The sequence below is a fragment of the Dermacentor albipictus genome, chromosome 1 (assembly GCF_038994185.2).
Source record: "Dermacentor albipictus isolate Rhodes 1998 colony chromosome 1, USDA_Dalb.pri_finalv2, whole genome shotgun sequence".
Taxonomy (NCBI): Eukaryota; Metazoa; Arthropoda; class Arachnida; order Ixodida; family Ixodidae; genus Dermacentor; species Dermacentor albipictus.
In genome coordinates, this window is record NC_091821.1 from 502,297,900 (window position 1) to 502,440,622 (window position 142,723).

A 142,723-nucleotide genomic window follows, 5' to 3' on the forward strand; every position below is an offset into this window, starting at 1 on the left:
TCTCTGCGGAATTACGCAATGAAACGACAAGCACAACCCAAATGCCCTCGCTGCGTCATTCCTTGAATAAAACGAATAGCTTTCTAGAAGCAGTTGGCTATTCGCTTGCATCGACAATCGGCCGTCAATGGTTCCTGCTTTTTTTTTTGCCTTCTTTACTCGTGTGCATACACCTCTCGTGCCAGCTATACACCAGAACACCGCAAATTCAATGGGCGCCGCCATATTGACGAGCGCCCGTCGCGCCGTCTATCCCAAGCGCCGCGAAGTAGCAGGCGTGGGCTGCCACGCCGGGAGATTCGACCCGGCGCAAAAGCGAAACTTGCGCTGTTTAACTGGGCGGAAGGCGTGTTTCGCGTTTTTTAGGCGTGTTTCGCGTTTTTTTCCAACCTGTCAATCAACTTCAAGACCTCATGCAAGTCCGCAATGGCCACACTGAGTGCTGTGCAGACTGCAGGAGCGAATACATCGGGTAAGTACGCGATTAAGTTTTGTGTGAGCTGTAACATCTCCGCATTTTTGGCGCGTAACCTGTGAAGGAATATACGGCACTGTGTTGGTGCGATATATTATTAAAGGTTGCACGATAAGGCTTTACGAAAACAACATGCATCCCGCGGCAAAATTTTGCCTGTGCGTAAGCTTTCCGACGAGTACGCTTTCCGACATCGGACAGTTTCTCGCGCCTACGGCGCTCGTGCTGTATCAGTCATGCCGGATTATACCATTCTCGCGCTTTCCAGCGCAACCTCCAAAACAGCATCAATGATTTTCCCGAGGGAGCAGTAGGGGCCGTTATTGCTTGTGCCGGTCTTTTCGTTTTGCGCACTGCGTGACTTTCCAAAAGCCTTTTTTAATGGTCCACTTTGAGTAAAATGTTTTGAAAACATGCAGTTGCCGAGCATCACCTGCGATTTAGAGTTCCAATAGAAGTGTATCGTTCATCAATCCCTTTCAGAAGCTACCTGTGACATCCTAATCCTGTGACAGCCATTTCTTAAAATTTAAATTGCACTACTCTTAGCCAATCTGGTGCTGCTAATGTGCAGAATCCCACCATTCCTCATGATAACAGGTGTGCTATGCGAGCATAGACTAATAATTTAGCCGTTGTTAGAAATAGCGCTTCAAAATTTTATAACTGCGTCTGCGAGCTAAAGGGCTTGAGTACTGTTTCTTTATGTGTCAATCCTATGTATTCTGTACAGGTGCCTTGTATCCGCCTGAATTTCATGAAATCAAAGACTGGACCGAAGACATGAAGCTCTGGCCTCCTGTGCAGGAACACAATATCATTTACTACCTTTTGAAGACAAAAGCTTGTGACCTTGAGGAAGTGAATGCCATCAAAAGCACTGAAGCCTACAACTATGTTGAAAGTGGCAAGGTAGGCTGCTTGCTTGTGCACAAGGACATGGCCACAAACTCCATTTTTGTCAAAGGAGAAGTCGAAAGGTCTCAGTCGTTAAGTGCGCCCCCGCACAAAGCTTGGGTCTGCCTTCAGCCCAGTGGAAGTGTCATCACAGCGGACTGCTCTTGCATGGCAGGTGCAGCGCATGCTTGCAGCCACATTGGTATGCTAATTATTTTACATGCTACCAACCTATGCATTACAAAGCCATGCAGTTTTGCTGCGTGAATTATGCACTTAAATGCAACCATCTACCATTTGCCTAAATGCAAAGTGAACTAAAAGTGAGAGAGAGAGACTATTAGAAAAACAAATTTTTGCCGGTGCGTATACAACCGCTGGCATGCTACTCTGTATAGGGGAGGGGAATTGGATTAAAATATTCCAGAGAAGGGTGGGAAAAAAGAGAATAAAGATAAATATGAAATGCTCAAGTGGACCTGATACTAATATTTACAGGTGAAATGGCGGGTAATTGTAGGCTTTTCTATGTGAAATGGTGATTCCTTAAAGCTTTCCTATTAAACCAATTTCTGACGGGTATTTGAGCAACAAATCCAAAACCCGCTGCTGCTTTGAAGGGCTGGGCATTGGACCTAAGATGCTGGGTAATGTTAGCGGTTCATGGCAAATCATATTCATTTGTTGCTCAAAAAATTGTCTCTCGTCGTGTTACACAGGGCATTCAAATGATATGTGCTCCATTGTCTCTAAGTTGCCACAGTTATCACTGTAGGGGCTAGTGGAAAGCCCTATGCCGTACAGATAATTGTTCGTGTATGCCACATCCAGTCGAAGATGATGGTACAATGTCTCTAATAACTAAAGGTAACTTGTACTAAGATAAGTCTCAGTAGCGCAAAAGTTTTAAAGGAGTGTCTCTTATGAAGTATGAATTGGAACAAATTTTTTTCAGGAGCTCTACTCTGGAAGATGGAGTTTGCCGTCAGACTTGGTTTGACTGGCACAGCATGTACAGACAAGAGTGCTGAATGGAACCGTGGCACAAAGAAGAATGTAGTTCCAGGAGAAATACAAGACATAGACTTCAGGTTAGGAAGGCGAATACAGATTGGGAAACCTGCCCCGAGGCGACATGATCCTCAGTTTCAGAAGTTTAGGGACCATAATTCGCTTGTGAAAAGCTTTGATACAGTTCCTTTGAAAGGTCTTGCATCAGTACCGGGCACAATTTTAAACTTAACGCTAAATGTACCAGCTGTAGAAACTACAGATGAAATACTTGCGCCCTGTAGTGTCCCGTCTCATGGCTTTCATAGTGGTGCTGGACCTGACAACTGCCAGTGCTGTACTGATTTCTATAAAAAGTACGTAGACATATCTCTAGATGCACAGGTTAGACTGGCCAAAGGAACAGTGGAGCAACGTGGCAGTGTGTGGGAAGGCAGTAGAAAGGTCAGAATAACAGCCTCAGTCACGTCAAAGATACCTAAGCGCAAGCAAACTTTGCCAGATAAAGCACTTGCTTCCCTACTGAGGCCTAGCTTCAAAGGTAACAAGGCAACTATGCACGGTACACAGTGCGAAACTCTAGCCAGGGAGGCGTTTGAGCAAGAAACTGCCCTGAAAGTGGCAAGAGTAGGAACTGTGGTGTCGCAAACTGAACCGTACCTATCTGCAAGCCCAGATGGACTTGTTGGCACAGACTCCATTCTTGAAATTAATTGCCCTTACACAGAAGACTGCTCCTCTTTGTTGGACAGCGGAAAATATGATGTGAGGAAGGGAGATGATGGATATTTTCTTTCTAAATCAGGCAGGGGGGGCTACTACAGTCAAGTACAATTCACTATGTACTGTTGCCAAAGGAAACATTGCTTTTTTTATCTGTGGACAAGCAGGCGAACTGTCCTGGTTAATGTAAACTATGACCCAGCATACTTAAGCTCCAGCCTTGCAAGAGTGCGCAACTTTTACTTTTCTTTGTACCTTCCAGCCTTGGTAGACGACTCTCTCACTCAAAGGTCGACAGCACTTGAAGCATACAACATGTTTCTACGTACTGCTACTTAATGACAGTATGGCAAAAGTGGTTAATTTGCAGCATATTGCTTTTTTATTGTAAATATTTTATAAGCTAGAGTTCTACAGCTCAGAAAGACACCAGCAAGACATATTGTGTAATAGTTCGTTTATTTTAATTTGGAACTTTGCCCTGAGGCATAAAACAAGTGACGCATCTTACATGTGCACACAAAGTTTGTTTACAAAGTCCAGGAAGGATTGATTGTGGGGACCATATATCCTTGCTGCTGGTGTTGCAGCTGTTGCCAAAGCATTCAAAGCAGGAGGTGCAACAACATATATGTACAATTTCTGGAGACAGAAAAATAAATATGCCCGCAGATGTCACCTTTGAAACACAAATACCCATCATTTATGTTGATGAGTCAATAAAAAAATGGTTTCCAGCCTTTACTTTTAAAGAAAGTGAGATGCACTATCCAAACTAGTGCTAAAATTTTGTTTCATAGAAAACAAGAAGCTACACAGTGGTCACTCGCCTTGGTTCCTCTTTGTGAACATTTATGAGAACATCATGCAATAGCCTTCCAAATCACATGAGCGCTTGTGCGATATGACCTTAAATGTACACTAGAAAATTGTACTGATTACAACAAAGGTCTAATCATATATATTAAAAATGCTACTACACATTAAGGACAACTGGCATACATCTTGCATGCTTTCCTCCTGGCATACCTCTGACTGAATCTACCAGAGTAAATCTTTGATTTCAGGGTGAAATCACTTGCAACAAGAAAAAAAAGGTTATCAGGCTCTTCTTTGTCAACATCTATAAGAACATAATAGATTGATCTTCCATATCCCATGGGCGCATGTGTGAGATGACCTTACATATACACTGGCAAATTGCACTTAGTACCACAACATAACTATAAAAATAAGCACAAAAAAATGTCAATACACATGATAGACAACTGGCAAAAATAGCATCGTGCAGGTTTTTTTCTGGCATACTTAGAATAAATCTCAGAGCTTACGTGAAATCTCCCTCAAGTCTACCAGACTCTCCATGAACATTAATAAAAACATATTGCAAGTCTCAGATTTTGAAGTGAAATCACTCTCAAAAATAAAAAAGCTTACCATACACAATAACACAAAATTAACACAGCCTTCTTTTAGAGCAAGTGTTGCAAGACCAATCCTGCACCTACAACTAAGTCATAGCTAGCAAGTAATGCACCTGACACAGGTACTCCTCCGAGAAGTACCACAGATTCTGCGATTAAGCTGATTTTTTTCACTTATGCATATAACTCTAAAGAGAGGACTGCGGTACAAACATGACATTGCAAGCTTTCCTGGCCACTTGTCAGTTTGTATGTCGGAATTACGAATAAATTCAGTGTTTTTCAGCGAGCCTGTGGCCATTTACTTTTGCTCATGGGGTACCTTCTTGAACTATGACATCACTGCGAATCAGGGGTGACTTCAAATTGCAAAGTCCTGCACAAACTACAACAATCTCATTTACAAGTTTCTTGTGATGAATTGGGACACTGTGCTTTAGTATTCTAAATGTCTTAATACGATTAATTGCTCTTTCGACATGTATTCTTAACGAAGCAATTCGCCTTGTCCTCGTCACCTCCACTTCTTCAAGCCTGTTCCTTCCTTGTGTAAAAGCGGGCATATTTAGGCGAACACATTTTGCTTTCATCTCCTCATTCAAGGTGAAGCCTCGATCTGCCATTATTTCATCACAATTTTCGAGGTAGTCACAAAATCCTGAATCCTGCACGATAAACCGATCAGAAGCCCGCCCACCATATACTTTAGATACAAACATAATGAAGCCTGTGGGTGCTATGGCAACTAGAAATTTTGCAGTGTTTCCACCTTTGTACTGGCTGTATGTCTGGGCACGAGCATACAGCTTTTTAGGGCGCTGCATATGCACCTCTGTGCAGTCTATTATGCATCTAGTGCTCTTATACATGCTATCTTTGAATGTTTTTGGAAGTGACCTTTGTATGGTCTCCTGAGGTAGCCAGATGATCAAATGTCGTCTGGAAATTTCAGCTAGTGCTCGAAGAACTGTGCGAAAAATGTTACCAACAAGAGATACCGATATAGCAAACCGAAACGCCAAATCAGCATAGAGCACACCCAGCCTAAGCCGCATCAAAGTTAGCAGAACAGCATCACTAATGCTTAATTTGAATTGAGTGCTGACCTTACTCTCCACAAGTTTGACCAATTCACAGAAGGTGCAATAGCTCAATCCAGTGTAAAACTGGTACTGACTAGGCAGTAATGAAACTGTACTGTAAAAAGATGTTTGGGTTCCTGCATCAACATTTTTCTCACTGCAAGAAAAGTAGCGGTGTTCATGCAAAATTCTTTGCGCACACTCAGATGAAACGTCCATTGGTACTGTTGCTTGTTCAGGCTCTGAAAGTGGTGACACTGTGGACAGCTCAACAGTATGGAGATTCTCTACGTCATAATATGTCTCAAAATAAAACTCTGGGGCTGCCTGTACCTCTTCAGTGCTTTCAACCACTACCTCGTATGTAGCAGGGACAATACCAAGCCGTTCGGATGTCGACTGCTGCAGTTTGCTGTTATGCAGTTCTACTGTGCTTGTAGCTTCTACATTTGCTTTGGTGTGACCTGGTGTCTCCATTTGTGCTGTTTCACTCAGGGCATCCACTGCAGCTGTGTGAACAGACGCTACCTGCTGTGGTGTGTGCCCTTGCTGCTGAACGATCTGTTGCTCTTGTTCTGGACAGGCAGCAGCTAGTGCTTGGGTATCAGCATGCAACAACGTTCCTAGGTTTCCACCAGCACGCAGAACATTGTCCTCTGCACTTTCAGTTTCGTCAGGGTTGTCATGGTCGCTACCGGGTTGGCCGGGTTTGGCAACCAACTGGCGAGGACGACTGACTGGGCTTACAGCCTGCCTAATTAGCAGACGCCTGCCCTTCACCACCTGGACATTGAAAACAAAATACATGTTATAGTAAGAAGGGCTGTAGTTCTTTCCCATGCCATCATTTTTGCAAAGATATAAAGTCTTCTCAAAATGAAATAGAAAATACACCAGGCCAAATGTACCAAGCAACCACTTAAGAGTACAACATTCAGAACACAAGCCTACAGCACTCGAAGAAGCAGCATATGCTAAACCTGCACTCATTGGAAAATGAGGAACTACAGTAGTTATAATGTTCAACTACATGTGCAGTCAAAGCACGTATAACACGGTGAGCATGACAGATGCAGGTGTTGTACAGCTGTTGCACAAACCATGACAGGGCACATAAAATTACCATCCCTACTTAAAGCTGCATCATCAGGGACCCCTTTGATACAAGACAACAACCGCACCTGCATTCCAAGAAATTAGCCCCACCAAATGCAGCTACCTGGTATCAGATACTGTTTCGCTTCTGCGAGGCCATATCGGATTGTTGGCGCTCCCTTAGAAAAGAAAACAGTAAAAAAAAAAACGGTGAGAACGAGCAAAATTTTGTTACAAAATACAACAATAATGAACCACTTTATTTCTCTCCCTATATGAACGGAAAAAATTTGCGCTTTGCCCCGCATAACAGCCCGCACGCAATTTAGAGCTCAGGAGGCTCAAATGAATTCATTACGAATGACACCTGCAACACCAGCTCGTAAAGACAGGCGCGCTGCAAGAACACCTTCGACGACGTGCAGTCGTCGTTTACGTTTTTGTGGACGCATGCTACGTGACGAGCAGACATCGATTTACTTTCATTAGCAACAACGCTCACCAGCAAGGCAACATTCTATTGCCGACAACTTGTTCACGCTTAATGGTCATGAAGTGCACCAACTGCAAGTATCGCTAACCGCAAACTCAACTGTTCCGCTTGACCATTGGGAGCTCTGCAGGAATGAAAACACGAATGAAAAAGGCTTGCCTTTTTGTTATAGCCAAGGCGAAGCATCGGCACGGGATTCTGCTTGGTAGGCTGGTTGTCAAGAAAGTGCTCGGAGCAAACCTGCGTGTTACACATATTACGTTCGTAGGGCGCAAAGTTGAACGTGGCACCAAATTATACACAGATCGAATACTCACTCGTGCATGTTCACTGGGTTTGTAGTTCTTTCTGTTTACTGCAGCTATCCACCGGTGGCGCAGCTTGGCATTCTTTGTTGCGGACGGAAATCGGTGCAGGCTGAAAACACCACACCGGCACGATTTCCTACTTGTGTTGTGATCTTCGCAAACAGTGCTAAGCAACCTGCTCCTTTTGCGCTGGTTGTTTTGGCACCCAAACACGACACAATGATGCCCAGATGACTTCCTGTACCTTGTATCCGCGTGAAGGGGCACATTTTCGCACTTTGGAGTCCTGGAACTGGTGCTTGCCATGTCTATCGGTGGCCGGCGAACACGCTTTGGCAGCCCAGTACGAGATGGCGCTGGTCGACCGGGTGCGAGAGTATGCGTTCGGTTAGTCTGGGTGCGAGACTGGCGTGTTCTGGTCTATAGCGCGTGCGTCACGTTTTCGCGGAGCAGAGAGAAACGAGGTGGCGCTTTCGGCGGCGCGCCTCAGCACACGAATACGAAGCCATTTCCGCCTGTGCCCCGATTCCGTGCGCTCAGCTGCCGGAAATTCAACTGGGGTTTCGCTACCACACTGTGCTCCATTCATGCTGCAAAACTTGGAACGGTAGAGGGAAGACGTGTACTTGAGTGCAAAAATAGTCACTAGCATATTAAGGAATGGGATAGCATATTTATATATATATATGTGTGACCAAGTTGCTCCTACATAAAGACAGCCTGTTTTGCCGAGCATTCACGATGCACGTCTTTCCTCGAGGAAAGTAACTTCACTATCCGCCAGCGTTGTATGACTAACCTACAAAGAAAGGACTTCAACCCCAAAACATCGAGAAGAGTGAGCACCACTAGTTAAACAAATTACGAAAGAAGTAGTGCCTTTTCTTGGCATGTAAGTTTCGCACACGCTATTTACACACATCTGCCTCAACCCGCCTGAAAACTCACGCCTACTCTATCGCTAACGTATCAAGAAAAAGTGAATGGGCGCACACTTGAATCAATGCGCCGAAGTATGGGTGGCGGGAACTACACTGATAGCACACGAATGGTCGAAAGCTGGATGTCTTGCAACGGCCCACAGGAGTAAGCGAGTTACTATAGCGGTAATACTTCCTTACTACAAGCTATTACAAAGTAAAGAATATATATGTTCGAAGCCTTGTGCGCGGCAAGAACAAATCTATCGCAACTAAGCACAACCGATAAGCGATAAGGCAGGTTATAATTAGGTAGTGACCGCACCGAGGAACTTTACTGAGTCAGAAACGTGGCAAGCCGCTGCTTCAAAATATTTGCCAAATAAATAACGACGAGCAAAACGCACGCATCTTGATTCAATTCACAAGCAGAAGGTTTCGATAGAATGGAATCTATATTTTTGCCTCGCTTTTAGGACAAGCACCATATACGCTGCTCGCGCCATTTGAACGAAGCTTAACGAGCTCCGGAAGCGATTTTACATATTCTCTGTAGCTGTCGTCAAAGCTTTGTGTCGTCCGCTCAGTCACCGTCTACGACATCTCCTGAAACTGATGTTTAATTTAATGAGGAAACGGAGTCAGCTGAGGCAAGGAATGGACGCGTCACCACGTGATCAAGCATGGCAGCGCCCACAGGATCGCAGAGAGAAGGGTGCGCAAGAGAGTGTGGGCGCGCATGCTTCGTCATGGTCAAACGCATGAATGGATTGCTAGAATAAAAAAAAAGTCATTGACGATTGCGAGACTGCCTAATGCGAAATTTGAGTGCAGCTCTATACGTGTTTTCATTTCGTTCGCTAATATTTTATATGAATATATAAGTACACGGTTCCTATGAGGAAAAGAACGCTGTGATAGTGTGGCTGGCGCGGACAATCTGCAACGGACAATCGGCACATTGCAAACAGAGCGAAGTGTGGCGCGACTGCCTCGCTAATCGGAAGTTCGCGAGAGGAAGCGCGTGGGTTACACGTGGGCGCGATTCACAGCAGCCGCCGCAGACCAACCTCCGCTCATGCGACGCTTTGTTTCCATATGTGGTATCGGTGGACGCACTAGCCGCTTGCCTTCTCGATGGCGTCATCGGTGAAAAGACGACGGCGCGCTACTCTGGCACCATGTTATAGCGGTCGTCGCCGCAGAGCCCGTCTTGTGCAGCACTGCGCTTTTATTCTCACGCTTTCGCCATACCCTCCTCCTCGCGCTCTTTTCGCTATCGCCGTCTTTCTCCGCACTCCGCTTTTCTTCTTTCATCCTTTGGTGGGCTCGTTCGCTCGGTTACGCTGAGGGACGCCGTCGCTCAACGCTGAAACGGAGGCTACGTTCTGACACCAACCGTACCGCTGTCTTATGAGTGTGACATGTCGCATAGCAACAATTATTTCGTGGCAGCTAGCGCTTTCAAACTCTGTGTTAGACTGCAAGACCTTTTGTATCGGCCAGCATTCAATCCTAGTATTTTCTTCGTAGTATACATAGCGCTACGTCAGCGCTGTGCTACAATCTACCCTCTCGGGATCGCTCCTAGTGACGGAACAGGCTGTAATGCTTCAATCAATCAATCAATCAATCAATCAATCAATCAATCAATCAATCAATCAATCAATCAATCAATCAATCAATCAATCAATCAAATGAACTTTATTCAAGAACACGAAAATGGGATCCCATTAACGCTGTGGAGGTGGTTGGCCAGCGAAGCTGTGGTACCACCTGATTCGATAGAGCAATGCGACGTAGCCTTGAACTGGATTCTGCCAAGCCTGAGGATGATGTTGTTTTCCATATTGACGTTGCTGTTCCTTTCGTCGCTCATCGTATTCACGCTGCTCTTCAGGCATCCAAACTATGGGTGGCTTGCTTTCGGCAGGAACCGCTGCGTCCTGCCTAGGCTGAGCACTACGCCATTGTGAATATTGACCTTGCTGTTCCCGTCATCGCTCATCTTAGTCACGCTGCTTTTCGGGAGTCCTAACTAAGCGTGGCCTTTCCATAGCTCTATCACAACACAAATGAAATCAGTTGCTACGGGGGCTCTTCTTTTACATATGAAAGTGTAGTGACGTCGCTCCCTTCTTCGTATGCTACAATTGCCTCTTCCCGGCAACTGGAGCTTAAGCAGCCGTAACCTTTACCAGGAAACACTTGCGGCAAATGCTATGTGCGAAGGCGAGCTTTCTAGTTCTATTTATTTCGTTCCCCCGCACGGCCAGCTGGAGCGGGTGGATGGATGTTATGAGCGTCCCCTTTGGAACGGGGCGGTCGGTTGCGCCACTAAGCTCTTGCTATTATACTGCCTATTGTCCTACCTAGGTCACAAAAAAAAGGAATATGAACTCCCACAACCAAATTTTCTGACACCCTATTGAAAGCTTTGCTTTTATACGTCTCCATTTTTTGTCGTTTCCTTACTTTCTTCCACCAATCTTCCAATTGTCTCTTACTAATCTCTATTGCGGACATGTTTATATTTCCCCTGCTCTCGCTGAACCCAAGGGCCTCAAAGGGGTCAGTGGTGCCTAAATCGACTGCTAGGCAGATGTCTTCACATTCTAATAAAACATGCTCCTTCGTTACTCTATCTTTACCGCAGCAAGCACATGCTTTTTTTTCCTTCTTATATCACGCTTTATAGGCGCGTGTCCTTAGGCATCTCGATCTCGCTTCGAAAAGTAATGAGCTTCCCTTTGAGTTATCACCAATTGTTTCTTTCCTGATTTCGTTTTGCCCTCTTAAGTAGTTACTCATGGCCGGTTTATTTTCCATTGCCGCCACCCATGAGATTAATTCAGCCTCTCTGACTTTCCGCTTGACCTTCTTTGTTGCTGTGTTGTCCACCCTACAGGCCGCATACTTGCTGGTAAGTTTCCTAGTTCTTTTCCTCCACTGTGAATCAATGTTTTTCTTGTACAGATACCTCAACACTCTCCCAGCCTATTTACTTTCTTCCATATTCCTCAGCCACTCTTCATACTCAATTTTACTGCGAGCTTCCCTCACTTCAAAACTAGTCCAGCCCATATCACCCTGCACAGCTTCATTTGTAGTCTTCCCGTGAGCGTCCAATGCGAGGCATCCGACTGACTTTTCGTTCCCATCGAGTCCTGATTGTATGTACCCCTGATTTAAAGCAAACAACCGCATTTCCAAAAGTAAGTCCTGGAACCATTACACCTTTCCACATACTCCGGAGCACCTCATAGCTATTGAATCCCCATAGCGCTCTGTGCTTCATTATGGTTGCATTTCTCTTCTCCTTTACTGTTGTTTTTTTCTGTGTTTCCATATATCTATTGCCTTCGTTGATCCATATACCAAGGTATTTATATTCAGTTACCCGAGGTATTTCCTGGCCCTGTATCTCCTCTGTCTGTTCGCAGTTTTCATTGAATACCATAACACCCGATTTTCTAACGCTAAATTTAAAACCTAATTTGTTGCCTTCCTGTCCATAGATATTAGCCAGACGTTGCAAATCACTTTGCTTGTTAGCTAGCAACACAATGTCATCCGCATAAAATAAACCTGGAAGCTGCTGCTCTACTACTGTACACGCCTGTTTGTATGAGAGATTAAACCCGATCTTGCTTCCTTCTAGTTCCCTCTCCCTCTTCACCATCATTATCATCAGCCTAGTTACGCCCACTGCAGGGAAAAGGCCTCTCCCATACTTCTCCAACTGCCCCGGTCATGTACTAATTGTGGCCATGTTGTCCCTGCAAACTTCTTAATCTCATCCGCACACCTAACTTTCTGTCGCCCTTTGCTACGCTTCCCTTCCCTTCGAATCCAGTCCATAACCCTTAATGACCATCGGTAACCTTCCCTCCTCATTACATGTCCTGCCCATGCCCATTTCTTTTTCTTGATTTCAACTAAGATATCATTAACTCGCGTTTGTTCCCTCACCCAATCTGCTCTTTTCTTATCCCTTAACGTTACACCCATCATTCTTCTTTGCATAGCTCGTTGCGTCGTCCTCAATTTCAGTAGAACCCTTTTCGTAAGCCTCCAGGTTTCTGCCCCGTACGTGAGTACTTGTAAGACACAGCTGTTATATACTTTTCTCTTGGGGGATAATGGCAACCTGCTGTTGATGATCTCAGAATGCCTGCCAAACGCACCCCAGCCCACTCTTATTCTTCTTATTATTTCAGTCTCATGATCCGGATCCGCAGTCACTACCTGTTCGAAGTAGATGTATTCCCTTACCACGCCAGTGCCTCGCCACCTATCGTAAACAGCTGTTCTCTTCCTAGACTGTTAAACATTACTTTAGTTTTCTGCACATTAATTTTTAGACCCACCCTTCTGCTTTGCCTCTGCTTTGCCTCTCCATATCAGTGAGCATGCATTGCAATTGGTCCCCTGAGTTACTAAGCAAGGCAATATCATCAGCGAATCGCAAGTTACTAAGGTATTCGCCATTAACTCTTATCCCCAGTTCTTCCCAATCCAGGTCTCTGAATACTTGCTGTAAACACGCGGTGAATAGCATTGGAGAGATCGTATCTCCCTGCCTGACTCCTTTCTTTCCTGACTCCTTTCTTTAGTGGGGTTTTGTTGCTTTCTTTATGGAAGACTACGGTGGCTGTGGAGCCGCAATAGATAGCTTGCATTATTTTTACATATGGCTCATCTACACCCTCATTCTGTAATGCATCCGTGACTGCTGAGGTTTCGACTGAATCAAGCACTTTTTCGTAATCAATGAAAGCTATATATAAGGGTTGGTTATATTCCGCACATTTTTCTATCCCCTGATTGATAGTGTGAATATGGTCTATTGTTGAGTAGCCTTTACGGAATCCTGCCTGGTCCTTTGGTTGACAGACGTCTAAGGTGTTCCTGATTCTGTTTGCGATTACCTTCGTAAATACTTTGTAGGCAACTGACAGCAAGCTGATCGGTCTATAATTTTTCAAGTCTTTGGCGTCCCCTTCCTTATGGATTAGGATTATGTTAGCGTTTTTCCAAGACTCCGGCACGCTCGAAGTCATGGAGCATTGCGTATACAGAGTGGCCAGTTTTTCTAGAACAATCTGCCCACCATCCTTCAACAAATCAGCTGTTACCTGATCCTCCCCAGCTGCCTTTCCCCTTTGCATAGCTCCCAAGGCTTTCTTTACTTCTTCCGGCGTTACTTTTGGGATTTCAAATTCCTCTAGATTATTCTCTCTTCGATTATCGTTGTTGGTGCCACTGGTACTGTATAAATCTCTATAGAACTCCTCAGCCTCTTGAACGATCTCATCCATATTAGTAATGATATTGCCGGCTTTGTCTGTTAACGCATACATCTGATTCTTGCCTATTCCTAGTTTCTTTTTCACTGCTTTTAGGCTTCTTCCGTTCCTGATATCATGTTCAATTCTATCCATATTAAACTTCCTTATGTCAGCTGTTTTACGCTTGTTGATTAACTTCGAAAGTTCTGCCAGTTCTATTGCAGCTGCAGGGTTAGGGGCTTTCATACATTGGCATTTCTTGATCAGATCTTCCGTCTCCTGCGATAGCTGACTGGTATCCTGTGTAATGAAGTTACCACAGACTTCTATTGCACACTCCTTAATGATGCCCACAAGATTGTTGTTCATTGCTTCAACACTAAGGTCCTCTTCCTGAGTTAAAGCCGAATACCTGTCCTGTAACTTGATCTGTAATTCCTCTATTTTCCCTCTTACCGCTAACTCATTGATCGGCTTCTTATGTACCAGTTTCTTCCATTCCCTCCTCAAGTCTAGGTTAATTCGAGTTCTTACCATCCTATGGTCACTGCAGCGAACCTTGCCGAGCACTTCCACATCTTGTATGACGCCAGGGTTAGCGCAGAGTATAAAGTCTATTTCATTTCTAGTCTGGTCATTCGGAATCCTCCACGTCCACTTTCGCCTACCCCGCTTGCGGAAGAAGGTATTCATTATCCGCATATTAATCTGTTCCGCAAGGTCTACTAATAACTCTCCCCTGCTATTCCTAGTGCCTATGCCACATTCCCCCACTGCCTTGTCTCCAGCCTGCTTCTTGCCTTCCTTGGCATTGAAGTCGCCCATTAGTACTGTGTATTTTGTTTTGACCTTACCCATCGCCGATTCCACGTCTTCATAGAAGCTTTCTACTTCTTGATCATCAGGACTGGATGTACGGGCGTACACCTGTACGACCTTCAATTTGTACCTCTTGTTAAGGTTCACAACAAGACCTGCCACCCTCTCGGTAATACTAAAGAATTCCTGTACGTTACCAGCTATATTATTATTATTCAGGAATACGACTCCTAGTTCTCGCCTCTCCGCTAAGCCCCGGTAGCACAGGACGTGCCCAATTTTTAGCACTGTATATGTTTCATTTGTCCTCCTAACTTCACTGAGCCCTATTATATCCCATTTACTGCCTTCTAATTCCTCCATTAGCACTGCTAGACGCACCTCACTAGATAACGTTCTAGCGTTAAACGTTGCCAGGTTCATATTCCAATGGCGGTCTGTCCGGCCTGTTCATCTTCACCATGCATGTCATAAACCGCAGTGGGGATAAAGGGCACCCCTGCCTCAGTCTCTTGTTGATATGAACTTTCTCCTCGCTCCTCATCCCTTCCCATTCAACAAGAACGGTATTTTCTATGTAAATCTTTCTCATAAGCTGTAGACAATCGTCACCTAAACCTTCCCCTTCCAGAATATCCCACAAAATATTGCGGCCTACGTTTTCATACGCTCCTGTAATGTCTAAAAAGTCCACATATAACGGTCTGCTTTCTACTCTTGATATTTATGTACACTGAGTAAGAACAAATAAGTTATCATCAAAACGCCTACCTATTCTGAAGCCATTCTGAAGTTCTCCCAGAATGCCAATGTTCTTTGCCCATGCTTGCAGCTTTATTTTATTGCCTGCATAGCTAGCCTGTATATTACCGACGTAATGGTCAACGGTCTATACGAGTGAATTCTATCTTTCTCTCCCTTACCTTTATAAATCAATTTCGTTCTACTTTGTCGCCAACTGTCTGGTATTCGTCTATCTTTTAAAGTTTTTTCCACTGCTTTCACCAGAGTTTCCTTACTTTTTGGTCCTTGTTCATTAATCAGCCTAACGGGAACATCGTCTAGCCCTGTGGCTGTGCGCTTAGGAATGTTCTCTTCGGCTTTCTTCCAGATGAAATTTGTCAGCACCAGCTCCTTCTCCATCTCGGTCTCTTTCATGCTCTTCTTTTCTTCAAATACAACCTAGTCATTGCCGTGAAAAGATTCGGCTGTTATTTGTCGGATGTAATTTAATGCCGCTTCCCCTTCCAGTTTGTTTCCATCTTCGTCTAGGATTTGTTGTATTGTTCCAGACTTCCGGCCTAATAATTTTGTGTGGTTCCAAAATATTCTAGGTGCGGCCTTCTTGTTCTCATGTATTTCTGACAACCAACGTTCACTTTCACCTTTTAATTTTGGTTGCACCAGTATTTGAACCATAGACTTTTTCTACCGGCATATTTCCCATTTGCTGCTTACTTCATCCTGCGCCAACTGCGCCTTCTTTGCCTGCCTGTGCTCTCGGCATGCTTTCAGTCGTTCGGCGATCGCTTCTCGTATCTCGCTGTTCCTCCAGCTTTTTCGGTTTCTTTTATTCCTTTACAACGATCATGTCGTTTCTCTTTCCGTATTTCTGTCATTATTACACTTAGAAGCTCACTGTGTTTTACGCGGTTTCGCTTGCCTGGCCGGATGCGCGGAGGCAAGAGCCATCGGGTGGCGCTGCAAGGAGCCTAGTGACGCGCGCCTTCCGCTGTGATTGGTTGAATAGTCTGTCGACGGAGATGACGGAATCTCGAGATCTTAGTCATATAGCGCGTTGTAAAACATATACAAATATATTGGAACGATAGCCTAATGTAGCTTGTGGCTGGTCTAATACGATATAAAAGAAAGTATAGGGATCAGTTAGGAATATATGTATATACACGCACATGCACACAGTACATATAAAACAAAATGAACATCAAATTAAGCCATATTGTCACGTGGTAGTGACGTTAAAAACACAGTAGCAGTACTGTGAAAGACAAAAGTAGCTTTTTTTTATTGGGCGAACCTGTGCCCACAAAACAGGCTACACTTAAAGCACAACGATAGCAGCGAAGGGGGGCGTTTCCAGCGCTCGTTCCGCAAGGACGTGTTTTTCCGTAGCTCCGGATTTTCGCCCCGTTTGCTGGTTTCTTTTCCCCGCTACTGGAACTCTGTTGTTTATGGACCGCTTTGGCGGTTCGTAATTACTACTGGCGCCTATCTACAAGGTACGTCGTCATCTACACCCTCCTGCTGCGCCGTCGAGCTCGAGTTCTTGTGCGGCTTCGCGAGTGCGAGTGCCCCCGCGGCACTCGCCGCGCCGGCGCGGAGCATCCAAGCTGCTGTCCGCTGCGTCGAGGGAGCGGAACATTGCCGATGCAACTGCCCTCCAAGCCAGGAACGTCTCCTCCGTGGGGACAAGTGCAACGTGCGAAGACGGTACTCTGAGCATGGATACCACCAACATGGAGCAGAACAGCCCTGCTGTCGTGGCGCACACCTCAGCCAAGAGGGCGAAGGAAGCTACTGGCCTTCCATCGGATGAAAATGTAGCTCCAGCAGCCCCGAAAAGACCTCGCTCATCACAAGGCCTGCCTGCACGACCGACACGCACGTCTCCGGAGTCGCCAACGACATCGTGGTACAAAGTGGTTATCAAGCCTCGTGCTAGATATGACATGTCCACTCTGCACAACCGTATCATTCAAGCGGCCCTGGACGCCTGCCTCGAGACTTCCCGATTTCAAGGGTTTGCTCTACACAAACCCACTAATACGGTCTCAGTATGGGTGTCCGCTATGGCACTAGTTTATAAACTCGAAGAACTGCAACAAATACAAGTCTCAGAAGAGTGTGTCCTTCCAGTCCAGGCGTACCTCGCCAGTGGTACAGATTTAAGACGCTACGTGGTTAATGGCGTTGACCTTGACGAAGAACCCGAGAGGCTCCTGCAGGAACTATCGTGTCCCACACACAAGGTCGTGGCTGCTCGCTACCTAGGCAGCGGTCGTACGTGCCTAATCACGCTTCAAGGTCCTAATTCCCCACCTGAACGTATCCTGTATTACGGCTGCGTACTGCGCGCGCGTCCGTTCAAGCCTTCCGTTGTGTACTGCTACTCTTGCTTTAGACAGGGACACATGAAATCATCCTGCCCCTACCCACCTAAGGACGACACCATGGAGCCTGAACCGTCGGCATCGTTTAGATGCGGCCTATGCCAAACAAACGATCATGACATCACTTCCACGACGTGTCCTACGAAGTTGAAGGCCACTAAGAAGGCTCGACAACGCCATTCTCGACAGCCAGCAAGGACCCCTCGAGATTCATCAATGAAACAAGTCCCTGTGTACAACCGTTACGCCGTTCTGGCCTCGCTGGAAGAGGACGCTAGCCAGGTGATAAAAGCAAGTACAGAGACACGTGATGCTGCCACTCGTACCTATAGCGCAGCTGTTAGGTCGTCCACTTCACGACCGCAACGAGCATCTCAATCGATAGAAGACACGCCGCTTCCTTTGGCAGACGAAGAGTTCGAGATCGACGCTTGCCTCGCCAACCTGGAAAGGGAGATCCAACGTCTCAAGGAACGCCGTACAGTGCTCCGGCGTCGTCATGACGGAGCGCGGCCATCGCATTCGCCGTCGTCGTCTAGTCCTGCTCATATGGCTAACCCGGCATCTGTGTCGAAGCCTGTTTCACCCCAAGAACTCCTGCGCTTCGTTGCGCAACAGCTCCAGCATCTCACCTCGGTTCTACTGGCCAATCTTAATCTATGATGGCTGCTACGTCTTCAAGAGTGCCAGAAGGCATCTTACAGTGGAACTGTCGCGGCATCGCGGGGAAGGTCGGAGAGCTGCGTCAGCGTCTCAGATATGGGAAGCTGCGTGCTTGGGCTCTACTGCTTCAAGAATCCAACGGCCTGCCACCCATTCCAGGATTTGTGGCATACTCATCGCCTTCAATGTTGGATGCCCGATGTCCCTCCAGGAAAGGTTGCAGCGTATGTAAGATCCACTCTTCATCAGACTCGTGTTGATCTTTCACGGTGGTGTACTCTATGGCAAGAAGTCGTGGCCGTATTGGTTCGTCTCCAACGCATGGACGTTATCATCGTTTCATACTATGCCCGCCCTTACAGCGGTCGTGCGGCTCGGTTGTGTCTCGGCTGGCTGGCGCACCTACGACAGAAACATCCTGGTTGCCCCATTATGGTCACAGGAGATTTTAACGCGCCCCACACAACATGGGGATACGCTATTTCCAGTGCGCGTGGTACATGTGTGCTGGACACATTTATGGACGCCCAATTCACTCTCCTTAATAATGTGTCAGTGCCTACTCGTCGACGAGACCACTCTTGCGCGCCGCCACGCTCACCGGACTTATCAAATTCATCAATTTCTGATAAACTTCTTGATTTTCTTCCTGTTTTTTTTTTTGAATGCTTTGCGGAGGAACATGAAGTAGAATTTTTATGGAGCACATTTAAACAAAAGCTGTTTGACCTTACAGAGAAGTTCGTACCAAGTATTGAATCGGCTAGACTCCAAAAGCGTAAGAAACCGTGGATCACCTTTCGTGTATTGAGGTTAATTAAAAAACGAAGGCATGTGTTTCAAAGATATAAAAGAACAAAAACACACGCGTGTTTTAAAAGGCTGCAAGAATTAACACGCGAATACAAAGACCTGTCGAAAAAAGCAAAAGAACAGTATCTTAAACGATTAAATGACAAAATGAAAATAAATCCTAAACCGTTCTGGCAATATTTGAAGGGATGTGGGTCTGATCCTGTTGGAATAAATGAAATTATTTACAATGAACGCATTCTTACTGACGATGCAGAAAAAGCGACATGCCTAAACAGATATTTCCAATCAGTCTTTCTTTCTCAATCTGCATGCAGCCCAAAATCATCCAAAAGCAACGTTCCTCTTATGAAACCAATCGAACTCAGCGTTAGCGGCATTGAATCTCTGCTAAAAAACCTTGATGAAAGTAAGGCTATTGGCCCTGACGGTATCTCTCCGAGAATTTTAAAACAGTGTTCTCACGCCATCTCGCTTTACCTTTACTTAATATTTCACAAGTCATTAACTACTGGTCAGATGCCACAGGACTGGAAAATTGCAAATGTAGTCCCTATTCACAAAGCGGGCTCTAAAAAAGAAGTTATTAATTATAGGCCTATCTCACTTACCTCGATTTCGTGCAAGATCATGGAACACATAATATATAAGGCTATCATGGAACATCTAACGGACAACACATTGCTTACAAACAGACAACACGGATTTCGCAAGGGGTTTCCATGTTCGACACAACTGATTGAATTTTATGATGACCTGGCGTCAGTGGTTGATATGGGTGGACAAATAGACTGCATATTTCTGGACTTCCGCAAAGCATTTGATACTGTCTGCCATTCTTTACTACTTCATAAACTTCGAATGCTAAGTATAGATTCTAGTGTTTTTAGCTGGATAAAGAACTATTTGTCAAGTCGCCGTCAACGTGTGGTCCTAAATGGTACTACTTCAGATTATCTTGAGGTCACATCAGGCGTCCCGCAAGGATCAGTTCTGGGGCCTCTTCTTTTTCTTATATATATTAATGATATTAACTTAGGTATTGACTCTAACATGCGGCTCTTCGCAGATGACTGTATTGTGTATAGAAAAATCGATAATGAAGACGATGTTCTCAAACTGCAGGCCGACCTAGATCGTATTTGCGAATGGTGCTCAAAGTGGAAAATGAATTTGAATACCGGAAAGTGCGTCCATGTGCGGTTTACTAAGAAGAAAAAAGTAATCGATGCCAGCTACAGTCTAATGAATAATATATTAAGTACTAAATCCAAGACTAAATATTTGGGCGTAATGCTGTCGGGCGACTGCTCTTGGCGGGCACACGTGGACTATGTAGTTGGCAAAGCGGCATTTGCTCTGAATTACATTCAAAGAAATTTAAAATGTGCAAATTCCAACCTTAGAAGCACGGCGTACCTAACTTGTATACGACCTATTTTGGAATATGCTAGTACCTTATGGGACCCGTCACAGATATGTCTGATAAATAAACTAGAAAAACTACAAAACAGAGCAGCCAGGTTCGTCTTGAATAGGTACGGGAGGAGGCACAGTTGCACAGCAATGAAAACAGAGCTCAACTGGGAGTCCCTGTCGTCTCGCCGAAAGAGGCTGCGGCTAAAGCTTCTATATGAAATCTATCATAACAAAACGGGAATTGATAGGGAAATGTACTTAAAACCGCCACACTATATATCGGCTCGCACTGACCACCAGTGCAAAATCAGAGAATACCGGGCTAGGACGGGCCTGTATGCCAACTCTTTTTTTGTAAAAACTATCGCTCAGTGGAATAGACTGTCATGTGAACAGGTGTGCAGTGAGAATCAAGATGTATTCTTTTCATGCTTGTAACCCCCCTGCTGTAACGCTTTCGGGCAAAGCGGGGATATGTCTGAATAAAGAATAAAGAATCTTGGTGGCTAGGAAGGACGACCGTCCCGTGGTCATGTGAACCCGACTGCTGGGGTAGCGACCATCATCCGATTCACCTTGGCTTATCTTCGGGCGCAACAAGCCGCCTCCGCCGACTATGTCGAGTGGTGGACTGGGATCGATACAGGGTGGTATCAGAAAGCAATGTATCCAACTTCATGGTGGACCCGTCCCATTGTCTTAAGGCGGCATTGGTTGAGGCGACACGTACGTCGTGGGTTGATGAATCGCGAACCCCTCCTGATTTGCAACTTCTGCGTCTCTGGGCGTCGCGTCGCCAAGCAGAACTTGCATCAGAACGTGACCCTGCGTCAAATACCCTTCGCTTAGAGGCCCAACGCCTTACTGCAGTAGCTCGGCGCCATGAACACCGCTTAGAACGTGGCCGCTGGATGGACTGGTGCTCTTCTCTCGGACCTTCGTCGTCCAATGCCTCCATTTGGCGCACCTTCCGAGTAATGGCGAAGGTCCAATGCCTCCATTTGGCGCACCTTCCGAGTAATGGCTGTCTTTCCTTTTGCCTTTCTCTCTCTCTCTCTCTCTCTTTCCGAGTAATGGAACGTGGTCGGCGCCCTCCAGAGCCCGCAGCCTGCGCCCTGTTAGCATCGGGCCAGACACCAGCAGTATTCGCAGAAACTGTCGCCCACACCTTTTTTCCGGCTTTGGACACAGCACCGCCTCCCTTCGTTGTTCAAAACTGCCTTCCCGCGGACGCAGGCACGCCACCTACGCTCTCTGACATCCAGGGTATACAAGCTCCTTTCACTATGGCGGAATTTTTAGCGGCAATCGACCTGTCGAAGCCATGCAAGGCACCAGGACCGGATGGCATACCGTATGAACTTTATAAAAACACGGAAGGCAAGGTTCTCGAAGTGCTGTTGGGGGCCATAAACGAAGCTTGGGCAACAGGAGTCATTCCCAATTCTTGGCGGCATGCAGAAATGGTCCCTATTCCCAAACCCGGAAAACCCCAAGATAATATCGCTCATATGCGCCCAATAGCACTAACCTCAACGTTAGGCAAGCTGATGGAGCGTATGCTCGCGACACGTATTACATGGTGGCTCGAGCGGTACTCATGGTATCATCCTGGCCAAATCGGGTTCCGTGCTCATCTAGGCGCAGAGGATGGCTTTGCGTACATATCTTCTATGGTTCTCATCGGAGGCCGCTCCCGAAGAATTCGCACGATTCTGGCAATGGATATTCGTAAAGCATACGACCATGTGAGTCACGAAGCAATTTTCGGAATTCTCCATTGGCTTCAATTCCCTAGCCGTGTCTGCACATTCGTCGAAGCCTTCCTGTGCACTCGCACCTTCTCCATTCGCCTGGCTGGCCAAGCAGTAGGCCAGTTCGTCGCACATCGGGGTGTCCCACAAAGATCTGTGCTCGCACCAGTCCTTTTCAATATTGCTGTCCTTCCACTAGCCTGGAAGCTAGCCACGATACATAACGCACAGTACATAATGTACGCAGATGACATCACTGTCTGGTCAGTTGATCCTGAAATCTGCCACCAAGAACAAGCGCTCCAAGAGGCCCTAAACATGACGCACAACTGGTGTGCTCAGATAGGCCTTGACATTTCCAAGGACAAGACGACGTACATGTCAGTAGCGAACAAGTATGGGCGCCGTCTACTGGCACTCCGGCCTCTTCAGTTAACTCTGGATCAGCAACCATTACACGAGGCTTCAACTCTCCGTGTACTCGGCCTTGAAATGGATTCATCCGGATCTGCGGGACCATGGGTCAAGAATGCAAAGCAACAGGCCGCAGAAACGATACAGCTGATACGTCGGATTGCGAAGAAATCTGGCGGAGCGAGCACCAACATGGCTCGCCTTCTGGTCCGTTCTGTATTGCAACCACGACTCGTCTACAGAGCCCAATTTCATCATCTCACGAAGGCACAGTGGGCTCGCCTTGAGGACATTAATAATGAAGCTATGCGGGCCATAACGGGACTACCACGTCTCACTCCGTTGCCAACTCTACAGGCTGAGTCCCAACTCAACACTATTGACGAACTCGTACACCAACGTCTATGCGCGCGCGCCCTAAAGCCATCATATTTCGGCTCGGCTGCTTCACTGGCCCGGTACATGGGACACGAAATAGACAATCCAGCATCTACGAGACCCGATGTAGCTCCGTGGGAAAGGGTACAATTAAGTGACAGTAAGCCTCTTGGTCGTCTGTATAGCCCGGTTCCTCGTCAGGCGAATGCCCATGTTTCCCGCCTTCATCGCGCCGATGACAACCAAGACGATACGACTCTTGTAGCATACACTGATGCCAGTGTTAATGGCACCATGATTCACACAGCTCTCGTGTGTCCACTGATACCAGAGGCAGGCCAAACGTGCTCGTATGTTGCCGATCCTGCACCACCGGCCTACCTTGCCGAGCTTGCTGCCATACGAGACGGCTTGGCCGCGTTGCTACCTACTGTTCAAGATGCTCGATACTCTCAACTCATCATTCGCACAGACTCGACTCAAGCCGTCCACGACATACGTAGGGTATCTCGGTCCACCCTATTGTCAGATAGCATTCAACGTCTTGCTGCCACTACGAATATCCTCATACGCGTCCAGTGGGTGCCTCGAGCAGCCCTGCCGGGTCTCCTTGAAGCATATATGGTAACCCACCCACAGATTACAACATACCCACTTCCACATTTTCCTGAAGACGCCTGTGGACGACTGATCCGGGAAAAGGAAAACCTCCGACGTACCACACGAGCTCTCATACCTCCGTGTGGGTCAGACCTCCCTGGCGGGTTAACCAGCCGAGAGGAGGTTACGTTAAGGAGGCTACGTGTCGGGGTCGCGCTCACCCCGTCTGTGACCGCTCTCTGGCCACAACAATACCATGGTCCTTACGGCTCATCGTGCCCATTTTGCAACACAGGAATCCAAAATGTGACAGTGACACACCTATTATGGACGTGCCCAGGGCTTCATCTAAGCCGTCTCCGCCATCTCCGGGCACCAGGCCTTCGGCCTGGCCGCCCACCCGACCTTGAACGTTGGATTCATGGACCCCATCATCGTTCACTCCTAGATTTTTTGCACGAGTCGAATCTGTTCGTGTATTTGTAACATCTTTTGTATTATGCCTAAGGGCATGCTTTCGAATTTAAAAAAAAAAGTTGCGGCGAACACAGTCGGCGATCGTCGGAAATCTGATCAGCGCGTCAAGCGCGTCGGCTTTTATAGGTCAGTCGTGGAATGTTCCAGATTATCCGATGGGACCCGCGTGCATTCCACAAAGTTCTACACTATTCGCGTAGCGCAACATGCAATCAGATTACACAAGTTGCAGTGAAAGACAGTGGAGGGAACCATCGATAACATGCCAGAAACTTCTTTCACATAGAGGCCTGTCCTGCGCTGCACGATAACATTTGTTAGGCGGCTAAACGTGGTCGCCCCATAAAGATAAGTGCACGTGGCATTACCCCCCTCTTAAAAAGCATCGACCCGACGCTGCAAACAAACGAAGGTAATAAACAAAAGCATTCGTAGCAAAGAAAAGAACAAAAATGGCGAAGTTTGTCAGCGTCCGTAAAAGGGTTTAAGGTGCACCACGTGGACCACTTCAGGTCGTGCGCGGCGCCGCTGTGAATGCGAAATGCCGTCTGGCACGACCTCATATTCCTGTGCGCCAATACGTCGGATGACCTTGTAGGGTCCGAAATAGCGTCGCAGTAGTTTCTCACTCAGTCCTCGTCGGCGTATCGGGGTCCAAACCCAAACACGGTCGCCGGGCTGGTACTCAACAAAACGTCGTCGGAGGTTGTAGTGTCGGCTGTCTGTCCTCTGTTGGTTCTTGATCCGTAGGCGGGCGAGCTGTCGGGCTTCTTCGGCGCGCTGGAGATAGCTAGCGACGTCAACATTCTCTTCGTCAGTGACGTGGGGCAGCATGGCGTCGAGCGTCGTCGTCGGGTTCCTGCCGTAAACCAGCTTAAACGGCGTGATCTGTGTTGTTTCTTGCACCGCCGTGTTGTAAGCGAATGTTACGTACGGCAGGGCGGCATCCCAGGTCTTGTGTTCGACGTCGACGTACATTGCTAGCATGTCGGCGAGGGTCTTATTCAGCCGCTCCGTAAGACCATTCGTCTGCGGGTGGTAGGCCGTTGTCTTCCTGCGCCTTGTCTGACTATATTTCAGAATGGCTTGGGTGAGCTCCGCTGTAAAGGCCGTTCCTCTGTCGGTGATGACTTCTGGGGCGCCATGTCGAAGCAGGATGTTTTCGACAAAGAATTTCGCCACTTCGGCTGCGCTACCTTTCGGCAGTGCTTTAGTTTCAGCGAAGCGGGTGAGGTAGTCTGTCGCCACGACGATCCACTTATTTCCGGTTGTTGACGTCGGAAAGGGTCCCAGCAAGTCCATCCCGATCTGCTGGAATGGTCGGCAAGGAGGCTCCATTGGCTGTAGTAATCCGGCGGGCCTTGTCGGCGGTGTCTTGCGTCGCTGACAGTCTCGGCATGTTCTGACATAACGGGCGACGTCGGCGGTCAGGCGCGGCCAATAATACTTTTCTTGTATCCTCGATAGCGTCTGGGAAAAACCGAGGTGTCCAGCGGTCGGATCGTCATGTAGGGCGTGCAATACTTCTGGACGAAGTCCTGACGGGACAACAAGAAGGTAGTTGGCGCGGACTGGTGAGAGGGTCTTCTTCACGAGTAGATTGTTTTGAAGCGTGAAGGAAGATAATCCGCGCTTAAATGCCCTGGGGACAACGTCGGTGTGCCCTTCCAAATATTCGACGAGGCCTTTTAGCTCCGCGTCTGCCCGTTGCTGTACGGCGAAGTCTTCCGCGCTTATCATTCCAAGGAAGGCGTCGTCATTCTCGTCGTCTTGCGGCGGTGGGTCAGTGGGGGCGCGTGATAGGCAATCGGCATCGGAGTGTTTTCGTCCGGACTTGTAGGTGACAGTGATGTCGTATTCTTGTAGTCTGAGGCTCCACCGCGCGAGTCGTCCTGAAGGATCCTTTATATTCGCTAGCCAACACAACGCGTGATGGTCACTGACGACTTTGAATGGCCTGCCATACAGATAAGGGCGAAATTTAGCTGTAGCCCAAACGATGGCGAGGCATTCCTTTTCGGTCGTAGAGTAGTTGCCTTCCGCTTTTGACAGCGACCGGCTAGCGTAAGCTATCACCTGTTCGACTCCGTTTCTCCTCTGGACTAGAACGGCACCGAGGCCTAGGCTGCTGGCGTCAGTATGGATTTCTGTATCGGCGTACTCATCGAAGTGCGCAAGTACCGGCGGCGACTGCATGCGTCGTTTGAGTTCTTCAAATGCGTCGGCCTGTGGCGTTTCCCACTTGAACTCAACATCACATTTAGTTAGACGTGTCAACGGCTCGGCGATGCGTGAAAAGTCCTTGACAAAGCGCCTGTAGTAGGCACACATGCCAAGGAATCTACGAACTGCCTTCTTGTTGATGGGTTGCGGGAACTGTGCGATTGCCGCTGTCTTTTGCGGGTCTGGACGGACACCAGATTTGCTGATTATGTGGCCTAGGAACAGAAGCTCATCGTAAGCGAAGCGGCATTTTTCAGGCTTTAGAGTAAGCCCTGACGACTTCATGGCTTCTAGTACTGTCGCAAGCCGCTTGAGGTGATCGTCGAAATTTCCGGCGAAAACGACGACGTCATCCAAGTAAACGAGACACGTCTGCCACTTCAATCCTGCTAATACTGTGTCCATGACGCGCTGAAACGTTGCAGGCGCCGAGCACAGTCCGAATGGCATAACCTTGAACTCGTAGAGGCCGTCTGGCGTGGTGAAGGCGGTCTTTTCGCGATCCCTTTCGTCGACTTCTATTTGCCAGTAGCCAGACTTGAGGTCCATCGATGAGAAGTATTTCGCATTGCAGAGCCGATCCAATGCGTCGTCTATCCGTGGGAGGGGATATACGTCTTTCTTCGTGATTTTGTTCAATCGACGATAATCGACGCAGAAACGTAGGGTTCCGTCCCTTTTCTTCACTAAAAGAACTGGAGACGCCCACGGGTTTTCGACGGCTGGATGATGTCGTCGCGCAGCATTTCGTCGACTTGCTGTCTTATAGCTTCGCGTTCTCGCGTCGAAACTCGGTAAGGGTTCTGGCGGAGTGGTCGAGCGCACTCTTCGGTTATTATGCTATGCTTTGCGACTGGGGTTTGTCGAATCCTCGATGACGTTGAAAAGCAGTCTTTGTATCGTCGAAGCAGACTTCTGAGCTGTTGCTTCTTAATCACGGGGAGACTTGGATTTATGTGGAAGTCTGGCTCGGGAACTACGGTCGTCGGGGTAGATGCGACAGAATCCGAGAGGACAAACGCATCGCCGGTTTCCTGAAATTCCTCGATGTATGCGATCGTCGCGCCCTTGTTTATGTGCTTGAACTCCTGGCTGAAGTTTGTCAGCAACACTTCAGTTTTCCCTCCATGCAGTCGAGCGATCCCTCTTGCGACGCAAATTTCACGGTCTAGCAGGAGACGTTGGTCGCCTTCGATGACACCTTCTACGTCAGCGGGTATTCCGGTGCCGACCGAAATAACAATGTTGGAGCGGGGCGGGATGCTCACTTGGTATTCGAGCACACTCAAGGCGTGGTGACTACGAGGGCTCTCCGGCGGTATCGCTTTATCTTCCGACAGCGTTATTGACTTCGACTTCAGGTCGATGACTGCGCCGTGTTGGTTCAGGAAGTCCATGCCGAGAATGACGCCTCGTGAACACTGTTGGAGGATAACAAAGGTGGCAGGGTAAGTCCGGTCATGAATGGTTATCCTTGCCGTGCAGATTCCAGTCGGCGTAATCAGGTGTCCTCCAGCGGTTCGAATTTGAAGGCCTTCCCATGCAGTTTTAACTTTCTTCAAATCGGCGGCGATGTGTCCACTCATTACGGAGTAATCAGCCCCCGTGTCCACTAAGGCGGTAACTGCGTAGCCGTCGAGAAGCACGTCGAGGTCGGTGGTCCTTTGTCTGGCGTTGCAGTTAGGTCTTGGCGTCGGATCACGGCTTCGTCGTGTTAAACTGAAGCTGGAACGTCGCGTCGTCAGGTTGTCTTTCGTCGTCGTATTCTTTACTTCCAGACTTCGTCGAGACGGCGGCGTGTCGTTATGTCGTCGAGGTAGTTTCCTCGGCGTCTGCGTCGGCGGCGGAGGACCTTCGTCAGTTCGACGAACAGCAATCGCACCTCCATCGGTTGCTGCTTTTAGTTTTCCGGATATGGGCTCGCAGAGCGGCGCCGGGCTGGGCCAGTGTATGGTCGGCGCTGCGGTGACAGGTAGCGGCCTGGTGACGGCGAACGGGACGGTCGTCGAGCGCTCCACTGAGTGGCGGCGAGGTAGTCGGCGATATCGCGAGGTCGTTCACCAAGCTGTGGTCGCGGCGCATTAACGGCGAACCCTCGCAGTCCCATTTCCCGGTATGGGCATCGGCGGTAGACGTGACCAGCTTCTCCGCAGTGGTAGCAGAGTGGGCGGTGGTCAGGAGCGCGCCAAATGTCCGTCTTCCACGCGTAGCTGCGCTGGGCGACGGGCGGGCGTGCTGGCGGCGGCGGCGGTGGACGACGGAATTGTGGCGTTAAAGGTCCCTGGCGCGGTCGTGCAGGGGGGCCTTGGCGGCGGGCGACGGCGGCGTAGGTCATCGCTTCCGGCTGGGGCTGCGGTGATTCTGGTTGCATCTGAGGATCTCCAAGGGATCGCTCAAGCTCATCTTTGACGATTTCGGCTATTGAGGCTACTTGAGGCTGAGACCTAGGGCACATCTTCTGCAGCTCTTCCCGTACGATCGCTCTGATAGTCTCGCGCAGATCGTCGGTGGCCAGCGATTGAATTTTCGTGCATAGTTTGTAGAGTTCGTGCAGCGGTTGAATTGCCGGTTCCGCATTTCGAGTGTCTTCTCAATGCCGGTGGCCTCGCGAAGAAACTCTGCTACGGTCGTCGGTGGGCTTCGTACCATTGCGCCGAAAAGTTCTTCCTTCACACCACGCATGAGTAGGCGAACTTTCTTTTCCTCGGCCATATCCGGGTCGGCGTGGCGGAACAGACGGCTCATTTCTTCCGTAAAGATGGCAACGTTCTCGTTTAGTAGCTGCACTAGGGCGTCCAGCATGGCTTCGGCCCTTTCCTTGCGCACTACGCTCGCTCGTAAAGGTGCGCAGGAAGCCGGTACGGAAGAGGTCCCATGTCGTCAAGGTCGACTCCCGGTTCTCAAACCATGTTCTGGCGGCGTCTTCTAAGGCGAAGCAGACATGCCGCAGCTTGTCGTCGGAGTCCCAGTTGTTGAATGTCGCGATTCGCTCTTAGGTCTCCAGCCAGGATTCCGGGTCTTCAGTCGCTGCTCCATGGAAGGTCGGTGGGTCCCGAGGTTGTTGTAGGATAACGGGGGACGCTGGGGCAGCCATTGGGGTTGTCTTGACCACGATCTTCTTTGTCGCCTCAGGTAGAAGTCCGTGCTCTGGGGGCAGTCCTTGCAGTCTGCGGTTAGCATGCTGGTCTTGGGCGATGTCGGTTTTGTCCTCGGGCTTCGGGCTTGGATCGCGGCTTTGCGGGGGCGTTCGGTACATGAACGCACTAGCACCTCCACCAGATGTCACGTGGTAGTGACGTTAAAAAACACAGTAGCAGTACTGTGAAAGACAAAACTAGCTTTTATTGGGCGAACCTGTGCCCACAAAACAGGCTGCACTTAAAGCACAACGATAGCGGCGAACACAGTCGGCGATCGTCGAAAATCTGATCAGCGGGTCAAGCGCGTCGGCTTTTATAGGTCAGTCGTGGAATGTTCCAGATTAACCGATGGGACCCGCGTGCGTTCCACAAAGTTCTACACTATTCGCGTAGCGCATACATGCAATCAGATTACACAAGTTGCAGTGAAAGACAGTGGAGGGAACCATCGATAACATGCCAGAAACTTCTTTTACATGCAGGCGCGTCCTGCGCTGCACGGTCCTAGCGCGACCTCGTCGGCGATCTCGTTCCCTGTGAGTGTACCATGAGCGGGCACCCACATTATTCTAATTAGGTCGTTGGGTACGTTCTCGTTGCCTGCCTGCAGAATTTCGCCGGCCTCTTTGGACACCTTGCCCGTGTCATAGGCTTTGATTGCAGTTTTAGAATCGGTGATAATTATTCTGGTTGATGGGTTTATGATTGCCAGGGCAATCGCCTCCATCTCTGCCTCATCTGGTGAAGAGTGACTCACGCTACAATTTGAAATTAGCTCGCCTTTGTCGCTCACTACTACTGCAGGATTGTGCCTTTCTGGGTACTCTGCCGCATCGGTGTACACTACCCCTTGTTTTTGGAGGAGGGAGCTTTGGAGTCCTTGGACTCTTTCTCCTGCGTTCCTCGTTGTGCATGGGCTGCATGTTGCTTGGGATGGGGGGTATTCTTAACCTGTTAGTAATTTCTTTGGGGATGGCGGTTATCCCCTCTCACGATTCTGGGCTCTGGTAGCCCAGTTTGCTGAGGATGGATCAGCCCGTTTTGCTGCGAGTTAGTCTGACATATTCTAGCGTTAGTTTCGCCTCGCACATTTCCTCTAGGGTGTTTGACATTCCTAGGTTGAGGACCGTCTTGGTTGATGTGCACGGTGGTAAACCTAGGGCTGTTTTGACACCTTTCCTAATGAGGATGTCTACCTTGTGTCTCTCTGCTTTAGTAGTCTTTAAGTACGGGATAGCCTAGGTGATCCGGCTAATGATGAAAGAGTGGACAAGCCTAAGTAGGCTCGCCTCCTTCATCCCGGCATTTTTGTTTGCTATCCTCTTGAGAAGCCTGCAAGTTTGGTTGGTCGTGGCTTCTAGTCTGTTTATCATTTGGTGTTTCTCCCATTTTCTTGTATCGATATACCCAGTAACCTAATCTTGTCCACCCTTGGTACCAGGGTGTTGTTGACCAGAAGCTGGATATTGACCTGCTGTTTGCTCATGATTAGCATTCCAGTTTTTCCGGCGAGCATTTTAGCCCTATCGGTCTCAGATAGCTTTCCGTTTCCCAGATTGCCCTTTGTAGGGTGCCTTCTATTTGGCCATCGCTCCCTCCTCTGTCGACCCAAAGGGTGAGGTCGTCAGCCTAGAGAGTGTGGCAGAGGCCCTATAGCTCTCTGAGTCTTTCTGGCAGCCCGATCATTGCAATGTTAAAATGGGTGGGGGATAGCACGGATCCCTGCGGTGTTCCCTTGTTGCCTAGCTTAATGTTTTCTCTTACTGTGGCCCCAATTTCTATGTTCACCGTTCGGTCCGTGAGGAAGCTTTTGATATAGTTGTATAGCTTGCTTCCTACATTTAGGTGACTGAGGTGTGACAGGATGGCTTGGCGTTTGACGTTGTCAAACGCTTTGCTGACGTCCAGTCCCACTATGACTCTCGAGTCACTAGTCTTCCTTTCCAATACTTGTTCTTTGAGTTGTAGAATGGCGTCGTTTGTGGGTAGTAGTTGTCTGAATCCAACCATGTTGTATGGGTAGAGCTCCTTACTTTCCAAGTATCCGCTGAGCCTGATCTGTATGACGTGCTCCATGAGCTTGCCTACAGAGGAGTTTAACGATATTGGCCTAAGGTTCTCTAGTTTGAGTTATTTCCCTTGTTTGGGGATGAGGACTAGATTCTTCCACTCCCCGGTATCTCCCCCCACTCCCAATACTTTTGCGTGAATGCCGTTAATTGCTGCAGGGAGTTGTCATCGAGGTTTCTAGGCATCTTGTTGTTGACCCTATCTGCGCCAGCCGTGGTGTTTCGTCTGAGCTTGTTTAAGGCAGGATGGACCTCTCTTATGGTGATTGCTTGGTCTAGCTTCTCGTTGTTTTCGCCGCTATATAGGGTAATGTTTATGTGTTTTTTCCCTCTCTTTTATCTGGTTGATCACGTCCTCCTCCGGTCCCTGGAAATTGTGTGTTAGCCTTTGAATTTTTTTACTGGTCTCAGCTTTGGTGTTGTCTGGGTCCAGGAGGTGGCTCAATAGTTTCGAGGTGGTGACGGAGCTTAATTGCTCGTCTAGTCTATCGCAGATGTGCCAGTGTTTTCTGTTCAGTGTTTGGGCATGGCACTCAATTTCCTTGTTGAGAGCTGCTATTCTCCTTCTCAGGTTACGGTTGCCCCTTTTTTGGGCGAGCTCGGTTTCTGCCCCTTTTTTTCTTGCCACGGTTGTCTCATGTGGCTATCAACCCAGTCTTGTTCCTCATCTAACTCTATTTCCTCCTCAGCTTCATTGCACGCCTGTTTGATGGTAGTGGTCCATTCAGCTATGTCAGTGATCTCCCCGCAACCCCCTCTCTTGTCGCGGAAGGATTGCCAAATGATGGATTTGAGTGTTTTCCTCTCACGTTTGATTTTGACCCCGTTTTAGACAACGATCTCTATAATTTTGTGATCACTGCCTAAGTTCTCTCTCGTGTTGTGCCATGTAGCCTCAACGTCCGCTCAGATCATGGCCAGGTCGGGGGTGGAGTCGTATGACACGCTGTTCCCCTGCCTGGTCGGTGCGAGTGGATCGTTGAGGAGTGTTAAATTGTACTGTATCATGGCGTGCCATAATTCCCTCCCCTTTGTCTGGGAGTCGTTGTACCCCTATGCTTGGTGTGGCGCATTAAAATCCCCTACCATTATGAGACGCTGCTGCCCTTGTGCCAGTGCTTGCGCTTTGGCAAAGAGCTCCCTGAAGCCACAGCCTTTCCTTAGTTTAGGAGAGCTGTAGACGTTCAGGACTAGTGGCATGCGTTCTTTCCTCCTCTGCGGTGTAATCTCCGTTAACACGTAGTCTTGCATGCATCCTACCTCATGCTGCACGACGGTGATATTTCTCTTCACCAGGGTAGCAGTCTGAGTGTTTGGCGACCGGCCTGGGTACGTTTTGCAACCGCCCAGTTCAGCGTTTTTTCCACACTCTTGCAGAGCGATGATGTCTGGACCATCGCGTCTCGCAAGGTAGGCTTGGAGAACGTTTCTTTTTCTTTTTGTGAAGGCCCTACAGTTTCAATGCCATGTTGTGTTTGCCCTAGTGTTGAGTCTGGTCATGATTCAACCGCAGAAGGATTTGCTTTTGCTGTTCTGCCAGTTGGCGCATTCTAGTTCCCATTGGGGTGACTAGTTGGCTGAGCTGGGCTGAGATCGAGTTGGTCTACCCTCTCCGCGTTACGCTGGGTAGCTATGGCCACCTGTTGTACTACCTCTTCGAGTTGCTGCATGTCTACCTCAAGTTTGTCTACCCTGTCCTCGGCCTTCTCAAGGCCCGAATCGGTCTTTTGAACTCGCTTTTTCTTTAGCGGTGCAGCCCCCTCTGGCTATTTTCGGAAGACTTATCGTACATGGCCTCCTGATGCGCTTCCGGTTGTCTGAGTTGAGCTTTGAGCTCATTGTTCTCCCTTTGCAGCTCGATAACGCGATTACGGAGCTCCTGCATCTGAGATTGTGTTTGCTCCTGTTGCTGTTTCATCATATCGTGTTGTTGTTTCATTTGCTCTTTGAGGTCCCTCACTATGTCTGAGTCATGGGAATTCCACGCTTCCCAGCCTACCTTTTTGGTGGGTTGTGCCCCTTGCCTCTTGGGCGGGGTGGTGGTGGCCTGCTGCAGTATCCTCGGAAAGGATGTGGACCGGAGTCGCTTCTTGCTCGTGGTGCGCTCCTTGCTTTCGTCCTGCCTGCTGCGACGTTCTGGTAGTTTCTCCTCCTCCTGTTGCTGGAGCTTCACCCATTGTCGTTTCTTAACGATGTATCGGGTTCTGACGGGCTCCTTGCAGGTTCTGTCGCCGGTGGGGTGTCGCTGGCCGTACAGCTTGCAGGTTGCAGTCGTGTTCCTCGGTTGGGTTGGGGATGCCGCATCCCCTGCACTTCTCCTTGCTCTCGCACACGTCGGATCGGTGTCCCAGGTCTCCGCACTTACAGCATACGTCGTACTTTTTCTTGTACAAGTAACAGTTCAGGATGGCGCCTAGGCATTTGATTTTCCTCGGTACCTCCTTGGTGGTGAATGCGAGAATGATGGCCTTGTTTTGTCCTAGTCGTATGACCTCTAGTACCTTGGGATTCTCATGTTCTGCTATCCCCTGCTTAATCCTTTGCAGTGAGGTGTTGAATCCTATTCCGTGGATGACTCCTCTCGAGAAGTCGTCGGGCACTGCCAGGTGAACGGTCATCCCGTGCACTTTCCCTTCTATGTCCAGGTGAGTGAGGCGTAGGGGCTTGTCTCTTGCCTCCGTGGTGGGAGTGAAGAAGGCAAAAATTCATTGCCATATTGCGACAAATAGACAATCTAAATCTCGGCCTGCGCACGTACAACTACGTCCGAGACTTCCTCACGGGAAGAACCGCTCGCATGCGAGTGGGGCAACTACAGTCAGAGCAAATCAACATCGGCAGCTCGGGCACCCCGCAAGGCTCGGTGATCTCGCCAATGCTCTTCAACCTCGTCCTGCTGGGGTTGCCCGACCGATTGTTTCAAATCGAAGGACTGCATCACACGCTATACGCGGATGATATTACGATCTGGACGACAACGGGCAGCGACGGAGTGATCGAGCAACGTTTACAACAGGCCATCCAATGCGTAGAAAACTACCTCGTGGGCACGGGACTCGCCTGCTCGGCCGAAAAATCCGAACTGCTGCTGTATAGACCAGTCAGAAAGGGGCGCCCACCTAAATGCTACACCCCCCTGGAAAAGCAAAAGATCCAATTAACGGCATCAAATGGCCTACCCATCCCGATAGTAGAGAAAATCCGGGTACTAGGAATGATGATAGAGCATAAGGGTGGCAATGGCGAAGCACTTCGCAAGATAACGGCAAAGGCCACCAGCACGATGCAGCTCATTCGACGCATCACCAACAAACACGCGGGAATGCGCGAAGGCAGCGTCATCCGACTCATACAAGCCTTCGTCATTTCCCAGATAAGGTACACGGCAGCGTTTCACAACTGGACGGTTGCGGAAAAAACAAGCTCAACGCGCTCATACGCAAGGCGTACAAATGTGCGTTGGGACTTGCGCCTGGAGTTAGCACCACCAAGCTCTACACAATACGCTCGAAGAACTCGTGGAGGCGCAACAAATGTCCCAACTTGAACGCCTATCCAAGACCCGCCCGGGCAGACACGTGCTTGAAAATCTCGGCATCACATACCACTCGCAACACGGCGTCAAAGTAGACATTCCAAGACCCATACGCGAGCAACTATACATACCCCCATTGCCTCGCAACATGCACCCCCAACACCACACGGGGAGGCGTAAAGCCAGGGCACAACAAATGAACAAAAGTTACTCTAACGACAAGGAGGCGGTCTTCACCGACGCAACCCGCTATCGAGACAGGAAGAGTTTCGTGGCAGCAGTTACTAGCCACCGAGGCAACCACCTCTCGAGCGTCACCGTGAACACGGCACATGCCGAAACGGCAGAGGAAGCGGCCATAGCACTGGCCCTCACACAAACCTAAGCTACATACGTGATCTGTGACTCGCAAATGGCAATTCGCAAATTTGCAAATGGGCGCATCTCGCAAGAGGCGTATCAGATACTCCAGCGACATCCCATACACCAGGGAGAGGCCGACGTTGATAACCGAAGGCATTTGCTATGGATCCCGGCACACACTGGAATGAGCACCCCCAACGAAGCGGCTCACGGCGTTGCTCGAGGCCTGACTCACCGAGCAGCATCGGAGGAAGAGCCCCCGCGGTGTACTGCAAACGTCTGGGCATGGGAGGATCGTATGACCACTTTTCACGACATCACGGCACACTACCAATTACAAAGACGCATATACCCATTCCCTCACGCTATGTTAGACAGGACGCAAGCAGTACACTTCAGACAATTACAAACAGACTATTACAGAAACCCCAGACTCATGCACGCCATGTATCCAGACATGTACACTACAAACAGATGCACATCGTGTGGCGAGGTTGCCACACTAAATCACATGCTATGGGAGTGTCGGGACCTAACAAACAAGTCGGGCAGTGCCGACCCCTCCGTCTCTTCCACCACCAGCCTCCAGTCACGCTGGATGACCGCACTGCTCAGCTCTGACCTGACAGCACAACTCTGGGCCGTCCAGCGAGCCGAGGAAGCCGCTTCGAGACAAGGTCTCGGAACCGCGTCCGCGGCGGGTGCCCAGACCCACTAAAAGACGCCGGACTCAAATCTTGCTGATTTGAAATAAAAGTTTACGCTCTCTCTCGTTCTTGACGAGCTGGAACCCCTTGTTCTATTCAATCTTCGCAGTTACATTTATGGCTTCGGTCAGGTTCGGTCCATCGTACTGACTACCATGCCTCCCTTGGGGCGGAAAACGATTTTCCAGCCATTCTCGGGAAGCTTTGGTTCGAGGTGATCGATTTCTCCGCTTGCTGTTTGCCGTCGCGCTTCGGTGATGGTGGTAAGGTGTCTATCACTTTCACCTTTTCTGAGGCGAGCTTAGCTTTCCGTGCCCATTTCTGCTCGAGGTTGCATTTGTTGAGTACCGTGATCCAATCCGTGGGGTCGAGCTCGACCTTTTCAGCGCTGCGACCTTGCACGGTGATATTCATACCACCTGTTGGATGCCGCACGGCTGACGCGGTGGCACCGGGGGCCTCGGTGAGCCTTAGCCCTCGTTTGGCCTAGTGGCCGGCGTTAGGGTTAGCGCGTTGGCAGCACGGCTAGCAGACTTTTGTCTCTCAAATCGCGAAGAATCTACTTACGGACAAAACGCTAGTGTTCGCAGAGTCCTCTCTACTTCCGATTGACGATTTTAACCAGTTATGGTCGATCCAACAACATTTGCCGCTAGAAATCACTGCAGGAAGACAGAGCCGACGTGGGGTGCGTGCGCTCACCGTTGTCTTCTTCTTCTTCCTTCTTCGCACAGAAAGAACATCTTGCATGCTAGTCCGAAATGGTAGTTTTTATCTCAAGCGGTATGATGTTGCATATTTTAGCTACATGAAATTATATTAATCTTTCGCCATAAACGTTAAGACATTTGGACAACTTAAAGCTTCTATTCGAAGCATGTCGCGTATTACGTGTAAGCAAACAGGCCAACAGGAAGAGGTGTTGCTATTAGATCGGTTACCGAATGAAACAATCTTGTATTCGCGTAAAATCGGAACCGAAAAAATACGCATTGTGACTGAAGAATGTTACTTATAGGTTGATAGTGGCATATAACTCGCAATCTTTGCTTTTGCAGTCACGCTATAGGTTTTAGATAACTATAGTGTGCGCATACCCAGTGAATCTCTCGCGGTAATTAAGTGACATGTAGTGACACAATGAGAATGACAGTGCACGAAATATAGTTTGTGGTAAATATTGGGGAATCTTTAGAACAGCGAGAGTGAAATACGGTGTATTTAGTTATTCGCACAGTTCATAGCCAACTGAATCTTACGAAACCATGCCGAAATGTTGGACAAACGTCATCACATCAGCTGCCATCGCCGTCTTTCTATCGTCGTCACAGTCCTCGTCATATTGCTGCTGTGCTTACACACATACACAATTACGTACGCATGCATGCGTGCGTGTGTTGGTCCATCCGGTAACGCTTTGCAGAACTAGGAACGATGGTGGATTGCAAGCTACCTACAAAGTGCTTTGCATAACATCGATTCCCGCAGTGCGCGGGATCTGCGTAAGTGTTTGTATGCCACATTAGAGCAAAATGAGGCCCAATATCCCAAGGAAACGTTGAGCCAATTTGTCGAAAGGCATTTTTCTTCTGTAGAAATATGACTGAACACAAAGCTTCCATCGCATACCGCAACACTAGCTAACATTATATCTTACGTTGCAACATCCGCGAGGAGGAAGAAGAATAAGTAAAATATTATCCATAATTTAACTATCTCAAGTAGGCATCTATACGTCGCATCTTTTACAGAACGCGAGGACGTGGCATGTGCAGCGATACACTGTAAAACCTGCAGTGACCTCGTGGTTGACTGTAGTGATCTTTCTGTAGAGCCCGCGGATGTTTTATCAGAGGTAAAAAAATCGTTTGCGTTCGTAGAGAATATGTAGAAGTAGTGGAAACATTGTTTTTGCGGATTTGTTAATTCCCAGTTAATAAAAAGGTGTATATTCTCTCTTGAATTATATCAGTAAAAAACTTGAACGCACTTTGTTCTGTAAATAATCAATGCTTTTAATGTATTCCAGTCTAAAACATGCAAAAAATGATTACTTTCCTATTCGCACAATTTAGTGGTTTGGCTGCAACCGAAGATGTACTGATATATATGAAAGCCGCGACATGAAAATCACGCACGTATCGACAACAAAAATGTATCAACAATCGCAGAGCTGAGTAAACACCGTCGATGCAAAGGAAGCACTCAAACCGGTCGACCGTGGTCCCACCGGTCGACGGCGACGACGGCACAGCGAGGCACGAAACTGACGCGCACCATGTCCGCGTCGGCCGGACACCTGAAAAGCTCCGCGAACTCGACGACGTTGCGCAGTGGTACGTTGACCCGGTAGTGCGCCGGCAGCCAGTGACCGCGGTGCTCCTGGTAAACCTTGTCTGCCGCCTCGCAGTTGTCCAGGGCGTAGTACACGAAGAAGAGCTGGTCGACGCTCAGCTCAGGAAGCTGGGCGAACCGGAAGTCCATGTTCCATGTACGCCGGATCTGCAAAAGTTCCTGGAAGCAGAGTTTGTTACAAAGTTTACTTAGCCCCTTGAGACTATATAGTGAAGAGCTCTTTGACAAAGTTTTTTAGACAGTTCTCATTGCCAACTGGTCTCTTACGAGAGAAACCTACCTCTTTTATTTATCTAAACAAATTGGTAAACGCATAAGCTCACGGGGAGGTTCGCATTCGTTATCTTCTGTGTCGGATCACGCTGTTCTGTATCGGAATTTGAAATGTACCTCTGCCGTCGGTATTCTGTAAATGCATGTGACAGATGAAAAACTGGTCGAACTACATTGGAAACAGCTGGCAAAGGATGAAATAACTAACACACGGTGCGCTATGCATTTGCCGCTTCAAGCTGAAGCAAAATTCTTTTGCGAATTGCTTCTGGTTTAATTGTCAAAATTATAACGGTGTGGAGTCTATGGGAACGAATATTCGGACTGAAGAGGTAAGAGGGCAGGCGGTGCTGAAGCTGTTCGGTGACGTCGGAATCGACCGTCCTTGCCAAAAGTTCCAAAGCTAATGCGGGCGCGATTGGGCGTGTCCCTGCACGATGATAGCGATTGACCTCTTTATTTGCGTTGCTAAGCCCCAGGACATGCCATGATAGGCACAGGTTGAGAGTTTTGATCCTGAGCGTCAAAGTAAGCGTGCTACAAAAGCCCTGCCACAAGCGCGGTCGACAAATTTTGTCCATCGCGGTGGAGCTTCAAAGCTTTTGGCAAGCGTTATACAACGTGATGTACCATCACATGGACTGTCAAATACCAGCGTGGCTGTGCATGTCTCTTCCACGCTCGTCCTATTTTTTTTTTACGCACTGGTATTTGACAATCATGAATAACCACTTAACTGGCCCGTATTCCATCTCTGGTGAAGTTCATCGCCTGGAACTCGGGCAGTTCACAGCTATTGCGTTCTCCTTTTGGGTATGATGGCACGTATTCAGTTGCTGTCTGCAAAAAGCACATTCAGGCAGTAGCTAACACGAGAACTCCAACAACGTGTAGCGTTCTTATAGCAGAAAGGTGGCTATGGAATGTGAAGCCCAATTATTATCTTAATGCGCCAACTTGCTGGGTTAATCGATCTTCACTTCGCCCTCTTTATAACGTCTGCAGAGCTCCGTGTTCTGCTTTCGCAAGTTACAGAGCGTCCTTCAAAGAACGAATCAATTTTCGAAACTGCCTTTCACAATTAAGACACCCTGATGCGACTGAAACTGCGACTGTAACTGAAACAAGAGGTTTCTAGCTATGCCATCCACCGAAATCCCTGGGTATGCTTGCTTTCTTTACTAATTAGAAGCCGCATCTTTTTCCTCCCTCATGCCTACTCCCCGTTACAGCCAGTGGCTTTCGCCATGTTCTCAAATCGCCCAGGCGGGTCGTCCACGGCCGTGTTTACGTAATGGTAGCAGTTGATGAATGTCAAACCCTGAGCAAGAACAAGGAAGTGAAACGTAGTGCCGCTAAGCCCGAGAACCGATGTTTGTGCAAACGGTAGTCAAGTGCACAACCAAAAGCAAGGCCTCTTTCTTTACCGGCTCTCGGAAAAGCGTCGACCACGTACAACGGGTTCATTTGATGCGGTCCGACGCATAGCCGACGAATCAGGAGCTTCACACGGCTCTCACGTGAGGAGCCCGCGGCGTCCCGATTGCATGGGTGACCCTAGCCACTGCCTCGCAAGACGAGCAGAATCTTTCGCGACTTCGTCTAGATGCTCCACGCCCTGAGTGCTTTCACTAGCTCTTCGCGCGCAAAACTAAAACATTTAAAAATATTGTGAGCGCTACATATGCCTGACTTTCAACTTCATCTCCACATATCATCATTCATTGTAGATCTTCATCATTATATATCAGCAGCAGCAGCACAGCTTGATCCTCGCGGTAGTAACACGAGCTCGGCTGGAGTAAAGCGGCTCATTACAAGTTGTGGACGGTGCTTTTCGTTCCCCAGTACCTCTCGCACGTTCTCACTGGAGCTTCGCTCGGGTCCCCACATAACACCACCGGCCATGCTTGCTTCATCGAATACAGGCATATCCGAGGCCGCTGCTCCGCTGCCGCCTTCACCTTCCGTAGTGACCATTAACAACCGCCAGCGCGAACCCCAAGTCTTCGCTGGTCTCCGTGGTGATGACGTAGAGGACTGGCTCCAAAACTACGACTTCATAAGCGACTTCAACAAGTGGAACAATTCACAGAAATTATGAAACGTCTCATTCTACCCGTCCAATGTCGCGAAAATCTGGATTTGGAACCATGAGCCCGATCTTCCTGACTGTGACCCCGCTTTACTCCGGCCCTTCTCTTCGTGCAGCGAACAACGCTGTTATTCGTGCAATCGCGCAGCGTACTGTTCGTGTGTCCATAGATGGAATTCGTCACCACATTGTTTTTGCAGTATTTCGTGAGTGTACCCACGAACTCATCATGGGTTGGGACTTCTTCCGCGTCCGCTTCTATCTCTTGTCATCAGCCCCTCATACAACTGGTTGCCATCGGCAATTCTCTTCCTAACCACGAAGAAGGCATTCGTCTCGTCACCTCTTCCGATTACATTCTTTGGCCATCTAGAGAAGAGATCATAAGTGTCAACTCCTGCAACATTGTTGATAGTGACGTATTCGATCTAGGCTACGGCCATACCCTATCTCGAGGGATTCTGATTTGCCCTGGCTTTACACGCTTCTCTGAAGGGTCTGTCTTGCTTACCGCCTTTAACCAAACTCCCGAGCCCCAACTGTTGCCTCGTGGATCAACTGTCATTTGCGCTGTTGGCACTAATCCCGCTGCAATTGTCACACTTTCGACAATGCTACCCGAGTCAAGATGCTGCCAAGTAATGCCTCTTCCACACCATTTGTGGGAACCATGAGCCCTGACATAACGCCGGCCCAGAGACAAGATCTCCTCGTACTATTGAACAAACACCGTTCCTTGTTCTACGTCAATTGTCTTAGGTGTGACTACCACCGCGACTCGCCGCATACAGAGTGATGACGCCCGCACTGTTCAGCGGCGCCCATACCGCGTGTCTCTTACAGAGCGCAAGATCATCGAGAAAAACGCATCAGAAATGCTTAGACGAAATATCATACGTCCATCGTAGACTCCTTGGTCCTCCCCAGTTGTTCTAGTGCAAAACAAAGACGGCTCAAGTGCGTTTTTGCGTGGATTACCGTGCGCTGAACACAGTCACGCGCAAAGATGTTTACCCCATGCCGCGGATAAGCGCCGAATATCTTTCTAGCCTTGACTTTAGATCAGGCTACTGGCAAATACCGGTTTCCGAATCCGGCAAAGAAAAAACAGCGTTTGCTACCCTTGTTGAATTAATCTCAGCACAGTCTCGGATCGAAGAAGAAGAAGCGGCTCCTTCCTGGAGAGAGCCCGTGCTCACGAGCACGTGCAGCCAGGAGCTACCTGAACGGAAAAGAATAAAAAAGAATGCCTGATGCTTTGAACCTCGCCTCTTGTCAGTGAACCGTACGCCATCTTAAACTTTTGGTGCTGAAAACCCGGGATCTACTACCGGAGACCACGGAAGGCTATGACTGAACTGACCACGAGGGAGAGGCTGCGATCGAAGCGGACGTCGAGGCGATCTCTGAACACCAGGCTTATCAACGAGGCAAGACCTCTTCTCAGCGATGAAACAGCCACCTTAGATCAGCTCACCACTACTTACGGACGTCTCAAGCTGAAGAAGATCAACGAGGAGCTAGAGAGCCACATAGTTGATGAAGAGTTTGAGCAAGAATACAACACCGTTGTGGAATACGAGGACTACTCTACCAGCGTCAGCGTCATGAGTGAGCTGCTTAGCAAGCGAGACCTTGTTGTCACGTGATCAGCACCGGAGCTTCGGACTTCATCGACAGTCAGTACAGCGGGAGTCTCTGGAGCCAAGCTACCCAAGCTTACCATTGCCCCATTTGCTGGTGGTTTCTGTCAGTGGAACGACTTCTGGGAACAATTCGACGAGATGATTGACCACAATGGAGACCTTACAGCCACGGACAAGTTTAACTGCCTGAGGTTTTTCCTAAGAGGCGACGCAGCCTCAGCTATTGTGTGACTGCCTACAACAGAACTTCAGTTTGGCCTAGTTGGTGTGTACTGCATATCATATTGACCGCAAATAAAGACGTGGACAGCGGAAAAGAACCGCCCGTGTTGTTTATATATGTGTTCTCTTCTGCTGTCCCTGTCTTTATTTGCGGTCAATATGATGTGCTACAACAGAAGCTTGCTACAAGGACGCCATCGATGTACTGAAGAAACGCTTCGGCGATAGAACGAGACTCGAACAGGAGCACTTATCCATGCTTCGTACTTGGCGTTCGGTCCGTTCAAGTGACCCGCCAGCTCTCCGCAAGCTGTACGACCAGATCGTCATCAACATCCACGGACTGGAGACCCTGCAGGATTGAGCAAGGTGTCCTTTTCCAGAATGTTGTGCGACCTGTTGCTGCGGGCTTTACCACACGATATAGGGGTACAGTACCACCGGCCTTGCGCCATTCGAGCGACAAGTGATAGCAGTAATGCAGCGTCTATCACGAAGCTGGAACGCCTAGTGAATTTCCTGTGCATCGAGTTGGAGAGCTTAGAGAAAAGACAGTTTGCGAATCCAGAAACAGAGAATGCGCCAAACAGATCTCACCATTTTCGTGGGTCGAAACCCACGTCTTCAGTTCTCTACAACAACACTATGAAAGTACCTGAGAAGTGTGTGTTTTGTAAGTCGAGTCAATATTCCACAGAAGACTGCGCACTTGATCTCCCACTATCGCAAAAGAAGCAAATTTATCAGCAGACATGAGGTGCTTTCCATGCACGACTAAAGGTCACAGGGCGTGTGATTGTAGATGCAAGGTTACCTGCTCTACCCGCCAAGGACGTCATGCGACGAATGTGTGTGATCCGCAAAAATAAGCCAGAAGACACGGGAGAACGGCAGGACAACTGCCAGAATACCAACAAGAAATCCAAACACAAACACGACTGTGTGTGCATCTTTAGTGAAAGATCTGCGTACCATCGAGGATTCATCGACGAGCGTCCTTCTGCAGACGTTCCGAGCTTGGTCAGTAACAGACGTCACCTGTAAATACATCAGAGGTGCCATAGACGGAGGCAATAAGCGCACATTCGTCACAGAATAACGGCTATCACGACAGCTGAAGTTGCAGTGTGTGGGCTCTACCAACATTGCGCTCAATACGTTTGCAAGCAAGTCGAATCGAGCAGCGGAGAAGCGGCGTGTTGTGCAGCTACGTCTGCGGAGCCAGTTCTCAGATATGGAAGTTACCTTGCAAGCGTTGGAAATTCCACGCATATGACAAGATATCGAGGCAAGTACAACCAGCTCACCGTTTGTCGCGGGAATTCAGAAATCTGGAAAGGATATTGCTGATCACCTACTATACGAATCTGTTGACGGGGAAGCAGGCATAAGCGTTCTCATTGGTTCTGACCAAATGTGGACACTGATGACGAGTGAAGTCACTTGATGCGAGTGCAATGACACACTGATAGCTATGAACTCTAAGCTAGGGTGGATGTTTCAAGGCAAAACCAACTGCATGGCATCAGATATAACAGTTTTGCGGATCATGATCTGCGTACTGAAGACGAGTGTACAAGAGAGCGACAAATTCCTCCGCTCATTTTGGGAACTCGAGAGCGTGGGAATATCAGACGCCGTTGACAATGAGAGCGAGCTCTCGCACAACAAGCAAATCGCAATAACAAAACTTTGGAAACGCATCTCCCGACTTTCGAGCAAACAAGGACCTTTAGAGACGTATGACAACACCATACGGGTGTACCTGCGGGCTTGACATGCGGAGATTGTTGAAGGGGCACCCCTGGATGAAGACGAGTGTACAAGACGAGTGTACAAGAGAGCGATAAATTCCTCCGCTCATTTTGGGAACTCGAGAGCGTGAGAATATCAGACGCCGTTGACAATTAGAGCTGGCTCAGTCCAGTAATGATGAAATTCGAAGAAATCACCACTCCTAGGGACGGAAGGTACGAAGTGATGTTACCCTGGGAGGAAGAGGTCGAGCTCTCGGACAACAAGCAAATCGGAATAACAAGACTTTGGAAACTTATCTCCCGACTTTCGAGCAAGCAAGGAACTTTAGAGACGTATGACGACACCATACGGGAGTACCTGCGGGCTTGACATGCGGAGATTGTTGAAGGGACACCCCCGGATGCGACAAAGATTTATTACACGCCGCACAGGGAAGTGATCCGAGAGCACACACTAACCACAAAAGTCAGAAGAGCTTTCGACACTTCTTCGCACGCCAAAGGGTGCTTCTCATTAAATGAATGCCTCGAAAAGGGTGAAAACCTGTACTAGGATCTGGCGAAGATACTATTACGCTTCAAAACGCACCGTATAGCTCTGCTAGCCGACATTGAGAAGGCATTCCTTCAAATCTCAATCGCAGAGAAGGATAGAGATGCCTTTCGATTCCTCTGGTTCGGAGAAAAAAAAGCGCTGCGTTTCTCCGAAGAGGAGATTCAAGAGTGACGGATGACGCGAGTGCCATTCGGAGCAACACGTAGCCCCTTCCTACTGATGACAACTATATTCCGTCATCTAAAGAGTATGCCTTCAAGCAGAGCCAGTACCGCGAAACTTCTCAGCGAGTCATTCTACGTAGATGATTTAGTGGTTGGAGCAAAGTCAAATGAAGAAGAACTTCAAATCTGCCACGAAGCCAAAGATATTATGCAGGAGGCAGGAATGACGTTGAGGAAATGGACGACCAACTCATATGGTCTGATTAACGCATTGGAGCATGAGGAACAGTCGGCAGGCAAAGAACTCGCTGCCTTCCACAAGACAAACGTGAAGGTACTTGGAAGCACATGGAATCCGTGCACGAATACTTTCACTTTTTCTTTGAGGGGCCTTCTCGATTTTATGAAAAAAAAAGATGGTAACAAGCGGTTTGTTCTTAAAGCTGCTTCACGCATATTCAAGCTACCTGTGCTACCTACCTTGTGCTACCTGGAAAATCAGCAATAATTTTGATAAAACTGTTATAAAGTCTTTTACTGACAGACACATGCCCGTATGTTTTCATTATATATGTAACGGTGTACCACTAGCACGAGTTTTTCAAAAATATTTAGGCGTCATTTTTACACCCAACTTGTCTTGGTCCAAACGTATAGATTACATTTGTAGTAAAGCGTTAAAAGATCTTGATTACATCCGCCGGACTTTGTCTGCTGCTCCTAGGGACACTAAATTAGCAGCATACAAAACACTGATTTGCCCAATTTTAGAATATGCTTCCTCCGTATAGAACGGATATAAACAACGTGAAATTAATTGTATTGAATCGGTCCAGAGGAAGGCTATTAGTTTTGTTTGCCGTCACTTCGACCGGGAGTTTCACCGTCAGCTGCTCTTGCGGGATCAAACCTCCAGTTTCTTTCTAGACGGCGGCACATAGAATCGCTGAAGATTTTCTATTCTCATAAGAAATCTCTTTGTCACCTATCAGATCCCTTCCTTTTAACGCCTGCTTGCCCGACTTCAACTAGAGCTAATCATGCCTCTAATACCAGACCACTCCATCCTAGCACTAACACTTTCAAATACAGTTTTTTCTCCCGCATGATTGAACAGTGGTATTTCTTACCTACCGTAGTTCGTTTGCTACCCACCTCTCAATTTTTAAATGCTATTGCTGACGTATAGTTCCTTTACATTTCTCTATTTCTGTGCTCCTGTTTCTGCATATCATAATTAGTTTTACTCGCATGTACACCCACTCCTAGCAAAGCCCTAACGGGCTGCACTATCTATCAATAAGTTAATTAAATAAATAATTAATTCATAACAATACACTACGTCATATATACTTTTCACTGCTTCCGCATTAATATCATGAGTTCCTATAGAAACATTATTTTTTAGTTGTGATTCTTGTTTCTGTATCTCACAAGAAATTGGTGGCTCGAAACACAGTGAATTTGCCGAACAATCAAACAGGTGATGAACAGGGCCTGGACCGGTAGAGGTGACGTAGTTATTAGCACATATGAAGTAATCATTAAACTTATTTGAAGAAGAGGCACTGCTATAAACCGTTTCATCGACATTTATCTCGTTTGGTATTGGCACGTGTACTTAGCTTTATCGGGCGACCACGTTTCGCCGCCTAACAAATGATATCGCACAGCGCAGGACGCGCCTGCATGTAAAAGAAGTTTCTGGAATGTTATCGATGGTTCCATCCGCTGTCTTTCACCGCAACTTGTGTAATCTGATTGCATATATGCGCGACGCGAATAGTGTAGAATTGTGTGGAAGACACGCGGGTCCCAGTGGTTAATCTGGAACATTCGACGACTGATCTATAAAAGCCGACGCGCTTGACACGCTGATCAGATTTTCGACGATCGCCGACTGTGTTCGCCGCTTTCGTTGTGCTTTAAGTGTAGCCTATTTTGTGGGCACAGGTTCGCCCAATAAAAGCTAGTTTTGTCTTTCACAGTATTGCTACTGTGTTCTTCAACGTCACCACCACGTGACTGTATTGACGGATTGGCATTGGAACGCACTCTGTTAAAAACTTTTGATATTTACTCCGGATTAGGTTTTTCAAGAAACAGCCTGGTATAATATTCTTTCTTAGCCTTCAAGTCAGATCTTCATTTATTCCTCGCTATTTTGAAAGTGTGAAGTAAGTTTATATCTCTACTTTTTCAAAGCTTGGCGAAAAGTTTGTTTTTGTGAAGAATTCTTTTGTGTCTTAGCATATTTATCCAGGGCTTTCTCGACTTCTTTTGTTTTGTACAATGAGTCAGTGGGAAAGCAATTTCACATATCGGTAAAATCTTTTCATGAATATATCGTAAAGAATGCTGTGGTTTGTTTTCTTGCATGTTCGAGACCAGTCCAACTGAAGTGCTTATTTGTGAAAATGGCTCAATGTGCCTCATTAAATTATCTGTAACAAGAATGCTGTTTAATTATTTAACTCATGTTTATGAACGGAAAATCAGCGAAACGCAAATCAATACTAGTTCCGCTTTTTTTAGTTATTCCTGACGGTGCCGTAATTACCTTTCGAGAATTATAATTTGACAATATATCAGACAGGTCTCTGGACGCTGCACTACATGATCGCCTAATCGCATGTCGATGCTAAAATCACCCAGTACAACAAGCGAGTTATCAGTGTTAGCAATTCATTGGACTGTATCCCCAATTTACGAGGAAAAGTTGCTGATCGTTCCGGATTAAAGATTAAAACTGTAGATTAAAACTACAAGTATGCCATTTTATTTAACAACCTAAACTTCATATCCAACGTGTACCGTGGGAAACTCTCCAACATAAGGATATCCATGCCATCACGAAAGTGAGGTACCTCCTCCCTTACGATTTTGTGTGCAAATTGACACGCTGGAATGTCCATATAGTGTGCAGTGGTGTGTCAATTTGTGAACCAGCACGTCCCTGTAAACGTTATAACATTAAATTTGTGCTCTAGGGTGCTGAGGTAAGCATCATCATCAGCTTTGTTAAACTTCTTGTATTCAGACAATATCGAAAATTTCCTGCCCTATGTACAAAAAGAATATCCAATAGTGTTTCTATATTGTTCAACAATGTGGTATACATAGGTATGTCGGTTACATTCTTTGTTCATTTTTCATTTCACCAGAAGCTTAGGGACGTTTCCCACGCATTGCAAGACGACCTAGTTTCTGCCTGTGTTTTCATTTCATGAAGGAAGAAAAGTATCTGAGGAGGGGGCTCTGCGCTCAATTTTCTCCAGGTCGGGTTCCTTTCTAAAATGCAATGCTGCTTCCCTGCTTACTCTACAAACCATAACCTTTCAGTCTCTCTGTCACGTGAATTAGTAGCCCATGTTCTTAGTGGTGCTAGGTACCAGCCATAGCAGATGCTTATTGAGAGGTGTCGTGTTGTCATAGAAACGCACATCTGCTTTAGTCTCTCGTAAGTGCCTAGCCTTCTCTTGCCTTTGTTCTTCGCAAGAAAAATCGCACTGTGATCGGTGGCATTCGTCACGTTTGACAGGCAAGCGATGATTTCTTCCATATCGTCATCAGTCAGCGGGGCCAAATCAAAGTGGCCGGCGATTTTGTTCACTTTATGCTGAATATCCTATTTTTCTTCATATCTGACTGCATGGATTTCTACATTAAAAGGAAGCGTTAGTTCAGGGGCTCCTACCTAAATACACGCTAAAGGAGGACTTTTTTTTTACAACCAGTGCATAAACATTGATAAGGTTTGTTGCAATCAAAAGAAAAATACGAAATCTAGGGTCTGTTGCAAATTTTGGATTTAGGTCATCAATATTTAATAAAGATGGGAAAGAATAACAAATTTTCAGAAAACGATGCTACCAAGCTTACAACTCTAACTCAACAATGAAAAATGACATCACAGTTCTGTAAACTACACCGAATATATAGTAGTACCTAATAGTGCACCTAATCGTTCACCTAATATGTGAGAAGTTTTGTAAATAATGTAACAAGTTCCCGTACGATACAAATTGGCCCATCAAATTTGTCCGCTTTGAGCGCTTTAACGGATACAGTTTACAGACCTGCGATATCTGTTCTTGGCACAAAGCTACCGAAATGTAAACTTCCTGCTTCTATTTTTTAAGCTTACCAATGCATGAAAATTTCTTTTACAAGATTCAAGCCCTAAACCTACATTATGCTTCAACAGTCACTAGAATTTAACTTTCCTTCTCAAGTGCAAAAAATTGCATTAACCTTTTACTTGCCAATGTTCCAAAATTGCAAGATACAAAAGCTCATTTTTGTGTCCTTCCACATTACATAGCATTTCTTAATTTTTGTTTTTACATGCTCACTACTGCTTGCGGAAATCATAGCAATTCTAATTTTTATTATCACCCCATTTAGAAGCTTTCAGTAAATGTTTGCCAACAGGCATATTTTCGTTTTCATCACCGCCACACGATTGTTACGTTATTTCGCAGGAAATTTTATTGTTGCAATGAACAAAGCAGTACTTAAATACCGGCAAACAGTTAGCGCTTACTCGACAGAAAAAACACTAAGTACACTCTTACTTTCATCTTCGAGAGTTTTAAGCGAATGTTCCTCTTTTGGAACATTGGTATTTGACGGTAGCAAAAATAGTATAGACCGACGCCCGCGCTTGGCTGGATGACCTGGCTGGATTCTCTGACTTGAATCCCAGGATGACTAGGGAATACGAGCGACTGCGCGAGAACCGGCGCTTGTTTACTGCAGAGCACGAAAGACGGCGGAAAAGAGGGAAGAGCTTTCCAATAAATGTGTGACGTGGCGGTCTACCCATGCAGATGCAAGGACAATGCAGTAGGCACAGATTTCTCAAACCACCTCAGCCCATGAGCCCGTTTGGACTACAACACACTTTCCACGACGTTAAAACAAAGTAGACATTCCTCAACCATATTTTATCAAAAATTACTACGAAGGCATGAGGGGAATAGCTGTTATGGACCGCCGCAGCGGCAGCTGTCGCCCAAGGCTTAGAAGCAAAAGACTGATGACATAACCTTTTCCCCAATGGTCTGAACGTGGCTTTCGTCGGATAATGGCTTCTTCACTGCAGTCTTCAGAAGGGAACCGATGCCGCTATGACGCATATAGCTTTTTGATGGGACGTCGCCATGTCCTCGCTGCACCTCAAGCAGAAACTGACAGTGTGACCTGGGCCTCGGATTTGTCCCAGTAGTGCGGATAAGAAAACTGATGTTCGCTCTATCATCTCAGCGACGCAAGAAAGGTGCGCAGAGCGCAATAAAAGCACGACCAACCAGTGTCAGCAGGGCAGAACGCGGCTGCACAAGAAATGCTTTGTAGCTTACCATGGCTGGTGCAGCGCTCACTGCCATACAGGCAGCACGATGAAGGAACGAATTTTGTGAGGAATTGTTGCGACTCTAAACTTTTCAACGCCCCAGTAGTAGCTAAATACTAGTCTTGCGTTAACAATAATAAGCAATCCCCACTTTGCCACCAAGAAAAGTTGTTCCAGACAGCATTTGCATTTTGTATATGGGAAACGCCAAAGTTCCAATAAATTGAACATGCGAGAAAACATGCTTAGTCATCCTAAATATGGCTATATTTTCATGACAGTTAATTTAGATGTGTGCGAATTATCATCAATTACAGTTTTCTGCTTACCGCTTCAACGTGCTAGCTTTAAAACGTTAAAATTGGCCCATTGATTATCTCTGAAAAGCGTTTCTGTGTTTTCACATGTATCTGAATAGACGGCATCGCAGTTGGGCCTGAGCTAACGCTCTGTCTTAAGCCTTTCATATTGTTCTAACTCATTGAACTGATGGCTTAACTCTGCAAATTCACTTTGTGCTGCAGAATTCTCTGCATGCTCGAAGCGGTTCCTAATTTCTCTGATTTCACTGTCGTGAACTGATAGCCTTTTTAGAACTTCGTCGCATTTATAGGACTGTCTTTTGTTCACTTTTGACTGCGTTCTTTATTTCCACAAGAGACTCGACTTTTTCTAACAGATGCACCAATGCATCCGTTTTGTGTCCTGTTCTGAAGGTGCTGGTTTCAGGGCAGAAGTGAGACTTGCGTGTAGAGAAGCTTACGAGCATGTTTCGCATTCGCGTTCAGGCAGAGTGCCATCCCCTTTCTGCTTTCTATAAGTTCTCGCTGCCATGCCAGAACATCTGCCGAAACGATAGCTTAACTCGCAACCGTTACAGTGATAAACTGGCCCGTTGTCAGAAGCAGTTCGGAACATACAGGGCATAATTCACGATCATTAGCCATGTCTGGTTAAGAAACAAATTCGTCGAGTCACTGTCGTGTAATTTCTTACTGGCTCAGCCACAGTTAATATTCAATCAGGTTAGTCTGTCCAATTAGCTTATGGTGCCACCCGAAAATGCTTGTGAGCACCTGAAGAAATATCTTGATTAACTCGACTTCTTGAGAAGCAAGGTATCCAACAACGCAATGATTATTGTTCATAAATATCCTATCGTAAAATATAGCAAGAAAGGTTGCTTGGTTGCGATCACGGAACACCGATAGAAAAAAATGGGGCGACTTTGCAAACGTGAAGTCGTGGAACAAATCTATCTCATTTTAATAAGAAAGCCGATGCAGCAACTTATACGGGTCATCTTTTCAGACAAACTTTAAAAGATAAACATTGTCAAGGATAAAATAGCGCAATGCAAAGCACAGAGGGCAAGACAACACGAGCGATCTGTGTCCTTTGTATTGCACTGTTTATTCTTCATAGTGTTACACCAACCAGCCTACGCTTCTGCACTATATTGGAGCGTAAGCACTACGCACAAAAACCAACGTGGCTTCCAATACAGAACTTTCTATGTGACCAAGAAATGCGATGTGCGTACTTTTAAGTGTCTTTTTCTTGACTTTCCTCTCTTTCTTTATAAAAATGAAATTGGTCTTCCAACAGAGATTGACCTCTTATTTGGCACTGAATGAAGCACACTAACATTTGCTTGCAGAGCGATTTTTTTCAAATTAAATGACAAGCGATGCCTATATGAAATGTTGGCATGCTCAGCGGTTGCTCCCAGAAATAGTATATAGTAGTAGTAGTAATAGTAAATATAGTAAATAGTAGTAATAGTATTTACCCTGTACATAAAAAAAGCATTACGTTGCTAAAAAGTAGCTCCGCGGGTGTCATTAGGTTTAGCTCCTATATGCACATCGACACCGGCATTCACTTATAATGTAAATAAGATCTGCATGCCTGGAAAGCTCTGAAGGCCAGCTGCACTGCCACTGTCTGCTGCAGGAAAGCACCACGTGCCGTCACCGAGTGCGGGGCAACGGCCGAGTGGCTGAGGCCAGCAGGAAGCTGCCGTAGCTCCCACTCGAAGCAGCCGAGCAGGTCCTCGAAGCGCCGCAGCAGGTCATCGCTGTAGCGCAGCGACGGCTGGACGGCGTCCCTGAACAGCAGCGCCTCCACGACGGCTCGATAGAAGCGCACGGCAAAGCGCGCGAAGTGAAGCGAGAAGTGACTCGTGTTAGCAGGCACGGACACGTTGAACAGCGCCGCGGGGATATGCAGCCGCCTTCTGGGGGCGTCGTAAGTCGCTGTAGTCAGAAGCTGTGAGCGCCACACTGGCGCCATGTCACCGCTGTCGCTTTTCGTCAGCAGCCTGAGCATTCTTCGCTGGCGTTCTCGCGACACGGCCACGAAGAACTTCACCGAGCTGTCGCCCGCGTACGAGGTGAAAGACGAGGGACAGAAGGCGCTGTCGTTGCTGCTCGGCGTCGTCGCGAATTCTTTGAGGAGGTAGCGGGACAAGACGACAGCCATGTCGTCCATCCAGGCAAGATACTCGACGCTGCGCCCAAAGCTGGTCACCAACTGCGAGAGCTTGTTGGCGACGATGCCACCCGAGGCCTGGAAATATTGGCTCGATACCTTCGCGAAGCATCCAGGCAGCACACGTTCCACGGCCACCAGGCACAGCTGACCCGTGTTCGACACGTCGGGAAGAGTCCTACCGAGGACGCTCTTGCTGAAGAGCTGGCGGAGGAGTCGGTGCCTGTCGAGGAAGAATGGCGCGAGGTTGATGAAAACCAGAAAGCCCAAATAGTTCATCACAGCTCGCGGCGGCAATTCTCGAAGTGCTGCGACTAGGTGTCCCTGAAGAAAATCTGCCGACTTGAGCACTACCTTCGTTTCCTTGCCGAGCGAGGAGTCATTGCCAAACGTAGCTCTCAGAAGATCGACGACGCCAGGGTCCATGTCCGACAGCCTAACCACGTTGAAACCACGCATACCGGTCTCCGAAACGGGCGGCTCAAGGGGACTGGCGCTAAGGCGAGTGATGACTTGCATGACTTCGTCGACGAGCTGCTGGTTGGCTGAACGCGCGACAGCTGCCATGGTTTCCACGAGCGCGTCTTGAAGCATGTTAATGACACCAGGCCGGGCAGCATCGTTGCATGAAAAGAGAAAAGACGGCTTTTTTAACCCTATAGCCACCTTGGTCGGGTCTTCCGAGTCGACGGCTACGTGTACGTCTACTAGCGCATTCAGCCCGACGTCTTTGAGAAGCTCACCAGCAAAATACCACACGTCTCTGGCAGAAGCTAACGCGTCTAATGGCCAGCGGCCGATCGTCCACTGCCGAAACAGGTCATCCATGGCTGCAAACGCCCTGCCGGATTGAGTGCGGTCTGTGCACGAGTTGTATAGCTCGAGGGCTACAGTGGCCTGTTTACTCGATACCAGATCGGCTGCCAGGCTATCGATGAGCCGGTCTTGGATGATTGTGTCACTAGAAACTGCGGTGCCAGTTCCAGGGCTCTCCAAGCGCTGACTACGAACCCACTTGTCGCACACGTGCTGGTAGAAATCGTCGCAAGGCCCCGTCGTGCTGCTCAAGACAGACTTGAGCCTTTCAGCTTCTCGGTTGCAGAACTCTGTCGAGCAGTAGTAAGCATTCGCTGGAGGCAGTAGAGTGGTGCCCGGCTCCAGTGGCGCCTGAAAGTGGACGAAATACAGGTAGACGAGGGCAAGGGCGACGATCGTGGCGCACGCAGCCATTGACAGGCAGCAGCAAACGGGTGGTTCAACAACTGGCTTAGTTTGCTCTCTTTTCACCGACGTAACAGGCACGCGCGTTTCATTCTTCGCAATTTCTTTCTCTTCTGGCTCAAGAAGTTTTCCACTCAGGTTGCTATCGTTCTCTTTTTTGTGACGGTGTACATGCGTGTCGCGGCGAGAAAAAATGTACTTTTCGATTTCGGGTTGGAGGACCATCGTAGTCGCTTCGGGAAGACCGTGACGGTGTCTAGGATTTTTGCATGTCAAGCAATAATTGCCTGGGCGGAATTTCTTTCTGGGATTGTGTTTCGGATTTTTGCAGTGATGAACTCGCTTGATCATCGCTTCTTGCCCGACTATGTCTCGCTTCTTAACTACATTTTCGCTGAAGCTTCGCACCGGTGGGTTAGAAGCACAAGCTTCGTCGACCCAGTCGAAGGAACAAGAGACAAATTTGTGCGGGAACACCTGAACCACGAAAGAGTCATCGCTTCTTAATTTGCCCGAACTTTTATCATCTTTTGCAGAGTCGGTGGAAATCTTAAGGGCTTCTCCCACCTCCGGAAGCTCACTGCGACCACCTTTGACTGTCAGTTCCTGGTGGGTTTGGTGTGAGTCCGCACGACCAGTATTTGCAAGAGCAATGACGTGGACAATCGGTAGAGGTTGCATGTCGAGATTTCTCCCAGGCAGCTCGCCCTCTGTAGTTTGCGAGTTTCCTTTCGTCAATTGGCTTCTGTGGCTCAAAGAAGTTGCAATAAAGCGCTGCGACGACATGCCGAAACGTGGCGGCCGCATGGTACTGCGGACACCTACCTCGCCTGTGATAAGAAGCTGATTAGGAGCTTTCGTTTCATCTGAATCCCCCACAACAGCTCCGCGCTGACGCACTTCCTCTTCCCTTAAGGTGTCCCCGATGGAGGTAGCAGCGGGCAAGTCTTTCGGCTTTTCACTTTTCCTCCCGACGTTGCCTTCCGAAATGATCATTGTGGCAATGTCTGCTGAATTTTTTGTAGTGTCCATTCTACGCGGTTGTTTCTGTTCAGTTGCTTCTGTTGTTTCTAGTAAATCTTTCGTGACAACAAAGCTTGGAAGATGCATTTGCGGTTCCTGTAAAATGTCCTTGTTGGAGGTAGTTGTAGTGGGCTTCTCAGCGAATTCAGCCTTCCGGCCCTTGTTCGCAGTGCCGCTGACAGAGACTGTCATTGCGGGGATGATTGGCGTTGAAAGCCCCTTTTCCTTTCTAAACAATCTCCCCAAGACAGTAGAATGTAGCAGACACATCCCTGTGTTTTCATGGGCATCTAGTTGACCCCAAGGAAAGAGCACAGGTTTGCTCCCGCAAGGCGCTACACGCGGCTTCTCCCATGTGCGCTTCTTAAAAGTGGGACAACTCGACGTTTTCATTTCTGAGCCTAAGCCAATTGGATTTTCACAGTTGGGCGAGTTTTTCTTGAAACCTGAATTTAAAGTGCACCTGCGGCTTGACAGGGAAACGCTTTTCGTAAGAATATGCGGCTCTCGAGCACTAGTGCTATCGGGTAATGTCACTTCTTGAAGGACGTTCTTGCTGGTTTCTTTCGGAACAATGTCTGTCGCGGATTGTGCGGAAATGTGGCCTAGACTGCGTAGCGATAAAAGGTCCAGTGGCAAGAAATGTGCCGGCATTTGCCTAAAACTTGAGCGAGCAGGCGTGCTACGGACGACGTCGCTCAAAGAAGTCGAAGTGGCCAGGGACGGACTCGGGTTGGTATTTTGATCAAGTGGCGGCGCACAGATCTCAGTCCAACGCGTGTCGGCGTTCTGTGTCTGTGCAGTTCTAGTGCATGTGATTCGTGCTTCACTGGTTTGCGTGTTCGTGTTCGCAACTTTTTGTGTGGGTGAGTCCGTGCTAGAATCTGCCTGTGCGCTGTACGTCACGAGCGAAATGAGGTTCGATGATTTCTGCAATCCAGGAACTGCCGTATCGAAATATTTGTCAGGTGTGAGTTTGCCACCACTGGCTGCAACGTTTGGCGGGGCGCTTTGAAGCGGCTCGCCAAATTTGACTGAATGACACCACGGGGCGAACGAAACCGCAGACGTGGCACTGGTCAGTGTCAAAGCAGGAAACTCGGGCGCACCTACAGTCACTGCCTTCAAGTGTTCAGCGTATGCAAATGCCTCGGCACTGCAACGAGGTTCCCACTCTTCTGTATGGCCTGAACACTCGGGGGCATCACGGGTCACGGCTAGCTGTTTGACAGGCGGAGAAACAACTTCCAAGTCTCGTAAATTACATTGAGTGGCTTCAACTTCACTTTTGGATTCTAGTGCACAAACTTGGTCCACTGATTCGCGCTGGTCGTTAGAGCACGGCGTCGTTTTATTCTTGAAAGTTATCTCCTCGTTTTTTCCACACAGCAGCACAGTGCAAGAGTACGTCCTTGCTTGCTCTTGTTCTGTGCTTAGAGTTCGCGTGTCGTCAAAAGCACGAGCGGCGTCTGCATTCCTTGGTGTACGATCAAGTGCGTTCCACCGCCCTGGAAACAAAGCCGCGGCGAGGTTCCTTAGCACTGTCGACACCGGATGGGCAGAGCGCAACTCGTTCACGGAGCTCCTCACAGCAGCGGTCGTCTTTGTGGATGAACCCGCATTAAAGCGAGACAGGTCGGAAATTCTGGCCCCAGACCGCCTTAAGTCGTTGGGACGCTCCTTTTTTTGTGGCGTGCTTTGAAAGGTGTAGGTGACATTCGGGCCGTGGTCATCACATAGGCTTATCGGAGAGGTACCTTTTTTTGCATGCTCCATTTTTCTGACACGAGCATCTTGAGGGAGGTCCCGTCTGCTTTGCTGGCGATGTTTCTCGGTCTCTCTCAATGCGTGGCCATGGTAGCGGAAGCCTCCGGAGCACTGCAACAGGATAAAGAAAACGCGGCTGTTTATCTTTGCCAAAAAATTCAGGCACGTGTATAGCATACTTATCGGGCCAGCTTTCGTGAATACGCTCCGTATTTCACTAACGCAAATAGGGGCACAGATGACAGGGCTTGTCCTCGTACAGTTACTCTGTTGTCCGTATCCATATTTGTGCTACCTGAAGCTACAGCTTACTTGCACAGCTAAGACTTTCTCACCGCAACAACCCGGCCTACCATCGGCGCAAGAAAGTGTAGGCAGCGTTGCATCTGCGCCATGATAACTCACAACCTACACCTGCGGTGCACTTAAGTGAGGGCACTATCTCACCCACGCCCTAGGGAGGTGGGAGCTGTAATACTGGGTGATGCATTGGCATACCACTGCTTTGCAGCCGCTTGCCGGGACCATGAATGCGTCTGTGTTGTGCCAGAAACAACCAGTGCTGCATCAAACGGGTGTTGGTCGCAGAAGAAATTTTTGCCCTCCGAGGAGGCTTTGCAATTTTAGAAAAAGTTTACATGCACACACCAGCGTGAATAACACGTCATCTTGAAACTTGGTTCTGAGGTTGTGTGACCGACGCTTGCAAAGAGCTGGTGATGTGCTAGTCATAGCGATGTTTGTAGTGGGAAAGCTGCCTTTCGTTGTTTCCTAGTGGCGTTGTGTAGTTCAAACATTGGGAGCATTTGTTGCGATTAGCGTTTTATTCAGGGCCTGATTGATTGGTATAGCGCTATGATCTAATCATCATCAGCAGCAGCCTATTTATGTCCACTGCAGGACGACGGCCTCTCCCTTTGATCTCCAATTACCCCTGTATTGCGCCAACCAATTCAAACCAGCATCCGCAAATTTCCTGATTTCGTCACACCACCTAGTCTTATGCCGTCCTCTACTGCGCTTCCCTTGGCAAGTTGCTAGTATTACGCCAGCGTTTTCATGATAGCACGAAGACTCACAGAATCGGCACCTTGGCATGCACACTTTTGGTTGACGTATCAAAAGGATATAGTATTTGATATTACGGAACAAATTGATATTGTGTGCACCTCAATGAGGAAAAACAGAGAAAGAACGGGAAACACTCCCAGATAATTCTTGCGATAGGTCTCTTCTCTAATAAATTACCAAAATTGAAAAAGCCTATATTCAAGTTGACAAACTCACAATCGTGACTGCAGAATGGCCCCGAATTAGCATAATATCCCCTATTAATACTATGTTTCAGTAAAACTTCATTTGGGCCTAGTTGGTACATAATTCTGAACTCAAACTTACAACGCAAACACCTAAGACGAACCACAAAAGGAAGATACGATACACACTGGCGCTGACTAACTTCTTTTTTTAATAAGTCTTTATTTCTGCGTTTAATAGGCCAAGCCTTGCGGCAGAAAAGGGGTGCTCTATGGGGGAAGGGTACCGGTGCTCTCTTCTTCCTCGAGGTGGAGTGGTCCCGATGTCGGCTCTGCAAAGAGGCGGCCCGGCCCTTCCTTGTCCCTGAAAAAGTCCGAAAAAGCACTCCAAAGCTGGATTGAGTCCTCTATCCCGATGTGCGATGGCGGGTCGAGCCACTCCTGCAGGGTGCCAGGTCGGTTCCCGCCCAGGGAGCGTAGTGTCCTTTCTCGGACCGTGTCAAAGGAAGAGCAGCTCCACAGAAGATGTTCGGCCATACCTCTGGCTGGGCATGCCGGGCGCTTAGGGCTCGGGTATGAGTGCGGGTTGATGAGGTGTAGCCTTGCTGGTGACAGAAGCTGACCGGTCTGGGCTCGGCGAAGAAGAATCGCCTCTATCCTGCGAAATGTGCTGGGTGGGCGGCGATATAGTTTCTCACGGTTGGCCAAATGCTGGAGAATGTTGCGGCGGTAGCTCTGTGCGCGGTGCCATGTCTCGGCCCTATCCATAGGGGGCGACGTCGGGTGTGTAAAGGCGGCAGGGGCCCAGGAAACGGAAACGACAGTGGGTCCAGGCAAATGTGCGGAAAGAGCTGCAGCGCGCGCGGCCTCTTGTGCCTTTTCGTTTCCAGTGATTCCTTCATGTGCAGGAATCCATTTGACAATTGTAGTGTAGCCTTCCCCTCGCAGGCGACGGACTTCAGCACGAATGGCCTTAAGAATGGCATAGTCTGCTCCCCCGGGCGTCAGGCGGTGTAGGCTGCTTGCGAGTCCGTATAAACATAATAGGTACAAGGAGCCGGATCCTGTCTTCCTACTATGCGAGTGATGGCAAGGCGTATGGCTATGAGTTCAAGATTAGTGACAGTATGTTTCTCGGGAAGCCGTCGGACTTCAGTGGTATCCGACTCGGAATCGTGACAAGCCACGCCGGCACCATTTGGAGACTGAGTGGCGTCTCTGTAAAGTTGAATGGCCCCATCTTGGGCTAGCTTACATGACACTTTCGCGTGGCGTTTTGCGGCAGCTTTACGCCTTTGTGGATTAGCGGAACTCAAGTTTTTGGTAGTGGCATACCATCTACAAGATCAATAAGTTCCCATAGTGGGGCAGGAGATGAGAGCGGCTCTAGATTCTCGACATTGTAGCCTAATGTCCGTAGGATCTGACAGCCAGCCGCCGTTGTGGATAGACGGACACGCTGGGCGTGCAATTGTGTTCGGCCAGATCCTGCAGGGCATTGATTCTACTACATGCGTGTAGGTCGGCAATAGGGCAGCATTGTGGTAAACCGGTAACCAAGCGCATCGCCTTGCGGTTGATGCGCTCAAGCTGAAGGCATCGGGTCGCGTTAAGTCGCATGTAAGGATATGCGTATAGTACCTTTGATGCGACGAGAGCTAGGGCTATTTGACGGAGCCCAACTTGTGTAATTCCCCACCCACGCGCAGAGACTCGGCGCATGAGGTGTAAGGCCTGATGGCAACTAAGAAGTGTGCCACGAAGCCAGCTTTTGGCTCCTCCATCCTCGACAATTAGCATGCCGAGTATTCTGATTGTTTCCAGCAAATATGACAGAGTCCCCAGATAAGGTTGCGTTCGGCCTCGGCTCGCAGCCGCGGTCCATTAATGACAGCCACGTACTCGGTTTTCTACGGTGATGTTTGCTTGCCACACTCATTAATGTAGCCGTGGACGGCGTTGAGGCCTGCCTGCAGGGCTATTTCTTGCTCCCCAGGGGACCCCGAGTTGGTCCACAGGGTTATATCGTCCGCATACGCGGCATAATTAAGACCGGGTATCGATGTCAGCAATGGTGGGAGGCCTGACATGGCAATGTTAAAAAGAGCGGGAGATATGACAGCACCTTGAGGGACTCCGATTTCATTATGTTGCCATTCACCGAGCGTATCCCCAACCATCACCGCGAATGTTCTGTCCGCAAGAAATGCTTTCACGAAACGGTACAGGTTCCCACCTATCCCCACTGCCTGAAGTCGGTGAAGTATGGTAGTGTGGGGCACGGAATCAAACGCCTTTTTGACATCGACTCCAACCATTACCCGGAGCTGTGCGCTGCTTGGGTATGCGAGAACGTCCATAGAAGCCTTCGGAGAATATCTTGCGCGCAGAGCCCACGGCGAAATCCTACTTTCATAGGAGACAGAATGTTATGTTTGTCCAAGTACCATTCATGTCTACGTAAAACCATGCGTTACATCACCTTACAAACGTTAGACGTTAAGGAAATTAGCCTGTGGGCTTGTAATGACCGACTTGGCCTGCCAGATTTTAAAATCTGTATCACCACAGATTTCTTCCAGGCAGGGGAAAGATCACCGTTGATCCAATGTTCATTGATCACTTTCAGCAGGGCCAGCTTATACGATTTCGGAAGGTTCAGAAGCGTTGAATAACGTACTCCATCCGGTCCCGGGGCGCTATTGTGGTTGGAGTCATACAGTGCTGCCTCTAGTTCATCTAACGTGAAGGGGACGTCGTATTCGTGGGATCTGTCTGATGAGGGGTCCGCAGGCAGGGCACCCACATTTTCTGGTTGGGGAAAGAAGACCTTCCCTGCTTGAATAGCTAGCTCAGCCGGGGAGACGTTCAGTTTCAGAGCTATGCTTCGAGACGGTGAATTTGGTCGCTTGCGTCCGAGGATAGCGCGAAATATGCGCCAGGCTATCGATAAGTTACCTGTACTATTAAGCGAGTGGCAAAGCAGCTGCCAATCTCTGAGAGCGAGTTGCATAGTATACCTCTAAATCACCTGAGTAATGCGAGAAAGCCACGCCTACGACGAGCTGTGCGACCAGATCGACGATACGCCTTGAGAGCACGGAGCCTACCATTCTACAGGCTCAAAAGATGGGAGTCCGGCTTCGGCGCATCAAATTTAACTGAAAGCTTTGTTGTAGCTTTCTTCTTAGCATCGTTAATTTGACTGATGGTCTGATCAAAATGGGTGGGAACGTGATCTTCACCGAGAGCTTGCTGGAATTCATCCCATGAGACGAGCTCCTCTATGCGATGGCGTTGTTGAAGTTCCCGAGATTGCCGCCCTCGAGGTGTCCATGACACCACCACTGGGTAATGGTCGCTGCCCATGACATGTTCAGCCCGCGTCCATACAATTTCTTGGGGATGCAAAACTAGTGTCAGGTCTGGAGACGTATCTTGCTGGCCTCCGTGCTGGCCAAGGCGAGTGGGTAACGTTAGTTCGTTGACGATGGTTGATTTGGCTTTGGCAATGTGCTACCATAGGTGTCTTCCACGAGCATCTGACCGGTGGTAGCCCCCGCATGTGTGCATGGCGTTGAAATCACCCCCAACTATAACGCGATCCTGTGGGTATATTCTTAAGTAATGTGCCGCAAAAGATATATCCACTCGATATGTCGTAGTGCCGAACGACCTGGCATAAACCGAAAACACCAAGGCTTGTTGATCACCGTCTAGAGTGTGCCGCACTCCCACTACCTCGTGCGTCTGCGTGCACCACGCGGCAGTATCAAGCTCTGTGTGGGCCGCGTGTGAGAGGACAAGAGCGCATGCTTGCCCGTTGGCTACTGCAGGCGCTCTTCGCGATCCTGGCCCAGGACGTCGGTGTTGAATGGAAGGGGTGCAATAAGGTTGGTACCCCATTAGATTAGGGCTATTAGTACTAGTCTCCTGAAGTAAGATAGCTGTCGGAAGCGTGCGCATGATGTACAATCTCCTCTGGAGTTCTGCTCGTTTACGCCGGGTTCCCCGGCAGTTCCATTGTGAGAACCGAACAGTAGAATCCGGAGCGAAAATGTCATGAGTTTTCGCACTAGTACCCGCTATTGTTGAACTGGGAGGTCCGCGAAATTGAAGCTAATGAGTGCCCAAGTTTGATCTCCTGCCTTGGAGAAATCTGCGGCGTACCCAAGAGTGGAAGCTTGCGCTTGATAACCTCGGTGGTAACTAGTTCGACTATTTGCCTAAGCTGGTCATTGTTAAGCGTACGGTGCGTGAGTGGTCAGTATCAGGATGCATTTCTGCACCTTGTCGTGTATCGTAGAGGGCTTCAGCATAGGCTTTGTGTACGCGTGCGTACTTGGGTACCGTCACGTGTTGTTCAAAGGGTGTTGTTTGTAAAAATGAAACAGTGGCATTCGTTTGACGAAAGCTCTCAGGTTCGGTGGATCGTTTTCGAAGGTCTTGCCTCTTAGGTTTACACCTACTATCTGTTGTCTTCGGCAGTGGCTGGTTTCGTATCGGAGGGAAGTCCTTTGGAGCAAACAAATATTGCCCCGAGTATGATGGCTGCGTACTGGCAGAGCTCTATTGCGCAGCCTGCGTAGACGTTTGGTTGCCTCGACGAAGCTCGGCTCGTTGCTGACGCTCCTTTTGTCTGGTTAATCGGATACGTCGCAGAATGCCGTTCCTAAGGGTTTTCGTAGCGAGTTCCCGAGCAGGGCACTTCGGGCCTGTGGCTACATGTTGACCTCCACAGTTGCGGCATAGGTGTTCTGCCAGACAGATCTCGAGGTTGCCATGTGCAGGGCGACTGCAGACCGAGTATCGACGTTGGTCGACTACCAACGTCGTGCCCGATTTTGTGACAGGCCTCACAAATGGCAGCTTTAGGATGGTAAGGTATTACTGGTAGGAGAGTTCTGTATAGGTGGATTTTGCGGGGCAGTTTACCCTTATAAAAATGAACGTTAACATTCTTTAGAACTCCTACCAACTTTCTATTTACTTTATTGACAGTCTGTTTACATTTACATTCTAGTAACATTTGTTCATACACAGTCAAAAGACTTCCTTCTTACTTTTGTATAAAGAATATTTTCAATACACTGTTAACAGACTTCCTTCTTACTTTTGTATAAAGAATATTTTCAATACACCGTTAACAGACTTTCTTCTTACTTTTGTATAAAGAATATTTTCAATACACTGTTAACAGACTTTCTTCTTACTTTTGTATAAAGAATGTTTTAAATACACCGTCAAAAGGCTTCCTTCTTACTTTTGTATAAAGAATATTTTCAATACACTGGTAACAGACTTTCTTCTTACATTTGTATAAAGAATGTTTTAAATACACCGTTAAAAGACTTCCTTCTTACTTTTGTATAAAGAATATTTTCAATACACTGTTAACAGACTTTCTTCTTACTTTTGTATACAGAAGGTTTTAAATACACCGTTAATAGACTTCCTTCTTATTTTTGTATAAAGAATATTTTTAATACACCGTAAAAGACTTCCTTCTTACTTTTGCACATAGAATATTTTAAGGTCCCCATCAACATGTATTTTTCTAGCTTTTGTCTCTATAACCACTTTAGTAGCACGTCACAAGGCTCGTTACTTTTGTGTAAAGAATGTTTTACTATACGTCATCGAACTATATTTTTTGTTTGAAGGACATGTATCCTCAATAGGTCCACAGCTCGTACTGTTTGCCGAAAAATATTTAGAATGGGAAGTAACTTGAGAGTTCTTGATAAATTTTTCTAACACACTTTAATGCCCACATATGACATACTCAGGAGTCAAGCTCTTTGTTTTAAATCATAGTCCCAATCCAAGTCGGTAGCGAATTGTTGACGGAGTGCTCCTAAAATGTTTAAAGAAATGTGTTCGTAAATTGTTAGAACTATTCTTTTAGAGGATCTACTGCACTACGTGAGCGTGCGGTGACGTCAGCACACTCCGAGAAAATTTGCTTGCACTACACCACCTGACCGGTGTGATAGCGGACTACTGTGCAGGCCGGGCACCAATTGCAGAGCTTTATCCCGACCTTCGGGCTGGTTAATTAAAGGCCGATTTACGCTTGAGCCGTGACGCGTGCGGTCGTGCAGAAAGCTGTACATTTCACCCACTGGTTCACAAATTTTGGCATACACTGGGCTCGCACATGCAGTGTAAACCGAAATGTCTGTACCAGTCTACGAAATGTGCAAATTTTCACCCGACCACACGCGTGCGGGCAGGCGGGTGGTGTGGCGTGGGGCTGGAGCGCAAATTTGGAGTGCAATGCCACCAATTAGCTTTGCAACGAGATAATCAGGTCAGTGCATTCTGCGATATAAATAGTACGCCCTATGCTCGAACGTGTCGGCATAGTAGTGTCAAGATATTAGTTAGAAAGAATAAAAAGAGCCGAAACTCAGGGTAACACGGCGCTGGAACGTTGCCGCTCAAATGTCCAAAAGGCTGCAAAATACAGGTGCTGCTGAGTGAGAGCGAGTATTGACCTGAGAAGCGCACAGTTCGAATAGAAAGAAAAGCTGAACTCTGTGCAAGTAACACCTTTCTGTGAAAAAATAATTAAATTACCCTTACTGTATAAAAAATGTAGCTTTCTACGCGTTCCTATTCGCACGCTTTCGTCCCTGCCTCCTACTGACGGCTGCTGCACATTAAAGGAAATGGACATTGCATCAAAGTGAAGGCAAAGTAACTATGTCAACTGATGTGCTTTATGGCGATGGTAGCTTGCTGTGTGTGAAAACAGATAGAAAATAAATAATTATGCACTCTTAACATTCAGTGATCTTGATCCACAACACGGCGACAAAATTTTTAGTTCCGACAACGGGTCATCATGACATCCGTAATAATGGCATTCCGTATACCAAGAGCCAGGATATCAAAGGCCATGCTTTTGCCGTGCTTCGGGCGTCTGAAAACTGCTAACGTCATAGCCGCCACGCTTTGGACATGTATTTGACTATAAAAATAGTACTACAATGTGCTTCACCGCTGGGCGCTAGGGAGCAAAGCTTTGTTTTTGAAAGCAGCAAGTGCTAAAGGATGCTCTTGCGCAAAATAGAATAACCACATAATTTACCCAATATGATATTTTTCTATGTTTATTACATTTCGAGAAAAAAGTCGGTTTTCAGAACAATAATTGTCTAGCAAGATAAAACTATACAGCCCTAAATGCCCAACAAATTGAGCCGGCTGTCTTGTCAGTTTTTTTTTTCTTTGTCAACGCCGCGTTGGCCATGAGGTACATTCCTCCCTCTAAGTTCAGTTCCCAGAAAGGGGTGCGTACAAAAGGCCGGCCACAACTTTCACTGAGAGGCGACGAATGTCTAGGTGTGAGTCAACCATCGCAAAGTAGTGGGGAAGGGGTGGAGGGGGGGGGCATGTTTCGGCTTAAAGAGGGGCTTTCGTTCCGCGGCGGTCAAGGCGAAGCAGGTGGATGGAAAGAATGTAGCATGCCTCTCCCGCGCATGCGCAAAAATTTGACAGTTGGCCGAGTCGAGGCAAAGAGGGTGACTATCGCAATCGCCATCAGTTCTTTTGCGACGCCGGCATGGTACGGTCGAGCGATGTAGGTGTTTCATGGCGTATTGTAGCAGCAATCTAGCTGTTTTTGCTGCTTTTTATTCTTATGATGTGTTGTGGCTAATTCATCAATGCAAGCCGACCAGCAAGGTGTTTGCGAAGCCCACGGTGCTTTCTTCGTTCCGTGATGTGAGCGTTTCTGGAACTTCTCTGCCAGCTGCGATGCAGTGTCGTGTGAAGTGATTCAATATTGGCACTGTCCGTGTTTTAAACTGCACAAGTAGCGAATAGCTGTTCCTCAAGACTGCTATGCGCCGAAGTTTTCTCTATCTCCAAACTATAATAAAAGGTATGTTCTTTTCCATCATTTTTCATAAACATTTTATTTTGACGTTATTTTATTTCTTCCTACGCCGCATTCTGGCAGGTTATTATAGCGCGAACTGTAACGACGTGATATGTTTTAAGAACGATTGTCTTACATTTGTCAGCTGCCCCGCGTCATGCGGTTCGCTTGAAGTTGCTATAAACAAGAAGCGTACAAATACTTCGTTTTCACAGTGTTCCCATTGATTTAATGTGTGTTAAATATTGTCTCATCATGAAATAATTCTTTGCTCTTTCGTACTCTGGCTGCACAGGATGAGAGATAGTAAAATATTGAGCGTATAGTTTCATGGTTCACAATTACGTATGTTTCAGCGAAACGGTTCACAATGACGTAGGTTGCACTGGTTAGACAAGTGCGAATGTGAAAGAAAATCATTCGCGCTTGTTAACCATTGCTACCAATGTGATTGTGAACCGGTATATTTTGACACTGATATTTTGTTTTCGAGTAAAAATAAACGATCACGTCAAATTACAGAAGCGTTCCATATAGTAAGGCGTGCTTAAAAATGCGTCAGTCAGCCATTGGTTGCTATCACTGACAAAGCATTTGTATTCTTGAATACTGCTTGAAGCTCTGTAATCTGTTCATATAAAAATGGATGACACATTTTAACATGCTCGGTGCAGCTAGCTGGCGCTGTTACGTTCAGTCCTTCCAAAAATAACCAGCTGTGAGTAAGCGCTCGCGTGTCCACCGTCTCTGCGTCCGTGTCTATTGTGCGCGCTACAAGTTTCACCATGAATAAACCATTTAATTAACTTTTTGAGTGAGTAACTCATTTATGCAGATAATTGGTAGAGAAAACATTCTTGACACTTTCCTAATTTTAATAACATGTAGTAAATACAACGCAGCAAACGATATGCATTGCAATATGTTCCCAATCCTTGCCATCTCCTCTGCAAGTAAACAGGGATGACGGTTACAATTTTAGGATTCATCTGAACCTTGTTAAAAAGCTGTTCTGTGTATGTGATATGCTAACCTGAACATGATGTTAACACTGACAATCTTGTTTCTGTGCAGGGTTGGTTCATTCTGCAAACATTCTGGACATCCGCTCTGAATGTAAAGAATACATTATAATCGATGCTTCCTAGAGATTATGCGACAGCTGCCGTGCCGTAATCAACTAAGTCATTATTAATTTATTATTTTTATTGATTTCTCTACTACTTCTCTCACAATTCTGTGTGAATATTTTTTGTGTGAATAAACTTCTTTCAGTGCAAACTTGACTTGCATTTGTTTTCCATGTACATGTACCACCTGGGTTTCATAATGCCTTTTACCAACATGTTCACGCATACTGACACATTTTTACACTATGCTACTAGGTCGTATGTGGGACAAATGTTACTAGGGGGATAGTAAGACGTCAGTAGCAAGTACTTAAGCACATGGAAGTAAAATATTGCCAGAGTGTTACTAAAGAGCCAAAAGACTTGTGTTGGTTGGCGGTTAGTAGAATGTTTACAGACCATCTATGAACATGCTTCAATTGAAGTACGGTAGCCAATTCTTGATAGGGTCCAATTCTTGATAAGATGCTACTAGGGTGTATAAAGACTTGCAAATGTTAATAGGTGATTGGTAGGAAGTTGGCAGAACGTTGACAAACATTGTTCAATTGGAAAAATGTTAATACGGCATATAAAGAAAGCTTGCTAATAGGGGATCGGTAGGAAGTCAACAGAAAATATATGAACATTTTTCTTTTGAAAGAATGTTAATATAGTGTATAAAGAAAGCTTGTTAATAGGGGATCGGTAGGAAGTCAACAGAAAATATATGAACATTTTTCTTTTGAAAGAATGTTAATATGGTGTATAAAGAAAGTTTGTTAATAGGGGATTGGTAGGAACTTAACGGAAAATATATGAACATTTCTCTTTTGGAAGAATGTTACTAGGGTGTATAAAGACAAATGTTCATAGGAAATTGGTAGGAAGTTTAAAGACATCCTATGAACATGTTTCTAATGGGAGTTGGTGGCCAATTGTTTCTAGGATGTTACTAGAGAGTTGGTAGGATTGTATAAAGACATTTGGTAGAATTTCAATTGACTGTTGGTAGGTTCTAGTAACAAAAGTCTATAGACTGTCTAAAAAATGTTGCTAGAAATTTTTATAAGGGTAGCGCTCTCAAACGTGATAAGAGCTGCTCCGTTCTTACCCATGGGCCTGGCACTCACTATCCTACACGAGTAGCACTTGAGGTTGGCCATAAGCTCTTCGCTTGTAAGCCAATTGGCACGATAGATGACGCCGCGGATCTGGTCCGGGCGAATGGCTTCATAAGCCTGTATTGGTGTTTCCCTTCCAGAAATTATGAGAGACTGGAGTCCGAGAAGACGGTCCCTAGCATGAGTGTGCGAAACGTCTACTGCAAACTGATTGATTCGTTCAAGAGGGCGTACTTGAAAGCCTGAATGAAGATGAATTGTCTGTAGCTCGTCAGCAATGGCTCCGTGCAGCCAGTGTGCTGGCAAAGTGCCTAGTAGTCCAGGCGAGGTGAGCTTAATTATCACAGTGCGTTTAACACTGATTGGATCGGCCGATGTAGTTTTGTTCTTTCAGCGGACATATTGCCAGTCATCCTCTTCAGTTTGCCCATTATTAGCTAAGTGACCTAGCCTGCCTGACAAAGTGGCCGTGGAAGCTGACGCACAGCCCTGCACTGGGAAAAGCGCATTCGCATTGCAGGCGTTGTTAGCTGCCTTGGAGATGCTAAGTTGCCCGCCATGCTGTTTACTCGCGAGGCGTTCGTTGTGTTGCACCATCTAGGGAGCGCCGAACGGCCCCCTTGATTTCTTGGCAAATTTCGCAGATGTAAAATTGCAAGATCCTACCTGAGAACAACTCTTTCCAGAAAAGAAATTGGAGACAGGTATCGTCGCAACCACTTGGCTGGATTCGTCATCCGCATCCGTCATGCTTGCGTCGGCGTCAAGCAGTTCGTAAGATTCCGTCGCGTTATCTGTGCCGCCGCTCTGAAGCGATGCTGCCGTCGCGTCTTGCTGCAGCTGCTCCGAAGCCATGTTGGCACCGGCGGCGGGCGTGTCCGATGATTTCAACTGGTTTTCTGGACCAGTACTTGACGTGGAAACGTTCGAAACGTTATACTGGGATGTCGAGAAACATGAATGTGGCGGCCCATCCATCTTTGGGAGCCTAGCCCAAACACTTCCGGGCCCGAAGCTTCAAAAACGTCGGACCGATGCGAACTTGCGTCTGATCGGGACGGCTGCTCGCAGCGCCACCACTAACTTCCTTATTTCTTCGTCGTCGATGCATATATGAACCCTATGCCACACAACCGCGCAGACGCACAGATTACATTACTGAGATGTGCCAAATAATCACATACGCAACCATAGGAATTGAAATTCAGATGGGTGCAGGGACAATGTTGTGTCACTGCTGCAATTATGGCCTTGTCTTTTTATGAGGTAGGCCTCTAAGGCGAGCCGCGCATGCTCATTCTTGGTTTTGCCAAGAATCAACGTCCGATCAAGTCACGCCTCACATTGCTGCAAGAATTTATGCAGCGCAACAAGGTGCGCTCCTGTATCTACATTGCTGTTTACATTTTGCGCATATTCCCTGAGTCGCTCATTGACGCAACGCCCTATCTGGCCAACGTACGTCTCACCACATGTGAGTGGAATGGCATAAACCACGCCGACAGCGCACGGCACTTATGAGGCACCATGCCGAATTTGGCATCCTCCTCTGCTCTTTCCGCAGGTGCGGGAGCATAGCTTTGAAAGCTTGTAAGGCGCAGAAAGTGCCAAAGGAACGCGATGCCTGCAAGCAACTTCCTTGAGTTCTTTTCTTAATAGGAACAAAGTTTTTAGCACTGCCTGCAACGCTTTCTCGTTAAAGATGCCCTTCTCGACGACAGCAAACCCTCCTTCTTTATCTGCTTCCAAAAGACAGAGGTCGTTATCGTTTAGGAAAGACAACGTTCGTCGAACACTGACATCAGGTCAGCGTGAAGGTCCTTTAGGCACTACTTTATCCAAACGCTCGACACCTTCAAGATGGCAGCGATCACGGACTTCTTCATTCACCTTGGGAGCAACATTTGTATTAATAGCTATGAGTTCATGAGCAGGGACACTAGAAGGAACAAAGAACTTAGGGCCTTTCACTAGCAAACGGTTAACATCATTAGACAGAACAGCGTTACCAAGTATCTTAACACTTTTTGTTTCATCCAAGGTAATTTTTTCACCAGATCTACACAAAATCTTTAACATGCAATTCCACCTTGCTTCCGTGAGCGGAGCCGCAAGGCAAATATAAGATCGGTATTTCTTAAGAGCTATTCACTCGGGGTCAGCAGCATGGCAAACCGACCAAAGCCAGTGCTCAAAAGTTGATTTGCCGACACAGTTCCGAGCGTAAAAGTTTACAGAGTCTCTTGACATAGCCCCACGAAGCAGCCACAGGACTGAACAAGGCACTCACGTCTGTCGGCACAAGTCCTTTGCGTAGAGAGAACCCGTGAAGTTTTGCTCGGCCAGTCGCAAGGATGTCGTGGCTGAGCAATGAATGGAATTCCTACGTTTGCGTATGTGATAATTTGGCAGATCTCAGCAAATGTAATCTGTGCACCTGCACGGTTGTGTGGCCTAAAGTTCATATATGCATCGACGACGAAGAAATAAAGAAGTTGTTAGCGCCAGTGTGTGTCGTATTTTCCTTTTGTGGTTCGGCTTAGGTGTTTGCGCTGTAAGTTTAAGTTCAGAATACTGCGTTTGTTAAGTATTCTGAAATATAAATGAGCTTTTCGTATAATCATTAGGTACCATTTTTTCGGTGCTAAGTGTTCTTTATGAGACCAAAAACCAGCCAAGGAAGCGCAAGTTGGCTACCAGCAAGCTTGATAGTGCTTGGACAGGCTAGAAGCAGCTAGAGCTATGTCAATCTATACTTTAGACAACTTCAAAATGACTAGCACTTGATCTCTCCAAGCCATACGTTTGTAGCCATTGTGAAGACAATTGTAAAAAGTGTAAAAATACGAAGGCATTGCCAGGGAGGATCCAGGGCAGCCTCAGCAAATTGGAGGGGGGCAGCTCTCCAGTACATAGAGTGAACGGGGGGGACGAAACAGTCTATTTTGTAGGCGTGGAAGTTGCCGACATGCTTCGGAAAAGGTAAGGGGATAGTTGCGTTGATAGGGCATATGAAATCCCTTGTAGCATAATCAGTACCACAAATGGCGCATGCGAAAGTCTATTATTCATAGATTTCCCACGCACACTTTGAAGAGCGCACTTTCTCCGGCTCAAATCTCGCGCCATTTTGATAGCATACTGCGACTTTCAGCCTGCAAAGGAGACGCGCAATTTAACATGTACACAAAGAGCTAGTAAAAAAAATGTACGCTATTTTAAAAACATTCCTGTGCAATAAAGGTGTTTTAAAGTGAAAATATGTATGCACGAGAAAAGGTTAGACAACTTTATTCAAGCACAGCGCAGGTGGCGCCACATGAAACGGTGCCCACGGTGTCGCTTCGCGCTTTTAGCCGATTATGACATTTTCAGCAGCGGTGGTGGCGGTTCGTTCGCGCTGCTCGCTTGCTTAAAGTGATTAGAGTTTTCGAGAGGAGAACTTCGTATTGTGTTTGCAATAACGGCAGCAACAACATCGCTTTATTTCCGTTCGGTAAGTGACTTTATTGTATTATTGAAGGGTTGCTACTTTGCTGGGAATCATGTTGCACGAGCTGAACGGTACCAACGTCAGTTAACGTTTCGGATTATCGCAGTCATGCAGTTATCGACGGGGCTTGTTTCACATTGCAAGCTCTTTTTTAGCCTTGTTAGCAGCGTTTTTTCTTCCTTTTGCCTCTTTGCAACCTCAACATGGTACTGGCTTTGAGGTTACGACGGGAGCTCTGTAATTCCTTTAACGACTCGATATGCGGTTGCGATATTTATTTATAAATACCTTACAGGCCCCTATGGACATTGTGTAAGTGAGGATAGTACAATGAACATTAAAACATACAATAATTGGAATACATATGTGAATACATGTGCACACAGAAGTACAGGATAAAAATGCGCTAATATACTGTAAGTGTTATGGTGTTAGAATATGTCAATGCTACAGTAAATGTTATAGTGTTAGAATAGGTACAAAGAACGAACCGAATTCTTTGGAACGCGACAGCTATTTCAACAAAATTTCACACAGTAAAAAAAAATAAATAGTATTAGAGAGTCAGGGCGACATAATTAGGCTATATCAAAACAGCATTTAACGCACAGTTGCAGATTTATAACGGGAAAGGCAGTGACAAAAGTATTATGTTAGGTTATGTAGAGTTTGAAAAATGCATTGTTTGAAGAAGGCGGAAATTTTCTTGATCAGTATCATAAGCTACCTTGTTAGGCAGGTCGTTCTAAAGGCGAATGGCTCTTGGAAGAGTGGAGTAGTTGAATGAATTACTCTGTTTTTAGATGCGCATGAAATTGAATCGATTGTATAACCATTGTGACCTGTAATGAAGAGCCTCAAGTGACAGAACTGATGGCGCTCTATTATGGACGTATATATGAAATAATGATAGCAGGGCTATATCACGACTACAATGCAAGGTCTATAGTGAGAGGTCGAGTTTAATTTGTGTTATGCTTTTGTTATAGCTGTAACAACGTGAAAAGAACGCGCAGCCCTATTCTGAACAGATTCAAGCTTTTCGGTCAAAAATTCCTGATGGGGAGAGCAGGTGAACGCAGCGTATTCAAGCCGAGGTCGAACAAATGTTAAGTAGGCTAGTTTACGAATATCTTAAGTAGAATTAGGTAACTTGCGGCGCATGTACCCTTATGATCTCGAAGAATTTGCGCATATGTATACAATGTGCGTTGACTACGAAAGGGTAGAAGTTGGGTTTCTATGTTAACCAAGATATCTATCTATAACCAAGAGTGGCGCCAGTCAGAAGAAGACGACTTGACGTATAGAGGTTGAATCGGTCTCGATAGCCATCTTGTTTATGTATCGTTGCCTTTCTTGTAAATATTGTAAACACATTTTTATATGTGAATTCTGCAGCGTAACAATTTGTTGAGAGGTGCGGGGTACCTACGAGGAACAACAACGGAGCTCCGCAGTGGTCACCATCTTGGTCTGGACAACATGACGGACGAAAGAGGACCCAACATGGCGCGACCAACATCAACGCCTACAATACCGACAGTTGTGCTGGCTCAGCCGCGGGATCCAGGAACCTTCTGCGGCACCAACCGCCTCGACGTCGAAGACTGGATCGCCACGTATGAGCGCGTAAGTGCCCACAACAAATGGGATCCGACGATTATCAGAATCAGTTTTTATTGAGATGATTAGAAAGATTACAAGGTGTTAATATACAGAAGGAGGTCCCGAAGTCAAAGACTGCAATGGGACCTCCTTTACAGAGTACACGTAATAAAACACAAATCACAGCAGTTTCAATAAATCGTTAACATGGAAGAATTACAGGTTTTAGTATAAATAGCATGACTGAAGAATTACATGTGCATAAATGTCATGAAAAAAAGCACTGTCTCGTTGACAACTAAAACTGTAGCAGCATAAGTGACGTGACGAACACAGCATAATTTGCTAACTCGAATGTATATTGGTTTACAATATACATTCCCTGGTTTACAAAATCCCCCCGCCTGCTTTGAAACAGAAATAAACGTTCATACCGCACAGCAAAACGACATAGCACGCCTTCCGCGTGGAAGGCATACAAAGATTTTATGATAACTTACTGTTCCACAGTAGAATCTGCTAAACAAAAATATTTTTCTAGTGATTTACCTTCCCTTCTGAAATCTAACTCTAAGAAGTTTTGGAAACTTGTATTCCCCGAACACGATCCGCAACAGATATCTTTGCTCGAGGACAATCGTGTTCCACTTTCAGACAGCCATTGCACCTCGACATTTAACACATTCTTTTCATCTGTTTTCACCCGGGAAGACCATTTTGACGTTCCATACGTACCCGATTTTGACTTCCCATATATGTAACTGATCGAAATAACTGCCGAGGACATAATACTTTTAATTAAAAACCTTAAATTATCCTCTTCAGCCGACATTGACAATATTAACTCCAAAATTCTTAACACTGTCTCCGTTTCTGCTACCATTTTATACCACCTTTTCAGGCAATTTTTAACGACAGGTCAACTTCCCTCCGATTGGAAAGTTGGTAAAATAGTGCCAGTGTTTAAAGCCGGTGACAAACATACTCCCGAAAGCTACCGTCCAATTTCTCTAACTTGCATCTGCTGCAAACTTCTTGAACACATAATCGCTTCTCATGTTTACCGACACTTAGAATCTAACAATTTCTTTTTTAACAACCAACACGGATTCAGGAAAGGTTTCTCTTGCGAAACCCAGCTACTGGAATTAAGTACAGAACTACATTGCAACATGAACAATAACCTCCAGACTGACTGTACCTTTCTTGATTTCTCAAAAGCCTTTGATCGCGTCGCCCATTGCCATCTGATTTCTAAATTATCTGCCCTTCGATTCGACTCGCTAACCTTATCTTGGCTCCGTAATTTCCTGTCACTCCACCAACAGTTCGCGGTTATAAACAATTTCCAATCCTCCCTTTCTCACGTAACTTCGGGCGTACCACAGCGGTGCGTCCTCGGCCCTTTATTTTTTATCTGCATAAATGACTTGCCAGAAAACATTTCTTCCTGCATGCGAATCTTCGCTGACGATTGCATCATATATCGTCCAATAACCTGTGTCGACGGCTACTTCACGCTGCAAAACGACCTTTACCGCATTAACAACTGGTGTAAAAAATGGCTTATGTCGCTGAATACAGAAAAATGCAAAATAATCTGCTTCACACGGAAGCAAAACATTTCCAACTACTGCTACATCATTAACAATTATCAACTGTCGCAGGCATCATCTTATAAGTACCTTGGTATTCATTTCACACCCAACCTCTCCTGGTTTCACCATATTACCACCAGATGCGCAAAAGCTTCAAAATCTTTAGGATATTTACGTCGAAATTTACATAACTGTCCCACTCACGTTCGTCAACTAGCTTATCAGACCTTCGTTCGCCCACAGCTTGAATTCGCCGCATCTATCTGGTCCCCCTACCACAATTATTTAACATGCTTGAAGTGGTTCAGAAAAGGGCCGCCCGTTTCATTTCACGCAATTATGACAACCATAACAGCATAACGCAAATTAAGCTCAATCTTTCACTTGAACCCCTTAGTGCTCGTCGCGACATTGCCCTTTTATGCCTTTTTCACAAATGCGCTTAAAGCAACAGACCATTCCCACTTCACCTTGATGCTCCTTCCATTACATCACGTCGGTTGCATAATCACTTAAGTTTCACGCGATTATATTGGTCAACTCACGCCTTCAACTCGTCTGCTCTTCTTCGCACCATACGTTTGTGGAATGGTCTTCCAGACAACATCGCATCCGAATCAGACCACGATAATTTCCGTCAACTTCTGCACTCTTTCTTCTCGCAATAAAAACTTGCCGCTAGTTTTTTCAATTTTGTTTTACTTCCGGTGCCATTTTTTGTATACCCCACATGTATTTATTTATTTATTTTGACAGCTTTAGGACCAAAGACATCCGTCATTTCTTGTGCCACTGCACGTGTTTTTCTGTATTTTTTTCAGTATCCAACTTTGTGCCCGACTGCATTTTTTATATTGATAAATGTTTTTACTGCGCACGCCATTACTTCCTGCGTTTTTATCATGCCCTACCATTGAGCGTAATTGAAACCCTGCCAACTGTTATCCGTATATTTGGCAGTCTATCTTTGCTTGTAGTTTTCTTTTTACTGTATGTAATGTATAATGCCAGCCAACGTTTTTTTTTTTCGTGTTACCTTTTTCCCGCCCAACCTTATATTTCTCGTCATGCCCCATTATCATCGACTCCTCTCCTTTTCTTTATGTTAAATTGCAAATTTGAGCCGTATGTTTGTACACTCACAAGTTACTTCGCACTTTTTATTACCCCCCCTTACTCAATGCCCTGTCAAGGTAAGGTATGTTCAATAACTAAATATGTAAGGCAAGGACATCAAACAGAAACCTAATGGCGTGACAATGAAAATGAAATGAAGGCACCCTGAAAGAATGGTGGTGAGTTTGAACTAGGCATCAGTATTCGACAGAATGTAATTTTTTTTGTTCTTGAATTCGTGAATTTTAAGTGTTTTTATATCTAATGGTAGTGTGTTCCAGAAAGCGACAGACGAAAAATGGGCGCTCTACTTGCCATAATTAGTATGTATTTTGGGTAGGGGGAAGTAGAGGGAAGGACACGAATTTCCGCATTAGTGTATACAAGATAGCGAACTTTCATGAAACGGTCGGTGACGTAGAAGAGACGGCTTGATTTAGGGCTAGTAGCCCTAGCCGTCGTCAGTGACTGGCCCGACCGTTTCCCGCAAAGTTGCAAGGTGGACGGCACTGTCGTGCGCGAGTGCCATATCTGGCGTGATACCAACAAATAAAGGGAGACCGAGGGCGTGACACCTTTCGGTCATGCGAGCGATGCCACTGCTGATGGTTATTCGCACGAAAGGTAAGGCAGCCAACTGTTTAGTCAGTTCCTCCATTTGCGAGGCAAAGTGCGCGCTTGCACTTTCGGGTTCGTAACAGTGCTGCTGTAACTGGGGTCGTGTTGCCACGGGTGCATTACAACGGTCAACAATGGATTTCGCAAGATGGAAAGAATCCATAATCCGGTCTGCCATCGTCGCTAAGACCTCGACAAATGTCGTAGTAGGTGAGGCATATAAAATCATGCTTACCTGGTTCGGTAGACGCTGTAAGAAGAGCTCCCGAAGGATTTTCGACTCTACGGGTGATGGACTGATTCCCAGGAGTTGTGTCATGCGGCGAAGCATCTCAGTCAGTTTTCTGTCACCACGTTCCTCCTACGAGAGGAGCTATTGAATCCGTCGCGACTCAGAGTCGGTGGTCCGCCGTAGTAACTCTCGCGTAAGGGTGCCGTACTGATCATCGGGCGGAGGACCTAGCAATATGTCACGGACCAAAGCTGCAGGGGTCGGTTTAAGTGCAATTACGACGTTGTTACACTTGGCCGCCTGAGATGTGAATCAGTGACGGGGAAACTGCGTCTCTATGTGGACGAACCAGAGTTCACAGTCCGAGGGCCAGAAATCGGGAAGTTTCAGTGCGGTAACGGAAGACGTTCTGTTTTTTTTTTTCGAGACGTCGTCGTTCGGAGGCCGGTTCCAGGCCGTCGAGAAGAAACTTGGTAGACGTATAGATTTGCGATGTGGTACCACATCTAGGTCACCAACTTGTAGGAACAGAAGGCCCACAAAGAATTGCCGTTTATTAGACAGATGACTGTGTTGATGTAGCGGCTACCATCGCCGAGCATATATGCCTGACTGCGCTAGTCCAGTATCTTCTTCTTCCACCGCAGGGCTCTATGAGTACTGTCCACTACACGTCCTACCACTGTTCATATATGGGATAGAAACTTGCCGGTTAACCAAGAAGCTAGAGAATAAGTTAAGGAACGCGCAAAGAGCGATGGAAGGGAAATTGTTAGGCGTAACGTTAGGCGACAGGAAGAGGGCGGTGTGGACCAGTGAGCAAAGGGAGATAGCCAATATTCTATTTGACATTAAGGGGAACATCGAGCTGGGTAGGCCATATAATGTGTAAGGTACATAACCGGTGAACCATCAGAGTTACAGAATGGGTGCCAAGGAAAGAGAAGCGCAGTCGAGGGCGGCAGAAAACTAGGTGGTTTAACGAAATTAAAAAATTGGCAGGAGCAAGTTGAAATCAGCTAGCACAAGACAGGGGTAATGGAGATCGCAGGTAGAGGCCTTCGTCCTGCAGTGGACATAAAAAAATAATGATAAGGATGATGACGATGATGATGATAATATTATTACGATATGATTGAGCGAAGCTCAAGAGCCGCCGCGAGAACGACGAAAAAGTTGGTTGGTGCCCTTGGCACGAGCGAGTGTCAGCCTGGCTGCCTGGCTCCATTGTAAATAGCGTGTAAATAGCATCTCTCGTCTGTGTCTTTCCACACGTAACATTTCTGGTGGAGGTCAGCGATCCTCGTCTTCACCACGGAACTCCGAAGTGGTCGGCACACCGAGCTTGTCACCATGCCTCCCGGTGACGAGCCAGCCTCCGCTACGGCTTCGGCTTGTCCAACTGCTCCAATCGTCACGGTTGCCCCACATCATGACCTAGGTGTGTTCTCTGGCCTGGAGGGACAGGATGTCGACGACTGGATCAAGCTCTATGAACACGCCAGTGCAAATACCGGTGGGACCCAACGATTATGCTCGCCAATGTCATCTTTTATCTCGGCGGCACCCCACGCGTGTGGCACCAAACACATGATGACGAAATAACCAGTTGGGACAGTTTCAAAGAAAAACTACGGGAACTGTTCGACGACCCCATTGGGTGCAAGGCTGCCGCGAGAAAGGCTCTTGCGTCTCGTGTTCAGTCCCCTACAGAGCCATACGTTTCCTATATCCTCGATGTTTTGGCTCTATGCCGTAAAGCTGATGATCATATGTCCGAAGCAGATAAAGTCGCACATGTGCTTAAAGGCATCGCCGACGACGCTTTCAATTTGCTTGTTTTCGGCTACGTGTCGACTATCGACGCCATTATAAAAGAATGCCGTCGCCTTGAACAGGCCAAGAGCCGCCGTATCTCACACCACATTGCGCGCCTACCTAACACTGCTGCTACGTCGACATGTGAGGGTCGACCACGTCAGACCACCACCTGTGACGACGTAACCCGTGTTGTTCGCCGCGAACTCGAGGCCGCCTGTTTGCCAGCCTTCTCCACGCCGCCTCCCGATCCGCCAGCAACCACCATTGCGATGATTCAGGCTGTCGTCAGAAAGGAACTTGAAAACATAGGTCTGAACACCGTGTGTGCCACGTCTCAACCCAGCGTTCCCCAGTTCACTACTGGCCCTCCTCGTCCCCGGCAGTCCTTTTCTGCCGCATCTCGCAGCAACCCGTCCGAATGGCGTACACCTGATGACAGGGCTATCTGCTTCCACTGCTGTCGCATCGGCCACGTCGCCCGTCACTGCCGCAACCGATGGCCACCACCTCCTCGGACTTACGCCCCCACTTATTCCCGCACCTTTGGACCTTCTCTACCCTATGCCACCCGCCGTGAACCTACTACCGCTGATGTCCCTGCTCCGAACCTTCGCTACAGCCGCTCGCCCTCACCTCGGCGCCACCAGTCTCGTTCGCCCCAACCCCGCCGCTTCTCTTCGCCGCCTATCGCCTCCCGCACCCAGCCGGAAAACTAGGCACTGCAGCTTCTGGAGGTGAAGCTGCGTTGTCGACCCTGCCCACAAATCCTCTGCTCACGTTACGTACTAACCGGAACCTTCTTGACGTTGACGTTGATGGCTATCCTGTCACGGCACTCATCGATACAGGAGCCCATATTTCTATTATGAGTGCTGCCTTCCGACGACGACTGAACAAGCTCCTCACCCCAGCGTCGGCACGCGTCGTCCGCGTTGCAGACTGTGCCTATCATCGGCATGTGTACGGCACGTGTCAGCATCGCCGGCCACCACACTCCTGTCCGCTTCACCGTAATTGCTCATTGGCCCCACGACCTTATTCTCGGCCTCGATTTCCTCTCCGTCCATTCTGCCCTTATTGACTGCTCTTCCAGTACCCTTCGCCTCGAGTTGTCGATGCTCGCAGAACCTTCTGACGCACCCCACTGCCGCTTACGCTCCACCGGCTTTCTTCACCTGCCGCCAAAGTCCATAGCCTACATTGAACTGTTGTCTTTCCCACCAGTTCCTGATGGCGAGTACCTCGTCACTCCTCTGCCCGACATCCCAATACAGTATGACGTCACCGTGCCTCACAGTATAGTTACTATTACTGCGAACCACACTCACATACCTGTCAGTAACTTTGGATTGGCAAAGCAACTTCTACCGCAATGTATTTGCCTAGCCACCATTGATTGTCTCGGCGACCAATACGTGGCAGCATTATCGACCGATGGTTCTCGCGACCTTAGCATGCCCATCGCGCCAGCCTCGGGCGTCGATCCCAAAATAAAGAAAATTGTTGCGACGGACCTGTCCTCTACGCAGGCTGAAGACCTTTGCGAAGTATTATCGTCCTACCGCGATATTTTCGACTTCGATGATCGCCCTTTAGGCCAGACGCTGGCGGTCAAGCATCGCATTCTTAATGGCGATGCTGTGCCTATTCACCGACGACCGTACCGAGTTTCTGTGTCGGAACGCCGAGTAATTCAAGATGAAGTGAACAAAATGCTCGATAAAAACATCATTGAGCCGTCATCGAGTCCCTGGGCGTCACCTGTGGTGGTGGTTAAGAAGAAGGACGGCACGTGGCGCTTCTGTGTAGATTAGCGTCACCTGAACCGCATTACCAAAAAGGACCTCTACCCGCTCCCACGTATAGACGACGCCCTTGACTGCCTGCACGGTTCCAGATATTTCTCGTCTATTGATCTTCGTTCGGGATATTGGCAGATTGCTGTTGACGATATGGACAAAGAAAAAACCGCCTTCATCACACGTGCTGGCCTATACCAATTTAAAGTAATGCCGTTTGGATTATGCAACGCCCCTGCCACCTTTGAGCGTATGATGGACTCCTTGCTCCAAGGTTTCAAATGGGCCACATGCCTCTGCTACCTCGACGACGTCATCGTCTTCTCGCCAACGTTCGACAACCACCTTGAGCGTCTCACAACTATACTTGATGTATTTCGAAAGGCGAAGCTGCAACCTAACTCATCCAAATGTCGTTTTGGCCACCGACAAATTACTCCTCTGGGCCATCTAGTTGACGCTTCCGCAGTACAGCCTGATCCCGACAAAACTCGCGCTGTCCGAGAGTTTCCGGTTCCGAAGACAGACGCAGACATTCGAAGTTTTGTAGGGCTGTGCTCGTACTTTCGTCGTTTTGTTCCAGATTTTGCGACAATTGCTAGGCCCCTAACTAATCTTTTGAAGAAAAGCGTACAATTCTCGTGGGGTACTACAGAAGCCGCCGCCTTCTCTTGTCTTGTCACTCTTCTAACCTCACCACCCATTCTCGCCCACTTCGAACCTGATGCCCCTACAGAATTACGCACAGATGCCAGCGGTCATAGCGTAAGTGCCGTCTTAGCCCAGCGTCAGCGTGGCAAGGATCCCGCTATTGCTTATGCGAGCCGCCTCCTAGCACCATCGGAGCGCAACTATTCCATTACGCAACGCGAATACCTCGCTGTTGTCTGGGCGGTTGCAAAGTTCCGTCCTTACCTTTACGGTCGCCCTTTTTCCGTACTCACTGACCATCATGCTCTCTGCTGGCTCTCATCGCTAAAAGATCCTACAGGCCGGCTTGGTCGATGGGCTTTGAGGCTACAGGAATTTTCATATTCCGTGGTGTACAAGTCTGGCCGCCTGCACCAAGACGCTGACAGTTTGTCGCGTTACCCTGTTGACGACTCTGACTCCTCCAATATTGCCAGTGCTTCTTGCGTATTCTCTGTATCCCAGCTGCTTCATTTCGCCGACGAGCAACGCCGTGACGCCTACATCAGAACACTCATCGACCGTTTTGAACACTCTCCGGCCGACGCTACTCTACGCCTCTTCGTCCTCCGCGACGGTACTCCGTACCGTCGTAACCTTCATCCAGACGGCTCTCAGTTTCTGCTTGTAGTACCTAAACACCTCCGCTCCACCGTTCTAGAAGAGCTTCACGACGCACCAGCGGCAGGACACCTCGGCGTATCTCGAACCTATGACCTTGTACGTCGCCGGTTTTTCTGGCCGGCCCTTGCCCGTTCCGTACGACGTTACGTCGCTGCTTGTGAACTTTGCCAACGACGCAAGAAACCTTCCCAGCTCCCCGCTGGTTACCTGCAGCCGCTCGACATCCCTGCCGAGCCCTTCCATCGTGTCGGCTTGGACCTTCTAGGCCCATTTCCGGAATCTATATCAGGAAACAAATGGGTTGCAGTCGCAGTGGACTACGCGACCCGCTACGCCGTAAACCGTGCTCTTCCGACCAGTTGTGCAACTGATGTTGTGGACTTCCTGTTACATGATATTATATTGATGCATGGTGCTGCGCGTCAATTGCTTACAGACCGCGGCCGCACCTTTTTGGCCAAAGTCATTGACGACATCATGCGTGCCTGCTCAATACAGCATAAATTTACCACCTCCTACCACCCCCAAAACGAACGGCCTCACTGAGCGTTTGAACCGCACCCTTACAGACATGCTATCCAAATACGTTTCAGACGACCACCGTGACTGGGACCTGGCTCTACCTTACATTACCTTTGCATATAACTCTTCCCGTCTCGACACGGCTGGCTTTTCCCCGTTTTCCCTCTTGTATGGCTGCGAACCAACGCTACCATTGGACACTGTGCTCCCGTCCGCCACAGCTTCAACGAGCGATTATGCCCGTGATGCAATCGCCCATGCTGACCATGCTCGCCAACTTGCGCGCGCTCGTCTACAAGTGTCTCGAGACAAGCAGAAACAACGCTACGACCTCCGTCACCGTGATGCCCATTTTGTTGCTGGCGCCCTCGTGTTCCTTTGGTCACCATCGCGTAAAGTCGGCCTTTGTGAAAAACTGCTTTCCTGTTACACAGACCCATATCGTGTGATACGCAAAGTGACCGATGTCACCTATGGAATCGTTCTAGACACGCCCACGAGGTCCTCCGCTGTGACAACCAATGACATTGTCCACGTTGCCCGACTCAAGCCCTACAACTCTCCATGCACCTTGGATCTTTAACAGCACCGTAACGGTGCTTTTGCCGCCGGGGAGAAATATTACGATATGATTGAGCGATGCTCAAGAGCCGCCGCGAGAACGACGAAGTTGGTTGGTGCCCTTGGCACGAGCGAGTGTCAGCCTGGCTGCCTGTCTCCAGTGTAAATAGCGTGTAAATAGCATCTCTCGTCTGTGTCTTTCCACACGTAACAATATAGAATGTATGAGATGTGACCACCTGACAAGTGTCCTGATTCGATTCTAGGGCGTCATACAGATTCGGACTCGGGCGTCATACAGAGTCGCTTGGCTACGCCACCGGAGTGCGTAAAACAAGGTACCTGGCCTGCGCTATACTGGGGTCGACTAAGCCCACCAAGCGGACCCACGCTGTCGTCAGCCTCTGTCGCTGTGAGCCGTTTGTTGAGGAGGTGAGGTCGGTATGTCACATATTTACAACTCACAACTGGTTCCTTGGATCCGCGAGCACACTTCATGTCGGAGCATATTAGATGTCTGAGCACACTACATATCTGAACGCTTACATGTCTGAGAGCTCTACACCTCACTGTCCGCTTTTAACATAGTTGTTTTCTATAGGTAACTTGGTGAACAAATTTGATGAGCGTGTCTCGGCCAATTATAATGGTCAAACTGACCACAAAATCTCAGCCATGACGTCACACCATTGCGCCTGACTCCGCCTCTAATGCTGCGCGATCGCCTCCGCATACGATGCAACCACGTGGCAGTTGGGAACTTGTGGTCGACGCTCTTCCCACGGAGGTATCGACGTTGGCCCCTCGCATCAATTGGTGGGCTCTAAATCCCGGTCAGCTCGTAGCGATGTGAGAAGCCTAGCCTTGACGGTATTTCCGCTTTCACAGATACGTCGGTTGTTGTCCCCTCGAATGGACCACCCGTACAAAAATGAGTGTTGATTAACCATTGATATATTGTTGGGGAATTGTTGAAACGACTTCAACAAATTTTCAAGAGCAATTGAGTTCACTCAACCCTTGCACAACAATATTACCGTTTATTGGGTAATTTGTGTTGATTTTTATAGTTGTTCTTTTGTTGTGTAGCAGTTGACTCCAGTATACAATAATTAGGACTCGCATATGAAGACATTCCAAACATGTTTTGCGATGCGTTCCAACCTCATTCCTGTCACTTTGCGGCAGGTAGGTTCTTCTTTCGCCTCGCTTTCATTAATAGAAAATTATGTGTGACCGATGGGGTGGAATCGGCCGTCGAGCCCGGTACACTAACCAATAGGCCACGAGCACGAGCATACTCCTCTCATTCGAAAGCCAGTGAGCTCTGAAATGCTTGGCGTGTGCGCCGCGTGCCACTTCCTGGTGCTGTCGCTACAGCTGGCGCTTTGAAGCGCCTATCTCCGGGACCGCCCCACTTTCGTAGCCATTTTCGCTACCTAAAAACTGCAACGTTAGACTAGACTCATGACCGCTCAAGTTCATAACGATTTATTTCTTTGCCGGTGTACAAATGCCATCGTCGTTTTAACATACACTAGATGACATAACCATTGGTACGATCCGAAATGAGCACGTTTTGGGGAGCAGAAGAATGCGAAACTCACTTGCCAACACGGTGACTACGCGCATGTGGAGTTCCCCAAAAGTAGACACGGCGGCAGCGCGGCCGGCGATAAGACAGGTGCCGACAGGCGACGACGCTATCTTCGAGCATCGGAAACACTGTGGGAACCGTAGGATGCAAGCGCGCACACGCTACAAACATACACGGGTGAGGTCTTCGAATTTCCTGCGACGTACCCTCTGTCCGTAAAGCAAATATAGTTTTTGTCCAATGTCCGTGGTACTAGAGATCAAAGAATGAACGCGCTTTGAGATCGCAGCGCGCAGCCGCTATAACCATTGACTTCAAGGAGCTTCAGATTCAGCAACAGCCGCAACAGTATCACAGCTAATCGCTGTATCTGCGGCTGCTCCCGTTCCTCGCCTTGCAAGCAGCACGCGATTTATTTGAGCCTCGCCGAACGGTCGTCCTCTCCCAAGCCTGCAGGTCTCGTATGTTCAGTTAAGAACACCAAAAGGAAATGAAAGAAATACAGGTAACGGACTCTTATTGTACCTTACTTGTCACCTTGTCATCTGCAAGAACGCTACAAACTATTTTAGAAGCTTTATTTTTGTAAAAACAGCAAAACTAGTAGTAATTTTTGATTCTAGGTGGCGCGACAAACGTTAAGGTAGGTTCGGGTGTGTATGTGTGCGCGCAAACGGGCGCAACCGAGCTTCGTTTTGTGCACACTTTTGCAACAGTACACATGGTTACCCCTAGTTTCGTAGTCGCATTTTTGGTCGTAGTATTTATTGTTTACGCTATAAATTAGGTAGTTCTTAATAATTTATGAAGGTTAGTTGATAAAAATTATTGCTAATTAATTAGTGGTTCTTAAGTGCCGTTATTTTGTGTTTGAAAGGTTTTTATAACTGAATACGATAGTGAAACCATGTGAAGCTGTGGACGGCTTTCGGACTCAGTTATTCGGTTGCAGTTGTGCGGTGGTTCACGCCTCGTGCTTCTTGATGAAAGCATTTTCTTTTCGGACATCATGACGCACATTTTAGTGGAATGCTTTAACGACGATAAGTGGGACGTTTATCCGGTGAAGTGGTTGGCTCACCCAACAACTAGTCTTCTACTGATGTGCGAGCCTGACGGTTTTGATGAGTTGCGCGGCAGAGGCCATGATGCCTGTTGGAGAGAAGGCACCCCGAAACAGTCGCAGCCGCACTTCTGAAGATAGGTAAGTAATCTCGTTTTCTTGGTCACGTAGCCTTCTTTTCTATTTTGAAATTGACGAGCGTGACATGTTAAGCACACCGTTCACTTTCTTGAAACAAACCGCATGCCCCGGAGCAAATGCGCGCGATACTAACTGTCGCTGCCGCCGTCACTTTGTTTGAAACAATGGTAGGCGAAGAGGCAGCGGCGCCCCATGTGCGTAAAATTGCATTGCTTCATTTGTTCATGTCTAATAACGTTTGCTTCATTTGTATGAGAGAACACAATTGGAACATAAGGATCGGCTTCTCTGCGCAGTGATAATTTTGTACAGTGGCCACGTCATTCATTTTTCATGGCGGCTCACGTATGCCGTCTAAGCGCTTGTTATCGCGTTCCGGTACGTGAGAGGCGCGCTGCCTTTCAAGGTATTCAGGCAGGCACTACGAGTTTAGGAGAACCGCGACAAATAATCGTGCAGCAGGTGTGCAGCTGTGCTACGCTTGTACCACACTCGTACCGGAAGGCAGTGTTGCACTTCACGCTTACGCATTTCGTAACTATGGCGGCCTCCGTGGCAATTTGGGGATCGAGGTCGTGGATACGATCCCTGCAGCGGCCGCATTCCAAAGGAGCGGAATGCAAAAACGCTCGTGCATTGTGCATTGTATGCACGTAAAAATTTCCAGGAAGTCAAAATTAATACGGAGCCCCCAACTACGACGTGCCTCATAATCAGATCATTGGTTTGGCACGTGGAACATCAGAATTTTTTTTTCCGTAGTGGCTCATCGTATACCATACGGTTAGTGTGATCACCTTTTGTGCCGTAGCGGTTAAGCGCGCCTCGATTTAGGTTGCGTCTAATGATGCGGCGCACCGCGACATATATTTCGCCGCTCTAGGATTTTCAGAGAACGGCCAACCAATTAATCACAGCTTCCGCGAGGTGACTGTACATGGATACACAGCGCAAATGAACAGAGGTGTTGTGACGTGGTCAAAGAACACAGCCGCCGACGGGCTCACCTTATCGTCTATTACCGCCAAAACTACCTCAGTAAGCATCTTTATCTAGCGCGGCGGTTTGCCGTTGAAGACGTACTGTACAATTTTAATAAGCGATAACCGAAACATGCCACCGTTCTCTGCTGCCTCTTTGAGTTGGACCGATCCGAATATGGGTTCTTTCCAGAAGCGAAAAGAGCGCCAATCGGCGCGTTGTCGCCTCGAGCTAAGCGTCGCACTCGAGCACCGTTTGCGCGGTGAAGAATGACGCGTGCATGAAGCTAGCTCACTGCGCGGACGCTACCGCGCAACGCAAGGGCGTGTACGCGACGTTCTGCACACAAATCGCGCGGGGTGATCGGAGCCACGCCGGAGCGCGGCTAGCTTCAAAGAAGCGGTACATGTTCTCACTCGTACAGGCACGCTCACGTTCACGCTCGCATCGCTCTCGGCGTATGTTTAGGTCATCCCTTCTACTGGACTTCTACCAAAAGATTCGATGTCTGTTTGGTATGGGCTATGCACTGTCGCGTGGTCTTCGGTTCTGCGAGAGAGCCGGGAATATTTTCCCCACTGTGAAACATCGCTGTGCGTGTTTTAGCTAACATTTACCGTAGCAACCCATTCCTTCCTTTTCTCGACGGCACTCGTAAAGAGTCCCAAACTTTTACTTGTCAGTATAGTGTGTACTTCTATTTAGTGCGTAGTTATGTGCAGTGCGTGGCAGATTCTTAATCCGCGCAATCTCATTTTCTGTCCACATTCCCTTCTCACAGATTACGTATGCAGTAAATTCCCAGATGCTAAAGTGTTCTACGCCAAAAGCACCTTGGCGTCGTGCAAGAGACACCCGTTGATATGTGGCTGATTCACTAGCAAGCTCGCATCAAGTGGGATTTTCAACTATTTTTTGTGTTACTCTGTGGTGTACCAGCTGCTGCATGGACGCTGTGAAGGCTTACTTTCGATTTGCTCTGGTGTTTAGTAGTAAAGGGTGGGCTACCTTTTGAGGGGAGGCATTTACTTTTGTTTGTGAGAATGTTTACCAGCCTAAACAAGTGATACGTGGGTACTGTAAACAGCAGCACGAACAGAGGCGGACGACGAAATAGGTAGGAGCACACACGAGCGCAAACTCTACTAAATGTTTGCTTTTGATGACAAAGGTATTAAACACACTGGTCAAGGCAAAGGTAAAAATCCGTGCGTGCGTGGCAGAAACAGCCACGTGCGACAAGAAAAAAATATGAAAAAGCCATGTCATTTAGAATAAACGTGCGTGAAAACGAGAACTATCGGTCAAATCTATTGAAAAAGCGAAAGATTTGTCCGATAAGTGATAATACCCAACGGGAAATACTCTTTTGAGAACAACTTTTTCCCACTAAGGGCAACAGATCACTTGGTTACGCAATTGTTTCGTTTGTGATCAATAAATATTGCTTCTGGAACTCCTCTGGTGTTGCGGTATAGAGCAGAAAGAACGATTCTTTCATCACAGAGACCAGAACACAAAAGGACTTACGGAAGCATTATTTATTGATCACGAAGAAATATTCATAAACAAGATTTCTGTGACCCTTAGTGGGAAAGAGTTGCTACAGTACTTCTCGTTACTATCGCTTACAGGAGAAACCTTTCAGTTTTCATCTTTTTGTTAGTTTTTGGCGCACATGTTTATTCTACAGGACGTATTTCGGTCCTTTTTTGTTGTGCCGGGCTGTGTATGCTGCGCATCCATGGCTTTTTCTTTGTGAAGTTGGCCAGTGTGTTTAAAATCTTCGTCTTCATGAATAAACTTCTACTTGAGTCAGCGTTCATGTGTGTTCCTACCTTAATTCATCCTTCTCGTCTCTGTTTGGGTGGTTGTGAAATATAAATGTACACCGAATTGGCGAAGTGTCCATAGAATTGATACATGAAGTTATTTGCGCTGTTCATTTCAGGAAGAACGCTATAGGGTCTTATCTTCTCTTTGTTTTTGACACTGAGTACATTTTTCTAGTTCAATTTCAAGGAGTCCCCTCAGGAAGCCAGTAAGAGTGATGGTAACTTCCTTTGTTTGTAAGATTTATGAATTTCATCCATTCAAGGCATGACATGGCACATGCCTGATTGTAGGTTGCAAGCATTCGTAGTAAGATCTACTTTTCGGTTCTCATGACGCTTCTTTGTACTGCGCTGCATTCTCCAGGCACATGAACCTTTTTATGCTCTAAGTGCATGCGTTCTTTTTCTATATGTTGGAGCGAAAATTGTAAACTTAAATATGCATATATATCATTTTCCTTGTAATATTTTTCAACATGGGTGCGCTGTAGCTCCCTCTGTCTTTCAGTTACTGCTTTGTCCCAATTTTTATGCAACCTTTATATATTTTATGCAGCAAAATTCTGGTGCTATTTTAATAACATTTTATCTGTGAAATTGAGGTAATTGGTGTTTCGTATATGGTTTATTTGCGTTTTTCACTGTCTCAGCAATCGGGCTGTCGAGTCATTGGAACCTTTTCGCATACTGTAAGACTATTTCTGGGGTGCTTGATACTGAAAGTGCAGGTCACCATTTATTTGGCTGTTTGGAATTGTGTTAGCCATGTGTTACTACCAGTTTTCTGTGCTAAATAATTATTTTTTTCTGTTATCGTTCAAGGTATTAGCCTTTCCTTATCTCTTTATTGACTGAGGTAGCACTTAGTTGCTGGGTATAGGAAAAAAGGCCCCAAAAAGTGCTTTAATTAGCTTTGTGCAAGTCCAGAAATATTACCTGAAAATGAGCTCACTAAATTGAGGAAATGCCACTAACGAACTCCTCTGTACTCCAAATTAACATAATCAAATGGCGTACTGTTTGTTCTTGACTTGTGCCAGGGAGATAAGCTGCTTTCATTACACAAAAGCTTTACAAGTTTATTTCTGAAGAAAGCAATCCTAGCTTGTCAGAAACACGATTCAGGTGTTCATCATGCCCGACAACTTGGGCAACATGAAAATATATATATCTCGAAGACAAAGCTCAGGGAAGTCTACTTTGGTACTTCATTAAATTTTAATCACGGCATGTGCTAAAGGTTGTTTATATTTACGTGAAGTCATTCGTTTCAAGTTGGTTATTTTGCCTTCTCACAGTCAGCCGTAGCTCTTCCTGTGATGTGTTAGTGTGCGCAACATTTTAATGTAACATATTCAGATGTCTTTTGTGTATTCACATGCAAGCAGCTCCAAGTGTTCATGTGTTCAAAGTTGGTTGTTGCAAGGGTATGCTTAAGCCCTGCCTTTTGAGTCGCTTTGCCTTCTAGTCATAAACTTTAGTCGAAAGTGAACAGCACAATGATCGTTTTGATTGGATTCATATGTATCGGTTTTTTCAGATGTATTTACACTGCTAGAGTGCTGTAGGTACTAGCCTGTGTCTCCAGGTTCGATGTAGTGGTGCCTTATGTACTGTAATAATGTTTCACGTGCACACATCTTTAGTGTAAATAAAGGTACTTCAAGTTGATCAGTCTCTTCTTTGATTTTGTTTGTGTTTGGGAAAGTTATGAGCAGGCACCGGGGCATGCAAGTGTGAACAACGAAGCAATTTCAATATATGAATAAAAATACACTAGCCCAACGAAACGTCAATCATATTTCAATGGCGACTTCTGAAATCTCAATGGCATCTCAACTGTGGCACGATATGCTTTTAAATGCTGTGGCAACAATAACTCAACAACAGGTCAACAGAACTACCACAACGTTAGTTCAACGCAGTATCAATGGTAACTCAACAACCATTCAACAAAACGAACACAACGGGCCGTTTAAGCACAATGGACTTTCAATGGTAACTTAATTATTCAACATTGAGGTACCCAATGGTGTTTCAATTCGATTTCAGTGGCCAATATTCAAGAGTGCTCAACACTCAACCCAACAATTCTCCAACATACTCTCAATAATTCCTCAATAGAAAACTCAACATTGACCAACAATATTTCAATGCCTTCTCAAGAATTTTTTTTGTACGGGCATTGACCCCTCAATAGTCAGCGCCTCGCTCCGTCGTCTTCTAGGCAGGTGCTTGAGAAGGGGAAATACTCAAGTACTCAAGGGGAAGTACTTCTTGGGAAGTACTCAAATTATGCCGATTGCAGTTTTGAGATGTAACAGAATAAAAATTTGGAGGATGCTTAAGCTTCTCCTTTAAAAGCGGAAGGCGATAGCATTTCAAGATCTCAGAGTGCTTCACACGCTTCCCGAGAACTGCAGCTTATGTAACTGTAATGTTTACCGGGATACGCTAGCGGCGAATGCTACACGAAGACGAGCTTTGTGGTTCTTTTTTCTTTTAATGGCGTGCAAGGAACGGAGAGGGCCGCGCCGCTGCTACTAAGACAGACCTCAAACGACAGCTAACAAGCGCTATCGTGGTAAAAGGGGCTTGCGTTTGAGTTTCCGCGTCCCATAATTATGTTTTCTCGTATATTCAAATTACAATCCGATGCTATTATGTCTGTAGGCTGTGTGTAAGTCGTACTTTATTATTTTTCTGGAGCATTTTGCTTTGAGAAATTCAATTAGTTCAGTAACTTCTTTGCTCTACACGGAGAGTCTGCGTGGTTGGGTATGCCTGGTTGGAACTGATTATTCCCGCAACGACGGTCCACGCTGGACGCCGACATAGGATTTCCTGTGGCACGGGGCCATTAACGCTTTCGCGTTAAACTGTCTAACACCAATACAGCCTGCACTGTGCGACATATCCAAGTATTCACTCGTAGAGTGGATACATGGATGTATCCCACGCGCCATTCTCTGAACGTCATGCTCTGAGTGGAATTACTCGTCCTGATTGCAGCTGTATACTCATCAGAAAAAAAAAGACTGGCTTGTGCATACGAGGTCTAGCTGCATGCTTTCGCAGCAGGTGAAGTTGCACACAAATGCCAATTGCCAACAGTAAAAAAGGAAACAAATCTAATTTTGCTCGAAGTATTGATGACAAAGCTTTCCTTTATCGTACGGGCTCTAATTCTGTTAAAATCAATAAATATGTTGTCTTTGACCACACATAGAAAAAGTCATTTTTCACATGAAATAGTCTGTTTGTTCCATTGAAACTGTTTCCCTAGTAATAATAAGGGATTTTACGCTTTTTCTTTGTTTTTTCTCCCATTTATTTTTTTACAGTGCAGTTCGTGCTGAAGGGCGGCGGATGTGCTGTTGTGTGGACTTTTTGTCCCTCGAAGGCTCTACGACTCCGAACCACCTGATTAGCTGCAGACGACGTCACCGTGGTGCGCCTAGTGTACAGATACGGGTAAGACAGACTGTTTATGGTCCGAGTGTGCTCCGATAATCAAGAAGATGAGTGCTCCAACAGCCATGCAGATGTGTGTTCGGACATAACACATAACATGTAACATGTAATTTGAAATGGAACCACATTCTTGCAACTATGCGTACTCCCTATTTTCTGTAAATATTGTTACGGGGATGTTGGGAATATAAAAAGAGTGTTTTTACAATATATATACAAAATGAGTCAGAGTATTTAAGATGGCTGACCACCAACAACACGCAGCAGCCAGCGTCCCGCGGTCTTCTTCCTCTCTCTTCTTTTGTACTTCCGTAACAGGACCCCCGGGTGGTGAAGCGCCGTCTCGACGCATGGTAGGCGAACAATTGCGAGCGAAGTATGGTTTCAGCCGCGAAACGTGCACGACGTCAACAGGCGTCGGACTTGAGGATGCATCATACTGTAGCGGCGAAATCTCCTAATTTACGTCGTTAACTGGACGTAGGACTTCATAAGGCCCTGTGTCGCGAGAGAGAAGCTTCTAGGAGAGGCCATCCCGGCGACATGGCGACCAAAGGAGCCCCCAAGCACCAGGCGCGGACTTAACATCGCGATGACACCGGTCATAACGCCCTTTTTGCATATGCTGCGAGGCTAGCAAAGGAGATCGGGCGACTTGACGTGCCATGTGAGCACGATCGATGACTTCACGAGCGTACTCAGTTGCAACACGTGGCACAGAACGGAAGATAGTGTCAAACGGCAATGTGGGGTCGCGACCATACCAAAGATAAAAGACTGAATATCCTGCGGTGTCATGTCGGGACGAGTTGTACGTGAACGTCAGGTAGGCCAGCGTGGCGTCCCAGTCGCAGTGATCGTTGGAGACGTACATCGACAGCATCTATGTGATTTTTCGGTTGAGACGTTCCGTAAGACCGCTGATTTGTGCGTGATAGGCAGTGAACTAGCTTGTGCTCAGTGGCACAAGAGCGAAGAAGGTCATCGACAACTCGAGACAAGCACGAGCGGCCGCGGTATGTACGTAACAGCCGAGGCGCACCGTGCTGGAGAATGACGTCGTGGAGGAGAAAATCGGCGACGTCTGTTGCGCAACTAGTCGGCAACGTCTTTGTTATCGCGTAGCGTGTCGCGTAATCTGTAGTGACGGCAATCCACTTATTCTCTCTAGTCGTCGTCAGAAAAGGGCCAAGCAGGTCAACGCCTACGTGAAAGAACGGTTAAGAGGAAACTTCAACTTGATGGAGTCGTCCGACACGTGGAAGGAGAGATTTCTTACAGCGCTGACACAATTCGCAAGTTGCTATATAACGACGCACAGAGCGGTAGAGACCCGGCCAGAAGAACCAGCGTCGTACGCGGTCGTATGTACGCAAAACTCCAAGGTGTCCCGCCATCCGTGCATCGTGAAGTTCGAGAGCGACGGATCACAGATGACGAGGAATGACAAAGAGCAACTCAGGGCCGTCAGGGTTCACATTGCGGCGGCAGAGGATGCCGTCATGCAGCACGAACATGCGGCACGTGCCGCCTATGCTGCCAGTTTGCACTCGGCGATGATGGACTGTAAGGATTCATCGCGTTGTTGTTGAGCGCGCATGCCGGTCATGTGAGTAAAAGCCATCACGCAGGTCACCGGATCCTGCGGATCAGTATAAGGGTGACCCACGTGTTAACGAGAGGCACTCAGCGTCCTTGTAAAGGCATCCAGTCTTGTAATTGACAAAAACAAAAATTCCTGGAGCCACAAAGCCCAGCGACCAAGCCGTCCTGTCGGGTGCCGGGGGGAAGACTGCCACCAGAGTGCGTGGTGGTCTGTAACAACCGAAAATGTGCGGCCGTACAAATACTGCCGGAACTTGGCGACAGCCCAAACTAAAGCCAAGCACTCCCGCTCGTAGATGGAGTAAGTTCTCTTGGGAGGTGACAGCAGGCGGCTGGCGTAAGCTATCACGCACTCGGTACCATTCTGATGTTGGCCGGGAAGAACGCCGATGCCATGGCCGCTTGCGTCAGTGTAGACTTCGGTCGGTGCAGATGGATCAAAGTGGGCAAGTGTGGGAGGGGTGGTCAGAAATCCGATGAGAGCGGCGAACGTGTGAGCTTGCTCAGGGCCCCATGGGAACGGCGTGTTCTTCTTTAGAAGATCCGTCAAAGGCAGAGCAACGTTGGCGAAATTTTTGACGAAACAGCGAAAGTAAGAACACAGGCCGACGAAACAGTGCACGTCAGAAGCAGAACGTGGCACAGGGAAACTGCGTACGGCGCGAACTTTTTCCGGATCTGGTTGGACACCGGATGCGTCAACGAGGTGTCCCAACACTGTAATCTGACGGTGCCCGAATTGACACTTTGTGGAGGTTTTCGGAAGACCGCAAGAATGGCAGCGAGTTGGGTAAGGTGGCTGCCGAACGTGGGAGAAAAAACAATAACCATCGTCAAGGTAATAGAGACAACTGATAGAGACAGATGGTCCATTTGTAGCCTCGCAAAAGAGAGTCCATCATACGTTCAAATGTCCCAGGAGCATTGCATAGGTCAAAGGGCATGACTTTGAACTGATATAAGCCATCATACGTGAAGGCCGTCTTCTCGTGGTCCATTTCATCAACTGAAATCTGCCAGTAGACGGATGGAAAATTGATGGACTAGTATTTAGCTCCGTGCAAGCAGTCCAAGGCGTTATCAATGCATGGTAGTGGGTAGACGTCTTTTCGGGTGATCTTGTTTAAATGGCGATAACCGACGCAAGAACGCCAGGTACGATATTTTTTTTTGTTTTTGCACAAGGACGACAGACGAAGCCCGAGGGCTTGCTAATGGTTCGATGACCCCTTTGCGGAGCATTTTGTCCACTTCTGACTGGATAACTACGTTCAGCATGCGATATAAGAAAGGGACGCCGACAAATATGACTCGTGTCTCCAGTGTTGATACGGTGGGGAACAACAGATGTTTGGCCTAGAGGCCATTTGCCGAAATCAGACGTCACGGGACGATTCGAGGAGGAGACGTATGTCCGGGGCACGGAGTAAGACATTTAGGAGGTGAAACTCCCGTCAGTGCGAGCGAGCGCGGGCGACCAGATAAGGTGCTAAGGTGGTAAGGTGGTAAGGCGACAAGTGCGATGAGGAGTAGTTTTTGAGCTGAATTAGTCTCAGGGTGTCTACCAACCTGGAAAACCGGGAAAACCGGGAATTCTCAGGGAATTTGAACAGTCTGGAAAAACCCAGGGAAAACTCAGGGAATTTGTGCTTCCATCAGGGAAAATTAGCTGTAACTTTATTGAAAGGGAACGAAAGTCGTGTTAATGCTGGCTCCAGTAACAGAGGAATCGCAACGAATCGTCATTGACGCCGTGTCATCGGCACGATGTATTGCCAGAGTAGTTAACGACCGATTTTCTAGACGCCCGATTTTTCGGACATGCCCGATAATTTGCACGGTTTTGCGGCACCACCACGCACTCCATATAGTCAATGTATATTGCCCTGACTGCAGGTCTGAAATGGCTTTAATCAAAGCCGCCACCGCCGCTATTTTGATTATCTCGCCGCCTCGAACCGGCACTCCCGCAGGCAGATCCGCTGGCAGCCGTAACCACCACCGCGGCAACGTTAGGCCTAGCTGCTTCTATGTTCGCTATTAAGCTTCTTGCCGTGCGGTGCCGTGTTTTTCATTGAAAGAATTCGCCGCTATCACCAATGGCACCGACTCCGCCTTTGTAATCCTCGCGATTGGCTTTGAAACTCGCAGAGCACAGCGCGTTGCGTAATGCCAGTCCGAAAGTTAGCTTCGCCTCAGTACACTAGTGTTAGGCGGTGAAGCATAACAAGCGTGGGAAGGGGGCAATTGTCACGGGACATAGTATGTATTCCTTAATTACACATGCGTGCACCCCGTCTCCTTTCACAATACAAGCCCTGATATGCCTAATAAGCGTACTGGCAGGCCTTCAGAGCTTTTTCAGACTTGCCTGTGGTAATTTTAGCCCGTAAAGGCAGTTAAAGACATGCACTAATTTTTTTCAGACTGCCCGTTTCTTTTTCGTTTTTTTTTTTGCGGCCCCTCGGAAATTTGAAAAATCAAATGTTGACTGTACAACTGACCAAGAGGATGCTTCAGATGATCCATGTGGTGAAAGCGTGGCAGAAGGAGGATTAGAACAGAAAGGACCGACGCACTGAGGCATTAACGGGAAAGGAATTGCCGGCGCCTTTTTGAAGGAGCTTGAGCTAAAAAAACTAAGTGTTGGCTGACGCTGAGACACAGGTGACCCTCATCCAAACCAAAATAAATTGTTTAAGCAATGAAACCCAACACTGAGATGTTGTGTACGGGCTGAGAGTATGTCAGGACAGTTGAGGTTGACTTTCCAGCTGCTGAGAGAGAACCTTAATAATTAGTTGTGACAAAGTTCAGGACCTCATACAGATGAGCTTGCTATCCGTTGATGGAAATAGCTGATATTAAAAAAATATTTACTTATGTATGCATCTCCTTTTCATTCGTATTTGAAAATGTTCGACTCAATTTGGAATGGGCTTTACCATTTCTTTCTCTGTGCATTTTACACCTTCCTTCTGTTTTCTTTTTAAATAAAATAGATATTACTCCTTACTATTCAAACTGGATTAAGTCTTTTTTTTTTGTTTCAGTATGCTTACTAGAGAGTGACTGCATCGGGCAACGTGGTGTCGGCCTGTCTTGACATAAAACAAAGTTCTGGGTCATTCAGGGAATTTCGCACAGGTGCTCAGGGAAAACCTGGAAAACTCAGGGAATTTAGAAGTGTCAACTTGGTAGACACCCTGAGTCTGCAGCTTGCGTCATTAGAAGTTAGAGAAGCACTGCAGTCTTCGCAATGAAGCTTCTTTGTTATTTTGGAAATAACGTACCCTGCTAGGTACACTAGCGACTCCTCTCCTTCCGAGCTTAAGTCTAGAAGGTCAGAGGGAGCTATAATGCTGCCCTCTTCATTCTGTTCTTTTTCTGCGTTCAAACCTATGAGCAAATATGCTTCATCATCTGAGTAGCTACCGTACCTACTCGGCCTTAGAAACTGCGCTAGTGTTGCGCTCCTAAGGCTGCACTTGAACTCGTAGAGCCGTGGGATGGGTTTTTTTGCCCGCAGAGTTGAGAACAGGTTCTCAAGTCCATCTTGACTGAACCTACTTAATAAAACATACTCGAAATCGCACTTCTTTAGTAGCATGTCTTGCACTTCGAGTGCAGACAGTGTTGACAAAATGATGCCTGTTTGAACAGGCTTCCATCCCGCCTTAGTCTGCGAACCAATAGAAATTTTGGAAAACAATTCGACTGTCTCATTCAGAAATGATACACCATCCTCATAAGCTCCACCATCTGCGTTGCTAAACGCGAGCTTGCTGGTTCGTGATGTCAAGAAGCGAAACCAGCGGAAGACCGTTGCGACAAACCATGCCGTCGAAAGCGCATTTTTCGACAGTAAGCCTTTCTCTACCAAAACGTGCAAACCAGCTGATGTGTCGTTGTGAAATAAACTGTAAGCCAAATTTACTTTCATTTTGTCATAATGAGTAGGGTCTACACATGCAGGTTTAAGGTGAGGGGCAAGTTTGAGCTCAGATTTTGCATCACGCTGGACAAGAATCTTGATATATTCAAGGTTTACAACGTTAGTTGGCAGGCCATTTTTTTTAAGTACATCACCCGGAAGGTAAATTAACTGACCCTTAGTCAAGTGGTTCCTCAAATTTTTTAGTAAGTGAGGCACATCAGCAAAAAACCACAGCTTTCGTGTAGGGTCACAGGGGTGAACACAGCTTGTGTGCGGCCGGCTGTGTCTTCCTGCATGAATGCCAAATAGCCTCCAGAGCGCCAGGTTTCCGCCCCCCATGTCGGAGGTCACGGCATGAATTTTCAATCCCAGTGCCTCGCATTCCGTTATTACTTCAATTACTTCTTCCTTCAGTGTTACAGCATCGAATGAATTCCCCGTTAAATGATAAGCAATCGTTTGTTTCCACCTAGTGGACAACCCTCCTAACATGAACACTAGGCCGTGAGTAGCTAGCGCATCTTCCGGCAGGGAACCGTCAGATAAAGTATATTTGAATGAAAGAATGTGATGCTGCCTCTGCCCAAATGAGGGATGGGGGACTTGTCAAGCTGTTCAATGGACAGCTTTTTTTCCTCCACCCCTCCATCTGTATCTTACAAGATCTGTACCTTACAAGATGGAAAATAAACTTTCATTTCATTTCATTTCAAAGGTAGTGTCGGAGCGCCGAGAACACAGCAGGGTGTCTACCAACCGGGAAAACCGGGAAAACCGGGAATTCTCAGGGATTTTTAGTTGTCTGGAAAAAGTCAGGGAAAACTCAGGGAATTTGGGCCTCTATCAGGGAAAATTAGCGGCAATTTTACTGAAAGGGTCGAAAGTCGCAATAATGCTGGCTCGAGTAACAGACAGGAATCGTAATGAATCGTCTTTGACGCTCTGTCGTCGGCTGGAGGAGTTGCTAGTGTACAGTCAAGGACTGACTTTCCGGATTCCCGATAATTTGGACGGCTTCGCGGCACCGTCACGTACCCCATAGAGTCAACGTATCAGAACGTGTGAAATGTCCGACGCAAGAACTCTTCGCCGTCCGATTTTCCGGACGTTTTGCCGTAACGGCAGGTCCGAAACGGCAATAATCAAAGGCACCACGGCTGCCGTTTTGATTACTTCGCCACCTCGAACCGGCGCTCTCGAACGCAGATCCGCTGGCAGCCGTTGCCACCACTGCGGCAGCGCTAGGCCTAGCTGCTTCGACGTTCGCTATGAAACTTCTTGCCGTTGGGTGCCGAGTTTTTTATTGAAACAATTCGCTGGTGTCAGCAATGGCATGGACTCCGCCTTCGTGATCCTCGCGATTGGCATAGAAAATGCCGGTTCCTGAAAGTCAGCTTCGCCTTTGTAAAGAAATGTTACTTGGTGAAGCATACACAAAAGTATTGCAGTGAAGCATAACAAGCGTGGGAAGGGGCTATTGCCACGGAACACAGTATGTATTCCTTAATTATACATGCGTGCAGCCGGTATTTCCTGTCACATTACGAGCACCGATATGTCTAATATGTGTAGCGACAGGCCTTCAGAGCGTTTTCGAACGTGCCTGTGGCAGTTTGAGTCCCTAAGGGTAGTAAATGACACGCATTTATTTTTTTGCAAATGGCCGATTTTTCGGATGTTTTCGCGGCCCCTAGGGAGTTCGAAAAATCGGTCGTGGACTGTGCAACTGACCAAGATGCTTCAAATGGTCCTTGGGGCGAACGAGAGGCGGAAGGAGGACAAGAACAGAAATGAACTACGCATTGAGGAATCAACGGGAAAGGAAGCTTGCTGCCGCCGTTTTGGAGGAGCTTGAGCTCAAAAAATAAAGTTTTGGCCGATGCCGAGATGCAGGTGTCCTTCATCCAAACCAAAATAAACTCTTTAAAGCAGTAAAACACAACACTCGGGCGTCGTGCGCGGGCTGAGAGTATGTCAGAACAGTTGAGGTTGACTTACGAGCTGTTGAGAGAGAATCTCAATTGTGACAAAGTTCGGGCCTCATACCACTGAGCTTGCGATCAGTTGATAGAAATAGCTCATATTCGACAATGTTTGCTTCTATATGCATCTCCTTTTTATTCGTATTTGAGAATGTCCGACTCCATTGCAATGTTTTTCGAAGACACTTTATTTGCTGTGCATTTTACTAACCACTGCCTTCTATTCTCTTTTTGAATAACATTAACACTACTCGTTAGTATTCAAATTGGATTAAGTCGCTTTCTTATTTTTTTCATGTGTCTACTAGGGAGTGACAGCATCAGGCGACATGTTTTCAGCCCGTCTTGAGATAAAACATAGTTCTGCATCACTCAGGGAAATTTGCAATGGCACTCAGGGAAAACCTGGAAAACTCGGGGAATTTGGAAATGTCAACTTGGTAGACACCCTGCACAGCGACATGAGTGATCGTAAACAAGCTCTGGTGTAACTTCCATTTCGTCAATCATTAGGGTGGCGTGGCGCTCTTCAGGCTTCATGAGGTCAATCTAGGAGGAAAAAAAACATAATACGCACCACGGTGTAAATATAACATCCACCACAGCCATATTTAAACTCTGATCTATCTTCAAAGCAATACCGTAGACAGAAATATTGCAGCAATTTTTATAGTATTGAGAGAAACAAAATAACACAGTCGCTTTAATGTATACTCGTAGTAAATCATAATACTATTAAAAGGAACCTTAATGCCATTACCATTTCATAGCACTCAATTACCTCTCATGTCTTACAGGCAGATTCAGAACCGTAGCGCTTTTATGTATGAGGCTCATGTATACATAGTTATTTAGTATACCTTCATTCTGAGAGGCTCGATCATGTCTTGAAGAAGCCCAGGCTGAAACTTCAAATTCTCCAAATGGCGTTGGAGTGTGCGCTCGGACGGAAACGGCAAACCTTGATTTCTCAGCAGACTGTAGCCTTGGGACCCGCAGGACAGACGCAGCTTTAGTGACTTTACAAGCGTGTTGGCCTCCCAGCGCGTCCCTTGTGCTGAAAGCCGCTCCATTGACCTCATCTGGTCGTCACTGAAAATGTGTTTAATCTTTGACTTCAGCCGATCTTTTTCTTGTTCACTTTTAAGATATCTTCTCTTAGCAGCTCCTAGTTTTCTCTTCGACTCCTCATGAAGGCGCTCCAGTTGTGATATGCGGTCTAATAGGGCTTGGTGTGTTGCTAAAGAAAAAAATAAGTATTCATTCAGGCACCAGGGACAAATTTCTAAATATAATAAAATAGACACTTCAACGTTGCACAATCTTACAAAATCTTACAAGCATGCTCAAGATCAGATGCAGGAGGCTCTGGTGTCGCTATGCGGTCCGCAGAGTACGTGGCTGTTTCCTGATCTGCTAAAAAAAGGGGCATCAGACAAAGGTAACAGATATCTAGTCAAACCTACACTTACCGTCTGTAAAAGGCACCTTTGTGCACTCATCAACCTCGATATCTTCGGCTTCGACTGAAATGAGGGAGCCAAGCACTGTTCAAATACTGAGTCCCTGATCTCAAGTATTTATACCATTGCGAGCGCTTTGAGCAGCAGCGAGCAATTTGTAGAACGGCAAGCATCTTGCGACCATGCAACTAATATGTTTGAAGAAAAAATCAATGCCTCTTACCATCATGTTCAAGGGTAGACGAAGCAGGACTTGAAGGCATGACGCTGCCATCAGGCAGTTCTCCGGCTGTCAAGAAATCTGCGTGAAAGGACAATGTTAGGCACTGCAAATGCATGCGGTGTGACCAAGCTAGTACTCACCGTTAGGAGTGCACTGCTCGTCACTGTCATTATAAATCGAGACATCTTCTTCGGGTGGGACTGAAATGGAAAAGCCAAAGCCTCCTGAAAGCCCGAAGCACCGGTTTAGGTATGCTTGCAAGCGCAATTAAAAAAAAAGCATGCTCACAGGATGACTTGGCAGGCACTACTGCTGTGACGTTGTTCGCAGGTACGCATGCTGGAGCGAAACAAATATTTCATATACACCGACAGGAAATTTAATTCCGGAAAATGTTCGCGAGTCATCGGCACATTGCTAGCTTTTTACTGGGTATCTATGTACAAAGTTAATGTTTTACTAGATATTTGTCGTTCATGCTGCAGAAAAATGCAACAAATATCATTCACCGCTTTTGTTTGGGAGTGGCAGCCTTACCGCAGGAGGCTTCCTTTGCTTAGGTGCACTCCGATGAGAAAAAAATGGTTGGAATCGCATTAGGCTTTAATTTCTTCTTCCCGTACTTCTGCAGTATTAGCGGCTCAAACTGATCAGTATCGAAATGTAGCTGCAATGTTATGCAATATTGTTAAGAAAACCTGTGCTAGCAAAATATACTCGCACAGAAAAATTCACAAAACGCTATAAAGTTAATTCCAATGCACCTCAGGGAGACTTTCGCATGAATCAATTTTTAAAGCGTAGCTAATACTCGGCTGCGTAATTTATTAAGGCCTACTCGAACAGACGCGTGATAAAGAAGGGTTTCAGGGTATTTAGTGATCAAATAAACCAAACTGATAAGCCTAAATTAATATTTGAGGTCACGTGTACGCGCGCTAAGAAATTTCTCACGCTGCCGTATATAGTGCCCAACGACATTGTTTTTTTCGACCCCACCAAAGCTCTTGGGCACACGGGAGATAGTCTGCCTTACACGCTACGAAAATCGACATGCTTCCTATTCTGCGCCACCGTTAGAAGCACGTGTATATACTGGAAAAAAAATACGTACGCCATGGAAACATTTTAGCGGGAAACCCACACCGAGACTCGGAAATTAAGGCGGCTATAATAGGCGCAACACACAGCAATGCCATCAAGTGGAAAGGATAACATTCGAAACGACACACAATGATGAGCGAATTAAGCAAGATTGTCAGCCTCTTGACGAGCTCGCAAGAAGTTTCAAGTATACAGACTAGTTCATGTACCAATCAATGCACAGTACCTCGCAGAGGACGGTGTGATTCGTCGGAGTGAACTCCTTACGTCCGATGTTGTGAATCCACTTTTTTCTGCGACTGATGTCGTTCATCCCTCGAGGAATCGTGATAAGCATGAAGCCATTTTCACGCCGGCTTGTGCACTGAAATGCGCAGCAACCCGGCATAACGCGGTGTGAAATGCAGAGTTCGAATTAGATGAATAAAGCTCGACCCGCGACAGAGGAACACGGCCTGCCCATGGCGCTGAAGTAAAACAACACAAGCAAAGCGACGCTTTCGCGCGCGTTTCCAAGGCGACGGCTGGGGCCGGCCGCAGCGGCCAATCATCGGTCAGAAAAGCGCCGAGTGGAGAGGCGGGCGAGGAGGATGTGCGAGGGTTGGCGGCGCGGCGGCAAAGTTCACAAAGTGGCGCTACTTTCAAATTATCAAGGGGCTTTAAGTGACTCTACTCCGCTCGAGAACACGGGTGATCCGCCCGGCTAAAACTATTTTCTCCCGCGCCTCCCCGCAGGTGTATCCGCTCGCTCGCTCCGCCCCGCTGGCCGTAAATTCGCCCAGCTAAAACTATCTATTAATATTAGAAACGCTGACCAAGAACATGCCGGCTGGAAGCACTTGAAGGCACAGGCTGAAATTCAGAATCGTCACCAGCGTATGCGGAAGAGCAACGTTCCGGTTCAAAAGCACGTCGATGATGGGGCGAAGGACATATTCACCGTCAGGAATCTGTGGCTGTGCGGTCAAAGCAAGGTAAGTGACTGCCTCAAGTGGCAGACGCACATCGTGAAGCGAACAGAAGTGCGGTGGAGCGGTGCTCGGAGCATCGACGACTTGAGGCAGTTCCAACTGAAGAACACCGGTTGCGCAGTCGAGAGCGGGATGATGGGATAAAAAGTCCAATCCAAGGATAACGTCGTGAGAGCAGTTGTCCATCACATCAAAGAGAACAGAAGTAGGGCGGCTGGCTATACCTAAACGCGCCGTACACATTCCAAGAAGAACCAGCACGCCGCCGTCGGCCACACGAAGCACTCGGGCAGCTGCTGGGGTGAGGACCTTGTTTAAAGGGACGCTAAGGAGAAAAATGATTTCTTCTGCATTAGTAAATTACCTTTCTATGACACTAAAAACACCACTCTTACCACGATAAAACGCTTGGTAAACCAGAAAAAGCGCAAGAACGAAAGATGGGTGGCGACGCCTCCTTGAAGTTCCGCACGCGGTCGCTGTGACGTCATGAGTTTTGATGGCATCTTCTCCATCGTTGTTCCACAAGGTACGGCACTAGAGCTCGGGCCCATTATGTGCCCACCTACTTCAATAAATTACCGCACAGCACCTTCTGTGCAAAAACGAAATATAAGTTAAAGAGACTGCTAAAGCGTATCTTTTCGTAAAGGCGTACTTGTTCCGTTTATTTACCGTTATTGCTTATGTTCGTGCATGTGACTGTGCGATTCCTTTGCACCATGACGGTCAGTCTGGTATATGGTTGTGCATTATCTCATGGTAATTTTTGTTCACACGCATTGCTGTACTTCTGTGTTTCATTATGCTCAATGAAATATCTTTTCATAGACACTGTATAAATTCTAATAACCTTTTTTCGTGTTCTATACTTGAGTTCGCTGCTTATAACTGGTCTATCAATGTACCGTGTATGGTTTTGCTGCCTGCCAGGCGCTGCCGCTCAAGCCTTCAAAGGCTTTGGCAGGCCTGTATGAATGTACTGATTTGATCATTGGCAATAAAGGTATTATTATTATTATTATTATTATATAAGGCCTACCTAATTATGTAGCGGTACAGATTGACTACATTGTGTTCTAAAGGAAACAACTATTCAACATGGCAAGTTTTGAGAACCTTTACTCAGCAAACAGGGCCTAAATGCGAAAACATACTTTGGAATCACTGACGTCACACTGACGCACTGGCGTCGGGGTTTCGGCGTCAAATTCAAATACTCATACATCGACCCTCATTTTCTCATCTAATAATCAAACTATTATATTGAAATGATTGTCTGCAGGGTTCTTAAACAATGCTATATTAGTCGCAACTGATTTATTATTTCGCTTTAGTGTCCCTTTAAACGTCTACGTAGGCTAGCACTCAACAGAGACACGCGCACTCCAGTGTCGACGAGTGCTTGAACAGGTAAGCCGTCTATGTTAACGTCAATTACACTTTTCTTTGTGGGCACAGTCAGGGGAACTGCTGCAGTAGTAGTCAATGCAGCACCACCTCCGAGGGCTGCATTTCTTAGTTTTGCGAAAGCGTGCTGCCAAAAGCGACAATGGACGAAAGGCGACGTGGCTGCGGCGAATGGGAAGATGGGCGACGCGTTTTTGGTGAACGACACTGGTGTCCACGCGGCGATGGTGAGCCTGTACCACGTGTTCCTAGCAGAGTTGTCGGCGCTGTTAGACTCGGCGGTGGGTGAAACATTGCGTGTATTTCCATTAAAACGGCTCAGGTTAGTCGGCGTGGGAGGTGTTGAGGGCCATGAGTTGCGACAGTATCGGGCGACATGACCAATGCGGCGACAGGTGAAACATATCGGCTGGTCATCCGCAGTTGTCCACTCAGTCGGGTTGCGATAACGCGGAGACAAGCGTCGGGGTGCAGCGAAAATAGTAGAAAGGCGTTCGTTAGCTCTGGGATTGACGACAGCACTGACAAAATGTAAACCAATGTTTTCAAGTTCCTGGCGAACGATGGCTTGTACGAGTGGAAATGAAAAAGTAGTAGCATCAGGGCTGCGCGCGAACAGAAAGCTGCGGTCGCCATTGCGTCCAGTTCACGTCGAACGATTCGAACCACGTCCTCTGAGGTTGACGCATGCTGCTGTGCGGGCTATCTTCACACGTCGACGTTGCGGCAGTATTGGGAAGTCTGGCGAATGGTTGCAAGACGCGCCTGCTTTTGGCCTGCTCGAATTGTCGGCACTCTTTAATGATAGCATCAACTGTAGAGCAGCTTTTGCACGTGACCAGATTAAACGCGTCGTCAGCAATGTCCTTAAGCACGTGCTCGACTTTCTCAGCTTCTGTCATGTCGTGATCGGCTTTACTTACAACAGAGTGCCAGCACGTCCTGGATATACGAGACATAGGACTGTGGGTGATTGGGCACGAGAGGCCAGTTCCTGCTTTGTGGCAATTTTACGGCTGGCTGGTTTGCCAAACAGCTCTGTCAACTTCTTTTTGCATTGGTCCCAGCTGGTTAGCTCCTCTTCATGGTTTTCGTACCAAACATCTGCCGTGCTTCATAGGTAGAACAATAGGTTAGCTAGCATAATAATAATAATATTTGGGGTTTTACGTGCCAAAACCACTTTCTGATTATGAGGCACGCCGTAGTGGAGGACTCCGGAAATTTTGACCACCTGGGGTTCTTTAACGTGCACCTAAATCTAAGCACACGGGTGTTTTCGCATTTCGCCCCCATCGAAATGCGGCCGCCGTGGCCGGGATTCGATCCCGCGACCTCGTGCTCAGCAGCCCAACACCATAGCTGCCATAACCACCCGCCATAACCACGGCGGGTAGCTAGCATAAGCGTAGGGTCCCATCTGTTGATTCCACTCACGCGTTTGTACATATAGCCACCCACTCTTCAACGTCGGCGCCATCGGTCCCGCAGAAAGTTCCCGGATCCTTGGGTTGCACGACAACCGAAGGTGACAGCGACGTAGCTGGCGACGGTGACGTAGGAGGCGCCAACGACGTTGATCCCGCGTGCTTAAAGTCATTCAAGGCGCGGACGGTGATGCGACGTCCACTGCGAAGCTCCGTTTCCAGACGTGGTACCCCGCACCGGGGATGTTGGGAGTACTGAAAGATTGTATTTACAGTGTATATACAAAATGAGTCAGAGTAGTTAAGATGGCTGACTACCAACAACACGCAGCAGCCAGCGTGCCGCGATCTTCATCCTCTCTCTTCTTTCATCCTTCCGTAACAATATGTATGCCCCAACACCAGTAGAACATAACACCAGGCACGCACTCCGGATTTTTTTTCGGGGGGGGGAGGGGGCCCACCACCTCCATCATCATCATCATCATCGTCGTCGTCGTCGTCATCATCATCATCATCATCCTGTTTTATGTCCACTGCAGGACGAAGGCCTCTCCCTGAGATCTCCATTTACCCCTGTCCTGCGCCAACCGATTCCAACTTGCGCCCGCAAATTTCCTAATTTCATCGCTCCACTTAGTGTTTTGTCGTCCTCGATTGCGTTTTCCTTCTCTTGGTACCCATTCTGTAACCCTAATGGTCCAACGGTTATCTAACCGGCGCATTACATGACCTGCCCAGCTACATTTTCTCCTCTTGATGTCAATTAGAATATCGTCTATACCCGTTCGTTCTCTGATCCAAACCGCTCTCTTTCTCTCTCTTAACGTTATGCCTAGCAATCTTCGTTCGATCGTTCTTTGCGCGGTTCTTAACTCATTCTCAAGACTCTGCCCCATGTGTCAGCACTGGCAAAATGCACTGATTGCACACCTTACTTTTCAATAATAATGGTAAGCTTCCAGTCAGGAGCTGGTAATGTCTGCCGTATGCGATTCAACCTATTTTTATTCTTTGAATTTCCTTCTCATGATCACGGCTCCCTGTGATTAATTGACCTAGGTAAACGTACTCCTCCACAGTCTCTGGCCGACTGGCCATCCTGATCTCTTGTTCCTTTGCCCGGCTAATTATCATTATCGTCATCTTCTGCATATTAATATTCAACCCCACTCTTACACACTTTCTGTTAAGGTCTCCAATCATTTTTTGCAACTCGTCTGCATTGTTGTTGAATAGAACAATGTCATCGGCAAACCGAAGGTTGCTGAAATACTTGCCGTCGATCTTTACTCCTAAGCCTTCCTAGTTTAATAGCTTGAATTCTTCTACGCACGCAGTGAATAGCTTTGGAGAAATTGCGTCTCCCTGTCTGACCCATTTCCCTATAGGTATCTCCCTGCTTTTCTTGTGTAGAATTAAGGTAGCTGTAGAACCTCTGTATATATTCTTGCGCGAAGAACGAGCCAGTAAGACGAGAAACTATTTACAGATTATATTTACAACAACGGTTGCAGCGCTGACCGGTTAGATTCACAGCGCGAGCCCAGTTCGTTCTTCCTCCTCTTTTCTGGAGTGATGGCGCCCACGCACCTCGTTCAAACAAACAAATACCACACGCATGTAGCAATATTTTTCAAGAAATTTACCTAAGCGTTCTGTAGTCCTTGATTACATAGTGCCTCTAGGCTGCTGGTATCTCTACTGAATCAAATGCATTTTCGTAATCTATATAAGCCACATAGAGAAGCTTATTGTACTTTGCAGATTTCGCGATAACCTGATTGATGACATGGATGTGATCCATTGTAAGGTATATCTTCCTGAAGCCAGCCTGTTCCCTTGGTTGACAAAATCCAGTGTTGCCCTTATTCTATTGGAGATTATTTTGGTAAATATCTTATATAATACAAGGCGCAAGCTAATGGTCCTATAATTTTTCAATTCTTTAACGTCTCCTTTTTTGTGGTTTAGTATAATGTCTGCAATCTTCCAGTTTTCTGGGACCCTTGCAGTCGATATACACTTCGTATAAAGAGCCGCCAGTTTTCCAAGCATTATGTATCCTCCATCTTTGATTAAATGGACTGTTATTCCACCTTCTCCTCCCGCTCTTCATCGTTTCAAGTCTTGCAGGGCCCTTCTGACCTCATCGCTAGTTATAGGAGAGTTTCTGTATCCTGTTCATTACTGTTTCTAAGTGAGGTATCGTGACTCCTCTGGGTACTGTATACGGGTCAGCTTAGAATTTTTCCGCTGCTTTTACTGTATCTTCGAGATTGCTTATGATATTGTCCCTCTCGTCTTTTAGTGCATACATCATGGTTTGTCCTATGCCAGGTTTCTTTTTTACTGATTTCAGGCTGCGTTCATTTTTTTTACGGCTTCTTCAGTCTTTCTCATGTTATAGTTTCGAATATCAGTTATTTTCGCCGTGTGGATCAGTTTTGACAGTTCCGCGAATTGCGCAACGCTGTGCGGCCGCCAGTCCCATACAACCACGTAGAGCGCAGGACTCTGCGATTCTAGACGTACTGCGCTCACCGAGAAAGGTTAGAAAAACAGCCACATAAGCACAGCAGAGAAGTGGCTACGTGATGCGGTTCGACCGATAACTGTAGAAGCGTCATTCAAAGCAAGTAATTGTTCTCCACTTCCGGCGGCGTTCTCTCTACTTCCTTTTAACGCGATAGCGTTAAGGAGCTCGTGTCGCAGAAAAGCCGGTGTCGTCGGCGTCGGTGTCGGCGGCGTTGGCCGTGAGCGATAAATCCAAGCAGGTCCTTCATGAATAAAAAACAACTTGCAAGATGGGCTGGGTGGGAATCGAACCAGGGTCTCCGCAGTGTGAGACGGAGGCGCTACCACTGAGCCACGAGTTTTTTTTCTTTATTGCCCACATGGCACAATACAGTGAAAAACACCATCATAACATCACATAAAAAATGCTAGCTTGTGTCTGGCTAGCATAAGTGGGTAAAAAACGCTTTACGGTCAGGAGTTTGTCCAGATAAACACACCAATCTGGCTTTTCTTCCTTCTGTTTGTACACATCTCGTAAATATGCGATGCTTTCGTTGAAGTTGTCCCGGGCTGACCTCGCGTTGACGTCCGCATTACGCACTGACATTCTGGTTTTCCAAACACTGTGCATTACTAGAATCATTAGCATATCGTACGGCACACCTTCGCTTTCGACGGGAAGAAATCGAATGCCGTAGGGTGTAAGCGGCAGTTCCTTTTTCAGGGTTCTTTGCAAGATGTCCCATAAGAATACGGCATCCCAACAATCGAGAAACATGTGCTCGATTGTTTCAGGCCTTTTGCATATTACACAGTCAACCGACCATGGAACCAACAACCCTTTTTCCTTTAGCCACGGTATTGTAGAAAGTGTGCCACTATGGAGCATGAAAAAGAAAGTTTTGACTGACGATCGGATAGTCATACTTTTAACCCTTTTTAACACATTGCTGCCTGGCCCAGGATTGTACATCCTTCGATACAAGGGAACAGGCATCATCACATCAATTAGGTCTTTGTAGAGGCGTTTTCTCTTGACCTCGCTGAGATATTCCATTGAAAATCTTACTTTTAGAAACTGGACAGCCGCAACAATTTCATGCATATATCCGCGGACATTGCGTTGCATATGGGCGCATGATGACACAATGACATCTGGCAATGCGTTCGCCAATCTCACTTGCATAACACTTCTTAAAAAAGGATTTCTTTGATTGCGATAATATACGAACCTAGAGACAATTTTCCATGCTTCAAAGCGGTACAAACGCGCCTCTAGTGAATGCGGTGTTGCCTTAGAGGCGTGCGTCGCTTGCTCAGGCGCACATTTCGTTGCCGCGCCGAACGCTGCGTTGCTCGACGCTCACCGCGTCCGATGCGGGGCGCGTAGTCGCTGCGCCGAAGCCCATTGTCTTACATCCCTTGGCGGGTCGCCGGGAACGCTGTCGCGTTCCACTCTTGAAGGCGAAGCTTAAGCGTCCTCCAGTTTTTTTAAATAAAAAGATGTTGATCCATAAATATTCTTATAAACAACGGTTAACATTTTTATTATTCGCTTTTGCTTGCAGTTTGGTTGTTGCGTTGGCTCTCTCCCTTAGTAGATCGCTTAATTTCTCAACTCCTTGCGATTTTTGTTTCCAGTTTCCAATTTTGCACGAAAAGTGCTATACAATTAAGGCAAAACAGACGAGGTAACGGGCGACAGTCATCTAGCTTATGGGTTTAAGGGTTATTGCAGGGTTTCATGATGGACGCTCTTTCACATCATTTTATTTTCCACCTTATCTAACCCATATCCCGTGTATATGGTTCCGGGAATCTTCCAGCGTCGCGGCGAGCCGTAACTCAAGGAAATAATGAAGCAAAGGGAAAAGTTAAACACAATTGGCGTTTTCTCCGGCTGCAACTCGCTCCATAAGAGTACAGACCAGCTGAGTAACAGCCGCATCCCTCTCCTGGTCCCAGTATCAGCCTAAACAAAGAAGGTTGAACTAACAAAAGCAACAGCTATGCGCGTGACGGTTGAATAGATGGTGACAACTGAACGCATCTCGAGTTAATTGCGCGGGTGCGGAATCTATTAGAAAACTGTCCTTCACATTACAAGAGATGCCGATAACTACCGCCATCTAAGAGGAGTGAAAAAGGCAGCATAAGGCTGACCTATAAACAGCTGCCAAGTCGCAACATTAATCTGGCGGCGCTTTAGTAATGTGTGAGGAGTGGTGGCGTGGGTGGGGAGGGGGGGGTGGGGGTATGCCACTTGATTTCGGGGGGGGGGGCCCGGGCCCCCCCCCCTGGGTACGTGCCTGCATAACACATAACCTTTTGTTGTTCGTTCAGCCTCCCGACCTCAGTTCGTCATCAGCAAGCAAGTATCGGCATGAAGTGACCGGAAAATAGCGTGGATGAGCTTAGAGAACTTCGCGTGATGCCCCATTAGCGCAAGCCAGCTACCCCTTTGGGAGTCGCTTCGACGGAGCAGGCAAGCGACCTATTAGAGGGAGGCCCGACTACCACTTGGTACTCATAACAGCGCCAAAAGAAGCTGCAGAACTTAAGGTACTGCGATCAGATATTTTAGCAGCATCACACCACTTCTGTCACCATGTCGAGAAGACGTTCAGATGGTGCTGGTGAGCTAGCTGAACGCGCCGCTTGCGCAGGTTCCAGCACGAGATACTCCTGACATGTGGAGCGTTCCAAAAGCCCCTTTTATTTCGTGGATTCGCCGCTAGTAATTCACTCGTTTATACTGGATATAGCTCTCCATATTGAAATATAATACGCCAGTCATTATACGCGAAACTTGTATCCAAAGGTTGAGACCCGTTGCTCCTTGCCTTTGAACACTGGCGCATGTTCGGAAAGGAAGCCGAAACCTCATGGACCTCACAGAGAGCAAATACGTAAGACTTTCTCAAAAGTTCAAAGCCCAAGCGGTGTGCAACTACATGTCCATTGAGACGTCTACCATATCTAGTAATTCAAATGTGAGATCGAAGACAGGTCGAGTTTCGGAAAGCAAAGCTTTTGAGCACAGAGGAAGCAACACCTGCCACAAACTGCAAGGCGCAGCTTCTGAACACGCTGTACAGACTAACGTTGGATGAAGGGCACACCTGTTCTTGCAACTTCCCGTCAGCTGCGGGCAAAATATGTCCATATACGAGATGATATAGCTTATGCTGCCCAAGGTTGACTCTTAACGCTACGTGTCTGATGTGCTAATAAAGCATGCCTGCAGAAAACGTGCCTGCAATAAAATAAGTGTGGCATTGCTTTTGTACGGCTTACAATGTAAGGCTCTAGCTTGGACGTGATTACAGCTACGTGATTACGGTTAGTCGCCCTAAATCTTCCTGTAGAAAATTATACCTATGTTCTTGCCTACTGGCACAGCAAATCTCACCTGGCCCAGGAGCGGCTATATACCATCTTTGAACATGAAAAAAGGTGGGATATGGCCGCTCATGCGCAGTAACAGGAGATTTGCTGCGCCGCTGGGCGCTACTTTTTGTCTAATTTTGCATGCGCTCAATTATTCCGCACAATGTGCGTGAGTTCATGTCGGACTTGCAATAAAATGCCGTCAGCTGCGCGCTTACCGGGTGATTGTGGGCTGTTCGAATAACGCTGCAAGGTTCAGGAGCGCTTCTCCGCGTGGCAGCCGTACCCGACCACCGGCCGACCTCACAGTTAAGCTCGGTGGCCCACCGGGGTACTTTGTCGCCGTGGGGACTGGCTGCTGCAGCTGCTGACGGCCCACTGTGCCGTGCATCGTTGTCGCCTGAGGCAGAATTGGTCCTGGGTTGGCTGGCACGTCGCCGTGTTGGCAGCGGATGCAGCAGCGGGGGATCCATAATTGCGTGGACGCTCGAAATGTGCTATTCTTCTTCATCTTCTGCTCGAACGGCAGGGACAAAGGAATACAAAAACATGGCAGTTGTTTCATCTGCACTAGTGGAGCTTACCCACCACGGGGTATCGGCCCAGAATTTGACGGTTTGCACAAAATGAGTAGAAACAGTACAGAAAATAAAGCATTGATTACTGACGTTGCGGTAAATGCAAGACAAATGCGTTATCATTTCTCTCGCATTTACCTCTACGTCGCCAGAGGTATATATGTATTGTTACGTTGCCGAAATCACACGCAAAGTTGTATTTACAATATTTACAAAGCAACGATACGCCAGCATGATGGCTACCGAAACCGACTCGACACGTCAGATGGTCTTCTTTTGACTTCGGCGCCACTCTTGGTTGCACCTCTACCAGATGTCACGCGGTAGTGACAGTTGAGGACACAGCAAGAAAACTGTGAATGGCAAAACAAACTTTATTGGGCGAACCTGTGCTCAGAAAAACAGGCTACACACAATGCTCAACGAAAACCGCGAACACAGTCGGCGATCGTCGAAAATCTGATCAGCGGGTCAAGCGCGTCGGCTTTTATACATCAGTCGTCGAATGTTTCAGAATCGCTGGGACCCGCGTGCATTCCATAAAGCTCTACATTATTCGCGTCGCGCACACATGCAATCAGATTACACAATGTTCAGTCACAGACAGCGGATGGAACCGTCGATAACATTCCAGAAACTTCCCATACATGCGGGTGCGTCCTGCGCTGTGCGATAACATTTGTTACGCGGTGAACTGTGGTCACCTGCGTTCGCTTACTACACGGCGGTCCGAGAAACAACACAGATCACGCCGTTTAAGCTGGCTTACAGAAGAAACCCGACGACGACGCTCGGCGCCATGCTGCCGCACGTCACTGACGAAGAGAATCTTCACGTCGCTGCCTATCTCCAGCGCGCCGAAGAAGCCCGACAGCTCGCCCGCCTACGGATCAAGAACCAGCAGCGTACCGACAGCCGACACTACAACCTCCGACGACGCTTCGCCGAGTACCAGCCCGGCGACCGTGTTTGGGTTTGGACCCCGATACGCTGACGAGGACTCAGTGAGAAACTATTGCGATGCTATTTCGGACCCTACAAGGTCATCCGACGTATTGGCGCGCTCGACTATGAGGTCGCGCCAGATGGCATTTCGCACTCACAGCAGCGCCGCGCACGATCTGAAGTGGTCCACGTGATACGTCTAAAACCCTTTTACGGACGCTGACGAACTTCCTTATTTTGTTGTTTCTTTGCTACGAGTGCTTTCTTTATTACTTTCGTTTGTTTGCAGCATCGAGTCGATGCTTTTTAAGAGGGGAGTATGGGGAACCAGCGTTGGAGTTTCGACAAACATGCAGCGCCGCTCTCTTGGACGCGGCCGGAAGTTTTCAGCAATACAAACAAATAGAAATGTTAGCAAACGTCAACCACACCGCGGTGCATGAAGGTGAAACCATAGGTGAAACGCGGAAAAAGAAACTTCGAGGCCGGCGGTATTGCTGTGTTTTTAAGTGCCACAACCAAGAAGGCTATGATAGCAGCGTGTCTTTTTACACATTCCGTTCAAAGCCGTATGAGTTAGAGCGGCGGCAACGTTGGATACAAGCTGTTCGACGTGCTGGGTGAGTGTGCTGAATTTTAAAGCATGGCGCTTAAACAGGTTGGACTACGCTTGAACTTATATGCTTAATTTGTTCGACAGGCCTGACGGCAAGCCATGGCAGCCGAATGCGAACACCAGAATATGCAGCCGGCACTTCTTCGGCAATGCAAAGAGAATTGCATGCACCATCCCGCTTACGTGCCAACAATTTTTCTTTCAGCATACCGCTGCACGGTTCCATGCGATCCTTCGGCACCAACAGAGCGTTACCACCGGTGAGGTTTTTTAAAGCAAAACTACGTGTCATCGTTGTGGGTTGTGTTAAATTAGGCATCGAGCGATCGCGCCTCGCGAAAGCCGCTCCGTCAACTTGTTGCCGAGAGCAGCGGAGCTTGCACGACGCGCGCGTAAGGGCCCGTCAGGCGGTTGGAAATCTGCGCTGTGTTCGGCTGCTGTACCAGTGAGTAGGTGCTTGACAACCATAAAGGCCAAACTGTTCGTTTTATGCCACTCGTCATCCACCGTTCAAGGCCGGCTGATCCCGTTGATAACGCGGGCGATCGGACGTCGCCCTGGCCACGAACGATAGCGGCCGCCTTCATTATTTCTTGGGCTATTTCTGCATTGCAGTATAAACGATGCAAATTGTTGATTTATAGTAAAAGCCTCCATGTACGCTTCGACATCTCAGTACAGCACTGCTGCTTGGAACGTTCGCATACCCAAGTCGCTTAATTGTACGCAGCCGACGGTTTTGTTTCCGGGCTATCGCGACACCAAACTCCATTTTATAGTTAATTGGTTTCAACGATACAAAGATTATAGCGGCTGACGAGGTGTTAGTTAGCTTTCAAAGTCCAAGAGTCGCCTTTCGTCTAATCTTAAACGTCTTCTTCATCAACCTATCACATTAATGTCGCGTTGATGCAGTGGGGGATGTCGTTAAAAACCGTACATACAAGTGCACCGATTCTATGTTTTTTTTCTTACCAGATGGGCAGAGCGAGCTCGAGCACGTGCGAGATCACCTACGAATTGCCAGGAGCCATAACAACAAAGTGGAAGGACGGCAAGCGGAAAACAATGTTGCATTTTGGTTCAGAAATCACAGAAAAATTTACTTTTTCCATTTACACAGGGCAAGGACACTCACAGTTTGGTTGGAGGCTCCAATCAGCAGCAGTTAATTGACTTTTTCCATTTATACAGGACAATGACATTCACAGTTTGACTGGAGGCTCGTATCAGCAGCAGTCATGCCTTGAACCGCCAAATGGACACAGTAGCCTGGAGCTGGTACGTTCACAGTTTGCTGGAGCTCGATTCATATTCTCTCTCATTTGCGACTTTCAGGTTGAACACAATCTTCAAGAGGAGCACATTGAGGCATTAGACCTTACAATGCAAAAGGTGTGCCAGAAAGAAGAATCAGCCACACCATGCTTCACAACACCAGCAGGGAATTTGCCATGCCTATTGCACCGTGCCGCAGGACCAGACTCTAGGGTTTGCTTTTTGGGGGGATTCGACACAGTTTCCTTAACACCCGGTGCAGTGAGAGACCTCTGTGGCGTTTCTGACAATGTTTTTTCGCTCCTGTTAAGTCTCCTGCCTCACACGAGAGATGAGGGTACTGATGTCAGCCTTCCAAACAAACGTTTAATATTTCTATTCAAAATGAAGCATGGAGTGCCTTTTAGTGCAATTGCAGTAATTTTTGGCATTCACGAAACAACAGCAGCACGAACGTTTCATGCAGTTCTGGGCACGCTTGCGGGTGCTACAAGAAAGTGGATATATAAGCCACATATGCAAGTGATACGGGATACACGTCCAGAGTGTTTTAAGGTCAACTATCCTGACTGCACACTCATTATCGATTGCACTGAGGTGCGCACAGAAACACCATCAGAGGTGAGGCAACAACATGTCCTCTACTCCACGTACAAAAGTGGCTTTTTAGTTTAGTTTTTTTTAGTTGCGATTGCCCCCTCTGGCCTCATTGTATTCAAGTCCAAATCCTATGGTGGGCGTTGTTCAGACACACAAATCGTGCTGGAATCAGGATTCCTTGAAATAATTGGTCAGCATGATGTTATTCTTGCTGATAAGGGTTTTCCTGGAATACTAGCAGGTGTAGCAGGTAAAAGTGCCGTACTGATTATGCCACCATTCTCAACTGACAACCAGCCTTTCTCACCTGCAGAACTGCGAGATACGTACAATGTTGCTCAAGTGCGCGTCCATGTAGAGAGAGTGATACAGCGCATAAAAACTTATGGAATTTTGGAGCACCGTATTCCTGTCAGTTTGATTCCTGCCATGAGTGAGATTTTTCATATGTGCTGCATTTTGGCAAATCTGCAAAGTGCAATAATTCAAAGCAACAGAAAGTAAGGTGCTTTATTTTCACTGTGATACACAAGCACAGAGTAACAAACATATTTTTTGCATAAGCACTGCTACCACCTTTTACAAAATTGTAATATTTAAAGGCCAAGTTCCCCACAGAGATTTTGAAGAATATTCCGGTCATGTATGTTTTTCATCATTTTTGGCAATAATAAAAAGCGGACGAATCCATTCGTGTAAACATGTGTAGACTTATGTGCCTAGCTTGCAAACACAATACTGCTGTTTTGCAAGCACCATACAGAAACAAATTACTATGCGTTATTTTTAGAACATTAAGCGCAATATGACACTGAAGAAACTGCTCGTAGCAGTGATGTTTTAGCCAGCCAACATAGTAGTGCTCAGGTCACCAGGAAAGCTAGCAGCGTTATCTGCGACTCTGAAATTATAAACTTGGATGAGAAATTGTAAAGCAAGGGGACAGCACTAGGCTGAAGAAATTTGCAAACATATCTAAGAAGCTATGGTGTGGCTCTTAACCACCATACACACAAAAAAAAATGGGAGACATCAATTAATATTAAAGGACACATGATCAGGTCGACGGTGATCAGACCTCTGGTCTGATATAGATGCCTTGAATGGATAGGCCTCAAGGCTACAGTCACTACAGGCATCAAAAATGGCTTAAACACTGCAACTGTGAACTAGCCTTAACTGTGCAACAGCAGAGGCTCTCAATAAGGAAATACAGTCTGCAAGCTTACAGATACAACTGAAAGAATCACTGCAACTCCTTCAGTGACAGAATGGACATGTAAAAGCCATGGCAGACGTTCGGGATTTTTTTGATGCAGTCTTTCATGTTGCAGTTATAAAGCAACAATAAGCAAAGCAATTGGTGGTAATAAAGCATTGCTGTTCACTTGCAAGTTCTTGAAAGCCAGGCAATTTCAGAGGAAGATTTCAGACTAAAACCAGCTTTTGCCACCAGGAACCTCAACAGTGTTTAACACTCTAGCAACTTCCTTAAAGGGCCAACAAGTGCAAAGAATGTGTCATGAAATGGTGCAAAGGAAAAGACCATGATTTATATTGATAGAAACAAGGATGCTGTACATGTATTAAGTAGCAATTATAATTTTAAATTGGCACAGAAATCGAAAAACACTTTGTCACTCACTGGAGGTGAAACCTTGATACTAACATACTGTAGGTAATTGAGCTGTTAATAAGTGCAGCATAATTTACAAATCAGCCTTTATATTACACAGGCCTAGGGTCCGTATCCAAGCTAGCTGGTACAGTAAAAGACCGAGACTGTAACATGTTTTGGTAAGGCATGTATGGCAGTCACAACGTATTTTCTCATTCTTTCCGCTCTGTTTTCTATTTGTGCTTCACCTGCCTTAAAATCACAGGCGCTTTAATCTGAGTATTACAAGGTAAAAAAGGCATGCATAATGGTACACATGGATGCTTTTGTACACAGGCGAATTTGCATGCAAGTAACCCAAGTTCTGTGGTCCCCCCTATGAGATATAATATGACATCAACTATGCCACAAGTAGGCCAACTCATCGAAAATGAAGGCAGCGCTACTTTTCTGCACAGTATAAACTACGGCTTATCTGCACACTGTAAGTCAGGAAAAACGTATAATAGAAAGTATACTGCATTTCAGTACTTATAAAAAGACCAGTAACCGCGTACACTAGTAGAAGGTCACGTGGCAGAGCTCTTATGCAGCTTCATGTGTGTGCCACGTGGTGCGCGAAAGGTCATTTTCCGCGACTTTTAGTTATGGATTAAAAACTAAATTTCCAAATTTAATGAGAAAACATGGCTTGTTTTAGCCACTATGATAGGGAATCATTCCATAAGCAGGGTTATCTGATTTCATGTGCTGAGCGGCTGTATGTACCTTTAAGAGCAAACTTCCTTCCTGCAAGCAGGAATCTGGTCTAACGCATGAGCTGCTTAATGTAATACGAATAATAAAACGCCTCCAACCGAGGAATGTTTCGAGCAAGGAAGTCTTCATCTCTGTCAACAACTATAGTAATATCTTGCTTGCTTGTATAAACAAAAAAGAAACATTCTGTAGTGTTAGTGACATACATGGCAACCTGAACCTGTGAATAATATGGGTGGCTGCGAGGCAACTGAAGCATTCCATCATGATATGTCACATAGCTAACGTAGCTTTCGCACAGAGCATGATCTATAATTATGTCATCTTTACAACCGTAGGGGCACTTGATTTCAAGCAAAACGACACCACTGGTTCTTTGGAAAAGCCCATCGGGACTTGCACAAAGCCATGGCTGACAGGGATGAATCACAACGCCAACCTGCAAAGCATATTTTGTAAAGTTAGCAAATAATATGTACAACGTGCACGAACACCATATTCAATATGTTTTGTCCAACAGTCATGCTTGTCAGAAAGCTCAATACTGAAATATTGGACATATCATTACGTGGCATTAAACTACAACAAGTTGTCTCCTACAAATATTTAGGCATTTTCTTTGATTCAGACATGCACTGGAAAACTCACATTAAACACCTTTGTTCTAAGCTAGCTTACGGATGTTACATTCTTCTTAAGGCTCGTGAATGTTTCGGATATCCTGTCCTACGCATTCTGTACTTCTCCTTCATTCAGAGCCACATATCGTATTGTATTGACTCATGGGGAAACACCTTTCAAACTTACCTTCAGCCAGTATTCAATCTGCAAAAACGCGCATTAAGAATTATTACCTCCTCTAAGTGTACACAATCCAGTATGTACTTGTACAGCTCATTGCATGTGTTGCCAGTGCAGGCATTGTATGAATTGAAAATTGCTGAGGCAATTCATAGTATTATCGAAAACAATAATCCACTTCCAATTACTTTGTTTAAAATCCCGTTACGAAATACAAGAGCTGCAAGTAATCAGTGTTTTAATTTGCCCCCATGTCAAAATCTGTACGGGAAAAGGCTCGTGGAATTTAACGGCGTACTTATTTGGAATTCTTTGCCAATACATATAAAAGAAGCCCGTAACTTTAGGTCTGCTGTGAGAAAATACTTTTTTTGAAAATTACTGTCGATAAAAGGAACCTACTTTAAATCTAGATTCCTGTCTAAGTTGTACATGTCAATTGCTCGAGTGGTGAATGTCATTGTCATTGTTAAGTATTATGTCTGTTTTGTTGCTCGCGCGCGTTGAGGATAAAAGAACGCTGAGTTATATTTACATTCGTGTCTGAGTTATCTATGTTTATATTACTATTATGTATATGTCTGCTGCTTTTGTGTGCTCGCGTGTTGCGTTTTATAGCCTAAGTTCACTATGGACCCGAGACTAGCCAATGGCTATGGGTCCAGTAAGGCTTTCGTATTTTGTAAAATATGATGTAAATAAAGAATGAATGAATGAATGAATGCTTTCAAATATCAGTAGCAATCACCGTGTGTGCAGCAGTGGCTGTGACAGTTTCAGTATGTGTGAGCCAGCCTCAGTGTACTGGCACTTGGATGAAAATGCATTACGCTGATCTATAAATGTGCTCAGGGGAAAAATAATTGGTTTTACTTTTATTTCAATAATGCATAGTGGAGAGGGGGATAGAGAGACAAGGGCAACGCTGCCAACCTCTACTAATGACCCACTCTTGCAGTGTATATTCTTTCAGCCGTGCGGAGTAACGTGCACTTGGGCATGACATTTAAACTTGCCCCTGTGCATTGTGAACTTGCTTAGCAGTGCCTATAAAAGCACTACAAAAAACAACTTGATGTCTGTATTATTAAACTGAAAGATTAGTTAAGGTACAATATTCAAATGCATTGTTATGTGACAACGTAGTTACCACCAGAACAGCAATTCGCCTCCCTGGTGCAGTATTCGGCCACAACCTCCCTGATGATATCTACAATTAATAGCCCTCAGTCCCCAACAGCTGCGGAGCACTTGACCAAGGCGGTGGTCAGACCTGTAACGCAGCAGAGGGTGCTAAGAATCTCTGGGTCCGAACAGGCCGCCAATGGAAACTGACCCTGTCAACCTTTAACAGCCGAACTCTGTCGAGTGAGGCTAGCTTAGCAAAACTCTTTGAGGAACTATCAGACGTTGTTTGGGATATTATCGGCCTTAGCAAAATTAGAAGAACTGTTGAGGCTTATACATTGCTAAATACCGGGCATGTCCCCTGCTATAAAGGTCTCCCTGATAAGAAGCAATACGGCGTAGGATTCCTAATCCATAAGGACATAGCGGGCAACACTGACGAATTCTACAGCATTAACGAGAGGGTAGCACACTTGACATAAAAATTGTAACAGCGCCAACACATGCATCCACAAAGGACGAGACACAAGCGCTTGTTACTTTGTGGATGCATGCATTGGCGCTGTTACAATTTTTATGTCAAGTATGCACCAACTCGCCAAGAAAGAAGTTTCAATGAAGAGGGTAGCAGTAGTCGTAGCAGTAGAGGTATAGATTAAAGGCAGCACAAGCTTACGCTCTAGCATCCAGCCACGACGATGAGGAAGTAGATCAGTTTTATGAAGATGTTGAATTAGCGATGAGAAAAGTGCAGACTCGGTATACAGTAGTAATGGGTGACTTCAATGCAAAAGTGGGGTAAAAGCAGGCATGTGAACAGACAATTGGCAACTACAGCGTCGATTCTAGAAACGCTAGAGGAGAGATGCTGGTAGAATTCGCCGAAAGGAATAAGCTGAAAATAATGAACACCTTTTTCAGGAAACGTAGCAACAGAAAGTGGACCTAGAAAAGCCCTAATGGTGCAACAAGAAATGAAATTGATTTCATACTTTCTGCCGATCCCAGCATACTGCAGAATGTAGAAGTGATAGGTAGGGTAAAGTGCAATAATCATAGGTTAGTGAGGGCTAGGATTCACCTCAGTTTGAACAGGTCAACTTAGACGTAGTCAGAAAAAACAGGTCAACTTAGAGGCAGTAAGGGTAAAAGCAGACAAATATAGGCTCGTACTTGCAAACAAATATCCAGCCTTAGAACAGAGATGATGATGATTACTCAGATAGATTAGATTATGGGGTTTTACGTGCCAAAACCACTTTCTGATTATGAGGCACGCCGTAGTGGAGGACTCCGGAAATTTCGACCTCCTGGGGTTCTTTAACGTGCACCTAACTCTAAGTACACGGGTGTTGTCGCATTTCGGATTACTCAGAGGCAATGTATGAAACCGTAACGAAGCTGGCGTCAGAGGCAGGAATTGAAGTGGGAGGCAAGGCACCAAGGCAACCAGTAGGCAAGCTCTCCCAAGTAACAAAGGACCGAATAAAGAAACGACAAAGAATGAAAGTGTCCAACTCAAGGGATCAGATAGAATTCGCGGAACTGTCAAAACTGATCAACAAACTGAAAATAAGTGATATTTGAAATTATAACGTAAGAAGGACTGAAGAAGCCGTAAAATATGGACGCAGCCTGAAATCAGTGAGAAGGAAACTTGGCATAGCACAGACCAAGATGTATGCACTGAAAGATAAGCAGGGTAATATCATCAGCAATCTCGAAGGTATAATAAAAGCAGCGTAAGAATTCTATACTGACCTGTAGAGTACCCAGAAGACTCGGGAGTATTCTATTCGAAACAATACTGAACAGTATACAGAAACTCCTATATCTAGAGATGAGGTCAGAAGGGCCTTGCAAGGCATGAAATGGGGAAAAGCGGCAGGAGAAGATGAAATAACAGTCTATTTAATCAAAGATTGAGGAGATATAATGCTTGGAAAAATGGCGGCTCTCAATATGAAGTGTCTATCGACTGCAAGAGTCCCAGAAAACTGGAAGAATGCAAACATTATACTAATCCACAGAAAGGGAGCCGTTAAAGAACTGAAAAATTATAGGCCCATTACCTTACTCCCAGTGTTATATAAAATATTTATAAAACTAATCTCCAATAGAATAAGGGCAACACTGGACTTTAGTCAACCAAGGGAACAGGCTGGCTTCAGGAAGGGATACTCTGCGATGAATCACATCCATGTCATTAATCAGGTTATCGAGAAAGCCGCAGAGTACAATAAGCCTCTACATATGGCTTTCATTGATTACGAAAAAGCATTTGATTCAGTAGAGATACCAGCAGTCATAGAGGCATTACGTAATCAAGGAGTACAGAACGCTTACGTAAATACCTTGAAAAATGTCTACAGAAGTTCCACATCTACCTTAATTCTACACAAGAAAAGCAGAAAGATACCTATAAAGAAAGGGGTCAGACAGGGAGACACAATCTCTTCAATGCTATGCACTGCGTGCTTGGAAGAAGTATTCAAGCTATTAAACTGGGAAGGCTATAGGAGTAAGGAGCGACAGCGAATATCAGCAACCTTCGGTTTGCCGATGACATTGTTCTATTCAGCAACAATGCAGACGAGTTACAACAAATGATTGAGGACCGTAAAAGAGAGAGTGTAAGAGTGGGGTTTAAGGTTAATACGTAGAAGACAAAAATAATGATGAATAGCTGGACAGCGTTATTACAATTGCTAGTAGTTGCAGTGGTGCTGGACGTTTCTGCGCAGGCGCGAGTATGAACAGGTGCGAGAGAAAATCTGGGGGCCTTTGCTCCTTGAATATGTGAGTCTGCCTGCGCACTACGGAGGAGGTTTCTTAGCGTGTGTTGTATGCGTTTGTCCCCTAGGCATGCCCGCATTGTGGAGTGCGGTCGTTTGTTTACGCTCCGCCGCTGGCTGCCGGCACGGTGAGGCAGTGGATACGGACGCCCCATTTGGTGATCGCTGTGTCTGAAGGGAAAGGTTCTGACTGGTGTTGTATAAGTCGAGGTGTTTTTTCGTCGTGACGATAGATTGCGTTCTTTACAAGCACTGCCCCAGGAGGGCACATGTAACTGGCAAACGGAGGCCTCCGGAGAGCAAGGTTACAATAAAGCAGGCGGCGCAGGTCTCCAGGGCACCCAAGGGGTAGCGGGGGGATCAAAGCTGGAAGCAGGGTGGCCCATGGATAACTCGGCGAGCCCCAAACCACAGACCAGTCTGGGTTCCAGCTTTGATGTCCTCGTTGCCGCTTTGGTGTCCTGGAAGTGCAGCCAATAATGCGAAATAATGGCACGTTGTTTCAATTAGTACAAAAGACGATACAATAAATGTAATTACGCACAGCCACCAATTTGCGACGCTAAGTTCAGCACTACCACACCACGCAACTTGTGCTGGCATGCCTAGGGACAAACATAGAACACACGCTAAGAAACTCCTCCGTAGTGCCTAGGCAGAGTCGGATTTTCAAGGAGCAAAGGTCCCCACATTTCCTCTCTTGCAACCGCTCTTACTCACACATGCGCGCAAACATCCGTCATCTGCGCAAGTGCCACGCCCCGCTATACCTACGAGCAATTGTAGATAGGCAGCCGAGCAAGGGAACAAGAGTTCAGGTTCGCCAGTCAGCCTCTACAGTCTGTGAAGGAGTACGTTTACCTAGCTCAACTAATCACAGGGAACCCTAACCATGAGACGGAAATTCACGGAATAAAAATGGGTTGGATCGCATACAGCAGACATCATGAGCTCCTGACTGGGAGCTTACTGTTATCAATGAAAAGGCAAGTATACAATCAGCACATCTTACCAGTGCTGACATATGGGGCAGAGACATGGAGACTGACAAAGAAGCTTGAGAACAAGTTAAGCACCGCGCAAAGAGCGATGCAATGAAGAATGCTAGGCATAACTTTAAGAGACAGAAAAAGATTGGTTTGGATCAGAGAGGAAATAGGTATAGACAATATTCTAATAGACATTAAGAGAAAAAAATGGCGCTGGGCAGGTCATGTAATGCGCAGATTAGATAACCGTTGGACCATTAGGGTGACAGAATAGGTACCAAGAGAAGGGAAGCGCAGTAGAGGACGGCAGAAGACAAGGTGGTGCAACGAAATTTGGAAATTTGCGGGTGCTAGTTGGGATCTGTTGGCGCAGGACAGAGGTAATTGGAGATCGCAGGGAGAGGCTTTCGGCCTGCTGTGGACATAAAGTAGGCTGTTGATGATGATGATGAACGTAGTTACAAACCTGGGTTACTTTGGCACCAATTTGCGGGATTTGCGGCGTTTGTGAAAAGCGCTAAACATCGTTCTTCTGCCTTTTATAGTGATACCGTCGACGTCGCTGCTTGACCTGTTGGGATCTCGGGCCACGAGCTTCGTACTGCGGCTGTGATCAGCGCATCGTAAACCACGGTGCATCGACGCAGCTGTTTACTGTCACCGCTACGGACGGCGCTTGCGTCGACTTCTGGCTCACGTGATACCTGATTCGGTACCTGCTGGCGGCGATCAGCTATAAAAGGACCCTGTGGATTGTGCATCGTTGGGATTTGCGGCGTTTGTGAAAAGCGCTAAACATCGTTCTTCTGCCTTTTATAGTGATACCGTCGACGTCGCTGCTTGACCTGTTGGGATCTCGGGCCACGAGCTTCGTACTGCGGCTGTGATCAGCGCATCGTAAACCACGGTGCATCGACGCAGCTGTTTACTGTCACCGCTACGGACGGCGCTTGCGTCGACTTCTGGCTCACGTGATACCTGATTCGGTACCTGCTGGCGGCGATCAGCTATAAAAGGACCCTGTGGATTGTGCATCGTTGGGATTTGCGGCGTTTGTGAAAAGCGCTAAACATCGTTCTTCTGCCTTTTATAGTGATACCGTCGACGTCGCTGCTTGACCTGTTGGGATCTCGGGCCACGAGCTTCGTACTGCGGCTGTGATCAGCGCATCGTAAACCACGGTGCATCGACGCAGCTGTTTACTGTCACCGCTACGGACGGCGCTTGCGTCGACTTCTGGCTCACGTGATACCTGATTCGGTACCTGCTGGCGGCGATCAGCTATAAAAGGACCCTGTGGATTGTGCATCGTTGGGATTTGCGGCGTTTGTGAAAAGCGCTAAACATCGTTCTTCTGCCTTTTATAGGTGAGTGCAGGTTCATAGCGTTGTAAACTGTACCTCAGTGCACGCCGCAAATCCCAAGCCCAGTGCCTATGATTATATGTGTACAGTATGGGTGTTGACATTGTCACATATCGAGCGCGGATAGGTAGCCATAGCCAACGACTACAGTGTAGCCGCAGTGAAGGGCCTCGTTTTCATGCCGCTGCCGGTTTGTTTGCTACATGGTGCCCGAGAGGGCGACTGATCGTTCTTATGTTTTCTGCGGCTCACCTCCTAATCTGCTGCGGTGACATTGAAGTCAATCCCGGCCCTGACAAGATAGACAAGGTTCTTGATGCGCTAAAGGATGCCGAGTCTGCGCGTGAAAAATTTCAAAAGGAAATTAGCAGTAAGATGAAGGACATTCTATCAAGTATAACTGACCTTAAGAAACGCCTTTCGAAAGTGGAAGCTTCGCTAGACGATTCTTTGGGAAATGCCACAGCGTTATCCGAAGTAAAAAAAGGTGTCGATGACATCAAAAGCGATCTTTCATCCTTTTCTGATAGGCGGAATTCTGAACCTAACATAGTTGAAATCGTTGATGACATCAACAATCGGATGCGCAGAAAAAATTTGATATTCAAAGGCTTGCCCGAGGCAGATAAAGAAGGCTACGAGGCTTCTCAAGTTGTCATTGAAAGCTTCTGCAGAGAACACCTTGGCCTCGAGATAACGGATATTGAACGTGCACATCGCATTGGATCTCGTAGGCAAGGGCAGCACCGGTCTATAATAGTGAAGTTTCTGCACTACAAGACAAAATGCAGCATTCTGGCTAATTCGTTCAAGCTAAAAAATTTGAAATTAAACGTTTGGATCGATGAGGACTTTTCACCTCGAATACAGTTCGTGCGCAAACAGCTTCGCGACTTTGCTCGAGCGAATTGTCAACCCGATGAAAGGTTCAAACTATCTTTCGATAAGCTAAAGATGGGCAGGAGATTATATCGGTACCAGCATTCCGAGGGCAGGGTCGTGGAATGTGTCCAGCGAAATGCAAACCCATGACGCAGTCGCCACGTGCAGAAAGACAGTGGGACACCTACATTCTCTATAATTTCCGCCAACTTTCGTAGCATCCTTAACAAACAAGATCAGCTTACTTCCCTGATTCACGCTTGTAATGCAGATGTTATAATCGGAACCGAAACGTGGTTAACTCCTGAAGTTAGCAATTCTGAGTTACAAATTTCAAATTCATTCACTGTTTTTCGTAAAGACCGTGTGGATAGAAAAGGAGGCGGTGTCGTAATAGCCATCAGAAAGCATATAAAGGTAAAACACATACCTACTGACAGCATTCTTGAAACTATTTGGGTTGCATGCTATTTACCAGCTGTAGCTTTGGTTATTGGAGCATGCTATAGGCCACCTGACTTTTTACAACATTTTTCTGAGGAACTGCAATCTGTATTAGGCTCCATCCAATCCGAATACAATAACTCTCCCATAATTTTGGCCGGCGATTTTAACTTTCCAAGCATAGAGTGGTCTGCTTTAAAATTCCCTAGCACGCGCCAGACACGCGATTGTGCAGATTTTGTTGACCTTTTAGAATATTTTCAGTTGTCTCAACTTGTCGAAATCCCTACGCGGAACAATGCTATTCTTGATCTGCTTCTAACAACACACCCTGAACGTGCTACCGTGGATGTACTAGAGTATATCAGTGACCATCGTGTCATACATTGTACCTTTAAAACGCAGACCGTGAAGACACCGCGACAAAAAAAGAAGATTTATGACTATTCTAAAGCAGATCCGGAAAGCTTCAACTCTGAGCTTTTTCAATTTTACCTGTCATTCATGCAAACGTATGAAAACTGTTCGCTGCAAGATAACTGGATTCGCTTTCGTGACGAGTTGTTAAGACTCCGGGAGAAATACATTCCAAAAAAATGGATCTATGAAGCAGCAGACAAGCCATGGTTTACTCGCGACATTAAGCGATATCTGAATAAAAAGAAACGTTTGTTTCGAAAGGCAAGAAGCGCAAAATCTGCTGAAGCTAGGTCAGAATATTTATCGTTTTCTAAAGAATGTGCATTCCATATTGAGGCTGCCAAATATAAGTTTTTCAACCAGGATATTTCGCAATTTCTAAAAACAGATGCAAAAAAATTTTGGAAAGTCATTTCTCCCGCACCTACAAAGGAGTTACCTGTTTTTGACACTGAGTCTGGTGCTGCGATTGATGTCATGGATGTTGCTGAACGGTTTAATTTATTCTTTTGTAGTGTATTTAGTGACGAAAAGCCCCTAGATACGTCAAGACATTTGTCTGATAGTTCTCCATTTATGGAATGTATAACCGTGACAAGTGACGGTATTGTGAAAGCTATTGAGCGTTTACCTTCGTTTTCTAGTCCAGGTCCTGATGGTATTTGTACTAAGCTACTAAAAATGACAAAACACTATTCTGCTCTTATACTTACACTATTGTTTCAACAGTCTCTCGACACCGCCGAAATTCCAGACGACTGGAAATTGGCACATGTCATACCAATATATAAAACTGGCGACAAAAACAAGCTAACAAACTATAGGCCTATATCCCTTACGTCTGTTGTATGCAAACTATTTGAACACGTATTATCTTCTCAAATCATGCAGTACATGGCTAGCAACCACATTCTTTTTGCAAACCAGCATGGTTTTCAACGAGGCCGATCATGTGAATCCCAGCTTCTTGAACTAACTACAGACATTCACCTTAACCTTCACGAACTTACACAAACTGACGCCATATTTATAGATTTTGCTAAAGCATTTGACCGTGTGGCTCATAACCGCCTCATATATAAAATGAAACTGATTAATGTTGACGAAAAAGTAACAAACTGGGTTCAAGAATATTTAACAGACGACAAGCTGTCGTAATCAATAATGTCCGTTCTTCATTTCAACCTGTTCAGTCCGGGGTGCCTCAAGGTTCCGTTTTGGGACCCACTCTATTTTTAATTTATATAAATGATATTCATCAGGGTATAGACTCAGAAATCCGGTTATATGCCGACGATTGCGTTCTGTATCGGCCATTAAAATGTAAGGGTGATTGTGATAAGTTACGAAATGACTTGAACAAGATTGAAAGATGGTGCTCAGACTGGCAAATGAGCGTAAATACCTCGAAAACTAAACTTATGAGATTTACTACTTGCAGTGAAATTACGAAACACACATACTTTCTTAATGGTGAGGCTCTAGAAACTACAGAATCATTTAAATATCTAGGTGTTCATCTTTCTCCGACTTTGTCTTGGCATAATCACGTGGGTTGTATTGTTTCCGCTGCATGCAAGTCTCTTGGCTTCATTCGTCGAACGCTTCGTCAGGCTAATAGTGATACTAAACTTCTTGCATATACCACCGTACTTCGTTCAAAGATTGAGTATGCCTCATTTATATGGAACCCGCACCAAACGCATCTTATTAACAAATTAGAATCTTTTCAGAACAAGGCAGCGCGATTTATTACGGGTAACTATTCACAACATTCAAGTATCACCAAAATAAAACATGACCTAGGACTCATCCCATTGCAGACTAGAAGAAAGATATCTCGGCTAACATTCTTCCACCAGCTTTTTCATAACCCAAATATATTCTCTCAGGCACACATCTTACCAGCCAAAAGAAAATTCTCACGAATTGATCACGAATTTAAGGTCGAACAACCATTTGCACGTACTAACCTATTGCAGTTTTCGTGTCTGCACTTAGCCATTTCGGAATGGAATCATCTCCCAAGTAATATAGCTGAAATAACTGACCATATTATATTCAAACAAGCACTTAATGAAACATTCGTGAATTAATAACATTAACATTTCTTCCTGCCTTTTTCAGATGTCATATTATTGTTTGTATAATTTAATAATTATTGGCGTATGATGTTGTCAAATTAGTAGTGACGTAAAGGTTGTATAGCATGTACTACTTCATATAAGGAAGGTCGACTTACAATGTATATTGTATATCATTTTATATTTTATATCAATTGTTCTCCCCCCCCCCTATGTAATGCCCAAGCTGGGCCTTTAGGGTAAATAAATGAAAAAAAAAAAATTTTTCTCGAATGTTGCCCTTGCTGTTGGCTCCATAGCAGTACCTCCAGAAAAGTAGAAAAAAAATGCAGATGCTATGTGTACAAGCTTCCATCGCACGAGTTCAATGTAGAAACACTTAGAGAGCCTCATGCTCATTAATGATATCATGGATTTTGCTCTGAAATCCTTCCATAAATCACTTGTCAGTAGCATGGCATGGCATGGCAAGAACTTTATTTTAGTCCAGAGAAACTAGGGTCCGAGGGCACAAGCCCCCGGGCTATGTCGGTGGCTCCACCCACGTAGGCACCGGTAGGCCAAAGGCTTTCCCGATGTCGTGAGCTCTCCGGACGGCCAGGAGTTGATCTTGGAGGACATCGCTGGATATGCGCCGACTCCAGTCCTCCTCACTGTTGAGATCCGAAGCCCTTTGGTTGGGGCACAGCCAGAACATATGATCAAATAGACACGGAGTGTGTCTACAACTTTTACATTCCGCGGGAAAGTCCCGGTCAATTTTGTTAAGCACAAAAGGTGTGGGATAAGATTTAGTTTGAATCATTCTTAATGTGACTGCCTGAGCTCGGTTGAGCTTCTGATGGGGGGGAGGAAAAAACCTCCTGACGTCCCTATAGTGTGAGGTGATCTCGTGAAAAGTAGTAAGTGGGTCTTTGTAGGAGCCGCAGTCATCCTGGAGCAGTTCCTGATCTGATGCGCGGCATGTGAGATCTCGCACAGCAGAGTGAGCTTGCTCGTTAGGATTGCTAGCAGTGTTGAACATTTTTAGTGTGCTAAGCAGTTACGATTGTATCCCTTTTACATCATGGCCCCTGGTAACATCAAACTTGAAGTGTCAGAAGTGAAAAGGAAGAAAAGGTTCATGAATTTTCGTTGGCTCGAACAAAGAATCTCATGACTGCCAAGCAGGTCAACACAGCTAGTTGGGCGAGTTGAGAATTGCAATCGTGCATGTTCATGTGCTTACCAGACATTACAGAAGAGATGACGAGACACGCGTAACACACCAGCTGTGCGCATCTCATTCTTTCTTTTGTTGTCTACTAAGCACATCTACACACTAGCAAAACTCTGAAACAAGTGCCCTACCGGTACACCACAGCTACTTTTCATTCCAGGTGAAATACAATTATACAGACAGGACTGAAGGAATACTACATGATACACAAGCATTGGCTTACAACTCAAAATTTGATGAAAACCCAGTGGAGTACAGTGCACGCACAAGGCCAGCCATAATCACTCTTACGAACATGGTAATCAAACACTACGTGCAAAGCCAGCGTCAGATATACAAGAAAAATAATTTGCAAAAAACTATGTATTGCGCATGCCCAAAGGGCCATATCTGCTTCTCAAGACTTTATTTTTCTCTCAGTGAAACGATGGCATGCTAACACGGACATCCAAGCCCCAACCCAAGCATTGCTGCCCCTTCAACCTCTAGTTGCTTCTTTTCCTTAGCACACCGAGTCATGAACATTTCTTTTAATTCACTACAGCAGCCACATACCTTGTGGTGCACTGGCAAATCAGCCCCACCAGCAGACAAATGTGACATTGCATGCCTCCTTAGCTGGTATTCAGGACAATGACCTGGCTAATGAATGTCACCATGATGTTCCATGTATGACTGTATCTTGGTGTATATATATTGTTTGTGCACTGCACTATCATCAATTGTTGCTTCCATGCTGCCAGTATGCAGCACGGAAAATAAAACAATTTCTTGAAGCCTACGTCTCCCTGTGTGAATACAACAGACACCAATATGTTGGCTGCCTAGATGCTTACAGGCTCACAGGGTGTATGTAGGCACATGTCATTCAAGTTCAAATGCCTGCACAAGAATCTACGGCTGTCATAATCTTTGTTGTATGTTCCCTTGTTAAAATGTGCATTTCTAGAGGAACTGTTCCTCACTCATGCACTTAACGGAACACACAGCTACAAATTTTACTGTCAATGATAACCTGATCCACGTTGCAGTAGTATTCAAGCAAAGACCAATCTTTAGCAGTGCATATGTAAACATTTGTTCAGTTGCATGATTGAGGTGTTCCTAAGTGATGTAAAGTGGTATATTACAGTGGATTACAGTGCTTAGTGCCGTCACTGGCTCAGGGCTGCTGCTTTAAAACAAAATTTATTAATTTCTATTACATTTCTTAAGTCCATCAAGTCATTTATAAAAACAATTGGGTGCCTACCATACATCAGCGCCGGAACAAGTGGTGTTTTAGAGTTTTGCAGCTGCTCGGCCAGGGACTCGAAGGCCTTTTGCCTAGTCAGGATGCGGTGTGCACTGGAGCTGGATATCCTTACCGAACTTTCTTTGTGCCAACTGCAACACAAAAAGGATCAGTTAAATTTCATGGCCAGTAATAAAACGTAGAGCACATTCTGAAAGCATGCATCCATGCATGCACCAAGAGTATAGTGTACTACATGTTCTCATGCAGCAGAAAAGGTAAGAAAAGGAAAACATGCGAAATTTCAGAAATGTGCAGTGCTTTGTTACAAACCGGGGGCATTTTCCCTTCATTGTAGTTTCAGCAGCTGTCACCGTTGCCTGGGAGCCTGTACATGCCACTTTTGTGGCAATAAATTGCTGCTCAATTGCAGTGAGTGAGGCACACTGTCCTGCTGTATAGTGAGGTTGATTACATTCCCGGATCAACACCTCTTCGACAGATAATATGTCAGCATGGAGTGCTGCCTTTGAAATAAGGTCTTCTAAGACGTCTTGCACGCCTCGTTCATTTCGCCCTTGCTCCTCACTTATCAAAGCCGAATTCATTACACAGCTTATGTCAGGGAAATGGTGCAGAACATAGGATGGTGGTTCTTCTTTTGGGCACTTGCCACCAACATACAGGGGCTTGTACTCTGCAAGAGATAACAGCTGTGAACTACATGTTTAATAAACTAAAAGCAAAGAAATTGCAGTGACGACAGCTGCAGATGCAAAAGTATGATCAGTATTTAGTGCAACAATATAAAACATGATTGTGATTGAGTACAGACATAGCGAAACTTGTGCTACGCATACACACAGACCGACTCCATGCTCAGAAAATGCATGCTAATTAGATGTGGCACTGTTGCATTATCAATGCAGGGGCGTCCCTACGCAAGCGACTGACCAGCAGCTTAGTGCTGCTGACCCCCCCCCCTTCCTGCATACCCACACACATACACAAGCTTCCACATGCACATAGCTTCCTTCCAAATATGCTTAACATCAGCATGCCCAAAACCTGCTAGACACCACTCTGACCACGTTAACGTCGACTTGTCAAACAGGCATATAAATACGAAAATTAAATCGTGTTTCCAAAAGGCTTTCAATTTCCGCTGTACCGAGAACCAGTAGTTCTCCACGCCACATCTTTGGAAGACAAAATGTACAGTGTACCTCCAAAAAGCTCTTCGATGGACTCCCTTCGAGAAGTGTCCGGCTTAGAGGACGGCCGACCCCACCCTTAAGGGCGATCAGCCGAAGACGGCGCGTCGGCCTCGTTGACAAACAGGACGATGGCAGCTACATGTTTGCAACCGCCACCAACGCCGGCCTTGCACGTGCACTGCGCACCCAGTATTCGCCGCTGCGATGACAGCTGCCGACGCAAAAATATGATTTTTTAGTCAAACAACTGAAAACGTGATTCTTACCGCGCACGGACGTAGCGAAATTTGCGCTAGGCATACACGAGATAAGCAGCGCTCGAAATTGTTTAGTTTGTGAGGCTTCGCTGCGCCGCATAAAACTTAAAATTAATAAGGATATCAAGTCCGTAAACGCTCGTCAAACTACGCAAGACACCAATCTTCGCGGTCATTGTGAAATAAGAAAAAGCTTAACGAATATGCGCGCTTACCTGAATGTTGACGTCGTACGTTGCTTGACGCACTTGCGAGTGGCATTTCACCGCCACTTGTGAATTGCCATCAAAGCGTTCCAGGGTCTCCTCGACGTCGTAAGCGTACTTCGCAGCGTACAACTTTCGGCCCTTCTCAAGCGCACTAGCACGGAAATATTCGTCGATCCCGGCCACTTTTCTAAAACCGTAGCGCAGCACTACGGGCGCCGTGCTGCAGCCGCGGAGGTGGCATCGCAGTTTTCGAAACTTGTGAAAATGTTGCGACGCACCACGACACAACAACAGAAACAAGCGACAAAAACGTGCTCGCGGTGGGGCCGACAACACTTACGTCGCCGCGGCGGGCAGCGGATATGACAGCATTGCTCGCACAGTATGTATTACTGAAAAATGCATTTCCGTCACTACAGAGGGCGCTATCCCGTTATTTTGGGGGCGCCATCTGTCGAGAGCTGATTCCCCATTGACACGTGTACTTGTCTTCATCGGGCGACACGTTTCACCGCAGAACAAATGTTATCGCACAGCGCAGGATGCGCCTGCATGTATCGGGAGTGTCTGGAATGTTATTTATTTATTTTATTTGTACATACTGCAGCCCCTATATGGGGCTATCGCAAGAGTGGGTTAGACAAAAAAAAAACGTCATACAAGAAACCAAGTAAACAATAACATTAAAAATTCACAAGAAATAAGGCAGATGACACAATTAAATGAAACTATCGATGCTTCCATCCGCTGCCTGTGACCGAACGTTGTGTAATCTGATTGCAGGTGTGCGCGACGCGAATAATGTAAAACTTTGTGGAAGGCACGCGGGTCCCAGCGATTACACTGGAACATTCGACGACTGATGTATAAAAGCCGACGCGCTTGACCCGCTCATCAGATTTTTGACGATCGCCGAGTGCATTCGCCGCTATCGTTTTTTGAGTGTAGCCTGCTTTTGAGGGCACAAGTTCGCCCAACAAAACGCTAGTTTCATTAATCAAATTTTGATGTTTGCCACTAATTTTCCCGCCCCAGCACTCCCAAACATACGAGATTATCCCATTAGGTGTGATCCCCACCAGCACCTTTACAGTGTTGGACTTCTTGTACTGGGACCAGGTTGTGTTCTGTGCGTTGAGGCACTTGCCCTTTCAAGGTGAATCTCTGGGCTGTAAATAATTACTCGAACGTGACGAAACCTCTTACATTGAAATATTTTCGGTTGTCATGCGCGAAATGCCACATCGTCTGGCCACACAACGAGCCCTTTTAGCTCACTCACCAGTGTTGTGAGGACACTTTCAAATAATGTTGACACATTATTTTTACTTATCTTAAAGAGGTCCACCGAAAGCACAGGTGAATATCAAGGCACAGCCTCGTCAGGAAGATTCAAACGCGGTCTTCGTAGCTCATCGTTTCCACAGAAGGGCAAGCAGTTCTATATACAGACACAACCCGTGGAAATGTTTCCTTATTTGGCCGGCCTGTGTAGCATGCAACCTTTTCAGTGTGCTCGGCTATGGCAGCATATCCCCATGCAAAAGCAGCACCATTCGCTTCTGAACTTCTTTTTGCTTGAAGGTCTCGAAGTTCATTTCGCATGATTAAATAGCGCTTCTGCAGTGCATTATATGCTCGACATTTCTCCAGGTATTTCTTTTGCATGCGAGTCTGCAGGTTACTTGAAAATCCACCCATGTGGTGTGATGGTGCAGGCAACTGCGCTTGTAACAATTGCATGCTCTCTGGCTAGTCGCATGATGCCTCATCGTCTGAAAAAAGGAGTTGGGAATCAGTAGCCACTGGAGACTGTCAATATGCTTTCTGTTGCTGATCAGAAACAGTTCTGAGAAATAAAGTGGCGCAAGCTGCTTGGTTAGCATGGTTATAGTGCAATGCTTAATGCGTGACTGTGCCATGCAGATGTATGCAACATTTTTTTCAAGTGGACCTCTCGAACGATTTTGTTGGCTATGTTATTTGCATGGGGGCATTTGACATCAATGTGACCTGTGCAGTTGTGTGTGATCAAGGACACAGTGAGAAGTAGGATTGTGAAAACAGTGATCTTGTTCACAGTGACAACAATGATCTTGTGTGTTGTGGGTTATGCAGTGATATCAAGCTTTTCTTAGGAGGCTAACTACCTTATATATGGTCTTGTGCAGTGATGAGAAGCAGCAATATTGGCTGTTATTAGTTATTGAGCAAAGTTGAAAACATGCACAATCACAAACATGCACAAACATACAAAATCATGCAAAATATTGTGCACATGCACAATATTATCACAATCCGGAATTAAAAAGTGAACTTTTGTCGAACCTGCATTTATACAATCTCGTTGAGCGTTCCACACTGTCACACGAACCTATTTTTTTATTCATTTATTCCTAAAACTACCTATGAATGGAATCATCTGCCGGCCTAATATGTTAACATAACCGATACATCTGCTTTTAGAACTACTATTGAAGAATGCCTTTGTTAATCCGCACTTTCTTTTTTTTATTATTATACCCTGTTATCTGCACATGCTTTGTATTTCGTTCCTCTCCCTTCTGTAACGCCTTCGGGCCTTGAAGGTACAATAAATAAATAAATAAATAAATAAATAAATGTGCTGTACATGCAGTGACGTTAGCTATCACGCATGCATAGAAAAGATTGTAACCAGAACTTTGGCTGAGATGGGAATGATTGAGGACTAAGCATCACGCCGTGCTTTGGAATCACTTGCACTTTTCAAAGGCACGCTGGAAAGATTTTACCAAAGTATTGCCTAGTATTTACGCTGAAACATATGCAACTGTATGTGCAACTGACATTTCACCAGTGTTGGCATTGTGTATGCTCTGTGTTATATGTGCCGAAACCAACGAGACACTTAATTGTGTTTCACTGCAAATGTTCTGCCTGAAATAAAACTGTACAGTGATTCGGTTTTTTTACTTTCCTTCATAGTTGCAAATGTCCTATAACAATGCATGATATTCCAGACATGCAAAGAGGTAACAAACGCGCTGTATATATGCTACAAACACAGAAAGGTTATCAAACCAATAATCGTACAAGAAATTCACATTTTTTGTATCTACACAATGACTGAGCATGACATCAGAGCTCACTACAAGTCAGCAACACACTATGGTGTTAACTCCAGTAACTTAAAAAGGCTCTGAGACACACTTTCTTGAAACCTGAGCAACATGCTTTCTACCAACCAGCGTGTATTGAGCCTGTACGTCATTTGAGAAAGGGTAAGGAGTGCTTGCAGTCACATCGAAGCATATGTCCAAAATTTGCAGCACACAAGCCTCTTGTGAATAGAAAAGTTACGATGCTTATTGATGCTTATTTTTGAAGGCTATGGATTGAAACGACAAATTAAATAGTTGAACGAAACTTGGTTATACCGCTGAGAAGGATAAGCCAGTTGCTAACAAGGGGCCAAGCATTTCAATGTTGCTGTGATGCAACTCAAGCTACTTGTAAGCATACTTTACTGGATCATGCACTTCAGGTGTAATGTGGCACCAGGGTGCAACCAGCAGCACACAAGCACAAAGTGTTAACGTAATTGCAAGGACAGAAAGTGCACACTGAATTCCACTAAAACATAGTGTGCGAAAGACGGATGTAAAAGATGCCAGTATGAAGGGCAAGCATGCATAGTCATTTCAATTGTGAGGAAAAATCGAGTTAAATGTAGGGGAGTTGCACTCACTTGCTTTTAGTACAGTACTCGGATTTTGCTGCAAGTATGCTATGTCTTCATAACAGAAAGCGTACACCTTCGATGAGTATAAAGTAAATAATATCAGGTGACATATAGCTGATCTGCGAAAACAAGCTCTTGTGCAATACAATCACCCAAATAATATACATATAGAATGCAAAGAGCAGCTATGTGAGGCCTGCGTAGCGCTTGTCATGCGCACAGCAATGTCATGTAATGTAAAGCAACTACTGCTTGCCAATGCTGTCTGGTTCCATCTCGTCCTCTCCATCTGATGAACAAATAGAGCAGTAAATTAATTGATACTTCATTCAGCTCCAATGAGCTGTGTTATCCAGTAGCGTCATAAGTACAATGTCAGGTGTCCTAAAACTTAAAAAAGCACACAAATTTTACAAGTGACAAGACTTGCAGTAGGGCATCTGTTGCCCTAGTGAAACCTACAGATAACAATTTTGTATATGGAGCTGTCTGGATTTGCACCTGAGGCTAGAAAGTCATGTGAAAGCAAGACCAGTGCTCAAGGCAAAAAACTCAATTAAACGCAGGAACACTGAGTTAACCCCTTCCAGCATGCCTACAGCACTCGACTGATTCTACTAGAGTAAGTGCACGTTGCTGCGGAAATGCAATATGTCTTCCCCAGCAGAAACGCTGCAGCATTCTCTAGTGAATCGCAGATAATCTGAGTTACACGTCCCAGATCTGAAAAAAGCCGCATCTGTGAAGCCAAACCCCACGCGTCAAAAACATAGAAGGCATAGAGCAGTCATGTCAGGTCTGCGTGACATTTGTCATGGCTACACATAGCTTAAGGCTTCGATGGGAAACAATATATGGCTTACCAGTTGGATCCGGTTCCACGTCTTCCAACCACAACGTTGATGCGACAGCATCTCCATCGGATTTTGCCAAAAACAATGGTGATGCAATAATTTCAAACGAGCTGCAAGAAGCTGCGTTGTGCAGCAACAGTACAAGCATTGCATCACACGTTAAAAATGAGACAAGCACACAAACTAAAAACAGAGCTGTCTCGCTTGTCATCGGGACCCGAGGCAACCAAGGTCCATGTGTGAAAGCTGGGCCAGTGCTTAAGGCAAAAATCTCAATTAAATGCAGAAAAATTGAGTGAACTCATTCTAGCATGCCTACGGCACTCGGCTGCTTCTACTAGAGTAAGTGGACGTTGCTGATGAAATGCAATACGTCTCCCCCAGCAGAAATGCTGCAGCATTCTCTAGTGAATCGCAGATAACCTGAGCGACACTTCCCTGATCTGGGAAAAGCTGCACCTGTGAAGTGAAACCACACGCATCACACACATAGAAGGCAAAGAGCAGTCATGTCCGGTCTGCGTGACATTTGTCATGGCTACACATAGCTTAAGGCTTCGATGGGAAACAATATATGGCTTACCAGTTGGATCCGGTTCCACGTCTTCCAACCACAACGTTGATGCGACAGCATCTCCATCGGATTTTGCCAAAAATAATGGTGATGCAATAATTTCAAACGAACTGCAAGAAGTTGCGCTGTGCAGCAGCAGTACAAGCATTGCATCACACGTTAAAAATGAGACAAGCACACAAACTAAAAACAGAGCTGTCTCGCTTGTCATCAGGACCCGAGGCAACCAAGGTCCATGTGTGAAATCTGGGCCAATGCTCAAGGCAAAAATCTCAATTAAATGCAGGAAAATTGAGTGAACTCATTCTAGCATGCCTACGGCACTCGGCTGCTTCTACTAGAGTAAGTGGACGTTGTTGATGAAATGCAATACGTCTCCCCCAGCAGAAATGCTGCAGCATTCTCTAGTGAATAGCAGATAACCTGAGCGACACTTCCCTGATCTGCGAAAAGCTGCACCTGTGAAGTGAAACCACACGCATCACACACATAGAAGGCAAAGAGCAGTCATGTCCGGTCTGCGTGACATTTGTCATGGCTACACATAACTAATGTAAACAACTACTGCTACATGCTCTCGTCTATTTCTGTTTTGTTCTCACGATATGCACCCGATGACAAAAACGTATGCCATAATTTTCTTCGAGTTGCATGGGCTTCGTTATGCAGGAGCAGTATAAGTATTTGCCCAAAATGAGAAAAGCACAAAATTTATTGACTGACTCAGTGTGGCTTCCTCAGTTACTGGAAACTATGGCAAGCATTTCTGAATAGAAAGCAATGAACTTGCCTGCTTCAGCATTCGCGTTGTCTCGGCTGGGATAAGCAGCACAGGCTGCTACAACGCATCCTGTGTGGGCCACTGAGCCGTGGTTAGAAGCTGAAGAAATGCATCAGTGAGCTGAATCGATGGATAACCTTTGGCGGTAACGGAGGCTGAACCATTGCAAATACGGCGTACCTAACGATCTATCATTGACAGGAAACACTTTTGACAGCGCTGTAATGTCTAATTCTTGCGCGTCATTACGACATCATAAACTGTCACGTTGCCACGCTCATCACAGAAACATCTAGATCGCTTGACCACCGCAGCGAACGATATGTATGCAGTTGCGGGACTGGGGGATGTTACAGTTGAGAAAAGGTTTATTGGCGGTGCCCACCGGGAACGGCGAGGCAGCCCGAAGCACCGTCCAAACGGACGCCAGCAATCAAAAGCGCGAGCCGAAACGAGCCGCGCGTTGGCGATGCGGCTGTGCCGCGAGGCGCGTCTTCTTCACAATCTCCCCCCGGACAAAAAGAGCCCTCCTGGCGCCTTAAGAATCGGGAGGCAGAAGGTCGTGGTAGGGCTTGAGACCCGAGACGTGGACAATGTCACGTACACGCCGGCGCAAGTTTTCAGGTGGTGACAGGGGCTGAATGAGAAAATTCACCGGGGATGTTTGCTCCAAGAGTCGGTAAGGCCTTTCGAATTTTGCGACGAGTTTCGAGGAAAGCCCGGCGTTTGGAAAGGGACCGACAACCACACAAGAATGCCTGGAGCGTAGGCGGTGTTTGGAAGCGTGGCGATGCGGTTTTCTTTCTGGCGCTGCTGTTGCTCTGCCGTAAAGGAGCGCGCTAGCTGGCGGAATTCTGCGGCTTGTCGGGCGACGTCGGACACAGGTAGACACTCGGAGACGTCAGGACGGTATGGAAGGAGCATCTCGATGGTATGCGTAGGCTCGCGGCCATATAGGAGGAAGAAATGTGAAAATCCCGTAGTGGCCTGGATCGCGGTGTTGTACGCGAACGTGATGAATGCAAGGATGCGGTCCCAGTTATGATCAGATGCCACGTACATTGAGAGCATATCACCAAGTGTGCGGTTAAATCGCTCTGTGAGCCCGTTAGTCTGTGGATGGTATGCCGTGCTTGTGCGATGAAGAATGTGGCATTCCGAAAGCAAACTTTCGACGACTTCGGAGAGGAAGGCGCGACCTCGATCGCTGAGGAGTTCTCGAGGTGCGCCGTGTCGAAGCGATGTAGGACGAAAGAGGCTACATCCCGCACTGTAGCACTTGGTAAAGCAGCAGTTTCGGCGTAGCGTGTCAGATGGTCAACAGCAACTACGATCCACCGATTGCCGTCTGGCGTTATAGGAAGCGGGCCGTATAGGTCGACGCCGACGCGATCGAAGGGTGTGGCAGGGCACGGGAGTGGCTGCAAGGCACCAGACGGGCGTAAAGGCGGCGATTTGCGGCGTTGACAGTCAAGACAGCACCGAACAAACTTGTGTACAAAGTTGTACATGCCGCGCCAGTAGTAGCGGTGGCGAATGCGTTCGTACGTCTTTAAGACTCCGGCGCGGCCACACTGCGGATCGTTGTGGAAAGCGGCACATAATTGAGACCTTAAGCTGCGGGGAACCACCAGAAGCCACCGACGACCTTTAGAAGTGTAATTGCGTCGGTGCAGCAGCTGGTCACGAATGGCAAAATGAACTGCTTGGCATCGGAGGGTTCGGGATACAGGGATGGTCGATGATCCAGAAAGATGGTCGAAAAGAGAAGCGATCCACGGGTCACGACGTTGTGCGGTGGCAAAGGAGTCCATGTCGAGAGACGACACGGAATGTGCGGAAGATGTTCCGCAGGCCGAGTCTGGAGGTGAAGGCGAACGAGACAAGGCGTCTGCCTCGGAGTTGCCTGTGTCGTTGCCTGCCTGCCTCGTCTGCCTGTGTGCGTCCGCTGCGGTATACGACGCGAATATCGTACTCCTGGATGCGTAGTGCCCAACGGGCTAGGCAGCCAGTGGGATCTTTCAAGTTGGCGAGCCAACAAAGCGCATGGTGATCTGTGACCAAGCCGAATGGGCGCCCGTACAGATATGGTCGGAACATGCCAAATGCCCATGCTAAAGCCAAGCACTCTTTTTCGGTCACGCTGTAATTGGCCTTAGGCTTCGTCAGCGTGCGACTCGCATTGGCGACTACGTATTCGGGGTAGCCTGGCTTTCTTTGGGCGAGGACGGCGTCGAGACCGACCCTGCTGGCATCTGTATGTACTTCAGTTGCAGCTGACGGGCCAAAATGGCGAAGAATAGGTGGGGAGATGAGAAGACGACGCAGCGTAGCAAAGGCGGAGTCACATGCAGGGGACCAGCAGGAGATGGTGGCGTCACCGCGTAGAAGCTGAGTCAATGGCGCCATGATCGATGCGAAATTTCGAACAAAGCACCGGAAATATGAGCATAGGCCCACGAAGCTTCGAAGTTCGTTGATGGTCTGAGGCTTCGGAAACTCAGCGACTGCTCGAAGTTTTGCAGGATCGGGTAGAACGCCATGCTTGGACACAACGTGGCCTAAAATGGTAAGCTCTCGCGCGGCGAAGCGGCATTTCTTGAGGTTGAGTTGAAGGCCAGCGTTCGTTAGACAGGTCAAAACTTGTCTGAGGTGGAGCAGGTGAGTAGGAAAATCAGGCGAGAAAACCACGACATCGTCGAGGTAGCACAGACATATAGACCACTTGAGGCCACGCAGCGTGTTGTCCATGAGTCGTTCAAAGGTGGCAGGGGCGTTACAAAGCCCGAAAGGCATCACCTTAAATTCATATAAGCCGTCAGGCGTAATGAATGCGGTTTTCTGGCGATCGGCCGCAGCCATCGGGACCTGCCAGTAGCCTGAACGCAAGTCAAGGGACGAGAAGAATTCTGCTCCCTGAAGACTGTCGAGGGCGTCGTCGATGCGCGGCAACGGATAGACGTCTTTGCGCGTTACCTTATTTCACCGACGGTAGTCGACGCAAAAGTGAATAGACCCG

At 46.9% G+C, this 142,723-nt stretch overlaps 1 protein-coding gene and 1 long non-coding RNA gene across 4 annotated transcripts; one reads left to right on the top strand and one right to left on the bottom strand.

Moving 5' to 3' along the window:
* Positions 1-38,218: 38,218 nt before the first annotated feature.
* On the bottom strand, positions 38,219-112,835 carry LOC135909344 (uncharacterized). Of its 3 annotated transcripts, none has more exons than XM_065441289.2 (3): positions 112,553-112,835; positions 52,560-57,263; positions 38,219-38,738 (listed from the first exon to the last, which is right to left on the bottom strand). In XM_065441289.2, exons 1-3 carry the CDS (start codon positions 112,805-112,807, stop codon positions 38,430-38,432), a joined length of 5,268 nt encoding a protein of 1,755 aa, XP_065297361.1. In that variant the 5' UTR covers positions 112,808-112,835; the 3' UTR covers positions 38,219-38,429. The 3 variants fall into 3 exon arrangements, with proteins under 3 accessions (XP_065297361.1, XP_065297362.1, XP_065297360.1); XM_065441290.1 differs by lacking the exon at positions 112,553-112,835 and adding an exon at positions 69,714-69,833; XM_065441288.2 differs by lacking the exon at positions 112,553-112,835 and adding an exon at positions 69,196-69,669.
* Positions 71,880-92,438, top strand: LOC135909375 (uncharacterized). The gene is made up of 3 exons (XR_010566700.1): positions 71,880-72,025; positions 73,424-73,654; positions 92,173-92,438. It is a non-coding gene; the product is annotated as an uncharacterized lncRNA (long non-coding RNA).
* Positions 112,836-142,723: the final 29,888 nt, after the last annotated feature.

Excerpts from the sequence above, each read along its gene's own strand:
- LOC135909344 (XM_065441288.2), bottom strand. The coding sequence starts at position 69,507 with ATGGATGGGCCGCCACATTCATGTTTCTCGACATCCCAGTATAACGTT. Across the intron at positions 57,264-69,195 it reads CTGGAAAGAGTTGTTCTCAG|TGCTCCGGAGGCTTCCGCTA; the intron begins GTAGGATCTTGC and ends ATCCTGTTGCAG. Across the intron at positions 38,739-52,559 it reads TGGCCTTCAGAGCTTTCCAG|GAACTTTTGCAGATCCGGCG; the intron begins GCATGCAGATCT and ends CTCTGCTTCCAG.